The sequence below is a fragment of the Dama dama genome, chromosome 20 (assembly GCF_033118175.1).
Source record: "Dama dama isolate Ldn47 chromosome 20, ASM3311817v1, whole genome shotgun sequence".
Taxonomy (NCBI): Eukaryota; Metazoa; Chordata; class Mammalia; order Artiodactyla; family Cervidae; genus Dama; species Dama dama.
Window position 1 is genome coordinate 48735244 of NC_083700.1, and position 144179 is coordinate 48879422.

General features: G+C 37.8%; 2 protein-coding genes and 1 non-coding gene across 3 annotated transcripts; 2 read left to right on the forward strand and 1 right to left on the reverse strand.

Annotated features, from left to right (window-relative positions):
• Positions 1–12285: 12285 nt before the first annotated feature.
• Positions 12286–89190, reverse strand: ABCD3 (ATP binding cassette subfamily D member 3). Its single transcript, XM_061121335.1, has 23 exons — positions 88987–89190; positions 64190–64226; positions 57747–57845; positions 52195–52283; positions 44274–44343; positions 42820–42917; positions 42335–42458; positions 40091–40147; positions 37696–37838; positions 34203–34272; positions 31928–31997; positions 31739–31836; positions 31535–31626; positions 29834–29925; positions 29684–29747; positions 29504–29567; positions 24241–24318; positions 24074–24139; positions 23889–23978; positions 23290–23409; positions 18352–18456; positions 15924–15980; positions 12286–13867 (listed from the first exon to the last, which is right to left on the reverse strand). Exons 1-23 carry the CDS (start codon positions 89094–89096, stop codon positions 13790–13792), a joined length of 1971 nt encoding a protein of 656 aa, XP_060977318.1. The 5' UTR covers positions 89097–89190; the 3' UTR covers positions 12286–13789.
• A 21317-nt stretch (positions 89191–110507) lies between these two features.
• On the forward strand, positions 110508–111188 carry LOC133041723 (uncharacterized; the record flags this gene model as incomplete). Its single annotated transcript, XM_061122704.1, has 1 exon — positions 110508–111188. A coding segment is annotated over exon 1 (681 nt), but the record flags the coding sequence as incomplete, so codon positions are not given.
• Positions 111189–117773: 6585 nt separating this feature from the next.
• Positions 117774–117880, forward strand: LOC133041748 (U6 spliceosomal RNA). Its single transcript, XR_009689324.1, has one exon. It is a non-coding gene; the product is annotated as a U6 spliceosomal RNA (small nuclear RNA).
• Positions 117881–144179: the final 26299 nt, after the last annotated feature.

Consider the following 144179-nt stretch of genomic DNA (forward strand, 5'->3'; position numbering starts at 1 on the left):
AATCCATGCCAAAACTAAAAGCAGAGACATGATCATATTCAAATACTACACATTTCACTAGGATAGTATTTTGAGGACCTCTGCTTTAATTCACAAGTTTCTTAACACCAAAAGCTTTCCTGCCTTGATTTCACAGATTCATGTGCCCTGTTCTACCTACCCAACCTTCAAGACTGTGAATAATAATTCCTGGTCTCACTCAGGTGCCTTCCTCTCCCAGATGCCCGGTGTACTCTCCTACCTCCTTCCCACACTCTCACAATTCTTTCTTCCCACCCTTAATGTCGTATAGAATAGATATTTACTTGTCATGGCCCCTTTCTAGATGGTAATTTTTTCTGGCAAGAACCATGCTTATGGATTTGAATTCATTCATTTATTCTAATATTGTGTGTACTCAGTCGTGTCTGACTCTTTTGCAGCCCCATGGACTGTAGCCCACCAAGCTCCTCTGTCCATGGGATTTTCCAGGCAAGAATACTGGAGTACGTTGCCATTTACTTTTCCAGGGGATCTTCCTGACCCAGGATCAAACACACATCTCTTGCATCTCCTGCGTTCTAATATTAAGCACCTACTCTTTGACAAAATATAAACGGTACAATCTCAGCTCTTGTGGAGCTCATGTATTTGTGGGGTAAAATGACAAACAAGTAATGACAACGGAACATAAACATTATAAGAGAAGTCTAGGGTGCTTTGGGGAACTCAGGTGGAGCCCTCTAACTTGGACTTGGAAGGACTATCTAAAAATATCAGTTGAAGGACAGAGTTAACCAAGTGGATGGAGGAAAAGGAGAGGAGGAAGCCTGAGAAGGGTTCCAAGAAGAGGGAAGGCTTGATCACAAAGAGTATCTTGAACATAGGAAAATGCCAAAAATAAATGCGTGTTTGACAAAATCTGTAGTTTTATATTGCCTTCAGCATCCCAAAGTCAAAGCCATTTGGCCAAATATCTTTGCTTAATTAAGAGTTGGGCCTATTAATTTATGTTTAAAATTTATCTTTCTAGGGGATATATGTACATGTATAACAGATTACTTTGCTGTATAGCAAAAACTAACACAATATTGTAAAGCAACTATACTCCAATAAACATTAAAAATGAATACACAGCCTCTGTCCTCTAGGACTTCATAGTCTGACATGGGAGACATATGATGGTAAATAATTGTCATGCAGTACACAGAAGAGAGTTTCTTCAACCGAGCAGGTGCAGAAGTAGCACTGACTAGGAGTTTCCTCCCCTTGAGAAGAGCATCATTACAGGGTGTGGTCAATTCTTAGTTACCCAGCTGCAACAGAGCTTCCCCATTTCCCCACACAATCTCTAATTAGAAGACTATTATCTAGGTTGAAAACAACAAAGAGGCCTTTATCAATTCCAAAATAAAAATATATATTTCTCTTAAAAAAGTTTTAGAAAGTACTAGCTCTATTTTTTTTTTTTTTTTAATTTAGGATGATCATTAATACTTTAAGAAGCATTTTCAGAGAACCAGAATGACCAGATCACAGAGCTTGCTCTTCCATTCTAAGAACTAGCAAAAAGAGCTTTACCTGAGTCAGCAGAACATTCTAAAAAAATTATACATCATGGGTCTGCTCTACATAATCACTGGAAATATGATACTCTAAAGAAAACCTCAGAATCATGGCCCAATTTTTCATTTTGAGTTTTCTTAAATGTGTTATCCTCTTCATTGCTAATAATAAGCAAACTTTTGTGGAAAAAATGAATATAATGATTTTTAAAAGTCTTTATGGACTTCCAAAGATGAAACATGCTTCTCTTCTCCTTTCCAAGACCCCACTACCATGATACTAAGTAATCTTAAAAGGTCATAATCTATAGGGACAAAGAAAAAAAGAGAGAGGAAATCAATGGACTCAGTTAATATTGCACTGAGGCATAGAAAAAGCTTATACACAGAAAGGGGAGTCATACCCTATTGTGTGCAGAGGAGGGAAGGTAGAAAGGAAAATTAATTTGCCTTCATAGAGCTCTCAAGAGGCTCAGACACTCCGACTTGCCAGATATGGTAGAGGATATTCTTGAGACTGTATTCAGTGACTATAAATAGAAGGACAGTGGCTATAAAAAATATTTAGGGGAAAATGATCTTAAGCTTAAGTTCAGTATTATAGCTGAACTTCCCACCAAATGTAACAGAACAAGGATATTTTCAGACATAAGGGACTTCACAGAATTTTCCTTCCATACTTTCTTTCCCAGGATGCTGCTGTAGGACATGTTCCACTAAACAAGTGAATAAATCCCAAACAGAGGAAGACGCTGGATGCAACGCAAGAGAGCTCAGTGTCAGGCTGATAGCTCGGTGGGCCTGCAGAACCACAGTGAAGAGGGACAGAGGACCCAGGAGGACTATCTCTGGCAAGTAATAGAACACTGACACGGTGGCACAGCTGGGAATAATTGAAGTTGTTATCTGACAATTATGGCAGATGGGGCAAATTTTTTTTTTTTAAAGGAAGGCAATCAGAAACTAGAGGGAAAAGACAGTAAGAAAGGGACACAGTTTTCTGCTTGGTTCTGCAGTAAACAGTATTACAGATTCATTAGAGAAAAACACTGGAAAAAAGCAAAAACAAACACTGATCATTAATTTTAAATGATTTAACTGGAACTTCTGCTGTATTCTATCAATTGCAGAAGTATTCTATAAATGAGCCAGAGACAGCTCTTCAGTAATCACCTATAATGGCTCCTGTGTTGCTTATTTCTTCACAGGAAGTTAGGATGATTAGCTAAAAGCCCACGTGTGACAAAGTCAACCCCTCACACATCGACTACTTTAAATATAGTCCCAGGCCATAGTTTTAGCCGATCAGAGCCTACCTACTTTACATATTCCATGAAATTGTATTGAACATCTGCTGACCATAGAGAAGATAATCCTGTAAGACCCCAAACCACTGCTGTCCCAGAGCAATTGCTGCTGAGGGGCATCACCCAGACATGTGAACCCTTCTCTGATTTCCACGATCCCCCTGGGAATCCCCTTGTCCTACTGCCTTACCATCTCTGGAACTAATTTATTCTTAGTTCTGTCAGTTTTCATATGCTGAAGGACTTCCTCTCTCATGCAATTCTGTCCAAGTGCTGCCCAAATAAAGTTTATGTGTTACTGCCTCCCATGATCTCGTCTCCTTGATCAACTCCCAAGCCCCCGAACTTACCACCAGAAGTTACAAAGGTTTACAAGCACGAGGGGAGGGAACAGAGACCTCACTTCCCGATGCAGTATGTTGATCCCACACTGCAAAGAACATGTGGGGTGGGACCATCCTTGGAAGACACTATCTGTCACAAAGGTACATTTATAAAAATTAACAATTAGGAAATAAGACAGATACAAGAATCAGAAAATAAAACAGGATCAACAAACATCAAATGCCTAGCAATAAAGCTAATGAAGATATGTAATACCTCTACACAGAAAAAAACAAAACATTCAGTTCAGTTCAGTTGTGTCCGACTCTGAGACCCCATGGACTGCAGCATGCCAGGCTTCTCTGTCCATCACCAACTCCCGGAGCTTGCCCAAACTCACATCCATCGAGTCAGTGATGCCATCCAACCATCTCAACCTCTGTCATCCCCTTCTCCTCCTGCCATCAATCTTTCCCAGCATCAGGGTCTTTTCAAATGAGTCAGCTCTTTGCATCACGTGGCCAAAGTACTGGAGCTCCAGCTTCAGCATCAGTCCTTCCAATGAATATTCAGGACTGATTTCCTCTAGGATTGACTGGTTGGATCTTCTTGCTGTCCAAGGGACTGTAAGAGTCTTCTCCAACACCACAGTTCAAAAGCATCAATTCTTTGGCTCTCAGCTTTCCATATAGTCCAACTCTCACATCCATACACAACTATTAGAAAAATCTATCTTTGACTAAACGAAACTTTGTTGGCAAAGTAATAGATCTGCTTTTTAATATGCTGTCTAGGTTGTCTAGCTTTTTTAAATATGCTGTCTAGTTTTCCTAGGAGCGTCTTTTAATTTCATGGCTGCAGTCACCATCTGCAGTGATTTTGGAACCCAAGAAAATAAGTCTGTCATTGTTTTCATTGTTTCCCCATCTATTTGCCATGAAGTGATGGGAGGATGCCATGATCTTCATTTTTTGAATGTTCAGTTTTAAGCCAGTTTTTCACTCTCTTCTTTCACTTTCATCAAGAGGCTCTTTAGTTCCTCTTCACTTTCTGCCATAAGGGTGGTGTCATCTCCATATCTGAGATTATTGATATTTCTCCTGGCAATATTGATTCCAGCTTGTGCTTCATCCAGCTCGGCATTTTGCATGATGTACTCTGCATATAAGTAAAAGAAGCAGGGTGACAATATACAGCCTTGACATACTCCTTTCCCAATTTGGAACCAGTTTGTTGTTATATGCCCAGTCCTAACTGTTGCTTCTTGACCTGCATACAGATTTCTCAGGAGGCAGGTCAGGTGGTCTGGTATCCCTATCTCTTTATGAATTTTCCACAGTTTGTTGTGATCCACACAGTCAAAAGTTTTGGAGTACTCAATAAAGCAGATATTTTTCTGGAATTCTCTTGCGTTTTCTATGATCCAACGGATGTTGGCAATTTGATCTCTGGTTTCTCTGTCTTTTCTAAATCCAGCTTGAACATCTGTAAGTTCTCAATTCACATACTATTGAAGCCTCGCTTGGAGAATTTTGAACATTCCTTTGATAGCATGTGAGATGAGTGCAATTATGTAGTAGTTTGAACATTGTTTGGCATTGCTTTTCTTTGGGATGGGAATGAAAACTGACCTTTTCCAGTCCTGCAGCTGTTGCTGAGTTTTCCAAATTTGCTGGCATATTAAGTTCAGCACTTTCACAGCAACATCTTTTAGGACTTGAAATAGCTCAACTGGAATTCCATCACCTCCACCAGCTTTGTAGTGATGCTTCCTTAGGCCCACTTGACCTCACACTCCAGGATGTCTGGCTTTAGGTGAGTGATCACACCATCGTGGTTACCTGGGTCACTAAGATCTTTTTTGTATAGTTCTTCTGTGTATTCTTGCCACCTCTTCTTAATATCTTCTGTTTCTGTTAGGTCCACCTGTTCCTGTCTTTTATTGTACCCAATTGTACCCATCTTTGCATCAGATGTTCCCTTGGTATCGCTAATTTTCTTGAAGAGATCACTAGTCTTTCCCATTCTATTGTTTTCCTCTATTTCTTTGTATTGATCACTGAGGAAGGCTTTCTTATCTCTCCTTGCTGTTCTTTGGAATTCTGCATTCAGATGGATATATCTTTCCTTTTCTCCTTTGCGTTTGCTTCTCTTCTTTTCTCAGCTATTTCTCCTCAGACAACCAAATTTTTGCCTTTTTGTACTTCTTTCTCTTCAGGATGGTTTTGATCACAGCCTCCTGTACAATGTTATAAATCTCGGTCCATAGTTCTTCAATCCTTTTAATCTATTTGTCACTTCTACTGTGTAATCATAAGGGACTTGATTTAGGTCCTATCTGAATGGTCTAGTGGTTTTCCCTACTTTCTTCTATTTAAGTCTGAATTTGGCAATAAGGAGTTCACAGGAATTGAAAAAGTCTTAAATAAACAGAGGAATCTATCATGTTCAGGAATTTTGCAGTTGCTGGGCGCACATGTTAATTAGGTCAAGGTGGTTAGCTGTGTTCAATATTTATGTGGGGTTTGTTTTGTTATTGGTTGATGAAGCCTTTATCATTATGAAATGTCCTTTTTAATGTTTAGAAATGCTCATTGTCTTAAAAGTATACTTTGGGTTCTGAGACAAGATGATGGAGCAGAAGGATTTGAGCTCACCTCCTCACACGAGAACACCAAAATCACAACTATCTGCTGAAGAACCACTGACAAAAAAGATTGGAATCTACCAAAAAAAGATATTTTACATCCAAAGACAAAGAAGCAGCCACAATGAGATAGTAGGAGAGATCTGTGATATAATCAAATCCCATATCTTCCAGGTGGGTGACCCACAAACTGGAAAATAATTGTATCACAGAGGTTCTCTCACAGAAGTTAGAATTCTGAGCCCCCATCAGGCTCCCCAGGCTGGGAGTCTGGCATCAGGTAGAGGAGCCCTCAGAACATCTGGTTTTGAAGGTCAGTGGAGCTTGATCAAGGGAACTTTAAAGGACGAGGGGAAACAGAAAATCCACTCTTGGAGGGTACACACAAACTCATGTGCATGGGACCCAAGGGGAAAGCAGTGACTTCCTAGGAGCCTGGGTCAGAACCACCTACTGGTCTTGGAGGGACTCTGGGAGATGTAGGGGCAGTATGCCACTATGGCTCATTGTAGGGACAAGGACACTAGTGGCGGAAGTACCCCCAACAGCCTGTAGGCTCTTGTGCTGGGATGCCTCAGGCAAACAACAAATACGGTGAGAATACAGCCCCACCCAACAGGGGATAAGCTGCCTAAAGTCTTCCTGAGGCCACAGCCACCTGCAAACACACCTGTTGACACAGCACTGCCCACTAGAGAGACAGACAAGACTCTGCTCCACCCACCAGTGGCAGGCACTAGTCCTTCCTACTAAGAAGCCTACACAAGTTTCTAGATCAGCCTCACCCACCAAGAGGCAGACACCAGAAGCAAAAGGACCTACCACTCTGCATTCCAAGGATCGGAGGTCACACACACAGAAAGTAAGACAAAATGAGACAGCAGAGGAATATGTTCCAGATGAAGGAACAAGAGAAAACCCCAGAAGAATAACTAAGTGAAGCAGAGATTAAGTAGTTACCTGAAAAAGAACTGAGTAATGAGTGTAAAGATGATCCAAGATTTTGGAGAAAGAATGGGGGCACAGACTGAGAAGACAGAAGAAATGCTTAACAAAGTGCTATAAGATATAAAGAACGTTGAACAATACAATAATTGAAATGAAAATACACAAAAAGGAATCAATAGCAGAATAAATGAGGCAGAAGAATGGATAAGTGAGCTGGAAGAATGACGGAAATTACTGCTGTGGAACAGAATAAAGAAAACAGAATGAAAATAAATGAGGACAGTTTAAGTGACCTCTGGGACACAATTAAATGCACCAACATTCACATTATAGAGGTCCCAAAGGAGAAGAGAGAAAGAGCCTGAAAAAAATACCCGAAGAAATAGTAGCTGAAAACTTCCCTAGCATGGGAAAGGAAACAGCCACCCAAGTCAAGAAGCACAGAGAGCCCCATACAGGATAAATCCAAAAAAGAACATGCCGAGACACATGATAATCAACTTGACAAAAATTAAAGACAACATTAAAGAAATTAAACAACAAAAATTAAAGAAAAAACATTAAAAGCAACAAGGCAAAAGCAACCAATAATATATAAGGGAATCCCCATAAGGTTATCAGCTGATTTTGCAGCAGAAACTCTGCAGGCTACCAGTTAAGTGGCGCAATATTTTTTATAGTGACAAAAGGAGAAAACCTACAACCAAGAATACTCTACCCAGCAAGGTTCTCATTTAGATTCAACAGAGAAATTGAAAGCTTTACAAACAGGAAAAATCTAAGAGAATTCAGCACCACCAAACCAGGTTCCCAACAAATGCTAAAAGAACTTTTCCAAGTAGAAAAGAAAAGACCACAGCTACAAACAAGAAAATTATGAATGGGAAAGCTCATTAGTAAAGGCAAACATACGGTAAAAGCTGGAATGGTCCACACACAAGTATGATATCAAAACTAATAACTGTGAGGAGATTACAAATGCAGGATACTGGAAATGACTTCGAAATTAAGACACTAGCAACTTAAAACAATCATAAATCTAAGCACCTATGGTCAATTAATCTAAAAGAAAGGAGGCAGGAATGTACAGTGGAGAAAAGATAGTCTCTTCAATAAGTGGTACTGGAAAAACTGGACAACTGTATGTAAAAGAATGAAATTAGAACATTCTCTAACCCCATATACAAAAAACTCAGAATGGATTAAAGACCAAAATGTAAGACTGGATAGTATAAAGAGGAAACACAGGCAGGACACTCTGACATAAATCACAGAAATATCTTTTTGGATCCACTTCTAAGAGTAATGAAAATAAAAACAAACATAAACAAATGGATCCTAATTCAACTTAAAAGTTTTAACAAAGCAAAGGAAACTGCAAACAAAATGAAAAGATAAAGTATAGAATGGGAGAAAATATGTGCAAGCAATGTGACCAACAAGGGATTAATCTCCAAAATATACCAACAGTTCACGCAGCTCAGTATCAAAACAAACAACTCAATCCAAAAAATGGGCAGAAGATCCAAACAGATATTTTTCCAAAGAAGACATACCATAATTTGAAAATATGCATGCACCTCAATGTTCACTGCAGCATTATTTACAACAGCCAAGACAGGGGAGCAACCTACATGCGCATGGACAGATGAAAAGATAAATAAAACGTAGTACATATACACAGTGGACTATTACTCAGACATAAAGAATGAAATAACACCATTTGTTACAACACAGAGATTATCATACTAAGTGAAGTAAGTCAGAGAAAGACAAATATATATATCATTAATATGTGAAATCTAAAAAAAATATACAAGTGAAATTATTTACAAAACTTAGACTCACACACATAGAAGACAAACTTATGGTTACCAAAAAGGGCAGGCTGGGGGGAGAGGAATAAATCAGGAATTTGGGATTAACATATACACACTACTATATATAAAATAGATAATTAAGAAGGACCAGCTGGTCTAGGTTTTGTAATCAGACAATTTAGGACTCAAATTGTTGGTCTGCCATTTACTTTTTATATAAGCCCAGTAATTTACTTTGTGCTATGAGTCTTAACTTACCTTTTTAGGGATCATTATAACCATCTTATAGTATAGTTGTCAAATAAACAATAAACATGTAGATCTGGCAAATTTTAAGAGTCTACTTTGATATTTAAACATTCATCTAATAAAGGACTCATGTTCAGAATATATATAAATCTCTAACATCAATAGCACAATTCATAAAAGGAGGCCCAAAGATTTAAATGGCCCCTTCAAAAAGGAGGATATCCAAATGGAAACATGAAATGAGTTCAATCTTGTTACTGGTCGGGGAAATGCAAAATGAAACCATGATGATTTACTGTTGATGGCTAAAAATAAGTAAATAAAAGAGAAAACGAAAACATTCATAATACCAAGGACTGGGAAAACTGAGATTCTCATACACTTACAGTGGGAGTGTCAAAATGGCACTTCAGTGAACAGTTTGGTGGTGGTGTACGTACCAAAGTTGAATACATTACATTCCAAAAATGAATACATGTGTGTACCAAAAGACATGCATAAGGTTTATAGGAACTATTTGTAATAGCTACAAAGAGAAAGCACAATGCCCACTGATGGTAAGATTAATGAAGTGTTGTCTATTCGTGTAACTAAATATTATACAGCAAATAAAAATGAAGGCACTATTGCCACTTCTAAAATGTATCAGTCATTTTCACAAGGTTGAGGGAAAGAAAACACACACAAAGGGTATTTAATTACATATGAAGCTCAAAAACAGGTAACCAAATTTATAAGTCTGAATAAAATGGTTTTTACAGTCATGATCAAACAAAGACATGAAGGTGGCCTTGAAGTGTGACAATGTCCTATTTCTTTATCTGGGCGGGAATTGTAATGAGCATGAACACTTTCTAAAAATTCAATGAACCTAAGATTTATGGGCTTTTCTGTTTACATAATATATTGCAATAAAGTGTTTACAAATTTTTTAAAATGATTTAACTATATGTGTGGGTGTGACAGGAATATAGGCAGTAGGGAATGCCTAAAACTGATAAATTAAGAAACAGTTATGTAACACACTATCTTAAAAATAAAACCACCACAAAACAATTAGAAGTTAAAAATGGTTGCCCTCAGGGCATGGGAAGGGACTGTTATTCATTAATTTCTGGTACTAGAATTTATTAAGTGACATGCATGTTTATAGGTTCAGTTCAGTCGCTCAGTCGTGTCTGACTCTTTGCGACTCCATGGATCGCAGCATACCAGGCCTCCCTGTCCATCACCAACTCCCGGAGTTTACTCAAACCCATGTCCATCGAGTCAGTAATGCTATCCAACCATCTTACCCTCTGTCATCCCGTTCTCCTCCTGCCCCCAATCCGTCCCAGCATCAGGGGCTTTTCCAATGAGTCAACTCTTCGCATGAGGTGGCCAAAGTACTGGAGTTTCAGCTTCAGCATCAGTCCTTCCAATGTTTATAGGTTAGAGCATTTCAATTCTTCACAAAGGAAAAATCACTGATGTAGGGAAAAATGTAAACAGTTTCCTACAGTTAACAATGCTAAAGTCCATCCATTAGGAGAAGAAAATTCATTCTGCTTTTAGGCAAATTATGGTTTTAAACATCAAATTTAAAAGTTAAAAAATTATATAAGGAAATGACATGTTATAACATTACCACAGTTTTAAGTCAAATGCTAATCATTAAGTAGGGTGGAGGTGAAGGGTGGCAGGATTGTCATCCCAAAATACCCACTTTGCAATAAAGACTAGTTTGAGTTAAAGGCACTTAAAACAGCTGGTGCAGGGAGGTCACTCTGACTCTCCCCCTTTTCTTCCTAAAAACAGGTCAAACCCCCATAGACAAGATATCCTTCCAACACCAGAAGGAAAATAACACTTTTATCAATGACAGGATGTTGAGGCTGAGAATTCTATACAAACCTTACTAAAATAATGCTTACCTTCCTCTAGCCTCTCCACAGTTACTTTTCCACAGTCACCTCTCTTTGCAGCATCATCGGTTTTGCCATTTCTTTGGGGCTTCCTTTCCTTATAAGGGCTCCCGTAAAACTTAAAATAAATGTGTCTGTTTTTTAATCTGTAATCTGTCTTATGCCAACTTAATTCTTAGGCCCAGCCTAAGAATTTTACCTCTAAGAGGGTAGAGATAAAATTTTACCTCCTCTATAGAGGTAAACCCCAGGTACATGCTATTTTGTTAGTGTACAGCATACAATGCTAGTTGTTTACATCCCCGTTTTCTCACATAAAAGTAGAAGCCTGCTACGAGAACCAAGTGATAAACTTGATATGCAGTGTTGCTCATGGATGAAAGCCCTTTTCTTTAGCTTCAGTTAGTTTAGTTCAGTTGCTCAGTCATGTCTGACTCTTTGCAACCCCATGGACTGCAGCACGCCAGGCCTCCCTGTCTATCACCAACTCCCGGAGCTTACCAAACTCATGTCCATTGACTCAGTGATGCCATCCAACCATCTCATCCTCTGTCGTCCCCTTCTCCTGCCTTCAATCTTTCCCAGCATCAGAGTCTTTTCAAATGAGTCAGCTCTTCGCATCAGGTGGTCAAAGTATTGGGAGTTTCAGCACCAGTCCTTCCAATGAATATTCAGGACTGACTTCCTTTAGGATGGACTGGTTGGATCTCCTTGTAGTCCAAGGGACTCTCTAGAGTCTTCTCCAACACCACAGTTCAAAAGCATCAATTCTTCGGCGCTCAGCTTTCTTTATAGTCCAACTCTCACATCCATACATGACTACTGGAAAAACCATAGCTTTGACTAGACGGACCTTTGTTGACAAAGTAATGTCTCTGCTTTTTAATACGCTGTCTAGGTTGGTCGTGACTTTTCTTCCAAGAAGTAAGCGTCTTTTAATTTCATGGCTGCAGTCACCATCTGTAGTGATTTTGGAGCCTCAAAAAATAGTCTTTCACTGTTTCCACTGTTTCCCCATCTATTTGCAGATTAAACTGCCATTTATTTCCCACTGCAGTCTATGGATGATGCTAACAGGAATTATGTGGAAAAAGATGTCCCATGGTCAATCACATCCTGGAAACACTGGATTCCTTTAGTGTAAGCCTTCCTAGAACTATCAAATTAATGTACATGGTGATTCTCCAGGGAAGGGATCTTCTTCACACCTCAAATGTGAGGTGAGGCAATTTTTAATTTATAGGGAAGAAAAAAATCAAGGAGAAACATTTTTTTTTTATTGCGATAGGAATAACTGGGCAGTTAGGAAAATACTTCTATTAGTAGGTTTAGGGTAACTTAGAAATCTGATAATCTGAAACTTCCCCATGTCATAAAATCTTCCCTAGGACTGATATGATCTTTCAAGGTCCCCTGACTATTTGGCAGCATTTGTGAAGTACCCCTAAAGTTTTTTCATGACTTTTCTAAAAAAAGGAATTCATTTCAATAAAACCACATTTGACAAAACTTTTTGAAAATGAGACACTGGGTGCCAAAAAGGGCTTCTGAATTTTTATTTTTGTATTTTTCAAGTCAAGACTGTATGAACTCTGTATGAACTATCTAGGATTTATGTACCAGAATAAAAAGAATGAGCAAAGATTGTATAGGATATCTGATTCTTTTTTAATCTGAACAGAAAATAAGTAAGTATACAAGTTTGCTAAACAGAAGTTGTAAAAACTGAATGTTATGTATTATGGAATCAGTACAAGTTTTACTTCGGTAGTTGGTGATTCTTAAGAGTTAATTCTGCAAAAAAACCAAAACCAGTTATGCAAAAACAAGAATATAAAAAGCCCCTTTCTGAATCCCAGTTTGATAAAACTGATTTCATATCTAGCTTATTGATAAGACTCAACTGCAGTTCTCCCTGTGCAAGTAATACACACAGTCATTAATGGTGGTTTGGTGAGATAAAATTGATTTCTCTTAGGATAGAGTTCAATATAATAACCCAAATATAAAAAAGTTATTAAAGATTCACAGAGATAAACCAGTGCCTCAGGAAACATAATTCACCCACGTGCATAATTGTATAACATATTTCTTAAACATACAATCACGGTCAAAGACAGTGATAACATTGCATACTCAGTGCTTCACTTCATGTAGTGCATTCTTATGGCTCACCTGGAGTTTAACACCATGTAACCACCATGCATCTAATGAATGGGCTTCTAACATACACAAATCCACTCAATTCATTAAAAATTCTAAAAATCTTAGAAGACTTTGAACTTGACACGTAAGGACTTTGTGTCTTAATATCCCAATCACTGAGCAGACTAGGTGGAAACACAGTAACCCTCCCCTGTAAAGCAAGACTGCACATGTACTTTCGTTGCATCATCACAAAGAACCCCCAAAACAACTCAATACTGAAGATTGTGAGGGGCATATTTATTACTTAGGCAAAGAAAATTCAAATGGCTTTCCTGGAGTCCAGTGTACCCCATGACATATGCCAGAAATGAGGATAACTGCGGCAGCCAATGGAATCTGCCACAGCGTCATAAACGCAATCATGCCAAGATGCACATTTTGATAGAACACTGTGATTTGTTTCCTGCTATCATGGGACACAAGAAAATGAAACTCAAGACTCTGGTTAGAACAGGACAAGTGATGACCCCAGTTTTAAATAGGGTTCTTCATTGAAGGAAAAGAGAGCCATAAAAGTCAAAGTAGCTGACTTCAAATGGTTTACATCCCAGGATGAATCAGGTTATACTGATTTAAGCCCAATTTAATTTAGGCAGGTTTTTAACCACAAGAATAAGGACATTCTTAGTACATATTAATAATTAAACCAACATATACACAATTAGCAATATCCTATATAATATTAAATGTTTCAATAACTTGTTCTTGATTATTTTGTACCTAATTTGTTGCTTTGTCTTAAAAAACAAGCTCAACTTTATTTTACAATGTACTCTGTATTTCTAATTATATTCTGTAATTATTTCATTGAAGCTGGTACAATACAGTTCTCCAGATTCTAGGAGCCAAATTCAACTGTATCTTCTGTTATCTGTTTGAATTCATAATTGCCTCTGCCATCCATATGCAGGTAGTACTATGGGAAAGAAGGGAGAAAGAAATCAATAACTGAAAATCTTCTTTCAGTCAGGAATTTATGTAGAGGTTATCATACAAGAAAATGACTGGAAACAATCATTTTAAGCCACTAAAATTTTCAAAAGTTTATACTCAGAAATGCAAACCATTTTCCAAGGAGAGACTAAATGACGAAGTCTGCTCTTTTTAAAAAAAGTCACAAAATACCTCTGCTCATAGCGGATATAGCACTTTCCATTATGAGAACTAAAACACCAGACTTCCTTATTTATTTTAAAGAGACCAAGTCTGTAAGCATCCCACTAATCAGAATGCTTCTGTCACTCCACAACCAAGGATCTGCTCAACAGAGGTGCAGCTGCAATATGTGCAAGCCTATCAGACAGGACAGCCTCTAAAACATTTACTTTAGCCGGTTTCCCAGATCAGTTCGGAACCTCTGACTTAAGGCTTTTTGTTCCTCTGTTGACTTGGCAAAGGAGGAAAAGAGCCCATATAATTCCATCCTACAAAGATGCTTAGGATAGCAGCTACAAAGCCTTCTGTTTTATTTAGTGGTTTTCTGTTTACTAAAAAGATCTTCTTTTTCTCAGTTTTCTATATTGTTATTTTAAGCTATTTTGGACTCAACACTGCAGTTCTTTGTGTCACCCCCTCCATCACATGGGCACTGATCTGGTGGTTACTTTGCTACTTGTCTCCAACTCCAGGAGAAGAGGCAAGGGGAAAGCCAAGTCCTTGCACTGTCCCATGGTTGTAACGTTTATGAACTTCTGTGAAAACACAAAGGCTTGGATATATTTTTAACTACTTTGATATCCAGTTAGTTTTCAATTAACAAAAATGGGAAAATTATAATGCGCCATTATAAAACTATCTTTAAAAGTCAACAGCTATACACAATTTCATTAAAATTTATTAAGAACTTTCATACAGGCTATGTCTGATCCACATGGTAACCTATGAGACAGCTGGGCAAGGATCAGTAACTCTATTATACAAAGGAAACACTGTCAGAAACAGTGTTGCCTGAACCCAGGTATTCTGACTTCAAATTCCATGATCTTCCTTTAACCATCTGTACACTATTGTTTGGACCATAATATTCCTGAGAGCAAAGACAGTACTCTGTCTCCCTCATAACACTTAGCCCAGTATTTGGCTTTTTTTAAAAAAAGGAGCTCAATCAGGTGTATTTTATGGGACGAGATAGCCTTATCATGTTCCAATTTTTCTCAAACCCTTTCTTTCACCTGAAATTTCTGTATCATTTAGGAAGGAAAGGGGGAAGGAAGGAAGGAAGGAAAGAGAGAAAAAAAGAGAGGGAAGGAGGAAGAAAGAGAGTGAGAGAAAGAAAGCAGGGAGAAAGAAAGAAAAAAAGAAAGGAAAGGAAGAAAAAATGAACTAAGCTGGGTTTATTCTCAGGGTTGATCACTTTACACTAGGAGAGGGAAAGAACTGCTATGGTGAGAATGGCACTATGACCCTGCCGGCCAGCCTGAACTGCTGTAAATCTCACTGCAGTACCTGTGTAGATCACAGTGACCACTTAATGAAGTCTGTTTTATTATTTTATTATAGTGTGTGATGATAAACACGCTGACATTATAGCTTCCTCCTTGTAGTCCTGATGTCTACTAAAGCTATCCCTAAACTTTTTGCCATCTGATCCTTCTTAAGACTCTCTTTCTTTTTGGTCAATAGAGAATGGTTAAGAAAAGGTTATGATCAGATTATGTACATTTTAGTCAGTAACAGTGTATTATGTAACAGTGATTTATAAAACTGGAGGATCATTAACTGGTTCTCTAATACCTTTCCTATATAACTAAAGACTATCCATATTAATATATATTATAGCCCTCAAAATTGACAACTACAATAATATTTATAAAAATGCTATTTTATAGCAATGAGTTAGAATCACCTTTTCCCCTTAAATTATATATCTATAATGGAACACACACCAAGAAATCTAAAGTCATAATCACCTATATTCATATATGAAAATAAAACAAACTCTCACTATACCATTCAATATAAGAAATACAAACCTCATGGTGTTTCCAAAGAGATTTTCTATGTGACACAGTGAAGAGGGTAATGCCAACCTAATACAAGGAAAATGACTTAGGTTTACATCAATAACACAGAATTACAAATTAAATTAGTCTATATAATTTAAGCTGTTAAGATGACTGGCTTCAGTAGCTATGGTTAAAAATCAACTGATACCAAATATTTAAAGTAACACAAAGTATAGGCCATCAACTACATAATAAAAACTAACAAGTATCAATAGAGTCTAAGAAAGAAAAAAAACTAAACTAACAGTTACTAGCTTAATTAAGTGTATTATCTTGTTTTGGGCACAAAATATATATCCTAGCATATTTTCTATTTTATTGCGAAAAATATATGAAAAGAGCATAAGGATGGTAAAAATAGCAAAAGGTCAAAATCAGGAAAATTAAATCAATATAATATTGCCTACAGTAAATCTGTTTTTCAAATACAGTAATATCTTTACTGGAACCCCTTATTTTGGAACATGTCTTAGAATTTAGATTTTGGAAAAGCAGCATTTACCACTCCGAGAGGGTTCTGAGGTAGAATTCTGAAATTAAACACATCAATGTTTCTGCAGCAACACATATGGACATGGACATTCAGTAAGATAAATATCAATAAAAGGGCTTAAAAATCTTCTATTAGTTCAGGCCAGCTCTAGCTACCCAGTAAGCTTGCCATGAAATAATGAAAAATCTTTTTCAGTTTTAAAAGCTTACTGGATTTTAGACTGTGAATTAGGGTTTATGGACCATTCTTCAGATTTTCAAAACATGAAGAGACGTAGCTAGTTGCTCTGGATCAGTGATTCTCAACGGGGGAGAAGAGGCAGGGGACACATTTCAAGGTCTTCTGATTGTCAAAACTAACAGTGCTAGAGACATCTAATGAGTTGAGATCAGAAATGTTCCCAAACATCCCACAAAGCAGAGGACAACCTTCCACAACTAAGAATAATCCACCCCAAAATGTCAATAGTGCTGAGACTGAGAAACCCTGCTCTAGGATCACTGTTTCTCAACATAGGTCTCTCGAGGCTGAGAAACATGCTAGGGTAACCAGGAAATCTCCACCATGAGTTCCAAATCTTATTTTCATTTTGATAATTAAAAAGAATTTGGGTAAGTATATTCTTCTTATCACTTCTATCATGAGATTTAAGTGTCCAAGTTCGTGTACACACTTCTGCTGGTACCATGTGATGACTTAAACTGGTATCATTTAAAACTTTCAATGTGTAATAAGTTCGGGTGCCAAAGGAAAGGCTATCAGACAGGTCAGAAACTGCATGACAAGTATACTGTCAGTAATTAATAAAACATATATTTCAATGGTGCAACACAGATGTGATTTTTGAAAGCTTATTTCAGATATTATTTCTCATAATTGTAAAATAATGAGATCAGATCTCAACTGAATGAAGGAATTCTTTATTAGAGAATTACTTAAGTCAAAATACACAAGCAAAATTCAAAACATAAGATCTGGACCTCATATTATATTTGCATCTCACATTAAATCCAAACTAGTAGTTTAGTTTCAGCAAAATAGTATCAAATGTCTTTCTAATGCTGCAATTTTGAAACTGTGTTTTAAAATTTCTTCTGTACTTAATTTGTAAGATTGTATTGGTTTTGTAGTTGTAAATGAGTTTTAAGTTCATACCTCATTTCATGTTTATCCATTTTCAAGTGCCATTAAAGTAATACAATTTATCAACTGGGGGCCCCACAGGAAATTTTTTCTTTTAAATGGAATCTATACACAGGAGAATTGCATATTTTATGGGGACTTGCAGCCTACAGCTAGATACAAGAGGAAACTGCATGGAGCTTCTAAGTCACTAATCAAATAGAGACTACATTGTTTTATGTATAAGAGAATTCCACAAACACCTCTTAATACCTTCAAATCTGAAAATCTGTATAGACAAATGGATTAAAAAAAAAAAAAAGGCTACTATACTAAAAGCAGCCTTGGTAAAATATTGACCAGGCCAGACAAAAAAAATAGATACATTAAAAGTTGCCAAATAATTAGTAAAATTTTTTTTAATTAAAAATTTTTTAAATTTTCTTTATAAAAAAACAAACAATATTTAGGTAAAGCTAATGGAACAAATTAAGAAAAGATCAGTTTATTAACACTGAGGATAGGGAATGAGATAAAAGGGGAAAAAATTTAAATATTTATTTTATATCTAACACATGGCTAAAAAGAATTATATACAGAACTCACTGACAATTTTCTCTTCTACTCGTATCTATTTATCAGTTTAAAATCTTTATTAAAGCAAGGTACCTTCCTTTGATGGTAATTTTGTCACTTCATAACTTGGAATCTTCTCTTTGGATAGATATTTGGTTGGACACAGTAAACTGGGAGCAGGGACTGAGAATTTATCACACTTACCTTTCGACAATGACTGTAAATGTAGTCTTCCACATCCACACTAACTGCACTTGTACATTCATCCAAAATAGCAAACTGGGGCTTATGATAAAATAATCTTGCCATCTGAAGCATGAAAGGAAATGCTCTGTATAATCAAATATCACACTACTGAATAAGTAAGCTAAAACAGATTTACTTTAAATATGCCTTTATATTCTATGTAATCCTATATGTTTACATATATTATAAGTAAACAAAAAAGGAAATATATTCTAATTCAAAAAAATCTACTTCTCAGAGACAAAAACAACATAAAGAAACTTGATTGCTTTCATTGTCTTCCCAAGCAAAGGGAAAAATGTAACACATGGGAAATACTGTTAAGAGTAAAGCAAAAGCTCTTGACTGAAAGGAGATGAAGTTGAGTTTTAAATTAATAGTAAAAAATTCTCTAAACAAGATTAGAGGATACACATTTTAATGAAATCTTAGAATTCAGACTATAGATAACTCAGATGCAAAAACTATTTTTAAGCAGTCTGTTGCTTAAGTAATGCCAACTAATATTAAGTTGCCAATTTATACTCCTACCAATAATGTTTGAGTGCACATGTTGTATATACCCCTGTGGTCAATATTGGGCATGCTCATTTTTAAAAGTCTATGCAAATTTTATAAGTGAAAATTAACATCTAGACTGTTATAGCTTAACATTTCTTTGATTAGCAGGAATGCTGAACATGTTGCTGTTTATTTTCCATATGTATTTTACTTTCCAGGATTATTTATCCCGACCCATTGTCTAACAGATATTCCAAATTGTCACCTGCCTCCTAACACCAATCTCGATGATATAAAGTGGGCACTTTCTATCCTTGCCCAATTTATCTTCTCTGCAACACTGAACTCAGGTAACCATTCCCTCCTTGAGAAAGTGAGAGTGAGACCATGGAGTTTCAAGTGTCTTAAGCTGTTTTCTCAAGTTCCTTTACCAGCATTTTCTCTTCTGCTGGACCATTAAATGTTGGGGTCCCTGAGGGTTAATTTCTAGGCCCTCTTCTCTTTTTCCTATTTTGTTTCTCTGAGTGATCTTTTCAAGTCTCATGATTTCAAATATTATTTACATTTGTAAACTCCCCCAAATATTTCTCCCACCAATACTGCTATTCTAATTTCCAGGTTGATACATACAAATTCCTATTTAATCTATTTGGATATCTTACAGGACTCACAGACTTTAAACATCTAAAACTCAACGGACTTTCTAGATTTCCCCCTTAAATCCATTCATCCATTTCCTCCACCCCATAGTGAACACTTCAGAGCAGCTGCTCAAGCTAGAAAGCTGTCAGTCCTCCTTGTTCTCCTCCTCCTCCCAAAGCCCCATTTTTAGTCCAAGTCAGCCCTGTGACGTCTCCTCACTTTCCCCCAGCTTACAATCATGTGCTCAGCCCAGAGCGCAATCTTCTGCCTGGATAACCACAAATAGCCTCCTGCTTCCTCCTTTGTGCCTCTTTAATTCTCCATGTAATCAGAGATGATCTTCCAGAAATGTGAGAATTTCATTCTTCTACTTAAAACCCTTCAATGACTTCCCATTTTGCTTAGAATAAAATCCAAACCCCTTACCATGACCTACAAGATGCTGCACAACCATATTCCTACTCACTTGCTAACCTCAACACTCCAGCACCATCATCTCCTCTCAACGACCAGGAGACAAGGTGTCACAGGCCTCAGAGGCTTAGGACATGTCACTTTCCTCGTGTCTCAAACGCCTCACTCTGCTCCTTGTTATCATTCAAACTTCTGCTTAACGTCACCTCAGACAAACCTACCTGATCCCTCCCAACCCAAGTGGGTCCATTTTGTAACATCTCTGTAGTTCTTCACACAGCATAAACTACATTGTCTGTTTCTTCATCTATCCCTTAGGCTGTAACACTCACAAAAGCCAAGATTCCATTTTAATGACTACTGCATACCTAACACCTGTATAGTATAGCAGATATTCAAATATTTGATCAATGAATAACCAAAACAGCTTTCTTGGGAGTTTACACTTTATTTATAAAGGGTGAGGAAGGGGAAACAGCAACGACAGACTATCAAGAAGTTCAGCTGTGCAGAGAATGAAAGGTATAGACAACCTGGGACCTTTGGTTAAGGGAGAGTTTGGTTTTTAGATCACAGAGACCTGAAAATATCTTTCTGAAAGAGAACTAGAAGAAATTAAATATAGGTGGGTGTGTGTGTCAGGGTGGTACAGAACCGAAGGAAAGGGATGTGATAAAAGTTGGAGGAGGGAGGGTCCAAAAACACAGATGGAAACAGTTAGCCTATTTAGGCTTTCTCAAGAGGAAGGATGACATATTCTCCAGAAACAGAGGAAACAGGAGTTCAGGACAGCCCAGTGCAGTTATTAGGAGGAGTGGTTATTTGAAAGCATTCAAATGCCCCTCCTCTGCGTTCCCAAGGATTGCTTTGCATTCCTTTGTCTCCACACTTATCACACTATATGGAAATTTTCTCATCATGTGTCTTTCTCTCTCCTACTATGTGGTTAGCCACTTGGTATTGCAATACAAGGAGATTTTGAAGAATATGAACACTGCAGTCATACTGCAAGCCACCCACCACCTTCTACCAGCTGTAACATTTACTAGATATCTTTGCCTGGCAAGCCACTTAACTGTTCTACAGTTCTATCCCCTCTGTGGAATGGGACTCTCATAGCTCTCATCTCACAGAACTGCGGAGAGAACGAAGTGAGATAACCTGTGTAAAGTGCTTGGCATATGGCCTATCACCTATTAAGCACTCAATAAAAATTAGCTGTTTCTTAACTGAAATAACAGCTTCTCTTTCTTCTTTAAGGAACAGGAGGTGAGTTATTCTGCTGAGAGTGGTGGGGTAATAATGGGGTAGAAAGCCTGAAACTGGTAGTTCTCATATGATTATCATGAAAAATGAGACAGAGGGACAAAAATCAGTAAAATGACTGCCAAGACATGCTGTGAGTGCCTGAAAGACTGGAAACCATGGAAGGGCAGTGGCAGCAATCCATCTCTTTCTCTGACTTTTTTTCCAGCAGTGCTCAGAAGTCCATGCACAAAAATGCCAAGGCAAACTGCTCTTAGGTCAATATTTAAATAATATGAGAAAACAAAAAGTGAAAAAGGAAGTTAAGGGGAAGAGATCATTTGTTCATTTAAGAAATATCTCCTGTGTACCTCCCATGTGCCAGGGCCTGGATTATTAAGTCTGCCGGATGGGAAAGAAGGCAGAGTCAAAAGGGAACTGATCAATTGTAGAAAAGGAATGGGTCAATATTAGAGAGATCTCAGTGAGTTTGAGGAACAGGAACAGCTGCCAATAATGTAAAAGAAATAATTACAAAATGGACTTTAAAAAACACTAAAAATCTTATGACAGTGGAATCTCTGGTAAGAGGCTTTGGGCCTTTCTTCATACTTTTATAAATATTTCAACTTTTCTATCATATATACTTTTTCATTTAAAAAAAAAATCACTAAAGAGGAAGAGGAAGGAATAGTGGAGCAGAGGGACTCCCCTGCTGGTCCAGTGGCTAAAACTTCACGTTCCCAATGCAGGCGGCTCAGGTTCTATCCCTGAGCAGGGAACTAGACCTCACACACCACAACTAAGAGTTGGCATGCTGCAACTTAAAAAAGATCCTTCATGCTGTGACTAAAGATCCTGTTTGCTGCAACTCAGACCTCATGCAGCCAAATAAATATTAAAGAAAGAATAGTGGAGCAGAAAAGATGACTATGAGTCAAAGAAATAAAGCAGACCAATCTATAATATTATTTGGAGCAACCCTGGCTGATGGTGCTGGACCCAAATGAGTGTAATGAAGGAAAGAGACATGTCACCCAATCACTCAATGCCCAATCACTTCAAATTCTCACTCCCCCAGCCCAATATCTACCTTGAGAATGGCTGATCTCTCTCTTCTGTTCATGATTTATTCATCAGTCTAGATTAATTTCACCTTATAGCACTAGCCAAATGAATCACAATATTAGGTTGATATTAAGTTCATAAAGAATGGGTATAAATTGGGGGAAAACAACATGCAAAACGTTCCTCACGGAGTGGGAGGTAACCATAAGGCTGAATATAACCTGAAGATAAAGAGTAAGCAATTTAGCAATATGTCAACTCTTTTGCTAGGTTTCCTTGGCTACGGTTTTCCCTAATTTACACAAAATTTACACTCCCTCCCTCCAAAATTCCTCTGGATCTGCTCAAATTATGGTACTAGTTAGAAAATGACTCTTTAAAAGTTATCCCTCTTTACAGAGGACTCCACGAATCACTCTTAATATGCTGTGTTTTATAGCCATGTTGGATTGGGATAAGTTTAGTCAATTATAGAAAAAGTAAAACAATTCCTTTCAAATGTTTCTTTATATTTTTATATTAGGAAATTTTTGAAATTCTAAGTAACTTTTAGTAAATATTGAGCTCTGAAACAAGAATACATATAGTGATAGAGGGAAAGGGCAAGAACAGAACAAAGAATAAAAAGAAAATAAAATTAACACCTCTAACACCTTCAGCTACTTTAGAGAGAACAGCCTGAGTAAGACAGAGAGATGTCTACAGGGAAAAAAGTACTAAAAGGGATCTCACAACCCAACCAGGACCAATGTGCTACAAAGTTCCCCTAACTTTTAGAAAAACAGATTAATGGTATATAATTGGATCTGCATCTTTTCCTTTCAAGGGAATATTTATGAATTTTTCAGAATTCTAAATTTACATGCAGATTATTCTTTTATTATCATATAAACAACTATCCCATGATCATTGATAAATAAAAAGATTAATAAAGCGGTACGCCTTGATTGTCACAATGCTGGATTCTAAGAGCGGACTTCAGGCAGGCAGCTGCACTGCCACGCAGGGTCTTCAGAGCACACTCACCGCCATTCTCTGCTTCTCTCCACCACTCAGCACGTCCATCCAGTCCTGAACACTGTCCCAGCCACCTTCACGTTCAAGGATATGACTCAACTGGACATTATCTAAGTATTCCTTCAGCACCTTTCAGCAAAATGATTAAAGATGAAATCGTGTTTAATATAAACCGACATTCTCTGTCTTGCTTTATTTTTGAAACTAGAATTGCTATAATTCTATTGCCAATATCACTAAAAAAGGTACATTTCACCAAAGAATGTGAAAGGTAAACCAAAAACTCTTTTACTTCCTATTTATAGTAATTTTGACAAAATAAATCTAGCCACTTAAAAAGAATAACATTATTGTGTACAATTAAGGGATGAGGACAATGGGGAAACAAATAATAGTGTAAAGATGACATTAAACATTCAACAGTCATATTTAAGCAAAATGGTTAACATCTTACCACAACCTGTAAAGTTATAATTATTGATAAAGTTTTAGAAGTCTTTACAAAAGGTTAGGATTAACCACTTGGCATCTAAAATACTTAATTGATTAAGATAAAGACTCTGAAATGGAGTGTTTTCAGTAAATCTAGTATATAAACATTTCCTTACAAGGTCAGAAATCCCCTTCTTTTTCTGATCTTCCTTTCCATCTGGATATATCACTTGGTCTCGAAGTGTTCCAAGGGTCATATAAGGTCTCTGATAGTAAAAGAGCAAAAATCATTAGAGTAAACTTATTAAAAACAAAAGATCTTTAAACCAAAGACTATAAAATAGCTCAAGCAAGGTCTTACCTGAGGAACATAAAATAACTTTCCTCTCTCAGGTTTAGTTAGACGTCCTCCAAAAAGAGGCCATAACTATAAAAGCAGAAGAAGAGGAACAGTTGTAAATTTCACAATATGGTATAGATGATAAGGCAAAGTAAGACTGCAAAATCCTAAGGCCAGTTTTTACTTACTTCACCAAGAACACGGAAAAGTGAACTCTTTCCACAGCCATTTGGACCACAGATTAGAACGTTGGCCCCAGATCGAACCTGAAAAAAAATCAGTCTATGAATTAATTAAATAGAACATATACACAATGAACATTTCCTTAGAGTCAAAGAAGCTAATGATAAGCTTTCCATTTTGTCTACAGATGTGATATTAGATAGAGGCAGTGTACGGTATGGATGAAGAGGCCTTTTATTTTTGTTTACTTTCCATTTTTACTCAGTCACTTCTTTCCCTCACTTAAAAACCACTATTGATTGACATCAACTTAAATCTCAATCAGAATACAAAGAGCTAAAGCTTGAATTCTTGAAAACAGCAATTGTGTATATACACAATCTTTTTTTTAAATGCAGTTGTACTATATATACTATTCTATAACTTATTATTTAACAATCTATCACAGATATATTCATATTCTCCCCATTCTTTTCTTAATGCCTGCACTGTATTCCATAGTAAGGATGTATCAAAATTTATCCAAATACTCTCCTTTTGTTAAGTATTTAGGTCATCTGCATTTTGTTTGCTTTTTAATAATACTGCAATGAAACTCCAAGTCAGCAAGCAAACCGATACACTAGTGAGAAATATTTCTATAGATCAGATTCTTAGAAATTATAACTTGCATCGAAGTATATGTATATTATAAATATTTATATGTTCACCAAATTGTTCTGCAAGAATGCAAAGATGGAAGTTAAATGCAAAAATGTCAAGAGGGACTGAGTTCTAAGTTTATATAATGTGAGTTAATCAAACCTGTGATGAATCAAAAACCCTGGGTCATAATTCTAGCCTTCACAGCAATGGAGCACAGCAGGAAAGACATCAGAGATGAGGTACCCTAGCAGCGGGACCTGCCTTTTTAAAAACTGTTGAGTCTTAGGTTCCTATTACTTAACTCAATGAATATGTATTGAATACTAAGTGTCAGGCTCTGTTCTAAGGCAATACAGACATATTAGTGAGTAAAAGAGTACTTAATGAGTACTTTATGAGTACTCATATTAGTGAGTAAAAGAGACCAAAAAACCCCCAAACAACAACAACAACACACAGAAATCCTTACCCTTACCAGTATACATTCTAGTGGGAGACACATACAATGAGGAACATGAACAATAAATAAGTAAATTAAACAGTATGTCAGAAAGTAAGTAGAATGGGGGTAAAACAGATCAAGGTGAAAAACAACAACAAAAAAACCTAGGGGTTTGGGCCGGGTGCTGCATTTTTAAGCTCGTCAGGCCAGGCCTCACTGAAAATGACAACTGGGCAAAACTTTTGAAAGAAGTAAACTAGAAGCTTATTTGGAGGAAGATCATTATAGTTTCTATCCACAAAAAGGAGCTACAAAAGCTGAGCAGGAACGCACCTGCCCTGTTCAAAAATCAGAGAGGAGTCTACTAAAGAAGAAAGAGCAGGAGAGAAGAACGGGAGAACTGAGCTCAGAGAGGTAGATGTGGTGGCAGGGTAGTAACAGGCAAATCCTACAGGGCACTGTAAGCCACTGAAGGAGCTTCTCCTGATGTAATATACCGAGCCACTTGCATTATTCACACCAGTCAAAAGGTGGAAGCAACAAAATGTGGCCTACACATACAATGGAATATTACCATTCAGCCTTAAAAGGAATGAAGTTCTGTATGTGTCACAACATAAATCAACCTGAAGACATGATGTTACGCAAAAACTGCCAGACACAAAAGGACAAATATGATGACTCCATCTACATGAGGTACTCAGAACAGGCAAATTCATTGAGACAGAAAGTAGAACAGAGGTTACGAAGGACTGAGGGGTGGGGAGGAAAAGGAGCTATTGTATAATGGGTGGTTTCTGTTTGCTGTGAAGACAGTGGTGGCGGTTGCACCACACACTAAATATACTTAATGCCACTAAATTATACATTTAAAAATAGTTAAAACAGCAAATTTTATGATGTGTGTATTTTACCACAGTTGATCTCTAACAAAATGCCACAACTTATGCACATCAATATTACAGAAGGAGCTATTGTGAATGACTTTTCCAAATGATGAGCGGTCTCTTTTTCTGAGAAACTAGAGAGTCATTTTGATGGGACTTCTAAATACATACTTCTTGCTTCTATACAACTGAAAATAGTGAATATTCCTAATAATACATTATATATAATAACTGTACTCTATTATAATAGTGATGCCTTGAGGAGTGCCTGAAGTTCAGAGAACTGTTAATTAAATGGATCCCTATCACTCTGATTTATCTAGATAACGTTAGCCATAAGTATATTTTTCCTGCACCTAACTACTTATTGTGGTTTTTACTGCCATCCTATAGCTCTCCACATTATTTGGTGCAACATGCCAGGAAACCTAGAAACCAAGTTTGTAATGATGTGTATAAATAATCACTAGAGTTACTGAAATCCTTAAATACTCTTATGGACAAAAGTCTTGAGACTCAGCATTAACTTTACTCCACGGTAATAATAATGTTGGACAAAACTTCTAATTATGCCATCAGCCATGGTAAGCCAGTGATAATTTTTCCAAATTAAAGAGTTATAAGACCGTATTTCATTCCCCCCACCCCCCGCCCCCCGGACTGAATTACGACTAAAAGCCAAGGATAACTTTCACTGAAAACCAAGTTCTTAAGAACACTCTATTACTGAGGATCCTGGATTGCTTTACTAGGGCAATGAATGCTTTGAACCACGTATTTTTCTTTATTTTCAAGCAAGCCGGATAGGGAGAAAACAATCAGATGCTACAAAAAAAAAAAAGAAGGGTGTTTGTTGAATTTAAAAAAAAACTATGTTAAACAAATGTTGGAAAAGACAAAATAAATGAGAAAAAGGCAAATCTAACTTAAAATATCTTAAGTCAGAAACAGACAGAAGAAAAGCTTTTAACAGTGGACCAAGAGGACAGATGTCAAAGAAAGCTCCCAGTGGAAAGAACACCATACAAGAATCATAGAACAGGTAAGAGCAGTATAGAATATGATCACAGAGTGAAAAAACTTAAACAAGCAGATTGTAAAATAAGACTTTCCAAAATGAAACCAAAATAAAAGCAAAAAAGTAAAGGCCTCTCTGCGGCTAAAAAAAGTGAAGTTACCAGGACTGGCCAGGAGTATACTAAAATTCAAATATAAAGGTTTTAAAGGGAAGGGCTTTGGACTAGAATGAAAAGGACAGCAGTAGTGTGGTCACCTTATGACAAAGTGAGCAGACCAAAATCATGATCTATTTTCTCCACGTATCTGTACACACAGATCCCAAATCTCTCCTCACTAGGCACAAGACAGGTGTGCATCGGTACCGCTGGTGTATTCTCTGTCTGCATAAAGACAGAAGTAAGGGAAAGCAGGAGAAAGGGCCCAGAGGATTCTTCAGCGGAGAAAATCTCATGGCTCTTTCTATGCGTGGGTGATAACAATAAAGGGGCTACTGGAAATCTATCAAAGATGGGGTTTTGAGCTTTTTATTCCTGATACCAAGCCCTGTAGGTGGCCATGTACTCTGCCAACGGAACCTGTTTGACTGTAGCACCCAGAGCTAAATGAAAAACACACTTCTGTAATACTTGTGCCATTAAACATTTATCAACCATATTCACATTTTCGGTACTTCCCTTTGTGTTTCCTGGCTTTAAAACAAACATGACAATATATAATATTCAATACTGAGTAAGTCCCAAGTACTTTACAAAACTAACACTTCACAGTTTTATAGTTTTTTAAAAAGAAAGTGGAGACGTACATAATAAATATACATGCTAAAAGTAGAAAAGCTTACTTATAACACTTTGAAAACAAATCCAATAACTCTACTTCTATTTTGTAAACTATCAGACAACATTCTTCAATGCAAGCAGTTGGAAATAATCTCCATATACAACACAAATTACAGAGGGCCATGAACATAGGGCATGTGGAGAAGAATTCTAGAGTTGTGCTTTCCAATACAACAGCCACTAGTCACATGTGGCTATTTAAGTGCAAATTTATTAAAATTAAGTAAAATTTAAAATTCAGTTCCTCAACTGTACTAGCCACATTTCAAAAGAGTACAATAGTCACATGTGGCTACTATACTGGACAATGCAGATACAGACCATTTCCATATCACAGAAAGTTCTACTGGACACTGTTAATTCTAGAGTAATGGTATCTGGAACTAGAGAGACAGCCCATGTGACAGACATTGATTACTATCTTCAAGATTTTCAGATGTGAACTATTCATAAAGTCACAATAGATACAAACAAAAGAATAACCCCTAGGTCTGTGAGAATCTTATAAAATCATACAATAATTCTCATGTTTTGGTTTGGCTTTTTAATTTGGTCTGCTCTTTTGGTTAACAGACTCCTCTGAATCAGCATCACAGTTCACTTGGCTCAAGCTGTTTTGTGCCTTGGGTGAGGGGCAATCTGCAGTGCTATTGTGCTGGCCTCGTATGGTTTTCATCAGTAATATAAAAAACCATATTTTGTTTTTATAGGTATGGATCCTCCTGTACCATCAAAACAATACCAACTCATAAATTATTTTGATTTAAAGAGACTAATGTTATATATGCAAGTTTAAATATTCATCTTACAGTGAAGATTCCAATTATCTATATCTTCTGTGGCTTTCTTGAAAGGGACTTTATTTGCAAAAAGATTTTTTGATAGCAGTATTTGAAACTTTAAAGTCCTGTCAAATAAAAATAGATTTCTGTTTCAAAGACTTATTCTTTACTTTTTCTTCCAATTATACTAAGATCTCACTGACATGCAGTACTGTTTAAGGTATACAGCACAGTGATTTGACTCCCATTCACCATGAAATGATTATCATAGTAAGTTCAGTGAACATCTCATACGGATGCCAGATTAAAGAAACAGAAAAAAAAAAAGTGTGTGTATGATGAGAACTCTTAGGGTTTACTCTCTTAACAACTTTCAAATATAACATCCAGTATTGTTTTTATATTTTGTTTCTATATTCATTATGTTGTGTATTACACCCCTAGTACTGATTTATCTGGTAACTGGAAATTTATAATACCTTGTAACTACCTTACTCCAAGGCAGTCCTCCTTTACAAAGGCTTACTTTTTAAAGCAATTTTGTGGATTCAGAGACTAAGTGAAGCCTTAAAATTCTTTTAAACATTCAGACAACAGTTTCTCAGTTCACATTTTGAAGATGATTTAAGCTTTTATATAACCATGTAAAAACTTACTTCAAAATTAAGGTCTCGAATCAAGATATCTCCATTTGGCGTTGCTAAAGGAACATGATCAAATCTATAGAAGAAATTAATAAAAAGAGAATAGTTTGACATTAAACACTAAGTAGATGTAGCTGAAAGAGAAAGGCTAATGTGTAGTTTAACAAATGTTTATGGTGCTAAAGAACATACTTTATAATGTTATCTGTATTGATGATTTCTCCAATTCCAGGTATCAAGGGAATGTCTTGTGCTCCTTCAACACATTAAATGGAAAAATAAGTATTAAAGCATCAAGTCATGTCAGCAAAAACTTATGTGACTGAGTGCATTCATATTTACCCTTTTCCTGTTGTGAGACCATAGTGCGTTCATATTTGCCCTGATTTAAATCCTTTAGTACTTGCATTAATTCTGTAATCCGAGCAGTAAAGCTGGAATTAAAAAAGAAAAAGAAACAAAGAAAGCCATAATCAAAACTCCAAAGGCTATCTTATCTTTTATTTTTATTATTTATTTGAATATAATTGACATGTAACATTAAGTTCTTTTATTTTATACAAACCTGACTTAAGTTTCTAAACTTATTATGTAGTTTCAATGAAATCACTTAAAAGAGGTCTCACCAACATTAGTGATATTATACAAGTATCAGTGAAACCATACACATTTTACTATTATGCTTTAGTAGGAGAGCAGGAAGATGGGACTAAGAAAAGAGGTCTCAGGATCCCACCTCAACAGATACTGACGTTATTAATAGGCAAGTCAAGAAGGTTGTCTGCCACTAGAACTTCAAGGAATTTTCCAATAAATACTAAAAAAGGACACACACTAGTGCATTTCTTAGGCTGATGAAGCACGAACCCTGGGTTCCTGCTGGGGTGAGCTACACAGCCTTGAATAAAGCTGGCCTTTCTCTCTATGAGGACATCATTTAAGTATGCCACATGCAGACTACTTTCTTGCAAACAGGGAAGAATTGGGGAGATCCTGCTCCTTCTTCCTCTGAAGAGGGGAAAAGATGAAGTGTTCTTAATATTAGAGAGAAATCATTGTGGTGATAAGAGAGAAATCAAAACTACTGACAAGAAGTTGAAAAGTATGAATGGCATGATGGTCGAGGAGAAATCACTCTAACCAGAAAAGCAAACAGTATTGTTCTGTGAATAACAAGCAGAAACTTCCTAAAGGAATGGAAGCATCCTCTATGCCAGGAAACGTAAAGGCATGAGGAAGTTATTAACAAGTTGGAAGAAAGTCAGCATTCTCAAGAAAGACTCCTCACAGTAGTTACAGCTTCTTCTATCTTGTCATGAAGACCTTAACTGCTAAAGGAGTAAAGAAGAAGGAATAGAGGAAATATGCAAATTAATCACAGGCCTGGAAAAGATCCAAAGTCATTCAACTTCTTTAGATAACCTGAAACTTAAGGTGCTTTTTTATATTATGTGTTGTGTTAAATATCATATCAAGTCTTTTAAACTAGACTTTGAAATTTTGAAATATTTAATTCCATTTGATGGTCTAAGAATAATTTTACCAGATACCCTGACCGGTTTACAACTGAACTTAGAGCTACCACAAGGTAACTTTTCTTTTTTTTTTTTTCCCATTAAAATAAACTGTATCCTTGCTTATGCATTACCAGTATCAAAGACCTAAGGGGAAGAAAAGTATGGTAGGGGACAAAAAAGTCCAAATGAAAAAATTTTATTCACTAACTTAATTTTCTGTAAATTAAGGAAAGACTGTCATGATCTAACATTTCCCATCTTATTGAATACCAGTATTCACAGAGCAGACAGCTTGAGAACAACTAACCTAGTTTAAGGCTCAAAACAGCTATCTTAAGGAAACATGAAAAGTACACTATCAGAAAAAAAATCTTCCTAATTTTCTATCAAAACTCGCTTCCAAGAGTAGGAAATATGGGGATTCAGTTGCTCCTTATCTCAACCTCAATTGGTCACAGTCATTAAGGATAACATTTAAAAAAAAAGATTCTCTGCAGTTGCTCTGTATTAACAAATCTTAACTTACCCAGCCAATCGAGTCATTTCACGGCCAGCCAAAACTATCCGACCCAGAGCTTGAGACATTCGCAAAAGCATTCTTCCACTTTGGTAGTAATCCTGAAATAGAAAGAAATATTAGTTTTCACTTGTATTTCAAAGATTAAAACTAGCTTTTTAAAATTTTTATATTTAAGATTTCAATTGAGTCTGACTACCATTACCACTTTACCTCCAGAAGTTCCGAATGTGAGCTCTTAAGATGTCGAGGATGAGACAAATCTAAGAAAGGACGACTGACGACTACGTAACCAACCACAGTGGCAAGATCTGAAACCAAACAGTTAAGATTGAAAAACATCAATGACACCTCACTTTCCCCACAAATTCCATTCTACTATCTCTTTTAAAGCATACTTACATTTGGCAATTATGCTGTCAATGAAGCCCATAGAAAACCGAAACAAAATGAAATTATGTAGGTGCTCCACCTGACAGAAAGCAAAAACAAAAAATATATATACTTCCAGTGTATTAAGAAAAATCAATCTACCATGAGGACAAAAGAAACTGTGTAATTTATGTATTCAACAAATATTTACTGAGTATCTATAATTTCCAATTACATTATACATCACATTTCATTGAGCACAACGCTGATCATAGAATAGGTGTGAAACAAAGCCTTCATGAATCCATTTTTTTGCAAACAGTGGAAAACATAAAGAATATGTGTGGTGTCCCTTGCATGAAATAGTATAGTGATACTGTATTCATAATACTGTCAGATACATATATGCAAAAATTGATCAATAATCAAAGCAAACAAAAAACAGAAACAGAAAGAAAATTTAGGTGAAACACTAGCTGTCTGGAAATAGCATTCAATGCTTTGCTTTAGCCGGAAACACCTGGTCTTTCTCTAAGACTTGTACTACACTCAATTTGAGCCAAGTGCTAATGTAACGCCACACAGCTTGAGTCTGTAATTTTAATCGCAGCATGCATTATCCCAAAACTGCAAGTCTAAAAATGTATTTTATTCTGCATTTTTAATATTCTTGACTTTTTCATCTATCAGATTACTCAGGCCCTGCATGATCTGCCACCGGGCTCTATCTCCAACCTCATCTACTTCTTTGCTCTTTCTCACTGAGTTCCAGAAATACTGGTTCCTCAAACAAGCTTCTGCCTCAAGCCTTTCCTTGCCTTGTTTCCTAGATTTACTGATTTTCTAGATATAAATGCCACCTTCAAGAGAGACTTTCTTGCTATCCTAAATTGCTTGGCAATAGCCCCCATCACTACCACTTTATCCCATTTTATTTTTGGTCACAGAATTCACTATGACCTTGAAAGCATATAAAATATTTGTTTACTTGTTTATTGTCTCCCCCACTAAAATGTCGGTTTCCTGAGTACAAGGTAGCTTGCTCTTAATATCTTCCACAAAAGAACAATGGCTGGAACATTTATTCAGTGAATGCCAGATGTTACATACTGAGTTCAATGATGAAGATGCAACAATGAATAAACAGACAAGGTTCCTGAGCTCATGGAATTTACATTCTAATGAAGAAGACAACCAGTAAGCAAACAAGATAATTACAAATAGTAATGTACGCTTTTAAGAAAAACAGATCATTAAAATGGGAAGTAACTGGTGAAGGTCATTTTAGATGGATTAATCAAAGAAGACATGGCCTCAAAAGGTGTTAACTTTGGGGCTGAACTCTAATGCATAAGCATGGGCAAGCCATGTGAAGAGTGAGCTAATTAACAGCAGTCCCTTAGACAATTACCTTAAATGCATTTTATCAGTGAATGCTATTAAATTTCAGTCATGTTAAATATAAAAAAGACAAAAATTCAATTTCTTTAACCTTAATTTAAATAATTTAAAATAACAACTTCTTTAACCTTTAAAAATCACCTCAAATAGGTATTTGATTTCAAAACTTTCCACTAAAATGTAAGCTTCTTAAAGGCAGGATTTGGTCCATCACACACACTGTCACCTGGACAAGCAAGACACCTTAGATAGTGCTCCGTATCTTCTGAATGAATAATCAACAAAATTAACTAAATTAAAATCTTCCACGTGGCAAGTAGATAAAAACTGAAGCATAGTTTGCATACAGTTTGCATAAGAAACAATGTTTATATTCTAAGTAAAGGGTCAGCAAACCATGAGCCACAGTTCATATCCAGCCTGCCACTTACTTTAGTAAATAAAGTTTTATTAGAACATACCACATCCATTCATTTACATATGGCTACTTTGAAGGACAGAGTTGAATAGTTGCAAGAGAGATCATAGGGCCTGAAAAGCCTAAACCATACATGGTACTTATCTTGCCCACTACAGAAAATATTTGCTGAACTGCGCTCACAGTATTCCCAGAAATACTACAGGAACAAATTCTTTCTGTAATTATCACTAAATTGATCATTAAATAAGACTCCTAAGTAACCACTTCAAAAATACACTGACAATCTACCCATAATAAATCTACCCATTTTTATAACTGGGCAGCTTAACATATTGGTTTGATAGTTTTTAGGAAAACACAGCATAAAAATTCTTTATAGCTATTTAAAAATAAATGTTTTAAAGATTAAAGGTATATATGTATCCTGGCATAGGTCAAAAATTTTTTTCCATACATACATGAGCCTCCAACATGTTATCTTACCAGTTTTTGGAAGACTGAGTGGATTGTCTGCTTTTCTCTTTTATTTCCATTGTAAAAGGCAACTTCTTCACTATTAAGGAAAATAATTTAGCAATTAATTTTAATGTCACTTAAGCCTAGAAAATAATTTAAAATACCATATTTATTGACTAACTATTTGTATATAAATGGACACTCTGTGACTAACAGTTTATTGGGTACTTCTCAAGCCATGATCTGTACATAGCTCAACTGATCAGAGCACTGGGACACACACCTGACCACATCACAGGCTGCACCACCGACATGAGCTGCATATCCCACAGGCAGCCTGGCTGGAAAAGATGTGCTGAGCTAGTTCTGAGAAAAGTGAATAAAGAAACAAGAAGGAAGATGCCATGACATAGGAAGGCAGGACTGGGACAGCCATCTGAGACTACAAATTGAGTCAAGATCCAGCCAGAAAGGAAAGGAGACAACAAGAGGTAGGAAAAAAACAGGTAGTGATGCATGACATATAGCCTTTAAAGGACAGAAAAACAAATTAATTCCTGCCCGCCTGACAGTTGCCAGCTCCCAGGAGGCCTAGCTGCACAGTTGTTCTTATTCTTGGAACACCACCATATCCTCACAACAATTCCTCTTTCCTTGAGCTGATCTGAATGGGTACACAGGGGCCACAAGAATCTTAACTAAGGAAAAAAGGGCATTTTATGAGTGAAGAAAGGGTCAGTGTAGTTAATTTGCAGAAGTCAGGCAGCTGGCAAGTTAAACAGCTGAGATTATAACTTGTATCTGACCCTAACATCTAGTTTTCTACTCTACCCAGAATGATGCAAACTGTCCTAGCTAGCAAAGTACCTGTTACAGCAGAGGAAACAAAAGATTTACATACGAGTCTAGAAGGCAGAGTTAAAACACACAATACTTCTTAAAAGTCTCTTCCTCCACCTCAAAAATTTATGTGAACTTTATATTCTAGTCTAAAATGTACCTGTATTTTTTTTTTCATCATAAAAACAAGGTAGCCCTTACCTCAACACCTTTAAGTAAATTAACTTTCCATATAGTTGCATCATGTTTGACCAGCCTTTCGCAGTTTCCTTTATGCAATAACAGAGAGCCCCAGCGTATCAGAACCCTAGTTTAACACAATTCTGTACCAAAAATTTCTTAATGCCTTCTGCCTCCTCCGCACATTTAAGTTCCTGGAGAAAGCTAAGGTGAGAACTCTACTTCTCCTGAACATTTTACCCTAAACTTAAAACCTGAAAGTTCAGAAGTTTCAAAATACCAACAACTGCCTATTCAGCACCTTTTCTCTTCCAGATCCTTCCTCCTAAGAGAAACCCAATTTTCTTAAAGTTCTATATCCTTTTCCAGGCACCCAAATGGTTGAGGAATAGCCTCAAGCCCCCATCCAAAGGGGAAAGAGTTCCAACTGATCCAAGCCAGTGACTTTGCTGTAACGGCTTTAGTGATAATTCTGGCCAATGAGATGTGAAAAGAACGTCTGTTGTGGGGGATTCCCACTCTTAAAGAGACAGCAAAAGTAGCCTGCTTTTGTTTCTGGACTTTTAGCAGGGGACGAGGGCTGGTGGATCTAGATCTAGAACTGCTTTTGCCATCTTGTGATCAGAAAAAGAATTAGCCAGAGGAAAAGGGGAACATATAGAGGAGGACAGAGTCAGAAGGAGAGCCAGACACCCTGATCATGCTGTGCCTGGAGCTGGTCCATCTTAAGAATTTCCATGTGAAGTAGTAAATTTTCTTATTGTTGGAACCACCCCAGTCAGGGTTTCTTGCATTGGAAAACATCCTAGTTAATACTTCTTTCATTCATTTGGCAAATCACCTCTGTACACAACCTTCTATTCTTCTGCCTCCCTACAACACAAAAAGCCTATTTAAAACCAGTATGTACTGTTTTATCAATTGAAGGAAATAAAGGAAGAGGGAACTTTTAAAAGACCATTTTCTAAATAATTTTGTAATGCCAACAGGGTAGTAAATAAATATTAGGACCCTCAAAATGACTTAAGGTTGACACATCATCAATACATGAGAAAATTTATTGAGTACCTGCTACACATTAAAAACAGTGCTGGACAATACCACTCTTGGGCAAACACACTGAGGAAACCAGATCTGAAAGAGACACGTGCACCCCAATGTTCATCGCAGCACTATTTATAATAGCCAGGACATGGAAGCAACCTAGATGCCCATCAGCAGACAAATGGATAAGGAAGCTGTGGTACATATACACCATGGAATATTACTCAGCCGTTAAAAAGAATTCATTTGAATCAGTTCTAATGAGATGGATGAAACTGGAGCCCATTATACAGAGTGAAGTAAGCCAGAAAGATAAAGATCATTACAGCATACTAACACATATATATGGAATTTAGAAAGATGGTAATGATAACCCTATATGCAAAACAGAAAAAGAGACACAGATGTACAGAACAGACTTTTGGACTCTGTGGGAGAAGGCGAGGGTGGGATGTTTTGAGAGAACAGCATGTATATTATCTATGATGAAACAGACCACCAGCCCAGGTGGGATGCATGAGACAGGTGCTCGGGCCAGGTGCATTGGGAGGACCCAGAGGAATCGGGTGGGGGTGGGGGGGGGGAGGGGGGAGGGGGGATCGGGATGGGGAATACATGTAACTCCATGGCTGATTCATGTCAATGTATGACAAAACCCACTGCAATGTTGTGAAGTAATTAGCCTCCAACTAATAAAAATAATGGGAAAAAAAATAAAAATAAAAACAGTGCTGGAAGTTTTATGTATATATCATATTTAATCCTCATGACAACCCTGTATTAGATAGTATAAATAAGAAAAGTGAAACTACAAACAACTTTCCAAAAGTCATATATTATATAATTGACAGGTGGAGAAGGTAGATTTGGCAACTAGGCAGGCTGGCTCTAAAGCCCAATACTTCTCCCTACTTTGGATTTTTTTTTTTTTTTCAATTATTTTTATTAGTTGGAGGCTAATTACTTCGCAACATTGCAGTGGGTTTTGTCATACATTGACATGAATCAGCCATGGAGTTACATGTATGGAAAACGGACAGAGACACATGCAACGAGGCTGCATTAATTTTGAGTGCTCCAAACATACAGTCAAACAAAAAATACTTGTGAATAAACTGAGATAAAATTTTCTTTGAAGAAGTAAGTAAATTTGAATTTAAATTTCTGACTTTGCTTTATGTGAAATTAACAGAAAATCAGCCAACAGAAGACATGAAGAGGTCAATCAGGGATACTAAATAGTTAATAAGAAAAAGGGTTAGAAATGTAGTTATTAATATAACTACTTAATAAAACCAATATCGTTCATAATGTATATTTTCAAAAGAAGTAAATACACAGAGACATAGTTTCAGTAACAGTGTTACTAGATTTTTGAAGTTGTTTTACATGACTTCAATATCTGCACAAAGGAATTTTTAGTACAGTTAAATACATTTAATACATTTGTCCTTACCTGTTTGTGATGAGCCGAGAATTAACGTATCTATACTCTCCTTCAAGTTTTTGCTCAGTTATTGTCATCTTACCAATGGGTCTTCTAATTCGAGTTAGGAATAGCCCAGAAACAAGCAAGTACGCCATCATGCTTGCTGGGCCCTGATATTATTAGAAGAGAAAGATATACAAAGATTGAGGATACAATAAATTCACTGAATGCAACATGCCCAATATATAGTAAACTCCAGTTACTTTCAAAGAAATCACTCCTTTGACTTTTCCCCTTGTTTCTTTTCTAAGAAGATACCCACTGGGCCTCTTTGTTTTTACTACTCATTTACTTCTCCTCCCACCATGCGTCTCTCCCCCAGCTCTCCCAAATTTGCTCATTTAAAAACTCCTAATTGCAGTCCTTACTCTTTCTACAGCATCTAAAAACTCTTCTGACGGAACTCTTCTTGATATTCTCGATTCCACAATAACTTGCAGAACTCTTTTTCACCATCTCACTGACCATTAGTATTGCCTGAGGTTTCCTTTTCTTGCTCTCTTTGCCTCCCAAATTTATACCTCAAATCCCATCACTCCTAAGCACCCAAGATACTGTTTCCAAATATTTACTGTACATCTTCTCTGTAGAACCTCAAGCTCAATTCCCTCAAATGAGCTCAATTTGTCTTTCCCTCCTCTGGCGTCTTGCTTCTAGCTGCCATACTTCCTAATGTGGTAAAGTACCTCCATACGCATCGACCCTTCCAGGAGAGAAGCTTCAAGCTTGCCTTTTCAAACTCTTCATTCCCATACATATCCTTATGTTCTGCCATAATGAAAAAATTGCTTCCTGAACACGCTACTCAATGAAGTTGTTCTTCTGTCTACCAAGCCTGACATACCTAGAAAAGGCTGACTCATCCTCAAAGCAGCACCAATATCACCTCCAATTCTTCTGGACACTAAAGACATTATTCACACTTCCACTACTGGGCTTATCACTCTCCATTACAACTGTTTGACTATCTATCCTTTCACCAGATCATAACTCCACTTCAGTAGGAACTGTGTCTTACTCATCTTTTTATTCAGACAGTGTATATGGAATATAGTGTGTATTATAATGGAATATGGTGTGTATTATTTTTAAATTCAATGTGACTGATTCAATGTATTTCAATAATTACTAGAAGTACAGACAAAAGAAATAACTAAAGCATAGTTTCTACCTCTAAGAAACACAAAATCAGAAAATAAGAATATATGGAGACATTTTTAAATACAATACTTAAGTGTTACAAACATTTAATAAGTACCATAAAAAATTATACCAATAAGAGGCATTAAGACTATTTACTTATTTATAGTAAAAACAAGTTATAAAAATGATTTAATCCAGCTTATGAGGTATCAAAAGGTTAAGAATATAGACAAGAAAATTAAAAAACTACTTTCCCCAATGTTTTGAAATGGAACAAAAATCACTATATTAATTATTTATTAATAACCACAAAATATATAAAAATATATACATACATATGTATACATAAAACAACCACATTATTATATGATTGTGTTATAAATATATAACAATAATCTTACATATTAAATGACTAAAGTTAGACTTCAGTAAGAATACTCAGAACATTTAAAGGTCTTACCAACACAAATGTCAGAGAGACCTAATAAGATGACCTCATGGGACAGTCAACAATTTATATTATTATAAAATCTTACTGAAACTGTTATAGTCATTCTAAATGTAATTAAACATTCATATTTCATATTAAAATAGCTGTCTCCAAATCTCTTTTTCAGCACTGAAATAAAAAAGAAAGTGAAAGTCGCTCAGTCGTCTGATTCTTTGCGACCCCAATGACTATACAAAATTCTCCAGGCCAGAATATTGGAGTGGGTAGCCTTTCCCTTCTCCAGGGGATCTTCCCAACCCAGCAGTCAAACCCAGGTATCCCACATTTCAGGCAGATTCTTTACCAGCTGAGCTACCAAGTAAGCCCAGGAATACTGGAGTGGGTAGCCTATCCCTTCTCCAGGAGATCTTCCCGACCCAGGAATCAAACCGGGGTCTACTTAATTACAGTGGATTCTTTACCAGCTGAGCTACCAGTGAAGCCCCTTTTAGACATTACCTTGCAACAATAAATACAGGTGTGTTCAATGTTTAAGCATTTCTGGTTATTAAAACCACAAAAATTTTCCGAGTGTTTGGCTTAAGAAAAACTGAAAAGCTGAATCAGAAAACTTTAAAAATCTCTAGTAGAGTATTATTTTATAACCAGACTTTATTAGCTAAACTTGTAAAATTATACTCTTTGAGATACATAAAAATTCCAACAAACCATCCAGCTATTCAGAGCACAGTATTATAGCAATTTAAAAGACAGAAAATGTAAACTCACCTGAGCTCCTATTGCACTGGTTAACCTGAAGATATACAAAACTATGTCTAAAAATGGCTGTAAAATAAACATCAGAAAGCACAAAATTAAAAAGAACAAAACCGCCTACACTGATAGCTAATAAACATGTTAAATACAAAACGCTAGTCAACATTTAACACATAATTGTCAACATGTAGAGTTCTCACTATGTATAAGGTACTGTACAGTACGTAGCTCGATGAATATATAAAAGACACAGTTCTTATTGTCAAGAAGCTCAAAATGGAGACAGCCTGATCAATGTCTACTGACCATCAATTAGGGAAAATATTTACCACTTTCCATCAACTAAGATAGCCCTACTGTGACAACTAACCATTACTTCCTTAGCAATTTCTCAATGTAGTATAAAGATGCAAGAAAATGATCTGAATTATAACCCCAAATCTACTACCCATTTTTCTGGTTTCTATATATCTTCATCTGAAAAATGAGAGACTCTTTCTGCTCTTGATGTTGGACTTTATCACAACATCTGTATGTTAAATATGTTGAGTAAGCTTATAAATCTAATTTTATGATCTAAAACTCAAGCTCCTAAAACTAAAATATCATTAATTTACTGCTCTTCACATACAGACAATTCAATTGACATACCAAAAGTTGTACATATTTTGAAGTATTTTTCAAGAAACCCAAATCATGTTCATTTAAGTCCATAGCCACCTTTTCTAATATCTACATCATTACTAGGATGGGGGGTTGGTTCATAATTGGCTTGTACTAAGATGAACCTTTTCTTTCCTATCTTATGAACTATCAAGAAGTTAGGTGTACTTACCTATACATATAAAGTTCAAATGCACTTAAATTACTGACAAAAATAATGATTCAATTTAAGTCAGAGTTCAAACAATTACATATCTTATAAAGTAAATATACTGTAGTATATAGCACCACTACAATTAGTTAATTTGCTAACATTTTTCTTTATTGCAGATGTGATAAGTCCTGAGCTATGGACTAACTCAAGTGCCAAGACATAATAAAGAATACACAACAAGGTCTACGGAATTACAAGAATAATGTACACAGCACCTCTCCTTCCCAACCCCAACCACCACACACACACGGAGAACAAACTTTAAAATGTCGTAATGGGAAGAGGAAAAAGGCAGCTGGATTACTGAGCAATTTGTTGCTACCTCAGTTTCTAGACTTTGGATCAGTAAAGACTTAAAGAGAGCTAAATAAAGGACAAAGTTTGGCATGAAGTGAAAAGGTATCTTAGTAGTAAGTAGGCCTGTCAAGAGGGTTAAAGTTCTTGTGAATACACATTATTTTTCTAAGACCTGCCTATCCTACTATTCACATGGTTGAAGAAGCAGCATTCCTAGTCTTCCATTGTGACCCAGCCCCTTGTATACAGTCTTCTGTCTCAAAACTGGATACTTGGACCAACTGTGGCCCAAAGCAAGATTCACTAAAAGTGGTCCACTTTGAGACAAGCTCCGACCACAGACCAAGAGCAGTCGTGTGGATCAGATGAGAAATGGGGCATCTGAGAGGAAGAGGGGAGAGAATGCTAGGCAGACAATCTTCTAGATGCCCACTGCACCTCCCAGCTAATGCAGGAAGTAAAGGCAAACAAAATGGCTTAATGAGAAAATCATAGCAAACACTGTAAGGTTGGTGAGACAAGAAGAGTAAGAGCTGATATAACCAGCATGAAAAAAACTGGCTAAGGTCAGAGTCAAAGCTCTGGCAATATTCTGGAAAGGGGGAAAAACAGTAATTAGAAAAACTGAAATATACTAATAGCTTGTGAAAATTTTTTTACTTAAATGAGCTATTAGAATTAGAACTACTGAAGCAGAGAAATGGGTAGGAAGACGTCTACGCCCAGGGTTATGGTTGTCCATTAAAAATAAATTGACCATTAAACTTTAACAACTGCCAGAAGTACACAGGTCAAAAGATAAAAAATCCAAGTTTCTGCTATTTTACTGAAATCAGCATGCAAAATTCTCATAAAATCTTTACGAGACACTAGATCCTCAGTTCTTGGCCATGGCACCTCACAACAATAACTTAAAAAATTAAGCAGTTGTAGTTAAGACCATTATAAGAACTTTATAATTTTTTTTTATAAAAGCATTAAATACTTTTAAAAGTATTTAAATAGGCTGCTGTCATGTTCATCATATACATTTGCTTAGAGTCAAAATTTAGCAAATTAACAACAAAAACAAACAAACTTACCTTACTAAGATTGGAATACAGATCAACTACACTGTTACAAAACTTTTCTACGTCTTGTGTAAGTAGCTGGTCCGGATTGGCTATTCTGTTGTCCAGATTTCCCATTTTATAATATGTGAAAGCTCTAAAACAACAAGAAGAAGATGACTAAAACAAATGATTCCAAAAAACAACAACAACAAAAATCACATTACATTATGTAGTGCAAATCTGTAGAAACAGAAAAATTTGGGGCTAGAAGAGGACCTAAAGATTGTCCTAACTTATTTTAGAGATGAAGATGCCAGTCTAGAGAAGGATGATTTGCCAGTTAAGGGAAGAGTCAGGATTAGATTCCAAGTAGTTGAGATCTTTCCCTATATGCTTCTGGTTCAAGAGCAATTCACTTGAAAAACATATCTAATAAAAAAGAAACACTTCTATATCTCATTATCATAAGTATTATTTTTTAAGTATTTTTAATATAAAATTAGGTTATCACTTACTGGAGATACTCCTCATAGAGGTACTTGGTTAATCTTACTCGGAAGCACAGTTTGAGCTCATTTAACCCAAACTTCAAGAAGTTATTAACCAGAGAAATCTAAAACAAACAAACACACATTATTAGTTTTGCTTCATTTCTACTTATGAAATCATAATTTATTTCCCTATCATTGGCTTTGTCCCAAATCCTATAATTTTTTAATAACTGATAGTTTGAATTGATATAATTCAGTTCTGCTTTACTTAACATTCCCAAACACACAGAGAATATGCTACATCAAATGCAATCAGCTATTACCCTTTACTTGAAAATTAATTTTAAAATATATTAGTATTAATTATGAAAAGAATCTTGCAACTTTTTGCAGTGGGGAAGGTGTGTATAAACAAACAAAAGGCCAAATTTGTCACCTTTTTATTTGATGTAAAGAACTTGCTTCAGGAGTACTGACATACATGCTTAATATATCTTTTCTTTGCTACTACCAGCACTACAATCCTAACTAATGGAATTCTATACACACTGCATTTGCATCTGTTAAAAAAAATACTACAAGTTTTACACCAATTAATGCCATTTTCTAGATTATTTCTGGAGTCACCTTTACTCTTTTCCACCACTGTATTAAAATTAATTCTTCCACAGTTCTAAAGTCACATTTACATAAAAATTTTGTCAAGAAAACACTGGTCTGCTGAATCTCAGTCTTTGATTGATACCAACTCTGCTTAATTTTCTCTTTTAGAAGGTTTTCCACGTATGACTATCCTCAAGCTTTATTAAATCCGACATATTTTCTAATAATTAGATTTTACAATCAAGTAAATTTTACAATCAAGCTCCTCCCTATTACTCTTACGCAAACAATACTAAAATTCTTATTGTGCCAATAAAATAAACACTCAAGCTAAGAAAATTACTTATGATTTGGACCACTTATCTTTATTTTTAGTAAATCCAGGCAATAAATTTCAATTCAACTTAAATCACGTTAGTGGTTCAAGTAAGAGTTTATAGCCTACATCAATGACTCTCAACCAGGATTTCTGCCCTCAGCTCACTGCCTCCACAACTTCACCTTAGCCCTCACAGGAAATCTGGCAATGTTTGGAGACACTGAAGACATTTTTTGTTGTCACAGCTTCAGGAGGGATACTACTTCCATCTAGTGAGATATTAGTATGAGAAACCCTGGCCTAATCGTCAAAAAACATCATCTCCAGTTGTACATACCTACATATGATGCAAAGAAACTGATCCAAGCATAATTCCTTTAAGTTTTCCATCTAGTATAAAGGTTTGCATTGATACATTTCCTATAAGTTACAAAACTAAACTTGAAAAAATTTAGCATATAAATCTTTAAAGAACTTAACAAGTAAAAATTCTTAAAAGATTTTAGTAAGATGCAATTTTTTTCTATGTAAAAATTTTTAAAGAAATAACACTTACGAGAGGCATAGCAGCGATGAAGTTGAATAAGTATTTCTTGAAATCTTTTCTGCTACGACCAATGATACCACTGCAAACCACCACATGCAATGCATTAGTTGCAAAAGAAGCAATATTTGTCACAAAAAACTCCTCTGTAAATCTCTAGAATTATTTTCAGAAAATTTTATTGAATCGAATGAATCAATAAAAAAGATGCTAAAATCATTTTCTAACAAAAGCATGAACTTTTGAAATTTTATCATTTTAAACAGCTTGCCTGGAAATGACTCTATAAATGGCAAAATTAAATAAGAATAATAGCTAGTTCTTTCCTTCATAAAAATGATAATTAAACAGCAGGCTTAATTAAGCAGTCACAAAAGGGGTTTTATATGGTGAAACAATTAACTTTACAGACCCAGGAATGGATCACTGTGGATAAAACAAACTAGTATTTGTTTGTTTTAAATATTTTAACATCCTGATTGTCATTTGTATGAACTAATGGCAGGGAGACAGACTAATGAGAAATCAGCAAACCTTTCTTATTATAAAGGGTCGAGAGCAACCGTCTTAAGCTTTGCAGGCCATAAGGTCTCTGCTGCAACTACTCAATTCTGCTATTGGAGAGCAAAAGCAACTAAGAAAGCAATTAACTGTGGTCCTAAGAAAATTTTATCAAAACAGATGGTAGTGGGATTTCAATGAAACAAGATCTTTTATTCTTTTTTAATCTATTTTAAATATTTTCTGTTTTTAAAATATCCACTAAGAATTTAAGGATTCCACTACTTTTAACCTAGAAAGCCACGATATCATTATAAGTAAAGGATCTTTGACTACCAAATGCACTAGTGAAAAAAATATAATTTATTTGATCATGTACTTTTTTTCCAAATAATACTAATATTCCCAAAAGCAAATTAAATGTATTTTGAAAAACAATTGTGCTAAATGATTCAAACCTAGCTCCACACACACACACACATACACACAAATGACTGGGATACACACTGACAGAGAAATAATTTGCTTTTTATGAGGGAGTAGGTGAATAATGCCAAGTAACATGAACTGATCTTTTAGGGCAAAAAAGTTCCACGGTCAAAGAAATTTGGGAAAACCTGAGTTAAAGCTAACAAATTTCTTCACCAAAGAGCCTCTCAAAGCTCTCAAGTATATTATACATTGTAAAACTCTCGAGACAGGTTTGTAGCACTGTAGCATTTCCTCCGCCATAGCTAAGATTCCAAAGAACATATTTTGGGAAATGTTACTCTAGACCGATAGAAAAATTAATAATCTAATCTTGACATAGCTGCTGAAAATTTAAACAGAAAAGAAATTTAAGCTGAACTAGAAAAAAGTTAAAATAGAACCACACAAAAATGTTGTCTACAGCGGCAAGAATATTAGAGATGAGAAGCAATTAAGACAGCACAAAAGTTTAGAGGTTTAAATTAAAACTGAACCAAACTTCACATAAAATCAAAGTGCTTTAGCGCTGCCCAAGCTGTGAAACACACAAGATTATCAAACACTGGTAAAGCACATGCCATCATTCAGCAATGGTTTACCATTGGAGTAGCAGCTATAAATTTAAAAAATGGTTTCTTGAATAAAGCTTTATTTCTGCTTATTATTCCGCTGCAAAAGAAAAATAATAATCAATAAAGAGTAATTTTACAGTAGTCCCAATCATAATTACTTCTAAAACATATAGGAATTAAGATAGTTTTGTAATTTTAAAATGTTACTTTCAGCCAAGTGGGTGAAAATAAAATATACATTTATGATAACATATGGCAGTATAGGGGAACAAAATTTGCCAAAATGCATCTCTTTGGCCTCAGGCTAGTTTTAGTCTGATTATTTTAAAGAAACAGAAGTCTTAGGAAGCCTTTCTTTTTTGTCTTCCCCTTAGCTGCCTAAAGAATTTAGAAAAAAAGGCCTTGCTCCCAGGACAGAGCTATGACCACATTTATCTGCAAAGCACATGGGCCAAATGTGCTGAGGGAATCAGATATCAGTCTACTCTGAGTCCACTCTAAGTCTGGGCCACAAGGCCCAGCAAACATTTGTTTACCAAGCGTTTACTTTTCCATCTTCATGTAAATTGTCTGTCTACCCTGTAAAGTCCCAAACCACTGCCCCTAACACCCTCTTCTGTTTTTAGCTGAAGATGGTCTTTAAGATGAGGGCTTTGGCCATTTTGGAGAGTTACTAAGTTCTCCAGGGTCTCTCCAATGTATATATGTTATTAAAATTTTCTTTCATTTTCTCCTGTTAATCTGTCTCATGTCAATTTAATTCTTAAATCAGCTAGAAGAACCCAGGAGAGTAGAGGAAAATTTCTTCCTCTCTAGCAACAGCAACAAGATATGAAGGATTACCTTCCATATCATAGAAATGTCAACCTCTACCTTAAAGAAGGGTATGCTATTAAAATTTGCCCCATTCCAAAGACATTAGTCACTGCTAACAGGTAAGCCTAAAAGATGTAAAGGATACTAAAATTAAGCACATTAAGGATCTTAACAAGTCTCTTTGAGACTCTATTTTAGCAGAAGTGTATATGAATCTAAACACACCTTGGAAGAGTCAAAATGGAAAAGACAAATTTACAATGTGGCTTTAGTAGCAGGTTAAAGAAATGTGTTAATTTTTCAAATCAAACTGTTTTATATTACGAATTCACAGTATCTTAGAACTTTACGTTTGACCAAATATCAAATATCTCATGCACAGCAGAAGCTCAAAAACATTCAGGAGAAAGTTAACAATTAACTTTTTAAATTTTTAGAGCAGAGAAAGGCTTATCACACGGTCAAGCAAGGAGAATGGGTGGCTCGTGCTCAAAACCTCCTGACCTCAACAATTAACTTTAAAACGGCTGCTTTAGAATCCATGAGTGTATGTTAAGAATATAATGAGAAATGCAATATTTCCTGTCATATCAGTAAACAAAGGATGTCACAGTCATCAGCAACTGAAGCCACCACAGCTGGTTAAGCTGTGAGCTCTGAGGGTACTCAGGAAGGAAGGAATACGTGCCACCTAGCAGCCATCAGACTGCGGCTGCTCCTTACAATGAGCTCTGAGGAAAGGAGGCTCAGGACGGGAAAACAGGACACTGGCCCCGGATAGGTGCGGTGCATATTAAAGGAACGAATTTCTGTGAGCCCAGACTCTTGCATTTCCCCATATATAGAAAAGCGCTAAATTCCTTAACTTGGGATAGTTGGTTTTCTTTAAGTAACAATAACCTCTTGATGTTCAGACTTTTGCCCTTCAGTTTTGCCCTTGGTTGCAAAACTTCTATATAACCTGGCTCCTCCCCTCGCCTCCTTGGAGCAGTTCTCTCAGGGTCACTGGCGATGCTGTCTCCTGGGCTTGAAGTTCTAAAAATTCCCACAGACTAAAACACAGACTAAAATTCCCACTAAAATTCCCTAAAATTTTAAAATTAATTTAAAAATTTTAAATCCCACTAAAATTCCCTAAAATTCCCCTAAAAATTCCCACAGACTAAAACACAGACTAAAAATTCCCACAGACTAAAAACTAAAACTCTTAACTTTTAGGTTGTGAGTAATTTTTTAAGTCCACAATAAGAAGATCCTTGTATTATTCTTGCAACATCTCTGCAAGTTTAAATTACAGCAAAATAATATGCTTTTTAAAACTCTTAAAATTTTTTGTTTTCTTACTTTTTCTACATCTCATAACTAAATTTTAAAACTGAGTATCCAACAAGTTGATTACTCTGGCAGAATTATAAGTTGGCTCATGCTACACAATAATTTCTTCTTATCCACCATCACCAATTAATGCACCACCTACTCTTAGTCTAGTCAAAGTGATGGTTTTTCCAGTGGTCATGTATGGATGTGAGAGTTGGACTATAAAGAAAGCTGAGCACCGAAGAATTGATGCTTCTGAACTGTGGTGTTGGAGAAGACTCTTGAGAGTCCCTTGGACTGCAAGGAGATCCAACCAGTCCATCCTAAAGGAGATCAGTCCTGGGTGTTTGTTCATTGGAAGGACTGATATTGAAGCTGAAACTCCAATACTTTGGCTACCTGATGTGAAGAGCTGACTCATTTGAAAAGACCCTGATGCTAGGAAAGATTGAGGGCAGGAGGAGAAGGGGACAACAGAGGATAAGATGGTTGGATGGCATCACTGATTCAATGGACACGAGTCTGAGTAAACTCCGGGAGTTGGTGATGGACAGGGAGCTCTGGTGTGCTGCAGTCCATGGGGTTGCAAAGAGTCAGACACGACTGAGTGACTGAACTGAACTACTTTTAGTAATGCATTTTTCTCCAGAGCATTCAGTCTTTGAGAAAATTAAAATAAGCATCTATTTAATTAAAGTTGGAAATCCCTAGATAAAAATTATTCTTTTAGGTTACAAAAACATGAAATCACAAAATCTGAAAGAAGGGAAAAAATTTTTTTAAATAATCTTCTATACTATACCATGATTGTGCAGGGTTCTTTATAGGTATTATGTGACATATTTATCACATGTGTCATGTGATACATTTATATGTATCATGTGACATACATACATATCTAATATAATGTTCATAGTGGATGTAACCTGTTATTTTTGCCACAGGTAATTAATAACGCTATAGTTAGGAAGACTATTTTTATTAACAGATATGGCAGTCAAATAATAAGTAAAGCCAAAGGAAAAATAAATAAAATTCTATAGTTTGTAAAAGGACATAAAAGTCTTCTCTATATTAATTATACAAAGGACTCAAATTACTTGTGCACAAAGCTCACAGAAAGATAACTTAGCAATGAAACTGATCCTGCTAAAGCCGATGTGCTAGCAGCAACAAATACTTCTTAGGATTCTTTAGAAGATTTCTCACTGGGACACGCGCGCGCACACACACACACACAAAACTGACTAGACTCTCCCTACAAATTCCCTTCAGGGAAACCAGACAATCAATAATCCGACAACTTGGCTTCTAACAAGTTAAATATGAATACACAGCCAAGAGTAAGGGCTTGAGGAAAGCCCTAACATGAATGACAAAGATCAGAATAACAAAGGACAGTGAAAGTTAAAGACTTGAAAGAATGACTACTACCAAAAATGAACATTCATACAAAAAGATAGTACTTGGAAATAAATTAAAACAAAAATTCACTGGATGATAAAAGAAATCTCCTAGAATATACAATAAAATGTCAGAGATGTAAATAGAAGAGAAATTACAGTCAGATGATCAGTCCAGGAAGTCCAACACTCAGATAGTAAGAATTTCAGAAAAAGTAAAGAAAAAAAATGGAGAGGAAGAACTTTTTTAAAAACACAAGAAATTACTTTGGAATGAAGAATGAGACTGAAAGAGCCTAGCACAATGACAAGGAATGCAAAAAGAAATTCACACTAACATTCAGTGAAATGCCTAAACACTAGCAATACAGAATCAATAATAAAGAAATAATAAAGCTACCAAAGTGGGTCAAAGCAGATCTGCTACTAAGGGTGGGCAACCAGCATAGGATTGGGCCTAACACCCAATGTGGAAACTGGATCAGTAGTTTCTAACCTTGGCTACACAGTAGGATCACCTGGGATGCTTCAAAAAAGGAATAACTAATTGAATCAGAATCCCATGGGGTAGGCCCAGGCATTAGTAGTTCTCAAAATTCCCCAGATGAGTTTAATTATTCCGCAGCCAGGTTGAGAACCACAGAACACTATAGAAGACAACAGGGTGATGCTTTCTGCATGACAAAAAGTGACTTCCAATTTAGAATGCATAAATAAAGCTAAATTATCAATCAAGTGTGAGAACAGAAGACTTTATCAGACCTACAAGGTCTCAAAATTTTACTTCCCTTGTAACCTTTTCTCAGAAAAAGACTGTATATGCCAAAAAGACAGAGTAAACTGAGGAAGAGGAAAACCAAAGATCCAGAAGACAGGAGTTATTTAATGCAGGAGAGGAAGATGAAAAAAATTCCTAAGATCATGATAAAAGTAAATTCAAACATGACTGCTATTTAGTGGAACTAAAGCACAATCAATCCTGATGAGAGCAGGAAGACAGAAAACTAAAAGAGGTATGGGGAGGGATGGTAATAGAAGTAAAAATCAATAAGTTATCTGGTGTGTTTGACATATTACAAAATTGAGATTTTAAAGTGTTGAAATAAGCTTGAGCTGAATTAGTAAGTAGGTAAAAAATTAATGTACACAAAAACCTGCAGTTTATAAATGCCAGGAAAAACAAAAAGTTGTATGTAAAAGAAACTACCAAAGAAGAGCATGTGGCTCAGCTGTAAATAATAATCAAAATTATGTAAACAATAAATTCTGGTTTAACAAAAAACTGTGATACAACATTGCAAGAATGAGCATGGACACAGTGTAGGAGTGTAAAAGAGCTAACTCTCATCTTCTAAGAGATAAACAAACATACATAGTGTCTAAAACTGAAAAATCTAGAGACAGTAACGTAAGCATGTTACAATGAAGTGGAGAGACAAAGAAAGAGATGAAAGAGCAAGAATAGAAAGTTGGCTCCAGGAATCACAGAGGATTGCCGGTTTTGTGATTAAGTTCTGTAAGGTTATTTAATATTAAACTATATTCATGTTTTACTTCTTAAGCTATCCATACATTACCTTGATTAAAATAAAAAGGCATGGGGCTAACCAAAGGATTCAGGGAGTCCTGAGTTGAATATTAGCATCTATACCCTACTGATAGCCTGCCAGGCTCCGCTGTTCATGGAATTCTCCAGACAAAAACACTGGAGTGGGTAACCCATTCCCTTTTCCAGGAGATCTTCCCAACCCAGGGATTGAACCCAAGTCTCCTTCACTGCAGGTGGATTCTTTACCATCTGAGCCACCAGGAAAGCCCCAGGACACCCATACACATATTCTAAGGCATGTGGAATTTACATATTCAGAGATCTGTGGTTGGGGCTTTACTCCCATGCACACAACCTTCTTCGTTTTTCTAGATACAGGAGTCAGAAAATATCTGCATAAAACATTCTTCCTCTCCTACAAATCCTCTCAAGTCATGAATCAAGGATGTCAAAGAAAAAAAATACTTTCAAAATTTGGGAGCATTTAAAAATTTTAAGTACTGTCATTTAAAAAGTTATCTTAAATGTTTTAAGAAATTTTCTGATAAAATACTACATACCAAGAAACAAAATGCCAAGAAAAAATTTTTTACTGACATTCAAATTGGTATTATCACAAGGAATAAATCCTTTATTTACAGATAAAAGTTAATATCATAACTGTTATTTTTGTTTTCAAATTCAAAGTCATCTATTACAGTGATTAATAATATGTACAAAGACTGTAAAAAAAATATACACAAAGCACTAACTTCAGGAATTGAAGGAAATGCCTTATAATTTTTGTTTAATAAACATTCTCAACAGGATTCCCTGAAATGCTTTGATATTTTCCTCAAATTATCTCATTAATATCAGACATCCAATTTGGCGACTTAAGTTCCCACTACAGAATTTAATATACAGCACATTCCTTTTTTTTTTTTTTTTTTTCTTTTTGGCCATGTCACACAGCACGGAGGATCTTAGTTCCCAACGACTCAGATCAGTGGCCCTGCAGTGGAAGCACAGAGTCTAAACCACTGGACCACCAGGGTGTCCCACAATTTTCTGTGTACTTGTCTCTGACCCCTCTATACACTGCCAGCTCTGCTAGGGTCTCTCCTGTTCACTAACAGGTACATCCTTATCTCTGCCTATGGCACAAGGGAGACAGTCAATCAGTATCTACTAAATAAATGAACAAAGACATAATTTGACTTACATTATTTATACCTAATTAGAATCTATTTCTTGCTTAAGATAATGCTTAAATATGACACAAGTTAGTATTTCATACAAAAAGGGAGGAAGATGAAAAGTACCTTTCAATGAGTGTCCCATTTTGGATCATCCAAACATCACAGTATGTTCGAGACACCAGCATAACAGCAATAAGTATCAAGTAACCTGTCTAAAATAAACCAGGTATAGTAAATTAATTAAATGCATTTTAGAAAGTTAAAAGAATCATTACTCTGGTAAAGATTTTTGGCTTCTAAATTCAAAGCTTTACTCTAGCTTTACTGTAGTTGGCTGACATTTTACTGACAGGTAATTTTTCAATATATTTTTGAAAGAAGTTTAAGTATATATTATAAATGGAAATGGCCTTGTAGATCAGTTAATCTAACTTTTTCATCCAGAATTAAAAAGTGCTTCCAGCTCAAGATGGTGGAGTAGAAAGACGTGCCGTCATCTCCTCCTGCAAGAACACCAAAGTCACAAGTAGCTGTTGAACAACCATTGACAGGAGGATGCTGAAAACTACCAAAAAAAGATACTCCACATCCAAAGACAAAGAAGAAACTGTAGCAAGATGGTACGAGGGGCACCACAATCATGATAAAATCAAAGCCCGTACCCGCCAGGTGGGTGACCCATAAACTGGAGAAAGTGAAAGTGAAGTCGCTCAGTCATGTCTGACTCTTTGTGACCCCATGGATTGTAGCCCACCAGGCTACTCCATCCATGGAATTTTCTAGGCAAGAGTACTGGGGTGGATTGCCATTTCCTTCTCCAGGGGATCTTCCCAACCCGGGGATTGAACCCGGGTCTCCCACATCGCGAGCAGACACTTTACCGTCTGAGCCACCAGGGAAAATAATACCAAAAGAAGTTCTCCCACTGTTGTGAAGGTTCTGAATCCCACGTCAGGCTTCCCAGCCTGGGGATCTGATAAAGGGACTGGGAATCCCCAGGGTATCAGACTTTGAAGGCCAGTGGGATTTGATTACAAGACTTCCACAGGACTGGGGGAAACAGAGATTCCAGTCTTGGGACGGCACAAACAAAACTTTGCATGTACCAGGACTTATATGCTGAGTACATCATGAGAAACACTGGGCTGGATGAAGCACAAGCTGAAATCAAGATTGCCGGGAGAAATATCAATAACCTCAGATATGCAGATGACACCACCCTTATGGCTGAAAGCAAAGAAGAACTAAAGAGCCTCTTGATGAAAGTGAAAGAGGAGAGTGGAAAAAATTGGCTTAAAGCTCAACATTCAGAAAACTAAGATCATGGCATCCGGTCCCATCATTTCATGGCAAATAGATGGGGAAACAGAAGACTTTATTTTCTTGGGCTCCAAAATCACTGCGGATGGTGACTGCAGTCATGAAATTAAAAGACGCTTACTCCTTGAAAGAAAAGTTATGACCAACCTAGACAGCATATTAAAAAGCAGAGACATTACTTTGCCAACAAAGGTCCATCTAGTCAAGGCTATGGTTTTTCCAGTGGTCATGTATGGATGTGAGAGTTGGACTGTGAAGAAAGCTGAGCGCCAAAGAATTAAGGCTTTTGAACTGTGGTGTTGGAGAAGACTCTTTAGAGTCCCTTGGACTGCAAGGAGATCCAGTCAGTCCATCCTAGAGGAAATCAGTCCTGAATATTCATTGGAAGGACTGATGCTGAAGCTGAAACTCCAATACTTTGGCCACCTGATGTGAAGAACTGATTCATTTGAAAAGACTCTGATGCTGGGAGAGATTGAGGGCAGGAGGAGACGGGGACGACAGAGGATGAGATGGTTGGATGGCATCATTGACTTGATGGACATGAGTTTGAGTAAACTCTGGGAGTTGGTGATGGACAGGGAGGCCTGGCGTGCTGCAGTCCATGGGGTCACAAAGAGTTGGACACGACTGAGTGACTGAACTGAACTGAACTGAAGACTCAGAGGAAAGGAGCAGCAATCCCACAGGAGATTGAAACAAAACTACCTGTTAGTGTTGGGAGGGTCTCCTGTGGAGGCATGGGTCAAAGGGGTGACCACAGGGATGGGGGCACTAGGATGGGAAGGTCCCCTTTGGTGTAAACCCTCTTGGAGATCACCATTAACCAGAATTTAATTAAAAAGTGAATCCTAGGCAGGTCAATGATTTGCCTTCACATAATTAGTCAGTGACAGAAACCAGCAGTATAACTTAAGACTACCTAAATTACAATGTATTGTGATTGTCTTATATTTTTAATATACAACTCTAATGAAAAATGACAACTATCAATATACAATTATCAACAAATACTGAAGCCTAAATTTGCTTAAGTAGAATAAATTTGGTTCAATTTGTTAGAAAAATCTTTAATAGGCAGTGCCCCTGCTCTAGCAGGGCTTTCAATTTAGTTATTAACGCAAGATTTACACATAACAAGTAAGAAAACAGACCAATGTAAGTAAGTATATTTGCATCACATCATGCAATAAGTGGCAAACTGGAAGGTGTGAAGCAATAAAAGAGGGTTATGACATTAGAAATACATCAAATAAACCAAGTAAACCAAAAAGAGAATGAGGATTATGAGTTTAAAAAAAAAGATTTAATGGAAAATAAAAAATAGATTAAAACCACATGAATTATCATATCCAGCAGAGCTTAAAAAACTACTGCAAGCTTTCAGGTAGAACAAAATATTAAAAACTCTTGTTTAAAGAACATTACTTAAGCAATGCTGGGAGAGATAGATTACTGAGGAGAGATGAGAGGCTGAGTCACTGGTGAGGAGTCAACTGTCTTGGGTGTGGGACCAGAATCTACACTCCAGCCTCCAACTCCCACACACAACCATTCAAAACTGACCTTAATCTTTCTAAATTGGAAGAATATATACAGCAACACAGAAGCTAACATCAGAGAGGAGGGGTACGGCAGGGGAAATGTTTGCTGGATAAAGTGTTTGATTTTGAATTTACAGAATTGAGGGGCAAATGCATCTATGACTTCTGCAATTTTTGCAAACAAATCTTGTTTTCAGAAAAGGTGAAGGTACTAAAAATGTGAAAGACAAGACAGGGAGTCAAAAACACAGAAGTAATAAATGAATCCATAAGAAAGAAAACAACGTCAAAAAAGAGTCTATGGGACTGAGTTGTGACAGCTGCTCCCCCAATGTTTCCCAGAGTTGCTGGCAAGAAGGGTTCCATCTTCCTACCTTGTCCCACCATCTCAAAGTTAGGTATTAAACTGACAACAGAAGAACCCACTGATTTTTAATAAATGGTCTCTGCAGATGACACTAACTATAATGCTAACTTTGAGACCTTAAATACAGTCTCAATCCTAAATTAATCATTTGAGGAATAAAGGTAACATTAGACAAAGACAGCTTATATATTCCTTTATTTTATGTACTTTGCTTCAGTGCAGTTCAGTTCAGCTCAGTCGCTCAGACTTTGCTTAACTTATTCTTAAAATAACTACCAAGTTTATTTGGCTCACTTTAGCAAAATCTACTAAACTTTTGACTACTGACCATCCGGAAATGCATTTTTTGTGCAAAAGATGTCCTTAGAATCACCATAATTCCATTCCTGGGTTTGCAGAATATGTCAGAAACTAAAGAAGAGCCTGATTTAGGCAGTCCCTCACCTCAAGATATAGATGAACTTCCATATATTCATATGCAGTATTTTTATTTATTCCATAATCTCTATCTCTACCTTTAATTATCTGTGATTTCTACTAGAGTTTATTTCACTTTCTTGAACTGGGATTAAGCCTGTATTTTTCTGTCCCTCAAAGATGATTCATAAACTGGCTCTGTGGCATGGATACACCTTGACAGAACTGGAAGGTTGGCCAAGTTAGGCTTGTCAAGCTACTTACTAACTCCCAGAGATCTATCCAATGTCTCACATTCACTTTATATTCAGCAAACCCCTGCTAAAAGGTTAAATGAACATTAAGCTGTAAAGTGATGGAGGGGGAGGGGGACGTGTAACACAAATCTTTCCAGCAAAGCTTATATTTTAAATAAAGATTCTTCAAAGTCAGGTAGGTTTTGGAATGAGGAAACAATTAACTATCCCTGGAAGATACATGGCGCGCCTTCCCAAAGAAGATAGTGAGCATTAAGCTGTTTTCAAAACATATTTTTTGTTGTGGGTGTTGTCATAAACATGGTGTCATTAAAAAATGAGAACACAGGGCCTGGCTATACAACAGCAAAGACTCTTATATGATATTGAAAAGAAAAGCAAAGTCCGGGTGTGATTTACAAGATAAAAGAAGCCAAATGTTCTTGTAAGTGTTTTAGAAAGAAATACTGGTTAAAAAAGAAGACCAATTAAGAGATTATAATAATCCAAGTAATGGAGAACAGTATAAAAGGGAAGTAAGGGACTAATCAAAGAGAAACTCAAGGGTACTTGGAAAAAAACATTTAAAATATAAGGGATGAAGCAGATTTAAAAAGTGCATATCCAATTTTCCTCCTTGAAACACGCTGTTGTTCAGTCGCTAAGTTGTGTCTCTGCGACCATGGATTGCTGCACGCCAACTTCCCTGTCCTTCACTGTCTTCTGGAATTTGCTCAAATGCACATCCACTGAGTGGGTGATACTATCTAAACACATTATCTAATTATGAAAAAAACAAGTGTTATTAAATTACTTTTCAGAGTTTCTTAAGGGTAGAGTCAACAAGACATGATGCTAAAGTGAGGGGAAGGAGAGCAAGCACAGTAGACGGAGGAATGTGTCTTTTCTCTGAGGATTACTGTGCTTTAATGTCCTACCCTTTTCTAGCTGTCACTAGATTATAAAGCTAATGATTTTTAAAATGTGAAGAGTAGGAAACAATTATGTTTGAAGAAGACGAATTTGGCAGAAAAGATTTTAAAAGGAGAGATTCTTTGAAATGAGGCTAATTGAAAAACACTGTAGTATCTAGGGAAGAATATTTAGAAAGAAAAATTAGCAGATACCAATGACTAAAAGGATGACAGGTATGTATGGAGAGGAGAAAGAGTCAAAGGTGATAATATTTCCAGTTGTACAAAAGGAAAATACTAAGGTAATTAAAGATGGAGAACGCAGTATTATTTTATTTTTTAATCATTAAAAATAATAAATAGTGACAAAGATAAGATATCTTGATAGAATGGCAAAGAAAATAATAAAATTTTACTCCGACAACCAGTTCATTTCCTAAAAATAAAGAATTCAGGTATCTTAAAAACATTAAATCAAATATGAAAAAGCAACCTTCAAACATATTTTGTATCAGTGTTACTTGTTAACATCTTAAAGTAATAAAAAGATCTTTCTAAGTTTAATCTTGTCTTCAATATAATAAAGTAACACCATTTAGGATAGCTGTACTGAAGTACTCCAGTATTTCATATAAAATATAATAAAATAATATTTTACAAGCAATAGAAAATCATTTAAAAACTGGCAGTGAACAACAAGGGTATTTGCAAGACAGGCAATGACTTAGACAAAAATTTAGTCTTCACTGGAAGAGACAGAGGAGATATTTGACCTGTAGCAGAACGAAGGCTTTATAATTCTGTTGTTCTGACCTCATGTAACCATTTAAGGTGAACACTGAACAGTTTCATAAAGCAATAATTTCATAAGACTTACCTCTTTACAAAATGTTTTAGGTACCATGATTTTCAGGATTCGAATGAGTCTTGAAAAAAACACCCTGTCCACCATAGCTCGCTCTTTTTTCCCCTCTTTCTACATTAAAAAAAAAAAAGAAAGAAAGAAAGCTTTTTAAATAGCTATAACAAAGAAGATTTAAAAACCGTTTCATCTAAGTCAATATAAACAATTATCAAGATGGACACTGTATTTGAAGAACACAGTCCTATACTGTTCTTCATATTCAAACATGCTTTCAAAAAAATAAGATGTTACCAAAAACTGAAAAAGGAGATGATAAGTTCTGAAACTGCAGAAAATATATGGAAAAAGAACATCGCAAATGGAAAAAACAGTAAGTGCCAAATACCAAGGTGAAAGCCCATTTAACAACAAAACGCCCAATCTGGCTGGAGCCGTGAGCAAGAGATAGCAGTAGAAGATGAGGTCAGAGGACAACTAAGAAATGGTCAAGTACTTCCTGTTTGTTCATTATCCACTTCCTGATTAACAACAGAATTTAAAAAAAAAAATCTTGAACAGGAATTTTCCTTCTATCCACTACAGGAAACATTCGGATTCCTAGATTGATCTTTTAGCATTTCTAATGTGCACTCTCTTCCTTAAGAATTCAAAGACAGACAAGCTTCCCTCACTCATTCAGTTCACATTCTAGCAGGGGAAACACAGGTAAAAATAAACCAATAAACAAGTTACTACAGACAGACCAGGCAGGGTCAAGAGAAAAAGAAAAGCATGAGAAGAAAGATCTCCTGGGGTGAGGGCAGTAGAGCGCAGGAACACCAGGCCCAGACCCTTTCAGGACTAAAACCGGTGCGCGCGCTGAAGAGCAAGATGACAGGGCAGAGGGGATGGAGGAGAGGAGGGCTGGGCAGGGCCCTGCGGAGCAGAGCCCTGAAGCCATGGACAGGATTCAGAGTTCACTGTCAGTGAGGAGGGAGACCACCGAAGACAAAGAAGAGCAGCAAGCCATCCTACTAGTAGCATCGGTCACTCAGTCGTGCCCGACTCTTTGCGGCCCCATGGACTGCAGTCTGCCAGGCTCCTCTGTCCATGGGATCCTCGAATACTGGAGTGGATCGCCATTCCCTTCTCCAGAGGATCCTCCCAAACTAGGGATCGAACCCAGGTCTCCTGCACCGCAAGCAGATTCTTAACCATCTGAGCTACAGAGACGACGCTCAGACATTTCTTCATTTCCACTGGTCCATGAAAATCGAGATACAACCAAGATACAACCAATTGTAAGGATAAGAAAAAAGTGACGTGAACTGGGTATAGTGGACGTTATTTACCTTATTATCTTTGGGCTGTCTGGAAGAACCGGCAGAAGAAACTTGTCAGAACAGGCAAGACTCTCCAGAAGGACCTCATCCTCAATTTAGCTCCTTTCCCCAGCTCCCATAATCTCTGCTCACTTATTTACTAACTACTATGCTCTTGATACTATGCCCGTGATAAACAAATAGCCATGGTATAGTAAATTCTATTAGACAAACTTTGTTGTAAATGTGCTTTAATTAAATTAATATCTAACTTATTAACAAACCTTAAGTGAGTAGCCTGTAAACTGAATTAGAATAATAAGCTACCATCCACATGTCAGACACTGTACTAAGAGCTTTATATATGTAATCCTAATGAACAGTCACTGCATAGAGTACAGAATTGTAGACTAAGAAATGAAGGCACTGAATGTGCAGTTTGGTCAGAAAGACTAAGACAGAAATAACTGTTTAAGAATCAACTTATGTACCTTTGATTCCTGCTAGAACAAAGGTCAGGTCTTTCAAAACTTAGAAAGGTTATAAACCTCATCCTACTGAGTCACAGGCCAAAGTCTACTTCATTCACATGTATATGCATTCATTCATTAAATATTTACTTGGTCCCAGGCGTTATTCTAAATCATAGGGATACACTAGTGAACAAAACTTAAAACACCCTATTCACAGTCGATTTACTCTAGCTAGTTTATTCTCCTCAAGCCAAACTTTACAACTTCAACCTGAATCTCTCCTTTCACTCCCCCACCCAAACTGAAAGTACAGGAAGAATAAAGAGAAAGCAATATAACATCAACTACCTTAAAACAAAAAGTTAAACTGCCTCCCGACCTCACTTCATCCCACCTGTAGTCAATACCGTCTCCATTTCTAACTTGAGCCTTAGAATAATTTCAAGATAAAATGACCACTTCTGATTTAAACAAAGGACTACTATTTCTAGCTGCTCTAAAGAAAGGATCTAGGGCAAACCATGAGGAAGGTTTAAAAAAAAAAAAAGTTATAAGAAAGTAACAATGAAGTACCTGGTATATAATTAGCACTTTACCTGGTATATAACTTCCCCTCCTCTTTTTCTCCTGTTCCTATTGTCACTGCTCCTATTTCTTATGCTGTCTGAAACCTGACTATTATTTTTGTTAATTTAAATCCATAAAGGGAACTATATAGTTCCTAAAGTCAGGAAACACCAGACACCTGGACTAAAGGGCTGACTCAGAAAGGCTGAAGAAATATCAAGGTGCTCCACAATTCTTGACACATAATAAAATTCATACCTGAAACCAATCTAAATGCAAATAACTACAGAGACAGTACATCTCATAAACACTACGTCTCTTCTAAGAATTCATTTTAAATTCACAATTGACTTCCTCCACCTATAAACTTCCCAGTAATTTTTAAAAATATTAAAAAAAACACTTTGATGATATAAATCTGACATGCAAATCATAGGGGAAAAAACCATTAAAGACCATTTAGGAAGCTAAAGTAATAATGCAATCAGAAAAAAAAAAAAAATGTCCCTAACATTCAGGAGGCAACAATGCCAAAGGACAATGAGATTCTACTGATGTGTCAATCAACTTAGAAAGATGACATGAACTAGAGTTGACCAAAAAAGACAGATGCTTGAAATAGCAAATAAAAGGTCACAGGGTACTGACAAAAGTGTAAGCACCTCTGTATATTGTTAGAGAAACTGTACATCAACACAACTATTATGCTGTATCCATCAAAATGTACAATGTATACTCACTGTTATAGGCAAAACAATCCAGCAAATTTACTTTCAGAAACTTATCCTAGAGGTATTCCTGCACATGTGCTTAAATACATAAATGAAAAAATTCGTATACGGTTTTATAATACTGTAAAATTAAAAACCTAAATGTGCATCAATTATGAGATACTACATAAATCATGGCAAATTTATGCAGTGAAGACTACACAATTGCAGAAAAGGAAGCAGCTCATATTTATACAAGAGAATACTAGAGTGGTTAAATTAACTAGGTCTATAGCTATCGACATAGATGGATCTTAAAAAAAAATATGCTGAAAAAAAGCAGAATAAATACAATGATTTGATTCATAAAATTTTCCCATAAGCAAAATAATTCTACCTATAGTGTTTATGGAGCTATACACATACCTCAAAAGGATAAAAATATGCATGGGAATGCTAAATGCCAAACCCAGCACAGAGTTATCTTTATATATTTTGAATTTTATATCCTGTGTATTATATCAAAATTAAAAGAATATTTTAAAATCAAGTCAACACTCTTTATACTCTTCTCTAAAATTTTTTCTCCTTAAATCTCATGTCTTATGAAAATTATCTCACCTCAACCCATCCTACCAAAGACTAAAAATTTCAATGAAGGAAATTCTAATTGCTTCCCCTCATAAGAGACACATTCACTGTAGAAAAATTAGAAAATTCTGACAAGCAAAAACAGAGCCTAAATCTACCATTTAGAGATGTCAACTATTAACATTTGGCACAGATCTTACCAATACGTCTGTGTGTGCACTTCCTATAAATTTACCTACAAATGTGGTACCAATATGTACACTGTCTTAAACCTTTTTTTTGCCAACCATTTGCTCTAAAACTAAATTTATCTTGCTTATACTATATGAGTAGCAAACAAGTAGATGTTTTTTAGAATATACAAAAAATAGGAAGAATTTTAAAATGTGTGAATAAATACTGATGTACTGAATAGTTTCAGTCATATCCTAAAACTTGCAGGTATGGTGGTATACAGATAATGATATCACTAAGATAACTAAGCTTTGAAGACTCAGGTATAACTTATATATGAGAGATTATGAAGATGGAAATAACAAGATAAGCATACAATGTCCCATTTTTTAGACTATGGAAATGAAAGAGTAGCAACTTGATGTCAATATCCAGGCTATTCAGAGAACAGACATTAATACGAGGGCTCAGGTAGACCTCAGAGACTCTAATCACAAGAAGCCAGCAGGAGTTTGCCAGGAATGAGTCACATCAAACCCTTCTAGTTTTGCTCTTTGTCAAGAATATCGTATTAGCATATTAGCTGACATAAGCTCCGTGATGGTAGGAACTTCTGTAACTGCTATACACACAAAATCAGAACAATGCCAGGCATACATGAGGTACTGAATCAATACTTGGTGACAGACTGACTTAATAAATGAATTAATAAATTTATCAAGGAATTTGATATTCCTTATAAAACTATCGTGGCCTTAATGGAAAAACAAAGACCCAGATTTTGTGACATTTGGATATAGTCACAGCTAAATAAACCGTAACCAAAAAAACAAATATTAAGAGATGCCACAGAGGAATTTTCTTGTCCTAACCTAGTCAATACTATCAGCAATTGCGAGAAAGAGAAGACAAATTAAATTTGTACATGATACCTTGCACCTAACCCAGCAGGTGTTAGAATTATATTCAAAATTACACCAGGAGTTCCCTGGTGGCCTCGTGGTTAGGATTCCAGGCTTTCACTGCCATGGCCCTGGTTTATATCCTTGTCAGGGAACTGAGATCCTGAAGGCCGTACAGTGTGGCCAAAAAGAAAAAAAAAAAATTACGGTAATAGAATACATATATTACAGGATAGACTAGTAGTATAGACCCTACAGGTTGACCTAATGTTTATCTAAAAGCAACCACCTGAGTTCCTATATGACCTAGAAATTTTACTCCTAGGTATATACCCAAGAGAAATGAAAACATATGTCCACATGTCCATGTGAAAACCTGTACATGAATGCATGAAAGTTCACAGTAGAATAATTCATAACGATCAAAAAGGAGGAAACCACTTAAATTTACCACAACTAACAGTTAAGCAAATGTGGTACATCTAAACAATGAAATGAAGTGAAGTGAAGTGAAGTTCAGCTGTGTCCAACTCTTCGTGACCCCATGGACTATATATAGCCTGCCATGCTCCTCCGTCCATGGGATTTTCCATGGAGTAGGTTGCCATTTCCTTCTCCAGGGGATTACAGTTCAGCAATAAAAAAAAAAAAATAATAAAGTACTGATGCATTCAACAACACATATGAACCCTAAAAACATCATGTTAAATAGAAGAAGCCAGTCACAAATTGCCAAATATTACCACATGATTCTATTTCTATGAAATGTCCAAAACAGGGAAATCAACAGAGACCAGTGGCTCAGTGGTTACCACAGGCCAGATTTCTAATGGGTACAGAATTTCTTCATGAGGAATTGAAATTTTTTTAAAATTAGATAGTGGTGATGACTGTATACCTCTGCAAATATACTAAGACCACTAAATTGCACACTTAAATGGATGGATTTTACGGTATACGAATTGCATCTCAGTAAAACTGTCACACACAAAAAGAAATAGCTGATGAATACAGGTGTCTGTTAAAAGAGCTGTTCATCAGAAAGATACCTCAGGCTTACAATTTACCATAAACTCCACTTAATGTAAACAGAAGTAATGGCCAAAAAAGTAAAAGCAACTTTAGGCTGAATTTTAGCAATATGGTATTCATATCAAGAGATGTAACAGTGCAGATGCATTCCATGCTAGTCAGACCATTTCTGGACAACTAATTTTATCCTAAACATAGTGTCTGGAGGAACTAACTAATACAGATCCAGAGGAATGTATACATAATTGAAGAACAATCAGAAACCATGTTACCCGAGAAAAACTTGAAGGAATGAGAATTGCTTAGCATGGGTGGAAAAAAAGATTCAGAAAATACAACTATCTTCAAACAACATCAGAGTCTGTTAGAGAAAACAGAGTAAACTCGGTCTGTGTCTCTACAAAAGACAGAATAGAATCTTAGAGAGAGAAGATTAATTGTACCTTGGGTTTGAACCAACAGAGTTATAGCTATCTCCTAGGTAGCACTTTCCACCAAATGAACAGATTCAAGTAAATATTAGAAGTCACCTATCAAGGCTTTCTATTTTAGGAATAATTTCTATAATATGTAGTGGGTTTGGGATGATACTTAAGTTCCCCTCTAATCCTAAAATTCCATGACTTTATCCTAGTTCAAAAATATATAATGAAACAAATGAAGTAAATGCATGAAATCCCAAAGAGTAGATGATATAAATTTTACCTCATTGTTCTGTAATGGTGGTTTTCCATTTTTCTTACTGCAGAGAAAAAGAAAAAAGAGCAAGAGAGCTTTATTTGCAAATTGTTTCCATCATAAAAAAATTATTTTAAGAAATAAAAAGAATATATCAAATTCTCCGAATAAGTTTCTTCTTTTACATGTCACACTGAGACAGAATATATTAAATACAATAGTCCAACTGCCTCTTACTAAGTATAATTCACAGAAAATGCTCAATAAATGTTAACTACCACTATCATGTGTCAGGCATTACATTGTAATTTTTTCATACACACACAAATATATTTATTCTACAATTTCTCCCAAGAAGATATGGAATTTATCTTTCCATCCTTGAATCAAGGCTTGGCTATGACATTAGCAAACCGATACAAACAAGGGCCTGAAAACATTTGTGTACTAAGCTCACTCTCTTGCTGCTGGGAATCCTTTCCCAGCCATGTGAGCGATCCCAGGTTAGTAGCCTAAAGGATGGGAGACCATGTGTCATTTCCACGTTACAAGTGAAAAAACCGGCTTGGAAGAGTCAGTAGCACGACCAAGGTTCACGCAACTCAAAGTAGTTAGTCTACCACTTGAACCCAGATCTGACTACTAACCCAGGCTTCCTCCCCTAAACAATATAATAACCAAACTTGGCTTCTGTTTATATACACTACCACCTCACCCTATGCTTCTATATAATATTGATTACAGTTAAAATCTGTTGTTTAATGTACGTTTCCTCCCAGTAAATTAGTTCCATGAAATCAGGGGCTACTGCAGGTTGGTCTCTCCAAAGTAGAGTGCAAAATGTCTATTAGAGATCAGCATCTGTGAAAGAAAGGCAAAGAAAGAAAGCTAGGCAGAACTCAAAACTGTGATACACACCAACAAAATTTCAGCCAACCAGGTGGGAAGCCCTGAAGCAAGAAATGTTCATCCTAGTGCTCTGAGCTGGGATGAAATGGTAGGGTTTTTTATACCTCTTCCTAACTCAATAAGCAGCAAATCTTTCCCACTCCAGCAAGATCACGACCTTGGAGAAGGTAGCTCTGCAGCTGAGGCAGACCCTAAGACATGTGCAGAAGGGGTTACCTGTCGATTCACACTCCTCACAGCTGGACAATAAGCCCTTCTTTGAAGGGGAATCTGGATAGCACATCTCCTTTTCTACTACAAGGGTCATATATTACCCAATCCTCTATGCTCAATACCTAGTTGAGCCCCAGCGATTTGCAGATTGAACATTTTCATTACAGGTCACCATGTCACTGAGTAAGGCTAGAAAGACACAACTACAATGCAGTGAATGCTATCATTTTTAAAGTGCTTAGGCATATTACTGTTTCTAATTTCAACTATACTGCAGGATTGCTCATTTGTTTTTAAATTTTCATGACACTACAAAACTGTTTCAAAAGATGCCTTTTATATATATATATATACATGTTCAAGCAGGCACAGTTAATTATGAGCCCCTTTCATAAGACTTTCTAAATTCCTCTTTTAAAGAATTCTTTAAAGTTTCCTCAGTTTTGAAGATACGAGATATATATGATTTAGTCACTAAGTCATGGCCAACTCTTGAGACCCCATGAACTATAGCTTGCCAGGCTCCTCTGTCCATGGGATTCTTCAGGCAAGAATACTGGAGTGGGTTGCCATTTCCTTCTCCAGGGGATCTTCCTGACCCAGGAATCAAACCTGGGTCTCCTGCATTGCAGGCAGATTCTTTACAGACTGAGCTACCAGGGAAGCCCTTACCAGCTATATAAACACATAAATTGCTTAGGATATATGAGAGCTGTATATTAGAACCCTGTTTAATGGATTACGTTTTTTACTTCATATGTCAAAAAGATTATTTATTTTTTTTACTTCATATGTCTAAAGGGTGGAGAGAAGTTAATGTACTTCCAAAAACAAGATCTACTAGTAGGCAGATTCAAGTCTAACAAAAATTCAGTATTTTCCTATTTTTTATTTTTATCCTATGAAACTAGAAAGGCTCTACAACAGACAGGTCTTCTACTCTTCTATGTTTGACTACCAAAAAAAAAAATCAACTTAGCAGCTAAATTAAATTCATTAAAATAAAAGCAGTCAACGTGTTCAAAATATATTACCAGTATGAACACAAAATGGTGAAAGTGAAAGCCACTCAGTCATGTCTGACTCTTCGAGATCCCATGGATTATACAGTTCACAGAATTCTCCAGGCCAGAATACTGGAGTGGATAGCCATTCCCTTCTTCAGAGGATCTTCCCAACCCAGGGATCAAACTTAGGTCTCCTGCATTGCAGGCGGATTCTTTACCAGCTGAGCCACCAGGTGAAGTATCTGTAATCTGACTTGGAGCAGTCACTAAATATCAGCTATTTTGTTACATCTCAGGGTATAACCGACTGAAACTATTTTAAGTCTAATTTTGTGACTATGTGAATGATGACCTTAAACCAGGTTATTATATCAAAATCAATGCTATGTTCAGACAGGAGCTGCTCATCTATTTTCTTCTTGCTCAATAAATCAGCACACTGGATGGCAGTCCTGCATCAATCCTTTTCATTGCCTTCCCAATAGCTCAGCCTGGGCAGAGGGAAGGAAAAGAGAATCCCAGTACCAGGATAAGATATATAAAAACAATTTGGTTCCTAGAGTAAGAAACAGAGGCACACAGAAAAGATACATTATCAAATGCACGTGTTACCAAAAAGACAGGTAAACTATAAAATAACATGGTCAAGAATCATTCAGACATCTACTAATTGCTTACTGCATGCTAAGCACTGTTCTAGATCAGCACTTCTCGAACCTTGTGGTCTCAGGATCCTCAAGAACTTTTATTTGTGTTACATAAATACTTATCACACAGAATTTCAACCTCAGAAAATTTAAAAAAATACTTATCTACTCATTTAAATAAACACCTTACACATTAAGTAAAATTTTTATTTTTAAAAAAGCTGTATTTTCCTAAAAAAAAATTTACTAAGAAAAGTGGCATTGTTTCATATTTTGACAAATCTCCTTAATGTCTGGCTTAACAGAGGACAAGTAGATTCTCATATCTGAGTCTGCATTTACTCTATCTATCACAATACAGATCTGTTGTTGCTGTTTAGTCAATAAAGTCGCGTCTGACTCCTTGCGACTCCATGGACTGTAGTCCACCAAGCTCCTCTGTCCATGGGATTTCCCAGGCAAGAATACTAGGTAGCTTAAAACAGGAGTATTCTAGTAAGTGTGGATATTCTTCTGTGATACTATAATGTGGCAATGCAGTCTGAAAACTGTATCAATAAACTTATACTCTGATACAATAAAATTCACCAATCTAGTATTATATTACACTTTCAATGACTCTTTTTACCCATTCCAGATTTTCTAAGATCATGTATTAGTCATTTGGACAATAATGCTTCACTGAGTTCAACTGCAGGCCTTCCAAATGCAATACATTGTATTATACAATATTTTTCAAAATTACACTTGTTAATATTGCCGCCAATCTTACCAGAAAGGCCTTCAGCACTGGGAAGCTAGCAAGCTCATGGTAGCAGAAAACTTTTCCAAATTCTGATTTTTCACTTGAAAGCTTAAATTATAACATTAACAACAAATACTGCCAGTTGTTTTTCCTTGAAGGCAATACAAGAAAATGTCTGCAATATTCAAGGCTGAATAAACACAGCTATTCAGTCTTTCTTCCAAGTAAAAATGATGTTACACACACACACACACACACACACACACACACACACACAAAGTAGCTAGTTCAGTTCACAACTCAAATAATTGAACAGTGCTTTCTCTGAAGACAACCTCTGTACTTGGTACACTGCAAGAAGTACTTCTGCAGATTTCTCATTTTTGTCTGCCAAAGACATTACAAAAATGAAAGACAATAGTAACCAACTATTTATTTTAAAAAGTCTATGAGGGTTTTATCCAAGAACTGCAAGATCAGGTTAACTTTTGAAAAATCAATGCAATTCATCCTATTAACAGTTTAAAAAAGAATAAACATATGATCATATCAATAGATACAGAAAAGGCCTTATGACAAAACCCAACACCTGCTCATCCTAAAAAAGCTCTCACCTAGAAACAAAAGAAACTTCTTCAATATAACAAAGGACATCAACAAACACCTACAACTATCACCATACCAAATAACAAAAGACTTAATCTCTGTAACACCTGGAACATGCCAAAGACGCCAACTCTCAGCACTTTTATTCAATATCATTACTGAAGTACACACTACAATAAGGTAAGGAGAAGAAACAAAAGGCACACAGAATGAAAATGGATAAGTGAAACTATCTTTATTGCAGACTCTATTAACATCTATATAGAAAACCCTAAAGAATGTACAAAAAAGCTAAGGGAGTTCAACTAGTTTCTAGGATATAACATCTATACATAAACATCAATTGCATTCTACATATGAGTGAAGAACAACTGGAAATTGAAATTTTAAACATACCATTTTCAAAAGCATCAAAATATTAAATATTTAGTATTAAAATGAAAACAAAAAAGATGCACAAGACTTGCATGCTGAAAAACACAACACCCTGCAAAGAAATGTGCAAAGAAGACTAGAGAGATCTATCATGCTCAAGGATAAGAAGAGTCAATACTATTAAAATGTCAATTCTTCCCTAATTGATTTAGAAATTCAATGAAATCCCAATCAAAATCCTACCAGACTTTTCTGTAAAGAGTAACAAATTGAATCTAAACTCCCTATGTAAACGTGGAGGACTTAGAACAACCAATAAATTCTGACAAAGAACAAAGTTGGAGGAATTGCACCTGATTTCAAGACTTATCATAAAGCTATACTAATTAAGACAGTCTGACATCAGAGTATAAATAAAGGTCAAAGAAATAAAAAAGTCCAAAGTAGACCTACACATATATGGTGCAAAGGCAACTCATTAAGGAAAGGGTAATCTTTTAATCAATGGTACTGGATCAACTGGGCTTCCCAGGTGGTGCTAGTGGTAAAGAACACTACTGCCAATGCAGGAGACATAGAAGATTCAGGTTTGATCCCTGGGTTGGGAAGGTCCCCTGGAGAAGAGAATGACAACCCAATCCAGGATTCTTGCCTAGAGAATCCCATGGACAGAGGAGCCTGGGGAGCTACAGTTCATGGGGTTGCAAAGAGTCGGACCCGATTGAAGTGACTTAGCACGCACACACACACTGGATCAACTGGGCAGACATATGCAGGGGGAAAAAAAAGGAATCTCAAACATTATTGCATACCATATACAAAAATTAACCTGAAGTGAAACAGGGACCTAAATGAAGAGCTAAAACTACAAAATTTCTAGAAGAGAACAGAAGATCTCAGTAATCTTGAGTTAAATAAGTGAAGAGAAGTCACTCAGTCGTGTCCTGACTCTTCGTGACCCCATGGACTGTAGCCTGCCAGACTCCTCCATCCATGGGATTTTCCAGGCAAGAGTACTGGGGTGGTTTGCCATTTCCTTCTCCAAAGACTTAAATAAAGATAAAGATTCGTTAAATAGGATAAACTGCGCACACACACAAAAAATCAATAAATTAGAGTTCATCAAAATCCTAAATGTTTGTTTCTCAAAAGATGCTGCTAAGAAAATTAAAAGACAAGCCACCAAGTGGGAGAAAATATATGCAAAACACACACCCAAGAAAGAAACTGTATTCAGAATAAATGACAGGCTCTCACAATCAAGTAAGAAGGCAATTCATTTAAAGATTTAAACAGATATGCTGCCAAAGAAAATGTATGGATGAAAAATAAACAGGAAACATGCTCCATGTCATTGGTTCTAAGGGAAATTCAAATTAAAACCACAATGAGAAATCACTACGTATATCCACTAGAATGGCAAAGATTAAAAAGACCGATCATAGCAAGTGTTATCAATATGTGGAGCAACTGGAATTTTTTTATACTGCTGATGGGAGTATGAAATGGAACACTCACTTTGGAAAAGTTTCTTAAAAAATTAAACATATACCTACTATATAACCCAGCCATTCCACTACTAAGTATTTGCTCAAGGAAAATAAAAGCATATTTCCAAACATAGATCTTACACAAATGTTCACAGTAGCTTTATTTTTAATAGCCAAAACCTTGAAACATCCAAATGTTCAACAACAAGCAAGTGGATTTTAAAAATCAAAGTATTTCCATAAAATGTATTCAACAACTTTAAAAAATTGATGCATGCAATATGAATATATCTCGAAATCACGATGCTGACTGAAAAGTAGCTAGACAAAAATGTACATAGTTAGATTCCACTTATATGAAATTCCAGAGCAGCCAAATCTCATGTGCAGTTTTATACAGTAGGTCAGCGGTGCCTTTAGGCTGGTGGAGGGCAGAAGACTGACCACAGAGGGGCAAGAGGGAACGCCGGAGTGATGGAGATTTTGTTATCTTGTTTGGAGTGATGGTTTCACTGATGCTTACATGTGAAAACTTACTAAGTTGTGTTTTAAATATAAGCAGTTTATTATACATCAATAAAGCTTTAATAAAACTCTAAAGGAAAAAGATGACCAAAATCTAGGAGAGACATTTTCCTAAGAATACAATATAAAAGTAAATTTTATTTGTTATTTTATTGTTGGAGAGGTGAGGGAGAAGGAGAAGGAGTTAACTGTTCTTTAATAAAGTCAACAAAATATGTAAAATTAATAAGCAGAAACCTCCCCCAACAAACTATGAGACTACGAAAAAGAAACTGACAAAAACTGAAGAGAAGCTTTCAGATAATTTCCAGACTAAGCAGAAAAAAGAACACAATTCTGAAAACTTTAATCAGAGTTTAGTTATCCAGAACAATAATTCTGATCCTAGAATTTCTCACTTAATTCATTCTCCTAGACCAGTGTTTTCTAGACTTTAACCTGTCCTGAAGGAAAAAACACTTCTTACAGACTCCAGCATTGCCTTAAGTTGGTTCTTCCTTAAATATGTGTAAGCATAAAGTTAAGTACAACTGACCCTTGACATGACGTTTAGGAGCACTGATCCTCCGTGAAGCTGAAAATTCACTTATAACTGTACAGTAGGCCCTCCATATCTGAGGTTCCAGATCCTTGGATTCAACCAAGGATTGTGTAGTACTGAAGTGAGTATTTAATGAAAAAAATCCACACGTATGCAAACTCTCGCAGTTCAAACCCATGTTGTTCAAGAGTCAGCTGAATATATTCCTTTCCTTTACAGCTCCTCTACGTTCACAAAATAAAATGTATCACTTAAAAACAAGCAAAAACTAAAGCCAATAAAAATGGAATCACTGTTCATTTAAAGTGATAGGTGAGACAGCACCGCTACAACTCATCACCAGTGCTGGGATAAAAGAGTAGAAGCAATGATTCATGTGTTATGTATGCTAGTTAGCAGCCGAGAGTTTTTAATAATATTATTTTTCCTTTGTGAACAATGAACGGGCTTTAAATCCCTGCTTTATTAATGTTAATGAGACAATCAATTTATTACTATATCCCCCCCAAAATTCTAAATATCAAAATAGAGAAAATATCATAAGTCTTATTGCAAATAAATATTACAAATTGGTATTTATAGAGGTAAACAGGGATTCATGTAATATAACTGCTCACAAAAAGAGAATTCTGCATAAGTAAAACATACATACACATATATATACACACACATATATCCACCCACACAAGCATATACATATACACACCCACAACAGGTCACATGATCAGTCCACTCTGCCATCACTTTTCTCCCTCCAAGCTTTCATAAAATATCTTATTCAGTGTGTACCATGACATCTTATGAAGCCTTCCCTTGCCCTCAACACATCATCTACATGAAAGCCCTATGTGCTTTTATCAGTGTATGACAGTTACAGTAATACACTGCTCAGTTGCTCTATGTCTTTTTCATTATTTAAATCCAAAGCTTCATTATAGTAAGAGTTCAGTTACTTAAAAATTCTATGAAGACAAGTTTCACATCTAATTATCTCTACAAAAGAAACTTTTAACAGCAAAAAAATTCAGTACAAATATAAAGACTTGATGGTTTCGAAATGTGGTGCTAGAGAAGATCTGTGAGAGTCCCTTGTACTGCAAGGAGATCAAACCAGTCAATCCTAAAGGAAATCAACCCTGAATACTCAATGGAAGGGCTGACACTGAAGCTCCAACACTTGGGCCACCTGAGGCAAACAGCCAACTCACTGATGCTGAGAAAGACTGAGGGCAGGAGGAGGAGGCAACAGAGGATGAGCTGGTTAGATAGCATCACTGACTCAACGGACATGAATTTGAGCAAAGTCCAGGAGAGAGTGGAGGACAAGGGAGTCTAATGTGCTACAGGCCATGGGTTGGCAAAGAGTCGGACACAACTTAGTGACTGAACAACATGAATGTAAAAGCTGAAAATGATTTTCTTAGTTTTACATTACTACATGTCAACCTAATACAGGTTCTAATGCAGCAGGTCTGTTTACTGTTTACATGTGGTCTCTTTGGAGACAATTAAACAACCATTCAAACACAAACAGAGACACAAAAATCTGCAATAGTAGTCATTCAGATGACCCAGAAGGTGGATATATTCTTTTATTTATAACATCACTAAAATGAAAACACAAAATTAAAAAATTATCAGAATCATTAGATTCATTAGGGCCAAGAGATACCACTCTAGAACACCTCAGTCAAAACCATGATATCAGCTATCACCTGTACTCTATAAAGATTCCCCAAACCTCTAGTTCCCTCATCTTTCCTGAGCTCCTGACTTGAATATCCATTTTTTAAAATAAGGTATTTGTACTTGTATCTACTGAAACTACTTTAAACTTTCCATGTATTTTTATGTCTGAACTTACTGTTTCACCCCAAATCTACTCTTCCATTTTCTCATACTGAAATGGACCCTAACTCAGTGAATGTACTTTTTTCTACCCAACCCCAGCCACAAACTTGAGGATGATTCTTAGGTAATCTCCCTTCCGCACACTCTTTTTATCCAATCTCTCTCCCCGTTCTCCTCTTCCTCTATTGCCCCGACTTCAATTCAGGCTATGGAAATTTCTCATGTACCAACAATTTTCCCACCTGCTTTCTAAAAAGGATCTTCCTTGTCATTTCTATTCTCTCCCAATTCACTTCCAGAGCCATATCAAACACTGCGTGTCTGTAAGGCAGGGGACGGGGGGTGGTTTTGGGGGAAGCACACATGCACACACACAACCATGGTCAATCAGGGATCAGAAATAATGACGAGCTGAACAAAGGGGTGGCTAAGGAAATGGAAAGAAAGATGCAAAAAAAAAAAAATGCTAGAAATAATAGGGTGAGGGAACAGATAAGAGCTAAGGCCTAACTAAATATGGAAATAAAAGAACAAAGATTGAAAGAACCATGTAAAGATACTAGAGGTATTAGCTCCAAACTCATGCCCTGAAAGGCAAAGATCATTTTAACTCTTGCCTCACAAATAGTTTACACCTTGAGTGACCTGAGGACAGTGTTTCTATTTACCACAATAAAGAATCATCACAGAAGCATTCAGGGAAATAATAATGTGAATGTGCTAATTTTCAGGTTCCAATAAGATAACTATATGGAATTGTCCAGAATATAACTTTTTTTAAGTTGAGACTTGAAGTTCAAAAGTAGAGATGTTAATTTTAAGGGAATTAAAGGGAGTCCATGACAATGGACTCGACTTAGCCACTAAACAACAATAACATGACAATAATGTGAATATTTAATGATATAACTCCTTTGGGAAACAAAACTATGAAAACTGAAATGTGAGTCTAGCATCTGCTTAAGATACTGTATTAAAATTTTTAGTACGTTTTCTTAAGAAATTTGGTTTAAGTTGTTCCCTAACTAAACTAACACTGCTCTTAGGCACTTTAAGAAGCAAACATTCCTCTTAAAATGAAAGTATGTTTACTATAAGCCTCAAAATTATTCCTACAAATAATTTTAAATAACATGTCCAGATTATAATCAAAAATAACCAAGCACACAGGAAACTAAACTCCATAACCAAGCACTAGCAGAAATTAGAGAAGACAAAAGCAGACCTAAAAAGATTTCTGATACTTGAATTTCCAAACATATCCTATAAGACAACGCAGACTGTGTTTAATGAAATAAAATAAAACAAAGATATCTACCAAGACAAGGAAATAATAAAAAGCTACACAGACTTAAAACCAAATGGAATTCTTAAAAATAAAAAATACAACAATTAAAATTAAATATCTAATCAATTGGTTCAATAGATCTCAGATAAAGGCTGAGAATGTTCCAAAATGGAAGAAAGACATCAATCCACAAAAGTTAAGAGGCCTGTGAATCCTAAGCAAGATAGATAAAAAATAAATCCACACTTAACCAAATTATAGTGAGCTTCAGAAAACCAAAGACAAATATAAATTCTTTAAAACTGCTACAGGAGAAAAAAAGAATAATTACCTTCAAAGGAGCAACAGTTACAAACTGACAGGTGACCTCTCAACATTAATACAGGAAACCAGAAGATGACGGAATCAAATCTTCAATGTACAGAAAGAAAATTACCACCAATCTACACTTAAACATTCATGGAAAAAAGACACTGACATGAATGAAGGCAAATGAAGACATTACCCGACAACATGGAGAGGCTTCATCAGGAGCAGACTTGTACTAAAGGAATTTCTAAAGGACATATTACGGGAAGAGGAGGGCTGATTCCAGCCGGAAGGCACAGACTGCAAGATGGAATGGAAAGCAAATATGGCAAATATATAATTACCTCTAAGTGAATATTATATAAAACAACAACATAGTGTCTTATAGTACTAAAAAACAACAACAACAACGACAACAAATGGCATCTAAATCAGGGGTAAAGTTAATGGTGTCGCTGCTCTGAAGTCCTTTTACTTCCTAGAAGGATGACGAAGTATTTCTTATTGATCAATATTTAGACTTGAAAAGGTAAGCAGATGTCAAAATCTCTAGGGTAATCAGTAAACATTTTTTTTTAAATTTAAATAGAGAATAACTTCCAAACAACTAAAAAAGGTAAAAACAAAATGATGAAAAAACAAATCAGTACTCTAACCACAAAGCAATTTTTCTGGTAATTAACAGCAAAAAGAAAAATACAAGAGAAACCATTTAGGGGTTTGTAAATTGTGGTAGATTAAATTCCTAAATCTAAATCTGAGACAAATTCCTAAAATGGAGGAATCTTCTCCCATCCTTGAATCTAGGCCAGGCTTGTGACTTGCTCTAGTAAACAGAATGTGTGGAAGCCTTTCTGCTTTCACCTTGACTTCTCAGAATGCTGACCTGAGACTACCATCTGAGCAACTGTACAGCCTACTGAAAGATACAAAGTCACTAAGATGAAAACTGGGGCATCCCAGCCACCAGCCAGCACCAGCTACCAGATAGGAACCACAAAGCACCACCAGTCCTCTACTGGATACAGCTCATAAGGGAAGCTAGGCAAACCTAGCAAAGGAACTACGCAGCCACTCAGAAATAACTGCTGGGATGGTGTGTTACAACTGACATAAAGAGACTCACTTTCTCTTGTGGAAAGCCATGGGTCTAAGAAATTTTTTTTAATATTTGAAATGAGTGACATATACATCAAATGATATGTTTACAGAGTAAGAGTTTACATATCAAAAAACCTGTGGGATGCAAAGAAACAGTGCTTAGAGAACTTTATAACTTTAAATGCATACATTAGAAAAGACTGAAAATTCATCATCTATCTGAACATTTTGAAAAAGAACAAAATTAACTGAAGAAAATATAAATAAAAGGTATCAGATGAAAGCAAATAATGAAACAAAAGACAATAGAGGTAAAGCAAAACTAAGAGTCAATTTTTTAAAAAAAACGGACACATTTTACAATCATAGCAAGACTGATCAAAAAAAGGCAAGGGCAATATAACCAGTATTAGAAATTAATCTATAAATGAGATGAAATTATCATCAATATCCCAACATGATGATTCTAAAATTTAAACAGAAATGATGCCAATGCAATAGTTGAAAACTGAGGCACATTTCATATATGTATAACATTCACTGCATTCATAAAGGTTCCTCCAAAGCATCTAAAAGAGAGTATTAAATTCTTCTTTTCAAGGAGGAAATCAATAAGTTCATAAGGACACTTATGAAACACGCACTGATCACCTTTGGAGAATAATAAGAAACTAATATTTTTTTTTAAGTGGAGGAAAATTGCTTTACCATGGTGTGTTGGTTTATGCCATACAAACTGTATTATTTTAAAAACTAATGAAGAAGAAAACATCTATCCTGCCTTTCCTAACTGAACTGTGCCACTGGATAACCAAACAGATGAGGAAAAGTTTCTCTTTATGGAAGCATTCCACCTTACAAATGAAGTAATAACAATTCAAATATCACCATTTTGTAAACCCTAATAATAAGCTCACTGTTCTAGGCATCAAATATCAATGGCTGCTCAAATTACAAAAAGAGAAACAACCAGACATTATATACCTTGCAACAGAGAGTATACCACATCAACACCTAGGAAGCACTCTTGTCCAAAGAACAAAATCTAAACTTGGTCAAGCTCTTCGATTCAACTACCAATTTAGAGGAAATACAGAGAATGAGGAAAAATGACACAACTGGCATAATCCAGATTACCAAATCTGTATAGGTGAAAATATCTGGTTGCTTCAACAAATAAACTATAATAAAGAAAAGAAAAGAAAGGAAGTGAAGTCGCTCAGTTGTGCCCGACTCTGCGACCCCATGGACAGTAGCCTGCACCAAGCTCCTTGGTCCATGGGATTTTCTAGGCAAGAGTACTGGAGTGGGTTGCCGTTTCCTTCTCCAGGGGATCTTCCCAACCCAGGGATCAAACCCAGGTCTGCATTGTAGACAGACGCTTTACCGTCTGAGCCACCAGGGAAGTCTAAAGAAAAGGGAAAGAGAAAGAGCATGGGGACACAGAGGTTAAGAGACATTTGAACAAAAAAAACCCACAAACACAATTAAATTACAGTGCTCAGGAGTGTAGATTTGGATGATAAAAATTATAAAGAAATACAAAGATGCCATTACCAGAGAAGTCAGGACTATAGAGGGAAGGGGCTGTGATTAGGAAGGGCCGAGTGGAAGGCTTCTGGGTGGATGGCCAAGATATTTCTTGACCTGGGTGCTAGTTACAAAAAAAAAAAGACATTAATTCATATATGTATTTCACATACTTTTTCTACATTTTGTTGTATAATGTACAATAAAAAAGCTTTAAAGACCTTAAACAGTATTTCACCATAACTATAATGTGCTCAGTGCCCAGTTGTGTCCCACTCTTTTGCGACCTCATGGACTGTAGCTCACCAGACTCCTCTGTCCATGGGATTTTCTTGGCAAAATACTGGAGTGGGTTACCACTACCTCCTCCAATGATTATAATACTTCGATATTAATGTACTATGATAAAATTGTTAATGTAACAATTAACTTCAGTTTGAATTCAACGTAAGACTTCAACACCTGAATAATTCTTTTCCCTCCCCACCCACCCCCAATGATTCTTGGCTGTTCTTTTGAATCTAAGGTCCCTTACTGAGTTTATGATTAATCTCTCTAACCAATTCTTTACTCCTTTTTTTGTTCCCTTTGACTTCAATCCTGTGCTAACTGAACACTAATCAACCAGTCAGATGACTAAATCTGCTGGTGTCGATAACATCGTTAATGTACTAAAATCACTAGTCTGTTATCATCATTAACATACTAACCCAGGTTGTTACTCCAGGGCAAGATGAGCTAATAGACCCCCAAGCCATGGACCACCTGGTCTGGGACTCCTAAACTAAAACATCCTGACTCCCAAAACTATGATTAAGAAATGTCACAGATGATGATTTGGCCCATCCTCTTTGTTCTTCCCCTTTAAAACAATCTCCAACTCAAAAAACAAGATGGATCTGAGGACAGTCTCTCACTCCCCGGCCTGGCCCCTTGCAATAAACCCTTACTTGGCTGAAAACATCTGCTGTCAAGAGTCTGGCTTTCTGTGTCAATGGGCATATGAGGCCTTGCTTGGTTACAAATCTAAGTCAATCTGAAGGACTGATATAAATGTTTTACTCTGTCTTTTACCCTCTACATGGCTAATTCAATCATAAGAACTTTTATCATCAGGGGTCATTTTTACCTTTCTGATTACTCCCCAATAAAATAAAGATAATAAAGCAACTATCTCAAAAGACTGTTGTAAGGAATAAATGCAAAATATTTAAACCTATAATAATGACAAGTGCTCAATAAACAGTTAATACTAATGTTACCAGCTTCGTGTCTTGAAATTCCTTCTTCTTGAATCATAATTCCACCAACACCATGCCTTTGCTCATGCTACTTTCCCTACCTGGAATGCCTTTTACTCCTTATCTCTTAAGATCAGGTACAAGAGTGAAACCTCCCCAGGTAACAACCAAAACAATCAAACATTCTCAGCTCAGAGCTACCTCCCACAGAATTATTATTAGACCAAATGTCTAGTGATATTGATTTGTACAATAAAAGTTTTCTAGGTATTTGCATTTCCATAAGACTGAGGTCAGAAATAATGTTCATCAATTTGGTATTTCAGTACTTACCTAGACTAGTGACGTATAACAAGCATTCAGTAGAATGTGCTGGATCAATGTTTTATTTTCTCCAACACTGAAACTTTCTTCAGTAATGGGAAAGTGCTGTTTTGTTGAGCCAGTGATAAAATACACAGAGAAATGTATTCACCCATCAATAGTTAAACTGGAAGTAATCTGATATATTAAAAATGGAGATCATTTCATTGATTCTGACACTTGCTTCCTAAAAAGCACATCTTGGGCATTACTTCAGGGGAAAGTAAATGTTTAAAACGTTGAAAAGTTGAAAACACTTTAAACATAATTTCCTGATACAACAAAACTGTATTTACATGTAAGTGGAAAAATAATATTTTAAATAAAATATACCAGATGTTTTAAACTAGAAATTCAGTGTGAAATGTTAAGACACAGGATTCTTTCAATAGTTTGTGAGTTTCTTAACAGCAAAAATTCTAGCTCAATTTTTAATCTTCCCAAGTGCCCAATACAAAACTAAAATGAAATAGGTCTTCTCCCACTGAGGATCCATCTAGGAAACAAACCTCTCTCATTTACTACTGTGTGTCCTCAGTACCTGGAAGGTACAGACTTGTACCATACCCCCCAACTCTTGAGAACAGGAGCTTTTATTCATCTCTATAAACCCAGGACGACAGAGGATGAGATGGTTGGGTGACATCTCCGACTCGATGGACATGAGTTTGAGTGAGCTCCAGGAGTTGGTGACGGACAGGGAGGCCTGGCGTGCTGCAGCCCACGCGGTCACAGAGAGTCGAACATGACTGAGCGACTGGACTGATACACCCAGCATCTAACAAGTAGCAGGCACGCAACGTTTCAGGAGTTGGTGCATGATCTTTGGGCTCCTTTCTTCGAGTGGTTCCCTGATTCCCATGCCAACCTACTCCTCCAGTCCGTGTTCTGAAATGAGGAAAAGATCTGACGTACCTCAGTTCCTTCTTCTGCTATACCCTAAGTTCACTTCTAAGATACAATGAGGAGAGAATGACAGTGACACTGAATTTAGAGTCAGAAGACTGAGTTTGACACAAATTACTTTGAAGCATTTTTTACAAGCAAGTTGAAGATATGCATAATAATGCATTCCACATAACTGATTTATTTTTAATGCCAATAGATAACTTCTTAAGCAGAGAATAAATCATATAACTCACATTTATTTCTATTATTATAGTATCATTATAGCGGTGATTCACAGATATCAATCAATATAGCTGAATGCTTTGATGAGCTTTATTTTCAATTTTATACTTTATTAACTGCATTCATTTAGGACTGCTAATTATCCAAAGGACAACAAATGAATGTTTTAAAAAAAAAAAAAAAAAAAAACACCTTTAGCACACTTACTAGTTTCACCTAGCAGGACTTCAAACTATTTTACATATGCATTAATAGTTCCCACAACTATTGGGAACAACCAATAGCATTTTATCCAACCATAGCATTTTATCCTAATGCTATGGAAGGTTATATTCCTGACAGAAATGCCTAAAACAAAAGTTATTTCCTCATAAAAAGAATGTTATAATAAAAGCCATATTCTTAACCAAGGGCCTTATGCCTAATTTTTTGTAGAAATGACTACAAACGTCATTTTTAAACATCTCTAACATTCTGTAAAGAATCATTCCAAAAAAAATAACAATAGAGAAATACACTACCCATTTTGAATAAAACTTAACTTGGCATATATAACTCTATAAAGAAAATTACAAAGAGTGCCTATCTCTTCTTCACAATTCCAGTTTAGTGAATTCCCTGGTGGTCCAGTGGTTAGGATTCCGCATTTCCACTTCAGGGGCACAGGTCTGATCTCTAGTCAGGGGACTAAGATCCTGCAGGCCATGTGGTGTGGCCAAAAATAATAATAATAATAATTTCAGTTTATATTCTATTGCAGCAGAGTAGAATGTGGTGATATTCATCATCTATGACCAAAAAAGAAAGACCCTTCACCAGTGACTCCAGCAGAAACATCACAGAGTAGGAAGGACTCTGACTGGCCCCGATGCCTAGCCCTGTTGTCAGAGGGCCAAATCATCACTAGAAGAAAACATGTGAAAACGTACCAGGTTAAAGATGAGAACCAACACCCAAAGGGTATCATTTAAAAGAAAGGTTATAGTGCTATATATATATTGTTCTATACTTAGTCCTATCCAATAACTTAATTGGATTCTGACAAAATATACAGAAGGAATACTAATTAAATGTTCAGGATGAAAAAAATTTAGGAGGAAGTAACATGCCAAAAGATAACTTGTAAATACCCATACCCAGGTTTAAAAAAAAAATCAAACCAGCAAGTTGAGAAGGGGAAAGGAGGGAAACAATTGTGAAAGCTAAAATATGAGTAAAGAATACTTACTGCCACAATAATGAATGCAACTTCATCTATTTTAACCAATGTTTTGGATCTACAAAGCAGGTAACAACCTATTCCACTCTATCAGACCACACTTAGAATAATGAATTCAGTTTCAGACCTCCTCTTTAAGGGACTGAGAAAAATAGTATCATATTCAGGAAGCAACAACTGAAAAAACACAAAGGCCTGAAACCATGTCACATAAAAGTAACTTAAATACTTTCCAACTCTGATTCAAAAGGTTTCTTTAGGGAGATTTTTGTGGGCATATTTTTTTTGTGAGGAAAACTTTTAGGAAGGCTCAATAATTATTGAGAACCTAACAAAGGGATGTTTTGCTGTCTGTTAGCGGCAAAGGGAAAGTTAAAGTTATTTTTTATCCACTGAACTTTGTTCCAGCTACTGAGTTAGGACATTTTCTCATTTAATCCTCACAACTACTGAGTTAAGTAAATACTATTATTCATGTTCTACAGATAAGAAAAGTGAGGCTCAAAGAAGTTGAGTAGTTGACCAAGATCACAGGTCTAGCAGACAGCTGAATAAAAACCTGAACCTGTATCTAACACCAGTGACTGTTTTATACTACGCCAAGTGTCTCCATAATAAAGATGTTTCACATGTAAAAATATGCATTCATGCAAATTAAAATAAGTCTGCAACATTATTTTACCCCTCTAAAATAATCCCCCTACCAAAAAAATTCTAATACCCCTTAATGATTAGAGAATTAAATTAGCACTCATTCATAGTATTCTATGGCACAATGCTTAAAAAGTAATATGTAGAATTTGTGTAGCTCCAGAATGTTTACACCTTTTCTGGAAAAGGAAAGGTATAAACTATACTAAGGAAAACTTATAACTTTCCTTCATTAATCCTATTTCTGGCAATTATTCCAAGGAAATAATTCAGCAGAGAGAGAAATGTTCACTCACAAATATATATAGTATTGTCCATAAAAATAACAGAAGCAATCTAGATATCCAATATTTAAGTGTAAAATAAATTATGATATAGTCACGCAAAGGAGTATTTATATATTTCTTTTAAAATATAGTAATGAGGTTCATGTAAAAACACAAGAATGATGTCTATGCTTTAAAATGAGAATAGCAAAGCATGCATTCAGCTATGTAAAAATTTATGCATATAAATAATAAAGGTAATACAAATAAAACAATATATATATTATGGTGATGACATTATACATGATTTTCAATTTTTTTAAACTGTTTTTAATGTTTTCACTCTATTGCTAACTTTCAAAAGCAGGTTATAAGATATAATAATAATGATACTATTTTTATAAATTTCTAAGATATGCTGTCTTATATCCCTTCATGCATATAGAAGGGGCCCAGCTCCTAAAGAGTTCGTAATATACTTAAGGAGACAACATTTACATTTGTAGCAAGAAAAAAACTGTTATTTAAAACAATAGTAACTACAGCTCTAAGAAATGAGCATTTCAGAGGTAGTCATCTAACAAACTTTTTTGAGTGCCTATTATATGCCAGCCATAGCTCTAGCTACTGGAGTTATAATAATGAACAAAACAGACAAAAATTTCCTGCCCTCATGGAACTTACATCCCAACAGCAGAGACACAATAAGTAAGTTAATATGTAAATTAAATAAGCAATTGACAGTGCTAAATGCTACGGAGAAAAATAAGAGCCAAGAAAGTGGGCAGTGAGTGTGTATGTGAAAGATGCAATTTTACACTAAGGGCCAGTGGAGGGTCTCACTGAGAAGACATCTGCTAACTGACTGAAAAATGGGAGAGAAAACAGTAGTGATAAATGGGGAAAGAGAATTCCAGGCAGGGGAACGGCAATAGCAAAAGCCCTAAAATAGACTGCTTGGCCAATGGTGCTAATGTACCAAAAACTGAGACACGTAATTCATTAAGCAGTCTGTACCCAGTTACCTGAAGCATACCATAGACAGCTACACAGTTCTGAGAAGACAAACTGCATCAGCTGGTTTCTGTACATAGCTGCTTTCCTGGCAAATCCTTTGAGGTCTTCTTCACCTATAGCTACGTAAGCATCTCCTTTTTATTCTGAGGATCCATACTCGGCCAACCCCTAGAGCACCCAACAAAGCTAATAAATTTCCAACAGGGGGAATGAGACCCTTAGGGTGAACCACGAGAGTGGATGTTATAGGGGTTGCCCCCATATGGGAATGTCCAAGAAACTTCTAAATAAAAGAACTTCTCCATTTTAAGCTGTTCTCTGTGTCGTGATATGGTGCTTCCCCGATGGCTCAGAAGTAAAGAATCCGCCTGCAATGCAGGTGACCTGAGCTCGATCCCTGGGCTGGGAAGATCCCCTGGAGAAGAGCGCTCCAGTATTCTTGCCTGGGAAATTCCATGGACAGAGAAGCCAAGCAGGCTACAATGCATGGGGCTGCAAAAGAGTCAGACACAACTGAGTGACTAAACAACAACAACATGTTGTGATATAATCCCTGCCACTACTTTCAAATTTTCAAAAACCTCTACAACAAAACCTGATTTGTGAATTTGGAGGAATCAAGGCAGATACCAAAATGACAGGCTCAAGAGACAAGGTATAAGTAGAATCTAAAATAGAGCAGAAACATGGAAGTGAAGCAAGTCATGATTAAGAAAAACACAACTTTCTGAAACTCTTCAGAAACATTTGGCTATTCCTACCATCTACAGACTGGGGCTTTGAAAAAGACAAAGGACCACCCCATAAGCTGGTGGACATGCCTACACTTTGATGGCCAACAACTAGATCACACTCAGTCAAACAATTAATAGATGAAACAAAAAAAGTACCTAAACACACAGTTCATAAGACTAAAGGGGGATGCTTATTTGTTTAAAAACACTTCATGGAAAAGGTGACCTTGACCTAACCTTTAAAGGATAAGAGTTGAAGAACAGAGAATATAGGAAGAGATATTCCAGGTACGGCTAAATCATGAATAAGGCTCCAAAGCCAAGAAGCAGTGTGGCCTGTTCAGAAAACAGTGCAGAAACTGGTCTATTTGGAACACAGTAGTTGCTGGCAGGTAATGGAATAAAAGATTAGCCAGGTAAAGTGAGACCAGATAAAGGCAGATTCTGAAATCCAGGATGAGAAATCTGAACTTTGACAAGCATTCATGGGAAGAGAAAGAAAACTGCTTTGTTCTGCTTCTGTTCTTTGTTGTTGTTGTTGTTGTTTTTTTAAGATCATAAAACAGTTTAGCAATGTTGACTGGTCCCTTCCTTGCCTTCTAAAACTGGCCCACTGATTTCCTACCCTCCCCTACCCCCAGTTCCTGTTATATAATCTCAGGCACACAACTATCACTTCTCTGAAGATAATGCCTTTAACTCACGTTTGTGCTAGTACCCCATCTCCAACTGCCTGTCAATTATCCTTAAAAAGTCTTCAACTATCCTGTATCACTTGTCCATCCTATAAATGCTTCTGAATGTCTATCCTGTGACATATGCAAAATAGGAATGTAAAGATGACTCAGTCCATAGCCTCCAGAAACTCACAGTCTGATGCAGGCAGAAGCCAAGAAAATAAACTGGTACAATATAGAGCAGAGGAATGCTTAGAGCAGCATGAGCACAGAGGACATCAGTTTGGAGATCAGGAAAAGACAGACGATATTCAAAAGAAAGTGCTAACTGAACTGAGTCATGAAGGAAAATAAACATCAAAGGGTGGGAAGAAGTGGTGGGGATGAGAATGATTACAATTAGACTGCAAGGCTGGGCAGAGCCCATCCCACTCAGAGACTGTTTATTCTATATGGCTGGCAGAGTAAGTAGTAAAGGACCAGATCATGAACACCATTCTCTCATGCTAAGAATTCTGTATTTTAGAATAGCTGAAAGAGTTGAATGAAGAAATAACATGACCATATCTGTGTTTCTTAAAAAGAGCTCTCATGGCAGTGGACAACGGACTGAAAGAGCATGACCATGCCTCATAAAATGCAACAAAAATCTGATAAAGGCTTCTGTTAACATTCAATTTATCTCCAGTCATTCATTCCTATCCTCATTCTAGGCTTAGCTCATATCCTTCATAAAACCTTCCCTAATTCTTCCCAACCATATTACTCTCTTCTTTCAGAAGTTTCTAAGGCCTGACTGTCTGTACACTGCATTGTCATCATCTTACATTTTTAATTAATTCACACTTAAAGATGACATATATTTTTTAATGTATGTGTGACACATACATACAAACACCTCCATCTCACAGTACCTAGCATGGTAATACATTATGAAACAGATAATTCCTTTGAATTGAATACATGGGTCTCCTTTATCCATGAATAAAATGATTCCACTATTCCCCACATAAATAATAAACAAATAAGATGTATGACTAATCAAAACTAGGGTGAAAAAGTTAGTACAGTGGTCATATAGAACAAGGGAGCTTTCTGGGGAGATGAAAACGTTCTAATTTTATGAAAGGAATGTGTTAAACTGTTGCATCTATTTATTTTAAAAATACACAGGATGTGTATAGCTCAACATATACAAATTTTACCTAAAAATCTTTAAAAAATAAGGGGTAGGGAGCAAGGAGCTATAGATGAAACAAGAATGGTAGAATGTTGATGGTACTTTTTGTGTAGAGTGTATGGGGGTCCACAAAATTATTCTGCTTACTTCAAAAGCATGTGAGGTTTTCCGTAATAAAAGTATATTTCTCCCAGTCAAATCATATATAACTAAAAAACTACCCAGAAGATTAAATTACTCATTCTCCCAATGTCTGGAATAATGTAATGTTCTATCTTTTAAAGTGATTTTACCATCTTTATTACCTATCTGGTTCTAAGGACTATCTTCTACGACAAATTTGTTAATAGCACAGACAAGTTATAAAGGTCAAGCAGTCACAATTTCCTTAATTAGGCACTATGCTGCTGCTAAGTCGCTTCAGTCATGTCCGACTCTGTGCGACCCCATGGACTGCAGACCACCATAGTAGAGTTAATTAGCCCTGTTACCAAAGATACCCAAAAAGCCAGTAAAACATAAAGTTAGAATGTTCTAATCTTCAAACTATTGAAGGAGGAAACAGACAGAACAGGCTCCATCTTGAAAGCAGGACTCCATCTTGGGCCGGACTGTGGACTTTGAGCTACATGCCCAGTATCTGTGGAAACCACAAGCCAACTGGAAAACCAGGTCCCCGGGACAGAAGAGCCCCAGGGCTCGTACCTAGACTCTCCGTGGCCTAAAAGAATACCCTAATTATGTGTGTAACCAAATAGAATCATAAATTTTATTATGCTTATTGGGCTATGGCCACAGGCCTATTGATAATTGTGCACTGTTAACTACCTAGGCTTAAGGCATATGAATCACGGATTAACTTTGACTGTATCTTTCCTTTCCTTTTTTCAGACTAGTTTCAGGGAATTTGGGGAGGTGGGTTTGGACACGTATACTTAAGAGTATATAAGGTTTTCACAAAAACTGGTCAGGGTCCTTGGCTAAGAGGAGACTCTGCCTTGGGCCCGCCAGTGTAAAAACTGCACTCCACTATCTGCACTGTCCTTCTGAGTGAGTCTGTTTGCCGGAATGAGTGGCTACAACACTATGATGCCAAAGACGGCAACTGAAAGATATCCAAATGATTCTGGAAGTATATTATCTACAAAGATAGATTTGACACCATTCTTCATGGCTTTAAAATAATCCAACAATTTTATCTCTGTAATTTAAAATTCAAGCTTATCTGCTCATAATTTGCATTCCCCTCCCACACTATTTAATGTGTAAAATAAAGATTTTCCTTAGTACTGTACTGCCAGTGCAAAAGATTAACAAGAATCTTTTGTTTAGTAAATTAACTGCTGCATAGTTTAATTCCCTCCAAAGTTTACAAAATTTCTCAGAAAGAGATCTATAGAGCATTTTACATTAATAATGAATAAACACCCAAAATTATTTAATAAGCCAGATTATCTTATACTGTTATGCTATTATTGCTACTATTTCCCATCAGATTATGCTGAAACTTTTCCTCACTCAATTATCTATGGCCTTATTAATCAGGAACTACTTTAGCTGTGACTGGAAGGGACTTGAAGGACTTGGAGAGTGTTTCTGGGATGCTGACAATGTTCTTAACTGGGTGCAGATCTGGGTGATGATTACATGAGTGAGTTTCATTTGTGAAAATTCTTCAAGCTCTACACTTATGTGTACTTTTCTTCAACTATGTAATTCTACAATAAAACAAAGTTTTTATTTTAAAAAAATCATAAAAGCAAGCCAGAGCTGTTAGGGCAGTCCTTAAATCCCCCTCTCCCATAATAAAACACCTGTTCCATGCCCTGAAATACTTCTCCACAAAAATGTAATTCAAAGTTATTTTACGACATTCAACATTTTCTACTGGCATATTCCCAGATAATGCATAACTTCCATTTGCAACTGGGAGCTCAGAAAGCATACAATCTCATCTAAAATTTTGTTTATATACATTTTCCATAATAAGTCATTTTAAAAGCAAACTGGATAGAAGAAAAAGCTCTGTTCTGTTCTGATGAAGATGCCAATCATTTTCAACTTTGTTAAGCAGATTTACGAAGGAAAAGAAGGGCCACTGCTTCAGACTTTAATAAGATAAAGAAATCAGGGACAGGGGAAGGTTTAGGAAGAACTTCAAGGGAAGGAAGCCCACCTGTCAATGTTTTAAACCAACCTCTATTACTAATCAGATATAATAGGCAAATCAAAAGAGAAGGCAACAATACCTGCCCAAAGAAATGAATGAGATAAAATGCATGAAAACACTGTGCCAAGATTCAATACTTTCCCGGCAGGCATACTTGACATAGCCTTTCCTCATTCATCTGCTGAAGCAAATAAATTATATCTACAACCCCACAACAAGTAACTCAATTCTCTCTTCCTTCTCTAATCTTATAATCTCCCAAAGTTAAATTTAAACATCAAAATTCTCGAGGGAGAAGGAACGGAGTATAATCAATAGAGCTCCTAACCCTTATCTAAAGCACACTTGCACCTTCCACCTGCGAGCCAAGAAAGGGAACCTTGCCCTCCAAATACCTCGGAACCGATTCAGCCTTTTCGGCTGAAATGCCAGGGCGTCCACTGACCAACTCCAAAGGGACACCACTTTAGAAAGCAACTTTGCAAGTGGATCCGGGATAGTTCGCATGAACCATCCTAGCGACTTCTCAACGGCAACTACTAAGGATTCATGCCAAACCTCACCCACTGACTTAAACAACAGCCTCCAGCCTGTGCGTCCAATCCCCAACCTCAAAGCACACAGAAACGTCCACAAAGCAAACCCACTGACAGATGAGATGGCAAAACTACAACACACCCAGAAAGTTGATCCAAAAAAGGAGGTGATGGAGTTGATGTAAAAAGGGGAGGATATGGGGGCGGGGGGCACTCCTCGGATCAGAGGCACAGGTTTGCTAGCGGGTGCAAGAAAAAGATTCACACCCCCGGGGGCAGAGTGGGCAGCTGGACAGGCAGGCGGAGCGTAGGGAGCACGGGGAACTCCCGCGTCGCGGGACACCCGGACACCCTGACATTGGAGCCTGGCAGCGCCCGCGGCCAGTCCCGGCTCCACTTGACCCCGCGGGGCAAAGGGGATCGTCCGCCGGGCGAAAGAGAAGAGCGCCCGGGGAGCACCAGCTCGGGCCCGGGAAGGCGGCGCGGCCACGGGCCTTCTTACCCGTGCAGGCCGAGGGCGCGGCGCCGCTTGTGGAGCAGGCAAAGCAGCAGGAACGCGGCCCCCGCCAGCGACGAGTTTCGCACCGTCAGGTACTTGCTGAAGGCCGCCATGGCACAGCCAGCACGAGCGAGACAGGGAAGGGATCGGGGACGCGGACGCGGCGGCGACTACCGTAGTGCAGGAAGCGCGAGGGAGACTGGGAGGAGAAGAGCGCGCGGAGGGAGGGCGGTGCCGACCGCGCAGGACCGCCCCCTGGCGCGCGCCGCCGCGCCGGCCGCGCGCCGGCCGCGCGCCGGAGCCCACCTCGGACTTTGGCTCGGCGGGAGCGCGCGCAGGCGCCACTGGGGCCAGAACAGACTCGGGACGCGCTCTGCGCACGCGCCTACCCTCCTGGGTTCGCCGAGCACGCGAGCGCAGAGACGCCCCTGCGGCTCAGTTTGCCGCTGGTCGCTCTTAACAAGCCCTCTGTGTATCCCGCGGTCTCGCCCTTACCCCCACCTCCGCGCGCGCACACGCACAAGGCTTTCACAAGAGCTGGAAAAGCCGCCCTGGACTGTGCCAGGGGCTTGGTGAGACTTGCCCCTCCGCCTCCACTGTTGGGCAGTTACCACCCTCTTAAAGGAGCCAGGAAGAAGGGGACCGGCCCCATCACAGATCCTTTACACAAAACTGAGGGCGCAGTAATCCTTTAGAGGAAAACAACTGTAGGAAGCTCTCAGAGGTGTACGGAAGTGTGGAAAAACTGACTACAAATCAAAAGTCTTTTTCCAAGCCAGTGTTTTCTAAACCATAAATTTTCATCTCTAGGGGATTATATATCGGTTTGGTAGATGGAGACCACTACTTTTTTTTTTTTTTTAATGAAATCTAGAAGAATAGAGCAATCTCAGGGTGCCCTACGTGTAATGGAGTTGTTCTGAGAAAATTTTATATCATGTGGCTCTATGTGCCCCGAGAAGTGAAACAAAATGTATTTCTTAATGTGGCTCTGATCAAACACATTTGAGAAACACTATCCTCTGCAGAGGGACATTCAGCCTTAACAAGAGTGCATTGTGATCATGCTGGCCTTACTCCCGGAATCAGAAGGGCATTACAGATTACAGCATTCTTCAGCCAGGGCCTGTGATACAGAAATCCCTAGCATTTAGACGGGTATGTACAGTGACTAGTGAGTCCCTGTCTTTAGTTGAGGAAAGGAGAAAAAAGCAAGTGTGTCAATCAGAAAACAAGTTCATATATTAAAGTAGCCCAGTTTGAAGTAGCCCACAAAACAGTGGTTTCCTAGGTGTTTTCTCAATATAAACTGGCAATTGCTTGATACAGATTACAAGAGTCAGTCAAGAAGGCAAAAGGGAAAATTACTAGGTCATTAAAAAATTGCATAGCACTGTGAAAGTGTTAGGGACTTGGGAGAAAGTGATTATCATCTTGGATTTTCTATGCAAGGTTAGTCCAAAATATGTCTATTTAGTAAATAGATTGTATTTTTTTTTTTAAAAAAAGATACATTTAGGAAGTAGACTATAGCTCAGAGAAAAGACAAGAATGATTCACTGGGCAAGATATTCTAAAAATACCCTTGTTCAAGATGCATCAGTGGACTTCCTTGGTGGCCCAGTGGATGAGAGTCTGCCTGCCTATGCAGGGGAAACAAGTTAGATCCCTGGTCTGGGAAGATTCCACATACCTCAGAGCAACTAAATCCATGAGCCACAACTTCTGAGCCCAGATGCTGCAACTACTGAAGCCCAATGCCTAGAACCCAGTCTCCTCAACAGGAGAAGCCAGGGCAATGAGAAACCCATGCACTGCAATCAAGAATAGCCCCCGCTGGTGGAAGGGATTATTAGGGACTTTGGGAAGGTCATGTACACACTGCTATATTTAAAATGGAAAACCAACAAAGACCTACTGTATAGCCATGAAATTAAAAGACCCTTACTCCTTGGAAGGAAAGTTATGACCAACCTAGACAGCATATTAAAAAACAGAGACATTACTTTGCCAACAAAGGCTCATCTAGTCAAGGCTATGCTTTTTCCAGTAGTCATGTATGGATGTGAGAGTTGGACTATAAAGAAAGCTGAGCACCAAAGAATTGATGCTTTTGAACTGTGGTGTTGGAGAAGACTCTTGAGAGTCCCTTGGACTGCAAGGAGATCCAACCAGTCCATCCTAAAGGAGGTCAGTCCTGGATGTTCATTGGAAGGACTGGTGTTGAGGCTGAAACTCCAATACTTTGGCCACCTGATATGAAGAACTGACTCATTTGAAAAGACCCTGATGCTGGGAAAGATTGAGGGCAGGAGGAAAAGGGGATGACAGAGGATGAGAGGTTGGATGGCATCACCAACTCAATGGACATGGGTTTGGGTGAACTCCGGGAGTTAGTGGTAGACAGGTAGGCCTGGCGTGCTGCGGTTCATGGGGTCGCAAAGAGTCGGAAATGACTGAGCAACTGAACTGAACTGAACTGAAAGCACATGGAACTCTGCTCAAAGTTATGTGCCAGCCTGGATGGGAGAGGGGCTTGGGAGAGAATAGATACATGTATATGTATGGCTGAGTCCCTTCCGTATATACTTGAAACTACTGCAACATTGTTAATCAGTTATACCCCAGCAGAAAATGTTTTTGGTGTTAAAATAATGATAATAATTTTTTAAAAAAGCAAAAAAAAAGAGTAGCACCCACACTGCAACTAGAAAAAGCAAAGATGATCCAATGCAGCCAAAAATACAATAAATAAATAATTTTAAACAGAAGCGTTACTGATTCTTAAAAATGAAATGAGTTAAATATGAGCTCAAATAATTTTATCCCATCATATAAATACCACCAGGGGCAAGTCTGTAACCCGACAAAGTTACGTTTACTAATTTGCTACAGCAAAGGAAACCACAGAGCAAAGGAAACAGAGGAATTGTGGGTATGTCTCCAAAAAAGGGAAGAAAAGCAGATGGTTATAATATTAGGGGAAAGAAAGAACTTAGGTAGACTAAATGAAACAGTACTTAATAGAGCAAATCAGATCTATATGTAAAGGAATTAATATCAGACCTGCATCGAGAAGCAGACTAGGGGATCTGTTTCTTGAAAGGTAAGATTAATGTAGAATATGCGTGTGTGTGCAAAGTTCACTTCAGTCATGTCCAACTCTTTGCACTCTATGGATTGTAGCCCACCAGGCTCCTCTGTCCATGGGATTTCCCAAGAATACTAGAGTGGGTTGCCTTTTTCTCCTCTAGGGAATCTTCCTGACCCGGGGATCAAACCCAAGTCTCTTTTGTCTCCTGCATTGGCAGGAAGGTTCTTTACCACTAGTGCCACCTGGGAAGCCCCTCACTAATAGTATTTCCAAACAATGAAGTTTCTGTCAACCTAGGATTTTAAAAAAGTTTCCTTAGTACTGTATCCTTCAATAATTAGCCAAAGCACATTTTCAGATTCAAACTTTATAATTTTTTAATGTGACTTTATTGGGCAATCTCCAGGAGCTCTGATTTTTAAAGAATTTGAACTAATGAGAATAGGGAAGAATGGGGAATATGGAGCTAAGGAATCTAGAAAACCTCTTGAACAGATAGTGTGATAGACAGCCTCTAGCACTGTCACAGATGATTCTTGCTTCCTGGTATTCATACCTTTGTGTAATCTCCCTCATACAAGGGCTGATCTGTGTGAAAAAAAAATTATGGCAAAGGTGATGATACGTGACTTCTGAGATCAGATCATGAAAGGTATTGTAGTTCCTGCTGTGATCTCTCAAGTTGCTGCTGCTGGAGAAGCCAACTGCTACAGGGAACAAACAGCCCTGGGAAAGAATTGAGGACTCCTGCCAAGGGCCAGCACCAGGTCACTTAGCCCTGGAAGCAGATCTTTCATCTCCAGTCAAGTCTCAGATGACTGCAGCCTCATGAGCCATCACGAGCTAGAACACTAAACCCAGATACCCCTGAATTCTTAACTGACACAAACTGTGAGAGAGAATATATGCTGATTGCTGTTTTAAACTAGTGAATTTTGGAGTAATGTATTATGCAGCTGATGTGATTAGGGCTAACCCTTGTAAAATGGATGGAGGAAAAGGACTCTAGGAGAGATATAATAGGAGGAAAAAGACACAAAGACAAGAAGATACGAAGCAGGAAGATGATTAAGTCTGGTGTGGATGGAGATTCAAGAAGAAGGAGTGTGAAATGACAGAAGAGGATGCAATGTTTAATGGAAGGTCTAAAACACCAAGGTAACCAGTTGGGACTTTATTCTGTGTATAAAAGGGAGTATTGCAGGTTTGGGGGCCTCAGCTATCATTTAAGAAACAGTAGTGTGTAGGATGGATTGAAGGAGAAAACATCAAGTAGAGAGACCAGTTTGAACACTTTTGAAATAATCTAGATAAAAGGTCATAGGCATCTGAGTGACAGCAGCACAGAACAAACAGGAAGGAAAGCACTTTGTGGATTCAGATTGGATGGAGATAGGTGAGATTGTTGTTTAGTAGGATCATTATTTAGTTATTTTTTAATTAACTCTGAAATTTCCAGGTTGAGTTGCCTGAGAGGACCATAATATTTACCAGAAGGCAGAGGCACAGAAATGGCACCTGCTTGTCAGGAAAGATAATGAGATGCAGATAAATGAATTCCTCACTAGTTCCTCATCACCAAGATAAACCCCAAGATCCTTAGCATCCTATTCAAAGGCAATTATATAAGCTCTGTCTACCTCTCTGAAGGGAATTCTCTGGTAGCTTAGTTGGTAAAGAATCTGCCTGCAGTGCAGGAGACCAGAGTTCAGTCCGTGGATTGGGAGGATCCCCTGGAGAAGGAAATGGCAACCCACTCCAGTAATATTGCCTGGGAAATCCCATGGACAGAGGAGCCTGGTAGGCTACAGTCCATGAGGTTGCAAGAGTCGGACATGACTTAGCAACTAAACCACCACCTCTCTGAATTCCTAACTTTGCACTCTTCCCTACTCCCAGCAGCTATATTCTACCCCTGACCCGGGGGACAAATGCACATTCCTATTCCCCTCTGTGGTTTTCCCTTGAGTATGTTATTCCTTCTACTTGAAATACCAATCCCATTTTGTCCTAACATCCTTTAAAATGAAGCTTTGATGGTCTCCTACCCCAAACTGTCTTTTCTGAAACCACTTTCCCACCATCATCCACCCCCACTCCCAGCAAAGTTAACCACTCCCTCCTTTGTACTACTTCTGTTTCATATGTAATTCTATTAATGTATAGCAGGTTAATGTATAGTAGCCGTGAAATCAAAAGATGCTTGCTCCTTGGAAGAAAAGTTATGACCAACCTAGACAGCATATTAAAAAGCAGAGACATTACTTTGTCCACAAAGGTTCATCTAGTCAAAGCTATGGTTTTTCCAATAGTCATGTATGGGTGTGAGAGTTGGACCATAAAGAAAGCTGAGTGCCGAAGAATTGATGCTTTTGAACAGTGGTGTTGGAGAAGACTCTTGAGAGTTCCTTGGCCAGCAAGGAGATCAAACCAGTCCATCCTAAAGGAAATCAGTCCTGAATCAGTCCTGAATATTCATTGGAAGGACTGATGCTGAAGTTGAAACTCCAATACTTTGGCCACCTGATGTGAAGAACTGACTCATTAGAAAAGACCCTGATGCTGGGAAAGATTGAAGGCAGGAGAAGGGGACGACAGAGGATGAGATGGTTGGATGGCATCACCGACTCAATGGACATGAGTTTGAGTAAACTTCGGGAGTTGGCAATGGACAGGGAGGCGTGGCGTGCTGCTGTCCATGGGGTTGCACAGAGTCGGACACGACTGAGCAACTGAACTGAACTGAACTGAACTGATAGTAGGTTATCAGGGAGGCAGATCTTAAAACTTTCTTTTAAGACAAACTGCTAGTCATTTCTCTGACAAAGTAAACCTCAAGTCACCAGGAACATTTTGTCTTTGCTTAGAAAAGAAACACTTGAAAGGCCCTTCTTAGTGACACATATATAGGAGCATTTTGTACCCATTGCATTGGGGAAAGTATGTAACAGGACATCCGGACAAGACCATTCCTCCAAATAATCCTAGTTAGCCCAAGTTGGTAATGGGAAAGTTTGCCTGGGATTGCCTCCTGGGAAGAAAGATTGAGATGTCAACCTCGTTGCTTTCCAGGTTCAACATTATTACAACCTTTTGATAGACTGAGATAAACTTTGATAGACTGAGATAGCCCTGCCTCACAGCTCAGGAGCCTACAGAGAAACTCCCAGGGGAAATAGGAAGCCTGGGCTGGTGAGCCAGTTCAACAACAGAGTCTCATGGCCGCAACACCTGTTTCCAGCACAGTACTTGGCTAAGCCATGCATGGCCCATGTGCTCAGTCATGTCCGACTCTTTGCAACCCCATGGACTGTAGCCTGCCAGGCTCCTCTGTCCATGGAATTTTTCCAAGCAAGAATTTTCCATTTCCTACTCTAGGGGATCTTCCTGACTCAGGGATTGAACCTGCATCTCCTGCGTTAGAGGCAGATCCTCTACCACTGAGTCACCTGGGAAGCCATGAAAGCCGTATGAATTTAAAAATATATATATATATATAAAATATAAATAAATAAATAAATCCAGTCATTCAGGAATACCCACATTCTTTGGGAACAGTATCCAAACATAGAAACACCTTGGGGATCCATGCGTCAGCTGCTCTACAAGCTGGGCACCCAGGATGTCATGACAGGGAGCAAGGACGGGCAAGAAAGCCAACTCACAATGGCAACACCAGCTAGTAGCCAAATATTTTTGGCAACAGTTTCCTATCTTGTGTGGAGACAGAGAACTCACTTCTGGTGAGCTGAATTAGCACCTGAGGTGAAGTGGCTGAGAAAGGCAGTCTCAAATATAAGGTACTGGGTTTCCTAATAAGGACCTAAATGGGTCAATTAACTGAAAAAATAAATGATGTGAAGTGATATGTGAGTATTGCCCCAAACTGATGAAGCAGGTCATACTGATTAAAAGCATACACACACGTGTGTGCAGACGCAATGTGTCGGACTCCGTGACCCCATGGACCGTAACCTGCCAAACTCCTCTGTCCACGGGATTGTCCAGGCAAGAACACTGGAGTGGGCTGCCACGTCCGCTTCCAGGGAATCTTCCTGACCCGGGGATTGAATCTACGTCTCTTATGTCTCCTGAATTGGCAGATGGGTTCTTTACCACTAGTACCACCTGGAAGCAACTCCCCCCCACCCCACCCCACATACACAGTAGTACTTTTTGTTTTCTATAGAGTAGGTATATTCCTAAGCCCTGTATGCTGTTGACATATAGCAGACACATAGCAAATGTTTGCTAAATTGAACAAATATTTTCTACTGTTAACAGGAATGCCCTGTGGAAAATGCCTAGCAAGTAATTACAAAATTAAGATCTAGTTCATAGGAGAAAAGATCAGTAATAAACATTTTTTCATATGAAAATGTTTATTAATGACTTACCATGGGCCAGGAACTGAGGCCAGTGGTGAGAAAAACAGAATAGTCCTTACCCTGAACAGATATTAAGCAAAAAATAAAATAATTGTAAAATCCAACTAAATTAAGAGTTTCAAGTATACATTTAGAAAGGATAGACAGTGGAACTAGTAGTAAAGAACCTACCTGCCAATGCAGGAGACGTAAAGAGGCATGGGTTCGATTCCTGGGTCAGGAAGATCCCCTGGAGGAAGGCATGGTAACACACTCCAGTATTCTCGCCTGGAGAGCCCCTGGTGGGATATGGCCCATAAGGCCGCAAAGAATAGGACACAACTGAGCGACTAAGCACACAGGCATACATGGATTTAGAAGTCTTCTGTTTACAAACAGATGAATCCTTGGAATGGAATAAGAATTAAAAAGAAAAATGGGCAGTTGAGAAGTGAAGTATAATCTTATGAAACACCTACATTTCAAGGATAAAGGAAGGGAAAAGAGCTGGGGCAGTGAGAATAATTTATAAGGTAGTATAGGAACAATGAGGCGTGATGCTCACGGAAGTCAAGATAAAAGAGAGTTCCAGAAGGGTATAAGATTGTTAATTCAGATTATTGGTTAAATGTTGGAGATATATTCTTTTGTGAAGCCTTTCCTGGACTCTCTTTTCCTCTCTCCAGTGTCCCTAATGCACACTGTTCTGACTTTTGTGACAGCTCCTTTATAATGCTTATTTATGTAAATGGAAGTAGCAAGGGGAGGAACTAAGTCTTATTTTTCTTTTTTTCTTTTTTAATGTGAACCAATTTTAAAGTCTTTATTGAATTTGCTACAATATTGCTCTGTTTTATGTTTTGGTATTTTGGCCCCAAGGCATATGGGATCTTAGCTCCCCCCCCCCCCCCCCCCCCCCCCCCGCCGCCGCCTTGCTTTGAAAGTGAAGTTTTAAAACCCATGTCTATGTACCATAGCTTTCTTATCCATTCGTCTGCTGATGGGCATCTAGGTTGCTTCCATGTCCTGGCTATTATAAACAGTGCTGCGATGAACACTGGGGTACACATGTCTCTTTCAGTTCTGGTTTCCTCGGTGTGTATGCCCAGGAGTGGGATTGCTGGGTGATATGGCAGTTCTATTTCCAGTTTTTTAAGGAATCTCCACACTGTTCTCCATAGTGGCTGTACTAGTTTACATTCCCACCAACAGTGTAAGAGGGTTCCCTTTTCTCCACACCCTCTCCAGCATTTATTGCTTGTAGACTTTTGGATAGCAGCCATTCTGACTAGCAACTAATGGTACAATGGAATATTACTCAGCCATTAAAAAGAATACATTTGAATCAGTTCTAATGAGATGGATAAAACTGGAGCCCATTATACAGAGTGAAGTAAGCCAGAAAGATATACACCAATATAGTATACTAACGCATATATATGGAATATAGAAAGATGGTAATGATAACCCTATATACAAGACAGAAAAAGAGACACAGATATATAGAACAGACTTTTGGACTCTATGGGAGAAGGAGAGGGTGGGATGATCTGAGAGAATAGCATCAAAACATGTATATTATCAAGTGTGAAACAGATCGCCAGTCCAGGTTGGATGCATGAGACAAGTGCTCAGGGCTGGTGCCCTGGGAGGACCCAGAGGGATGGGATGGGGAAGGAGGTGGGAGGGGGGTTCAGGATGGGGACCACATGTGAATCCATGCCTGATTCATGTCAGTGTACGGCAAAAACCACTACAATATTGTAAAGTAATTAGCCTCCAACTAATACAAATAAATGGAAAAAATAAAAAATAAATAAAACCCAGGTCTCCCGAATTGCAGGGGGATTCTTTACTGTCTGAGCCATTAGGGAAGCCCTTGGATCACCAGGAAAAAGTGAAAGTGTTAGTAGCTCAGTCATGTCTAATGCTTTGTGACCCCACGGACTGCAGCCCGCCAGGCTCCTCTGTCCATGGGATTCTCCAGGCAAGAATACTGGGGTGGGTTGCCATTCCCTTCTCCAGGAGATCTTCCCAACCCAGGGATTGAACCCTGGTCTCCTACATTGCAGGCAGATTCTTTACCATGGGGCCACCAGGAAAGCCCCTTATTTTTCTTTAATCCCACATCACCTCAATAAAAAAATTGGAACCATACCTCATACTGCAAACAAAAGAAACAGAATAATTTCTAAATTGCTCAAAGAATTGAATAAAAAGAAAAAGGAAATTAAAAGAAACTATTAAAACCATTGAAAGAAAACAAAGAATTATTCATGAAATAGTTATAATGTTGGCATGAGGAAGACCTCCACAAGTATTAAAATCCAGAAACTGTAGATGAAAATAATTGATACTGGCTACTAAAAATAATGTCTTCTCGATTAAAAAATAAAAAACACCATACAGTAAGCAGAAAGAAAACTGTAGGAAAAAAACTGTACTTTATTTCTGACACTAGAGGTTCATTTTCCTAAAAGTACATCAAATCAGTAAGAAAAAAGCCACAGCTAAATAGAAAACTGAGTAAATAATATGAATAGTTTACAGAATAAAAAATTCAAGTTTGAAAACATACTTTTTATCACACATGATATGTGACACAAAATAAAACTACACTAAAATACAATTTTGACCCACCAAATAGGCAAAGATCCCAAATGTTTAAAACACACTATGTCATTTTTTAATGAATATTTCTGAGGGCCAGGTAAATTTGAGCAAACTGTAAGATAATTGGTCAAAAAGATCTCAGAGAGACAGCAATGAGTGGTCCTGAAGAGAGATCTTAGCTGCCTGTCAGGGGATTGACCCTGGGTACCCTGTATGAAAATCAGAAATCCTAGCCACCGGACCACAAGAGGCTTTAGGCCAGAAGGAAAGTGTCCATGGCTCTTTCTCCTGTGTTTCAAGGAGGCAAAAACTATAAAAACGGGTTCAAAGTTTATTATTAGAGACACAGTATGACACATGGGAGAGCACACAGGAAAGCAGTTTCAGTCAGAAGCAAGGCAGAAATACACGGCCAGAGAGGAGCGCAGTAAAAAGGACACTTAAATCACTTATATAGGACAGTTCTTCTGAGGTTTTGCTTACCTTTGGCAAATTATCTTGTTTCTTTTTTCACACCTGGTCCTAGGACCACCCCTCCCCCCAAATACGTGTGCACAAGTCTTTGCTAAGACGGATCCCACTGCAGAGGCCTATAGGTGCATGTCCGCACTTATTATGGGGGTGGTACCCTCTTCCCTTTTTGACCTCCAAGAAGCCTTCCTGCGCAGGTGCAGACAGGGAAGTTTTCCTTGACATCGGAAGTGGGCACCTTATCTCTTTACTTTAGCAGAGCTTAGCTTTTGCCACTAGCTTTGTCCTTGGAGGGTCTGGTTGAGAACAAAGCTTCAATTTTACAGCACTTGACAAACACCAGCTGTCCAGTCCAAGGGCCCATCTATCTCCTACCTCAAAAAGCTTTAAAAGAGTCCCAAATATACATACTTTCTGACCTAGTAATTCATTTCAGAGAATTGATTCCATAGATTTACTCTCACATAGATATAATGCATCTTTCTGTAAAAGCAAGGAATGGGAATATTCTTTAATTCTATAATGTAATGTATTCCTGTAATGTAATTCTTATTAATAATGTAATGGAATATTATACATGCACTAAAAGAATGAAGCAATTTTGTATGTAGTACAATGGTATGATACTAAAATTTAATGTTAACGGGGGGGGGGGGGACTAGGAGTAGAATAATTTGTAAAATATGTTACCATTCATAAAAGTAGTGAGGAGAGTTATATTTATGTGTTTATAGATAAATATAATACCTTTAAAAGGATGCTCATAAAGTTGATCATATTGATCAGTTGCAGGAAGGGTAGAATGGAATTGAGAAGTAGGAAGAAATATTTGCACTGAATAAGTTTGTACCTTTTATGTTTTAACCATGTGACTATATCATCTAATACGTTTCAGAAAAAAATTCAATGAGGTGAAATTCATATAACATAGTATTAACTATTTTTAAATCAACAATTCAGCGGCATTTAGTATATTCACAGTGTTATACAACTACAACCTCTGTCTAGATCACCATCATTTTCATTACCTGAAAAGAAAACCCTGTACCCATTAAGCAGTTCCTCTTCACGGTTCCCCTCACTCAGCCCCTGGCAACCACCAATCTTCTGTCTCTATGGATTTATCTATCCTGGATATTTCATATAAGTAAAATCATACAATATGTGACATTTTGTGTCGGCTTCTTCTGCAGAGCATACTGCTTTCCCAGTTCATCCACATTGTAGCATTCCTTTTTATGACTGAATAATGTTACATTGTATAGATAGACGCATTTTATTTATCAACTAATGGACATTTGGATTGTTTCTACCTTTGTGCTACTGTGAATAGTGCTGTTATGAACATGCATGCACAAGTGTTGGCTTGAGTACCTGTTTTCAATTCCTTGGATGTATACCTCAGAGTAGAATTGCTGGACATATGGTAATTCTGTTGAAATTTTTTGAGGAGTCACCAAACTGGTTTTCAAGGCAACTGAACCATTTTGTATTTCCACCAGCAGTAAATGAAGGTTCCAATTTCTCAACATTTTCACCAACACCTGTTATTTTTTGTTTTTTTAATTATAGCCACCCTAGTGAGTGCAAATACTCATTGTGGTAATAATTTGCATGTTCCTAGGGACTAGTGATGGTGAGTATCTTTTCATGTGCTTGCTAGCCATTTGTGTATCTTCCTTGAAGAAATGTCTGTTCAAGTCTTCTGTCCTTTTAAAAATTGTCTTTTTGTTGAGTTGTAAGAGTTCTTTACATATTATGGATATTAGATCTTTATCAGATATTTGATTTGCAAATAGTTTCTCTCATTCTTAAAGCTGTCTTTTCACTTTCTTGATAATGTCCCTTAAGGCACATTAGTTTTTAATTTTGATCAAGTCCAGTTTATCTATTTTTTCTTTTGTTGCTTGTGATTTTGGTGACATATCTAAGAATCCATTGCCAAATCCAAGGTCGTGAAGATTTATCTGTTTTATCTTATAGAGTAAGTTTTAGCTTTTACATTTAGACCTTTGATTAATCTTTAGTTAATTTTTCACACTGGTATGAAACTGTCTACTTTTGTTCTTTATTCTTTTGCATGTGAACATTCAGTTGCCCTAGAACTATTTTTGAACCTATTATATTTTTGAAATGAAATTTAAGTATGAAACAAATAGATAAACTTAGTCTTTTCAGGCTTTCCTCCTTTGGGGAGTGTCAATGTTTTGCGGTCTCCTACATGACTAAGGAGTTTTAGAGGTACCTTCCTGTATCAGTCCTCTGTGCTAGCTATGATTGAAGCATCGTCTCAGCCTAAACAGTTCCTTCCATGCTAGGAAATCTCGGATGAGGCTGGCTCTTCTGACCTAGTATTTAACTGACCTGGTACAGTATGCAGCTAAGAACCCCCTTCCTCTTCCAGTCTTGGGCATGATCTTTTTATTCTTCTTCAAACTCCAATCTCAGTGTGAGCTTGGACAATCAAAAGTCATGAAGCCATCCTACCAAGCCCAAATGAAGCAATGAAGCAGAAGCTTTGTTCTGTGAATCGAGAAGGGAAAGGGGAAATGATAGGGAGAAACATAAACTGATGCCTCAAGAAATTATCCTGCTACACATGTATTGGGAACCTACTTACAAGAAATTCAAAAGTAAGTAAGATAGCCGCTACCCTCTTGAAATGAACAATGTAAGGACAAATACAGGCTAGGGAATTATAAGGAGCCAAGTTTCTGATAATTATTTAGACACTTAAACTTTGCATTTATACTCACTTCAGTTCTGTGTCTAGTACGCTGTGCCCCACACTTGGATGCTCACTTCCAATCATTTTTAAGCAAATCTTGATTCAAATAGCAGTTACAGTCTTTTTAAAAAGTTTGTTTGTTTGTGGTTGCACTGGGTCTTCGTAGCTGCATGAGGGCTTTCTCCAGTTGCCAGGAGGAGGGGCTCTTCTTTGTTGTGGTACATGGGCTTCTGATTGCAGCGGCTTCTCTTGTGTGGGGCACAGGCTCTAGGCACTCGAGCTTCAGTAGTTGTGAAGCACAGACTTAGTTGCCCTGCAGCATGTGAAATATTCCCGAACCAGGGATCGAACTTGTGTCCCCTGCATTGGCAGGTGGTTTCTTATCCACTCTACCACCCGGGAAGTCCATAGTTAAAGTCTTGATGCCCTATCTGACTAGCTAAATTCTCAGTCATCCATTTATATAGGGAATCCAGTCAAAGAGACACAGTTCTGGCCTCTGTAATGCTGTCTGACTCATTACTCATCTGGATACCACTGTTCCTCTTTCAGGACTAACGTGCGGGCCTGGCCCCAGCTGGGATCAGACACTGTGCTGAGTCTTCTCAAGCCTCCTGTGTGGAAATAGGACTTTGCACAGTTCCTTGCCCAGCCTAGGGTCCTGCTCCACAGCCTCTTTGTTTGACGTTCAGCCACTGTCCGATTCCTGGATTCTCTAGCACTGTGTGCTACTCACCAGAACGGAAACTTAAGAAGTTACTATAAAAAGGCCAATGAACTCTTTATTATTTTCATTTATATAAATTTTTAACAACTGAAAATGTACAGTTTTACCAATACAATTGACCCTTGAACAACACGAGATTGAACTGAATGGGCCCATTTTTATACAAATTTTTAAAGTAAACATAGTACCTATATCTTCATTTTATAGGTCTTTAAATTAGCAAGTATGGGGGAAAGTTAGTGTTTGATAAGGGATCACAGTACGTGTAATCAATATAACTAAAATGTGAGTCCTGCTTCTGTCCAAACCGACTGACTTACTTTGTTTACTTTAATGCTTGGTATTTATTTTATATTTATTTGGGTCCTACTTTGTGAAACAATTACAAGAAGATGATTATTTAAATCATAATGATAGCTATGAGGGGGAAAGCTGTAAAAGGGTAAGCATGAACAGAAGATTCTAAAGCTGATGCTGATGCTTTTTTCTAATTGAAGTATAGATGGCATACAATGTTATGTTAGTTTCAAGTCATGGCAAGATATATATATATATCTATGTCTATTCTTTTTTAGATTATTTTCCCTTATAAGCTATTACAGAATATTGGGTAGAGTTCCCTGTGCTATATAGTAGGTCTTTTTTGATTATCATTTTCTACATAGAAGTATGTATATGTTAATCCCACCCTCCTAAGTTATCCTTCCTCCTCTTTCCCCTTTGGTAACCCTAAGTTTGTTTTCTATGTCTATTGACCTATTTGTTTTGTATATAAGTTCATTTGTATCATTTTTTTTTATATTCCACATATAAGTGGTATCATATGATGTCTGGCTTATTTCATCTAGTATGATATTCTCTAGGTCCAGCTATGTTGCTGCAAATGATAAAATTTTATTCTTTTTTTATGGCTGAGTAATTGGAGAAGTCAGTGGCAACCCACTCCAGTACTCTTGCCTGGAAAATCCCATGGATGGAGGAGCCTGGAAGACTGTAGTCCACGGGGTCGCGAAGAGTCAGACACGACTCATCAACTTCACTTTCACCTTTCACTTTCATGCATTGGAGAAGGACATGGCAACCCACTCCAGTGTTCTTGCCTGGAGAATCCCAGGGATGGGGCAGCCTGGTGGGCTGCCGTCTATGGGGTCGCACAGAGTCGGACACAACTGATGAGATTTGGCAGCAGCAGCAGCATGGCTGAGTAATATTCTATTGGATCTATATGATTCCCCAGTGGCTCAGCAGTAAAGAATCTGCCTGCAATGCAGAAGCTGCAGGAAACTCATGTTTGATCCCTGCATGGGGAAGATCCCCTGGAGGAAGGCATGGCAACCTACTCCAGTATTCTTGCCTGGAGAATCCCATGGACAGAGGAGGCAGGCAGGCTACAGTCCATGGGGTCACAAAGAGTCAGACACGAGTGAAGCAGCTTAACATATGCACACACACACATCTTATATAGATATATGTACATCTTCTTTATCCATTCATCTGTCATTGGACATTTAACTTTTTTTTAATATTTATATATTTCATTAAGCTGTGAGGGTCTTGGTTATGGCATGCAGCATCTTCAATCTTTGTTGCAGCCTGTGGGCTCTTTAGCTGCAGCATGCAGGATCTAGTTCCCTGACCAAGGAGTGACCTTGGGTTCCCATGCATGGGGAGTGTGGAGTCTTCACCATTAAACTGCCAGGCAAGTCCCAACATTAAGTTTTTAAAAAACTGAAAACAGAGCTACCATATGATCTTGCAATCCCACTCCTGGGAATATATCCAGAGAACACCATAATTCAAAGGTACCCCCACGTTCACTGCATTGCTATTTATAATAGCAAGACATTGAAGCAACCTAAATGTCCAGCAACAGATGAATGGACCTTTATCTAGACCTATGGCCTGTTTACAGATGAAGAAACTAAATTAAGGAGAGGTGAAGTACCTTGGCCAATATTCAGTGATTAATTAGTGATAGAATCAGTATAATCTTCCCTGTTCCATTTTTTTTTTGTTGTTTCTACACCTTTCTCACTTCTTTCCTCTTTAATACAGTTATATTAAGAAGACAGACCCTTTCAAAGTAGTGTATTAATGTTACTACACACTTGAATTCAGATATTTCTATTTAAAGTTGTTAACTTGAGATTTTAATAATCAAAGCAGGATTATCAGAAAATAAATAATGAGATTCATTAAACAAATTAAGAAATTGCTAATTAAATAGTTATAGTTATTTAAACAGTTACAGCTAATTAACTATTAACTGTAACCATTTAATGATACTGAAGCTGAAGCTCCAATACTTTGGCCATGTGATACAAAGAGCAGACTCATTCCAAAAGATTGAGGGCAAGAGGAGAAGGAGGCAATTGAGGATGAGATGGTTGGATGGCATCACTGACTCAACGGACATGAATTTGAATAAACTCTGGAGACAGTGGAGGACAGAAGAGCATGGTGTGTTGCAGTCCATGGGTTGGAAGAGTCCGACACAACTTAGCAACCAAACAACAACAAATAGCTGATTAAATCATTTTAAAGAATACTATACATAGGAAAAAGTTGACTTGACTACCGATCACTGATCATTAAGAAGGTTTTGATTGTTTTGTTTAAAATTGTTATTTATTTTCTGCTTGGAAGGTTAGGTTCGTCTTTTGGTCTGTTCATTCTCTTGCTCTTGTTTCCTGATATACCTGATAGCAGCTTTGTTCATAGTTTCATTTGTGCTACAATAATGGATGGATAGTTTTTCTTTTTAACAAATATTTATTTATCTGACTGCACCAGGTGAGAGTATACAGCCTTGACGTACTCCTTTTCCAATTTGGAATCAGTCTGTTGTTTCATATTCAGTTGCTTCTTGACCTGCATACAGGTTTTGCAGGAGGCAGTTAAGGTGGTCTGGTTTTCCCATCGCTTTAAGAATTTTTCAGTTTGTTTTGATCCACACAGTCAAAGGCTTTCGTGTAGTGAATGAAGCAGAAGTAGATTTTTTTTTTTAACTCTCTTGCTTTCTCTATGATCTAACAGATGTTGGCAATTTCATCTCTGGTTCCTCTGCCTTATCTAAGTCCAACTTGTACATCTGGGAGTTTTCAGTTCACATACTGTTGAAGCCTAGGTTGGAGGATTTTAAGCATGACCTAGCTACCATGTGAAGTGAGTGCAATTGTACGGTAGTTTTTGAACCTTCTTTGGCATTTCCGTTTTGGGGATTGGAATGAAAACTGACCTTTTCTAGTCCTGTGGCCATTGCTGTTTTCCAAATTTGCTTGCATACTGAGTGCAACACTTTCACAGCATCATCTTTTAGGATTTGAAATAGCTCAGCTGTAATTCCATCACCTCTACTAGCTTTGTTCATAGTAATGCTTCCTAAGGCCTACTTGACTTCACACTCCAGGATGTCTGACTCTAGGTGAGTGGTCACACCATCTTGGTTATCCTGGTCATTGAGATCTTTTTAAAATAGTTCTTCTGTATTCTTGCCACCTCTTCTTAATATCTTCTGCTTCTGTTAGGTCCTTGTCATATCTATCATTCATTGTGCCCATCTTTGCATGAAATGTCCCCTTGGTATCTCCAATTTTCTTGAAAAGGTCTCTAGTCTTTCCCATTCTATTGGAAAGGCAAAGGAGAAAGGGAAAGATATACCCAACTGAATGCACAGTTTCAGAGAACAGCACAGAGAAAAAAGAAAGCCTTTTTAAGTGAGCAATGCAAAGCAATAAAGAAAAACAATGGAATGAAACACAGCTATGTCCACTCACTTGCGACTTCTCTGTGGCTGCTTTTGCTCTGCATCAACAGAGTTGAGTAGTTGCATTAGAGACCTTTAGATCCTCCTGTCTAACATATTAACTCTCTGGTTCTTTGCATAAAGTGTTTGCTGCCCTCTGCCCTATAGAAGCAATGATAAAATTATCTCAAACCATAAAAAAGTTATAAAAAGTTGTAGTAGCAAGATATAAAAAAAAAGACATAACTTAGTCATGCAAAAATCATAACATTCATATATACAAATAACAACCAGTCTAGAAACTATAATAGATGAGAAAACTCCATTTACAATAGCAATGGAAAAGAAAAACTATTTCAGAATAAACTTATTAATAAAATATTCAAAACCCATAAGAAAATTATAAAACATCACCAAAAGACACAAACATAGCTTTGAACAAATAGAAAGACATCCTGTTTCTTGGTTAGGGTGTTTCAACATCATCAGTATGTAAGTTCTCCCTTAGTAAATGGTACAATTTCAAGAAAAATCCCAGTGAGCTTTGTATGAAAGTGGTTAAGTTAATTCTAAAGTTCATATGGGAAAATAAACACACAAGAGTAACTGAGAAGAAAAGATTTAACCCTTTCAAATATTAAAACATACTATAATGCATCTATAATTAAAAGTGATGCCATTGACACATTAATAGATACACCAATGGAATAGAATAGAAAATCCAGAAATGGAGCTGTGTACAACAATCTAGCATTTGATACAAGTAGTATCTCTCATCACTGGGCAAATATTATATACTTTTTAAAAATAAATTTTATTCAGACAACTGGATAATGATTTGAAAAAAGATCATCTTAAATCCATTTCCCACACCATACACCAGGATAAATTCCAAATGTAAAAAATAATTTACACAAGTACTGCAAGAAAACATAGACAAATTTCTCTTTAACCCAGGTATCAGAAAAGTTTTTCTAACTGTGACTAAAAATCCAAATGCAATGAAAGGAAAAAATTGATAAATATAAGTAATAAAAAGTTTAAAACTTCAGTATGTCCAAAAGACAGCATAAGCAAAATCAAAAGACAAATGGTAAACTATTGATAGAAAAAAATATATATTTGCAACCTACATTCCAGTTAATAATATTCCTAATTTATAAATAATGTATGTATAAAACTTGAGGGAAAATGGACAAATGACAAAAACCAAACAGTTCACAAAAAGAGATAAAAAATGGTCTTTGAACATGTTGAAAAATGTTTAATGAGAGAAATTGGACTATAAAGAAAGCTGAGCGCCAAAGAATTGATGCTCTTTAACTGTGGTGTTGGAGAAGACTCTTGAGAGTCCCTTGGACTGCAAGGAGATCCAACCAGTCCATCCTTAAGGAAATCAGTCTTGAATATTCTTTGGAAGGACTGATGTTGAAGCTGAAACTCCAATACTTTGGCCACCTGATGCAAAGGGCTAACTCGTTTGAAAAGACCCTGATGCTGGGAAAGATTGAAGGCAGGAGGAGAAGGGGATGACAGAGGATAAGATGGTTGGATGGCATCACCGACTCAATGGGCGTGAGTCTGAGTAAACTCGGAGAGTTGATGGTGGACAGGAAGGCCTGGCGTGCTGCAGTCCATGGGGTCACAAAGAATCAGACACGACTGAGTAACTGAACTGAACTAAAAAGAAATTAGCTGGGGTACATTTCTTACCCATAACATTGGCAAGAATCCCAAAGCTCAGCAGTGTTACTCTGTGACAAGCATTCAAAAGCTTAATAAGGTTACCCTGTGGCAATACTATGAGGAAAATGTTCTCACGTGTTTGTCCCTCATACATCACCTTGAGAATGAAAAAAAATAAGAGAAGTTTGGCATAATTATACACACATATAATTATACATGCATTTACCTCTTGCCCTACTTCTAGGGATAAGATGTCACAGGAAATAGACCCACTTCCAGAAATACAAAAATGTATATGCACAAAATTCTTTCTTGTAGCATTAATTGAAATTGCAAAATAATGGAAACTAACCCAAGATTCAAGTGTAGGACATTGATTGAAGAATCTTTGGGATGGGCACACAATGAATTCTATGCTGCTGTAAAAAATAATAATAATAGAAAAGATCTCTGTGACTTGAAACAGTGTAATTTTAGGGGATTACCTAAAATTAATGTGGAGTGATTACCCCACGTCCAAGGTAAGAGAAACCCAAGTAAGACGGTAGGTGTTGCGAGAGGGCATCAGAGGGCAGACACACTAAAACCATAACCACAGAAAACTAGCCAATCTGATCACAGGACCACAGCCTTGTCTAACTCAATGAAACTAAGCCATGCCATGTGGGGCCACCCAAGACGGTCGGGTCATGGTGGAGAGGTCTGACAGAATGTGGCCCACTGGAGAGGGAATGGCAAACCACTTCAATATTCTTGCCTTGAGAACCCCATGAACAGTATGAAAAGGAGAAAAGATAGGACACTGAAAGATGAACTCCCCAGGTCAGTAGGTACCCAATATGCTACTGGAGATCAGTAGAGAAATAACTCCAGAAAGAATGAAGGGATGGAGCCAAAGCAAAAACAGTACCCAGTTGTGGATGTGACTGGTGATAGAAGCAAGTTCTGATGCTGTAAAGAGCAATATTGCATAGGAACCTGGAATGTTAGGTCCATGAATCAAGGCAAATTGGAAGTGGTCAAACAGGAGATGGCAAGAGTGAACGTTGACATTCTGGGAATCAGTGAACTAAAATGGACTGGAATGAGTGAATTTAACTCAGATGACCATTATATCTACTACTCTGGACAGGAATCCCTTAGAAGAAATGGAGTAGTCATCATGGTCAACAAAAGAGTCCAAAATGCAGTACTTGGATGCAATCTCAAAAAAGACAGAATGATCTCTGTTCGTTTCCAAGGCAAACCGTTCAATATCACGGTAATCCAAGCCTATGCCCCAACCAGTAACACTGAAGAAGCTAAAGTTGATGGTTCCATGAAGATCTACAAGACCTTTTAGAACTAACACACAAAAAAGATGTCCTTTTATTATAGGGGACCAGAATGCAAAAGTGGGAGTCAAGAAATACCTGGAGTAACAGGCAAATTTGGCTTTGGAGTACGGAATGAAGCAGGGCAAAGGCTAATAGAGTTTTGCCAAGAGAACGCACTGGTCATAGCAAACACCCTCTTCCAACAACACAAGAGAAGACTCTACACATGGACATAACCAAATGGTCAACACCGAAATCATATTGATTATATTCTTTGAAGCTAAAGATGGAGAAGCTCTATACAGTCAGCAAAAACAAGACTGGGAGTTGACTGTGGCTCAGATCATGAACTCCTTATTGTCAAATTCAGACTTAAATTGAAGCAAGTAGGGAAAACCACTAGACCATTCAGATCCCTTGCCATCTCCTGTTATCCCTCAGGTCCCTAATCAAATCCCTTATGACTATACAGTGGAAGTGAGAAATAGATTTAAGGGACTAGATCTGATAGACAGAGTGCCTGATGAACTATGGACAGAGGTTCATGACATTGTACAGGAGACAGGGATCAAGACCATCCCCAAGAAAAAGAAATGCAAAAAGGCAAAATGGTTGTCTGAGGAGGCCTTACAAACAGCTGTGAAAAGAAGAGAGGTGAAAAACAAAGGAGAAAAGAAAAGATATTCCCATTTGAATGCAGAGTTCCAAAGAATAGCCAGGAGAGATAAGAAAGCCTTCCTTAGTGATCTATGCAAAGAAATAGAGGAAAACAACATAATGGGAAAGACTAGAGATCCCTTCAAGAAAATTAGAGATACCAAGGGAACATTTCATGCAAAGATGGGTTCGATAAAGGACAGAAATGGTACGGACCTAACAGAAGCAGAAGATATTAAAAAGAGGTGGCAAGAATACACAGAAGAACTGTACAAAAAAGATCTTCATGACCCAGATAATCACAATGGTGTGACCACTCACCTAGAGCCAGACATCCTGGAATGTGAAGTCAAGTGGGCCTTAGAAAGCATCACTATGAACAAAGCTAGTGGAGGTGATGGAGTTCCAGTTGTGCTATTTCAAATCCTGAAAGTTGATGCTGTGAAACTGCTGCACTCAATATGCCAGCAAATTTGGAAAACTCAGCAGTGGCCACAGGACTGGAAAAGGTCAGTTTTCATTCCAATCCCAAAGAAAGGCAATGTCAAAGAATGCTCAAACTACCGCACAATTGCCCTCATCTCACATGCTAGTAAAGTAATGCTCAAAATTCTGCAAGTCAGGCTTCAGCAATACATGAACCATGAACTTCCAGATGTTCAAGCTGATTTTAGAAAAGGCAGAGGGACCAGAGATCAAATTGCGAACATCCACTGGATCATCGAAAAAGCAAGAGCGTTCCAGGAAAACATCTATTTCTGCTTTATTGACTATGCCAAAGCCTTTGACTGTGTGGACCACAATAAACTGTGGAAAATTCTGAAAGAGATGGGAATACCAGACCACCTGACCTGCCTCTTGAGAAACCTATATGCAGGTCAGGATGCAACAGTTAGAACTGGACATGGAACAACAGACTGGTTCCAAATAGGAAAAGGAGTATGTCAAGGCTGTATATTGTCACCCTGCTTATTTAACTTATATACAGAGTACATTATGAAAAACGCTGGGCTGGAAGAAGCACAAGCTGGAATCAAGATTGCCGGGAGCAATATCAATAACCTCAGATATGCAGATGACACCACCTTTATGGCAGAAAGTGAAGAGGAACTAAAAAGCCTCTTGATGAAAGTGAAAGAGGAGAGTGAAAAAGTTGGCTTAAAGCTCAACATTCAGAAAACTAAGATCATGGCATCTGGTCCCATCACTTCATGGGAAATAGATGGGGAAACAGTGGAAGCACTGTCAGACTTTATTTTTTGGGGCTCCAAAATCACTGCAGATGGTGATTGCAGCAAAGATGCTTACTCCTTGGAAGGAAAGTTATGACCAACCTAGATAGCATATTAAAAAGCAGAGACATTACTTTGCCAACAAAGGTCCGTCTAGTCAAGGCTATGGTTTTTCCAGTGGTCATGTATGGATGTGAGAGTTGGACTGTGAAGAAAGCTGAGCACTGAAAAATTGATGCTTTTGAACTGTGGTGTTGGAGAAGACTCTTGAGAGTCCCTTGGACTGTAAGGAGATCCAACCAGTCCATCCTGAAAGAGATAAGTCCTGGGTGTTCATTGGAAGAACTGATGCTGAAGTTGAAACTCCAGTACTTTGGCCACCTTATGAGAAGAGTTGACTCATTTGAAAAGACCCTGATGCTGCAAGGGATTGGGGACAGGAGGAGAAGGGGACGACAGAGGATTAGATGGCTGGATGGCATCACCGACTCAATGGGCATGAGTTTGAGTAAACTCCGAGAGTTGGTGATGGACAGGGAGGCCTGCTGTGCTGCGATTCATGGGGTTGCAAAGAGTCAGATACGACTGAGTAACTGAACTGAACTGAATTTTAGGTGATGTGACAGTTTTAAAAAGTAGAGCAGCTTATATATGATATTACCTTTTATATGCAAAAGAGGAAAAGTAAGGATACATACATATTTTTGCTTATCCTTACAAAAAGAAACACTGAAGGAGAAACCAGATAATAATGAAAGTGGTAGCACACAAGAATGGGAGGAAATAGGGTGGAAGGCATGTGAAGAAGTATCCCTTCTCTGAGGTTACCTCCATGAATAGAGGAGAATGTTGGGCTACAGTCCATGGGGTTGCAAACAATCAGACAAGACTGACTGAGCACACATACAAAATATGCATACGTAAGTGTATGTATTTAAGTATGTAGGTTTATGTTTTTAATTCTGTCCACTGCAAGGACCAAGAAGCAAAGATACTGTTACAATGATCATACCTAATACCCGAATCTTGGTCTTCAGTACCGTTCTTTGCTAAGTTGAACCAGGGCTCCTCAAAGAAATGATTAATACTAGGGATGGAGCAAAGTAGGTATTAGATGAACCTGAAACATCTAGTTATGCCAGAAATAAGGAAGTGATATGACAAAAATCACGAAGGAAAGAATGTAACAAGAATACGACAGCCATTTTGAAGAGACTCGTCTTGGCCAAATCTGGAATAATTTGTGTGCCAAAGTAAGTAATGAATTGTAAGCCATTGAGGAAATAGAAATTAATGAGCTTATACCTATAATAAATAAATAAAAGTGCAGAGGAAAGAGCTCTTGATTATAGTTGAATATTGAGAGCAAACTGGTAAGTGTAGAGGAGTTAGCAAGCTGGAAAATGATCATTTTGCAATAATCACAGTAAAGATTGTATCAGGTAAGAATCACCAATGATGCTAAATCTAGGAGGAGACTTTCATAAGGAACAGGATATTTTCTTGATTCTAAGTTATCTCCCCATAGACACCTATTAGTTATAACAGAGAAAACCAGTAATTTTATAGTGAATAAATTAGAAACATCTTGACTGGGAAATCCAAATTAGCATCACCAATGCTGGACAGATGGGCAGTTCATTATTCTAGTTGTGCTCTTCTGAGAAGTATATAGCATCTCCCATGCAGTATTCTGGTCTGCATAATATGAATCTATTTGTGAGGAAATATTAGAACAACCTGAAATGAGGAAAACTTTTTTAAAAAGAGAAGAGGTACCAATTTGTCAAATATATAGTGTCATAAAGACTTCAGAAAAATCTTTTAGGGAAAAAAAAGGCTTTGGAAATATTCCAGATTAAAGAAGCCTCATGAGAGGTGACAATTAAAAGCAATAGCTGACCCTAAATGGGAGTTTTTTTTTAATCAGGGAAGTAGGGGGCTTTGTTACGGACCTTCAGTTCAGTTCAGTTTAGTCACTCAATTATGTCTGACTCTTTGCAACCCCATGAACTGCAGCACGCCTGGATTCCCTGTCCATCACCAACTCCCGGAGCTTGCTCCAACTCATGTCCATTGAGTTGGTGATGCCATCCAACCATCTCATCCTCTGCTGCCCCCTTCTCCTCCTGCCTTCAGTCTTGCCCAGCATCAGGGTCTTTTCCAATGAGTCAGTTCTTTGCATCAGATGGCCAAATTATTGGAGTTTCAGCTTCAGCATCAGTCCTTTCAATGAATATTCAGTATTGATTTCCTTAAGGATGGACTGGTTGGATCTCCTTGTAGTCCAAGGGACTCTCAAGAGTCTTCTCCAACACTGCAATTCAAAAGCATCAATTCTTTGACACTCAGCTTTCTTTATGGTCCAACTCAGTTAAGGACATTATTGAGTTAATAACTGACAAGATTGGAATACAATTGATAGATTAGAGTATTACATTGATGTTAAATTCACTGAAATTGGTAGCTATACTATGACCATATTAGAGAATATCCACATTCTTGAACTTTTTAGGAGTAAAAGTCTGTAATTTTCGAGCAAAGGACCTTCAGATGGTTCAGGAAACACACACACACACAAATGTAAAAGCAATTCTATCTATGTCTATCTATGTCTATTATAACTATAGACAAATCTGGATAAAGAGTATTTGAGTGTTTTGTTTGCAAGCTTAATTTTTGCTCCTATTGATAAGTTTGAAATTATTTGTTAAAAGAAGTTTTTAAAAAGAGAAAATTTAAAGATTAATTTGAGAATATCCATAGCAACCTTATTCATAACATCCTAAAACTGGAATTCCCCTGGGCCCGTTGACAAGAGAATGAGTAAACAGATTGCAATATAGCCAAATCATGAACCTCAGCAGGGAAAAGGAAGAACTACTGATAAGCACAGTGATATGAATATCCAAAATGCTGGGTGAAAGAAGATACATGCACACACACACGCACACACACACACACACACACACACACACACACATGCACTACTTGAGTCAGTGAATGTGAAGTGCAATGATAAGAAAAATAACAAATGCAATAACAAAAATAGATGTATGAAAGAAGTCAGAAAATGGTTGTATTTGGAAGTGGGGTAAAATCAACAAGAAGGTAGCATGAAGAAGCTTTCTGGGGTGAAAACATATTCTCCATTAATTGAGGTGGTGGTTTCATGGGTATTTACAAATGTCAAAACTCATCAAATTGAACACTTAAGACTTGTGCCTTTTGTGGTCTGTAAATTGTAACTCCAACTAACTGAATGAATATGAGTGAATAAGCAAACACAATTAATTATTGTTTTTTAAAAGAAGATAATTTAAGGTAAATTTCACATTGAAAGAGAAGTTAAATATCCCTGGAATTTGTTCCAGTATTAAGAGCATTATGTACTGAAAAAGACCTGGTTTTTCTAAATATAGGAAAGGGAGATAATTCATCTTAAGAAGACCTAGGGTATCTGAAAATATGGAAGGGAAATAACTTGTCTTAACCTTCCATCAAACAACCTTTAGAATACTTAAGAATATTTAAGAATTCCCTGTGGGATCAATGGTTAATTTCAAAACATAACTAACCAGTTTTTTAACCTCAAACGATGCGTATATTGCTAAACTTCAGAGGATGTCCAGATTTTGCCCCTTGGGTTTTTTTTCGTACATATAAAGAGTGCCATGTCTTCATAGGCGCCTGTTAGGGCGTGTTCTCTTGGTTTGCCCACACTTGGCACTAACCAAGGCTGCAACTACACATGTTAGCTGAGTTCCACCCAGTCCAGGCATCTGTCTTTAAGCTGTACAAGAAGGAGATCATTTTATTCAAATAACTGAAGGGATTAGTTCACAAAAACTTAACTGCAAAATGGACGTAATGTTAAATATCTATGCCATTTTTCAAGCACTCACAGCTATAATCATATATAAAGATTTTTTACAACCCTCCACGACATAACACAGAAAATAAGAATCACCCCCTTCCAGCACATGACTGCCCCTTTATCTGCAGCTACAGAAGCTGAGGTCAAAACGTTCTGCTCAACACCTCATCGTTGTTTTACTGGTTGTCTGTTTCCTACTCACCCATATTTGGGTTGCAGGTTGATCTAAGCACATGCCTTTGAACAAAACACCAGGAAGGAAGAAGAAAAATGACCTGGGAGTATTGAGTCTGAGTTCCGCCTCAAGTTTTGTCATAACAAAACTAGTGTGGCCTTAATCTTTGATTCTCAGCTTTCTCATATGTGAAATAAAGGTTAATTCTGAGGATGGGGCTTGGAACCATAAACTACTGGGCCAAATAAGGACCTACCAATGGAGACAAAGGAACTACAGATGTAAACAAGATCTTACATCTTCACAAATGCAAACAACTAGGGGAGAACTGTTTTTCACATTATACCTTTCTCTTCCATTAAACAAAAATGTGTGTGTATTTTGTAAATTATAAAAATACAAATATATATATATATAATAGAGAAGTTTTGGACAAGTTGATTTCTAAATTCTTTATTGTATAAAATGCTTATTATTTTACCAGAAGGTGTTATGGCAGGGGAAAGAATGTATGAAAAATACATTATACAACTGCATGGGGATAGGAGAAGGGCTGGCTTAAATGATTTGGGAAAAGAGTGTTTTTACCAGAAACTGTAAGACTAAAGACAGAAAGAACTGATGAAAACACTGACGTGTTTTACTTGGTAAATGTGTGGCACACAAGAGTACAGTTTAGCAATTCTGATACTGGTTCTGATATAATTCTGATTCAAGTATACTAGGGGTAAACAAAACCAAGTAAATTGTAGATAACAAAAATCATGTTTTTCATTGCCAGAGAAAGCAAGTTACAAATAAACAAAGGAAAGGCTAGAATGAACCCTGTGAGATTTGGTGAGTCAAAGATATCAATATAAACTTATAAACATAGATAAATAGGTAGATGGAAATGGTACAGAAATAAAAAGAGCTTCATTGACCATACTTGGAGGAATCTGAGCAATAAAATTAATAGGAATAGTGTTGGGCTATAACTTAAAGAATAAAATAAATATCTGTTCCAAATTGATACAAATAATTGATAAAAATGGAGAAGAGGAAACTCTCCCTTATAGAAAAATTCCAAAATTCCAAATAATAAATGTAGAAGGAATGATGGCAATAGAAAAATCACTATTTGAACACCACAGTAATAATTACTGTGGGCAAGATTCAAGGATGTATGCTAAAACTATTGAGTGAAAATTTAAGGAGAAACAGAATAGTTGCATAGCCTCAATGTATCTTCCCCCCAGAATTTATTAAATGCTTTAGTGGTTTTAATATATGTCCACAAACTCTTTAATATGCCTCCCTCCAGAAGATGTCATTTATTTCCCCAGATCTTGAGTGTTAACTGGACTTAGAAACTCACTTCTGATGAAAACAACATGGAAAACAGGAAAAATGACAGTGCAGAAATCTGCAGACACCACGTAACCAAGTGATCACCAGTAATAATGATTAGTACATGATGATATCATGAATCTTTGATATGATACAATGAGAAGGGTGCTTTATTGTGTGATATTCTTAAAAAAACCCACAACCTCAGTCTAGTCATGAGGAAACATTAGACAAATTCAAATTGAGGGACCTTCTACAAAATACCTGGTCAGTTCTCTTCAAAAGTGTCAAGTTCATGAAGCACAAAGACTCATCACAGGTTGGAGGAGACTAAGGAGATTCGGTGACTGAATGCAATGTGGAATCCCACTGAATACTGGAGCAGAAAAAGCGTTAAGTGAGGAAAGTGGTGAAGTTCAAACACAATCCATGATTTTGTTAATAATGCTGCACCAAAGTTGATTTCTCAGGCTTTGATAAATACAACACAAATGTAATAACACAAGGGGAAGACAGATAAAACATGCAAGAATTCTCCATACTGTCTTTGTAACTTATCTCTGCACTGTGTACCTTGTCTTTGTACTGTCTTTGTAACATCTCTAAATCTAAATTGTTTCAAAATTAAAAGTTTAAAAAAATGCCATGATAAAATGCATTCACTGTTGATATAAAAATATGCACATCTGATCAGGAACTGTATCTATTGTTGAACCCAGAAATCAAAAAAGAATCTAGTATTTTTAAAAATCCTGAAAAAAAAATTAAATGTAGTGCTCGCTTCAGCAGCACATATACTAAAATTGGAACGATACAGAGAAGATTAGCATGGCCCCTACGCAAGGATGACACGCAAATTCGTGAAGCGTTCCATATTTTTCAACATCATTAATCAGTTATACTCCAATACAAAATAAAAAGTTTAAAAAAAAATTAAATGTAAAGAAATAAAGGCCACTATATCTTTTTTTTTTCTTGGAATACCAGCCAACTATATCTCGGACTCATCAACAAAACCTGTGCACATACCTTACACATCATGGAATTCATTGTTTTGTCATTGCTTGCTTTTCATATTGCTAAAAGAACCTCAGGAGACCATCAAGTCCCAGGCTGGGGAATCATTTCATTCCTATCCAGACCAATAGACACATAGAAAAACATAAGCATTAGTACAAAGTGATTTAATGCCATTTTCAGTTGTTGTTTTTTCAGAGACAGAAATGTATAACGCTATATTCATGTACATATAAAATTAAGAAGAGTTTACATGAAGCTGTTCTACTATAAAGGAATAAAATGGTAGAAAAAAAGACAAACTTCTATCCACACTAGGAAGTATATAGAGTGAGAAGGAAAGGAGAAAGGAAGGGAGATGCGGAGGAGCTGCCTGCTACCCCAAGGCAGGCACTGACTTCACGGCTGAACTTCTTGTGGTGCCCCAGAGAATGAGGTTGCATGAGGAAGCAACCCTTGAGAATAACTGCAGTTGGTGTCCTGGTAAAGGAAGACTGTTAAAGTCTACCATCAAGATTCTGTTGTCAGGTTTGAGAGTTAAAAAGGGGAGTGAAGTGAAAGTCACTCAGTCGTGTCTGACTCTTTGCGACCCCATGGACTAAACAGTCCATGGAATTCTCCAGGCCAGAATACTGGAGTGGGCAGCCTTTTTCTTCTCCAGGGGATCTTCCCAAGCCAGGGATCGAATCCAGGTCTCCCACATTGTAGGTGAGTTCTTTACCAACTGAGCCACAGGGGAAGTCCAAGATACTGGAGTGGGTAGCCTATCCCTTTTCTAGCAGATCTTCCCCACTCAGGAATCAAACCCGTGTCTCTTGCATTGAAGGTGGATTCTTTACCAACTGAGCTATCAGGGAAAGACTGAATAATTATTGGAGCTTTCACTTATAGGCACACAGCTCATTTCATTTACTTCTAAGGAAACTAAAGCTTAGGGACATTAAGAATACTTGCCAAATATCACACGGTAACTGGGAAGCCAAATTGGAACTTAGTTTATGTGACCTCAGAGTTTGAGCTCTTAACCACAGCATGAAAAGAGTAGTAACTGAGTAGACACAGGAACCAAGAACAAAGAAAGGCTAGGCAGGAATAATGTGAGAGAGGTTAGTATTTGCCGCAAATACCTGAGATTCACTTCTAACGGCTACTGGGTTTCCCAGGGATAGGACCTGACATTGACACAAATAAGGAGATGGCAATGGACATAGAGACATTAAAGTGCTTACTTCTGCTCTCCCCCACCTCCTTACATACAAACACACACACACACACACACACACACACACACAGAAATCTCAGACTCAGAGAGGAAATGGAATTGCAATCACCACATGCAACCTCATACACCTTCTGAAGCAGCTTGTCTCCCTTCCCAGGGCCAGCTTTCCATCTGGTTCAATCCTGAAAGGGCCATGAACTTGGCAGAGTGGAGGCTGGTTAGATAGTGACTGGGAACTCTTTCACCACAACAGAGTGCTATCTGGACGTGGTTTGGGGCTCTCATACCTGCTGGTGAGATATTTTCTAAACTGGTGAAAAACAACTAAAAAGCTAGAGAAGACCGAAATGACGTTCAAAGCCTCATGTTCCTCATGGTCCTCTTCCCCAGCCTCTTTGTTTCAGGTGACATCTTGTGTGTCTTCTCTATAAAGCATCTTGTGCTCAAGCTCTGCCTGATAGCATCTTCCTCTCTCCTCCTGTGTGAAAACTTGACACCTTCAAATCAGACCCTCTAAGAATCCAAATCCAAAACCCTCAATTCTGTTTCTAAGTTAACTGGAGCAAGTAAACAACTAGAAGGAAAGATTAAAATCCCAATTGCCCTTGATTCTTCATAGTAGACAAATATACTCCAGAACTTCTGGGAGAAAACTTGCTTTCTGTTTCTGGCAGTGTTTGTTGAAGCCTTTAGGCAAGATACCCATTCTGTTTCAGAGGGGAAAACTGTTTTAAATAAGTCCGCTTAAGAGGCACACTTAAAAGAGAAGAGACAGTGGAATCCATTTTGTAATTTTTATGCACAATTTCCGACAGACAAATTGATTCCAAAACAGCTCTAAAAGGATCCTTACAGCATACAAACACAAACAAAAACTTTGATCACCTGGGCAAGTAAACTTAGTCCATCTGCCAGAAACACAACTTGTATCCAACTATTCTTCCGAGTTTGTATCTGAGACACGACTAAAATTTAAAACAAAGCTATGAGGTTCTTGTTTGCAACTGTCTGTATGCTCATGTTTGTCGGTATACATACACACATATGGGCTTCCCAGGTGACTCAGTGGGTAAAGAAGCCATCTGCAATGCAAGAGTCACAGGCAGATGCAGGTTCGATCCTCAGATCAGGAAGATCCCCTGGAGAAAGGACATGGCAACCCACCCCAGTATTCTTGCCTGGAGAATGCGGTGGACAGAGGAGCCTGGCAGGGGAAACAGTCTTCTAACTTTGTTGTTCTTACATACTGTGTTGGCTGTTCTGAGCCTTTTTCTTCTTCGTATAAACTTGAGAATTAGTTTGTCAGTATCCATAAAATAAGTTTCGGGGATTTTGACTGGATTGTGTTGAATTTATTAATTAAATTTATGAATCTGTGACTCAAGTTGAGTGTAATAATCAACAGACATCTTAAATATTGAGCCTCCCTATCCCTGAACATGGAAGTGCATCTCCATTTATTTATTCCTTCTTTAATATCTTTCATCTGTTTTGTTGTTTTCCCTCAAGTCTTATACATATCTTACGTCATTTAGTGCTAATGTAAATGATGTAAAGTACTTATGTAAAGTACTGTAGCCCATCAGGCTCCTCTGTCCATGGGATTCTCCAGTCAAGAATACTGGAGTGGGTTGCCATTTTCTTCTCCAGGGGATGTTAACTTTTATTTGTATAGGTACATATCAATATATGTATTCCAAAGTTGTGTGAAATCTCTAAAATTCTAAGTTGTCCTGATACACTTTTATTGGCCATATTTTAAAATGTATGTCACAGAAATAAGCAGATCCCCTTGTCAATCTCATTATAATGAAATCTCAACAGATCTTTAATAATAGTCATCTTCAAGTCTTTTTGTCATTTATGGAAAGTTACTACTTCACTCTGGTGTTTTTGCAAAATGTGTTTCATCTTCAAAAAACTTTGTGGAAAGGATTCTGATAGGTACTCCATAATACAGGGACTTTTTTTGGATAGGTTTAAGATTGTAACACTGAATTAGATAAGAATTTCTAAAACTCCAGTGGAAAACTGGTTGCCTTAGTGTTTTATGTTTCAGATGTAAAGGATCCCTTTTTGTCTTCTCCTCTAAGCTACCTATAACTTACAGCAATTGGATAAATGATGTCTTCACAACAAAGGTTGAAGCAATTATTTTTTTTTCTCCCTACTTGATCTCTCAAAGTGTTCTGAAGCACTTATTAAATATTCTTTTTCTCATGACAGTGTAAGTATTTGTGTAGGTTCAATGGCAGGCTGTTCTTCTTGTAATGGAATGCCCAACACACCTAGTTACTGCATCTTTTGATACACAACTGATAAAGGGAGACAGATGTCTACATTGTAAAGGCCTAAATTGCTTCTACTAGAAACAGCCTTGTTCTGGTAGAGCACTCTTTTTCATTATGCCCCCAGAAGACAAAGACCCCAGACATCACACGCTACAACCCAGAGATTTAGTGTACTGGAAAAGGCACCCCCAAAAGGACTCCCTCCAGCCTGAAGGGCAACTATCAGGTCCCATTAACTAACCCCTGTGCCACCAAAGGCCAGGGGGTAGACTCCTAGCATTTGCACATGCTTTAACCTAAGGAGGCACCAAATCCCAAATTGGACCTACATATTGTATGGCAACCTGAAGATAAAGCTCACTTTATCTTCTGATAAAGGCTCTGATGCAGAAGACATCTGAGACTGGTAGCTTTCCCAAGATGTCTGTGCCAGGCCTGTATCCTTTTCTTTCAGTACTGAGAGAAATAAGGTAATTTTCTCATTCTTCCATGGAAGGACAATGCCTTGGTCCATATTTCCCAATTCCTCGCGAAAGAAGGAAAGCTCTCCAATTGCTGGATCTGCCATTGAAAACTTCAGTCCATCCAAGATAGCAATGACCCTTTGGCTCAGTCTGTCCAAGATTGCAATGACCCTTTGGTTCATCCTAGAAGTAATTTCACTGAGGTTCCAGAGGCTGTTGTCTGCCCAGATTGTTCTGTGGGTCCATTTTATAGAGTCAGTGACTGCCTAAATTTATTCCTTGCTTCAACTGGACCCAGTTCTAGAATGGGTAAACAAGATCTTTTGAATATTTATATGGAAGTTTCTCCAGAGTTGGAAATGTAAGTTGGATTATTTATAAATTTGTTGAATTTTTATACACATAGGTAACCTCTCAGCATGTAACAATATAATGTCTAAGGCTTTGTTAATTAATGCTAATGTCTCTATACCAACGAATAGATCCATAGGTACTATCTCTTGTGTGGGTACCTTAAGTACACCAGCTGGTTTTATTTTCATATATGGAACTTTGAGAAACGGCCTCTATGCTTGAGCAATCCATTGACTGGTAGCTAGAGAATACAAGGTCAGGGTACCTTTGTTGTATTCACTGTCCTATTCTCCCTACATAACTGAACAGAAGCCTCTCATTGATCTGTCCAGTTGAGCTTCTGTAACTGCCTTAAGTGAGAACTTCTGGGAGGTATATGTAATTCTGGCTTTGCCTCCCTAGGGAGAGCCTTGGAGTGCAAATAAACAAATGGTCAGGAGCCTCTCCTGACATTAGAAAGTTAGTTGATTCTGTAGACAGAGTTTTAGCTCAGCAATGGTCACTTAAATCCCTGACCAACGTGGTTTTGGATAATCACATAGTCCTTGATTACCCATCTGCTGAGCAAGGAGGGATCCGTGCAATAGAAAACACCACTTGCTGTGCTTGGTAAAAGCCTCTGAAGTAGGAGAGACTCAATTACATAAAACTGAGGCTCTCTTGTGACCAGCAAACACACTGGTCACAGCAACTTTTACCAGACAACCCTCTGTCTTTTAGTTTATTCACCTGGCTATCTTCAGGTCTGGGTTCCTGGTATAGAACCATCTTGCAAACTGGGTTTATTATGTGGTTTTAAATTCTGGTCTTGTTAAGAGCAGAATTGTTAAGTTCTGTATTTATTGCTTGTCAGGCCTTTATAAAAATGACTTGCCTAACATAAGAAGGTGCTAGCTCATCGCTTTGAGATCATTTCTCCCACTTAACAACCTTGATTTAAAATGGACTTTTAACCAAAAAATGCATGAGAGTTTTCCCTACTACTTTCCAGCTTCATACGGCTTCTGATTTGTGTGCTTTCTCTTTGATATGGGACATGACAAGCAGACAAGGTCCCTCCTGGCACCAAGGGGACAAATCAGTACCTGTGGAGGTCCTGACTTGATCTGCAATCCTTAGAGGAAAGATCTTGACCAAAAGGAGGGAATGTAGAATTAATTGAAGAAATTTCAGCTAAAATTAGAGTTGGGACAGGCCTGCAGGGTTAACTCTCATGCTCAGCCATCATAAATTACTCCAATCAGGAAGAGATATACATTTACATCTCTGACAGGAAAATGTTGCCTACTTTACTACCCAGCAGGAAGAAGAAAACTTCTCTCTGCCCAACAACAGCCCAGTCAATCATAGACTATAGCAGACCAACGAATCAGAAGCGTCTAACTTTTTACTCCCAGTTTCCTGTAGTGGACCCTGGCTATACAGTCTTTCCCAGATTCTCCCTTTCCCCTGTAAAAGCAAGCTTCCCTTCCTTATTCTCTAGATTTGCTATGATCTGGCCATAGTTCTCATATCCCAAATTGCAATTCCTCTTTCAATTCCCAAATAAACTTCCTTGTGCTGATAAAATAACTGGACATTATATCATTAAAGTCGACAAGGTATAGCAGAACAAAGGACCAGGAGTAAGGAGACCTAGGTTATAATTCTAACCTTACAGCTAAACTGTTTGTGATTTTGTTCAGTTCGTTTAATCTCTCTGGCCTTGTTTACTTGTCTGACAGGTGAAGATATTGATCAAGATGATCTTTTTATTCCCTCTGAGCTCCAAAATTCTTTAGACCATGTGAGGTACAAGAGTTCTAAATTTCTGTGCTATAGGATGTGAAGTGCCTGACAAAATGTTCCCTTGATTCTTTTTTTTTCAAACTTTAAACTTTTTATTTTCTTCCGGGGTATGGCCGATTGACAATGTCATAGCAGTTTCAGGTGAACAGAGAAGGGACTCAGTCATACACACACTTGCATCCACTCTCCCACAAACACTCCGCCCATCCAGGCTGGCATACAACATTGAGCAGAGTTTCACGTGCTATCCAATAGGTCTTTGTTGGTTATTAGGCTGTAAATGTTCTAAACCTTTACCATAACCCATCTTTGTCCAAGGCACTGTCTTGGCCCCCCTCTTTGTTACAAACTCAGTAACTTAAAGCTTATTTCATCCCATTCCTACTCCAAGTAAAAAATGGAATTACCTGGGTAAGCCCTACCCCAGTGTCACACAGTAGGGAGTTGATTTCCTCCTAACAGGGAAAGGCTTAAGATAATACCACAATACTGAATTTTTTTTCTGTGGAGGGCATAAATGTTCCTCAAACAGTAAGTCCAAAAAGCTTTTCTTAAACTGCTTGCAATACAACTAAATATTGAGAAGAATGTTTTTAGGCAAATTCAGCAAATTCCTCGGGCCTGAATGCTTTCAGTTAAAATACAAATGGTGTATACAAATTCTTCTTTAAGCTAGATTTTAAATGACTTCAAGCAAATTACCATATACACAGATGTCTAAATTCACTAAATTTTATTCATGGCTGCTCACCTGTTTACCTAGACATCCACAATCACATTGCCTCCCCCACATGGTTGGGAGTTAATATAGATTAGAGGGCTTATTAAGAGGGATGGCTTCTAAAAGTGCTGTGTCGGAGACAAAGAAACTTTGAATATAATTTCAGTGCAAAGCACTGAAGGTACACTTCCAAGAATCTGTCTTTAACCAAAATGTAAAAAATGCAGTCAAATGCTTCTGCTTACTCAGGGTCTTTACCTTGATTCTGTGTCCTGACCTAAGGCTATATCATGTCTGAATATAGTGTGACCAGCATCAACCGCACTGCAAAGTATATTTTTAGTCCTACCAGTTTAGTGTCCTCTCTTTTGTGCAGTATTTAATAAGCTTGATTATATATATTAACTTTGTTATGTTAGGATCTTATATTCTTTTTTTTAATGGAGTCTTTTCTAAAATTTATTTTATGATATTATTTATTTTGGCTGTGCACAGTCTTAGTTGCTGTGTGGGCTTTCTGTAGTTGCGGCGATCAAGGGCTACTCTCTAGTTGAGGTCTGCGGGCTTCTCTTGTTGCGGAGCACTGGCTCTAGGACACATGAGCTCAGTAGTTGTGGCACGTGGGCTTAGTTGCCCCTATGGCAGGTGGAATCTTCCTGGACCAGGGACTGAACCCATGTCTCCTGCATCGGCAGGACGATTCTTAACCACTGGACCACCAAGGAAGTCCTATATTCTTTTTTTTTACTTCCCACATGGCACAAATCTTACCAGGATTATAAGATGTCCATGCCCCAGTGTACTGTGGAGCAGAACCAACTTCTCACAGATCTATAGTAAATGAGATAGACTGCTTTTTTCCTTAGTGGCAACTGGCGCCAACCCTCTCTTCACTAGTTCTTGAACTTGGTAGATGAAATCAACATTCCCTTGTCTGGAGACACTTGAAAAAAGTCACAACTCAGGCAGATTCCTCTCAAGGTTATACTTTTTTTCCTCAAGATCTGACCTATTTCCCTCATTGCCTTCAGACTGGTAACTGTGGTAAGAACTCAGCATAGTCCCAGGGCAGAAATACAGTTCCTGTTTTGGAAGGAAGTAGCCTACATGCCAAAGAAATTTCAGGACCTGGTGAATATGAATATTTCAGGAGGACACGTGTACGAGGATCTTGAGGATACTGGATCAGGGATGGTGGTGGTTGGTGGGGAAATAAAGCTAGGTGGAGTATAGTTTATTGACATGGGAGCACTCCTCCATGACTTAGAGCTCAGTGTTCTGGCAAGGACACAAGAAGCCCATCTCACATGGTGCTGCTAAGATGACGCTTTGAAGCTTGTGCACTAAGAGCCTACTGTTAACATAAATGAGACGGGGATGCTGGAACTGCCTTGACATAGTATTGAGGAAAAATGCCAAAGATTCAAGGAGGTAAAGATATTAGAATAAATTTATTATGTGTGATCAAGAAAAGCTAGCACTGGAAAACAGAGAGGACACTTCTTTCGCTAAAGCAATCAGGAATACTTGCTAAGGGGCATCAACTAATTTAAGAAGCTCGCTGATAACTATCCCATTTAGGATGGGGTTAACAGAAGAAGGTATCACAAAGGAATTGAGATCACTAATATCAAGGTGCTGATAGGATTCTGGAATGTCAGAGACCAATGGCAGCACTCAGAATAAAGATGACATAAGCCATAATGGGCAGCTAGGCTATCTGTTATAGGATTCAATCTGCCTTAACAACCACCACCATCCCACTCCCCGCAGGAATTGGTAGCAATAACTCATAAATCATGGTATTCTCTGAGGGCAGGTCAGGTAGAGAACCACTCAGAACGTTATTTAACTTGTAAAAAAGAGTAAAATCCAAAACTGGTGAACAGGAAACCTTCACTGGCTTTCACTTCAGCAGAAAAGAGTCCCTCACCGAGTTTCCAAATATGTCATTTCACAGACCCAAAGTTCACTCATTGAAGGAGAGGTGAATCCCCTTGAGGAAAGACAATGCAATGCTACTGTAAGTATATATGATAAACAATCTCATGATCCTAGCCAAAGGGGATCTAAGATTGTTTGTCAGGGTTAACAAAAAGGGAATCCTCAGACTTTTAAAGAACTGCTGAATATTGGGACTATGGTTCTGTGTTCATACTGACTCACGGTCCTGCAGCCCCTTCATTATCCTCTCGTTGAAAGGGGTTATAGGGAGGGCCAGGTTAGAAATGGAGTTCCGCCTGTCTCAGATGGATTTATTGGAGCTACCCTGTGGTTACTTCTCTAGTTTCTGACTATGCAGTTGGGGTGTATACAGTTGGTATTAATAGCTGGGAGAACCCTCACATTGGTTCCCCAATCTGTGAAGAGCTGTTATGGTAAGAAACTTGAAACTGTCTCTTCCCTCAGTCAAGTTAGCATGCCAAAATAATAATACACACTGGCAGGATTGCACACCAACTACCCAGCATGGTTGCTAAGTCAATAATATACCACGGAATTTGGAGGTTATTTTTTTCCTTCCATGTTTTATTCTTTCAGACCCTCAATCTTGCTCTTTGGGATTACTTTTTAAATAAACTACTTGCATACAAGACTGATTTTGGGGAGACTTGGGATAAGATGATTCCTCAGTGGTCTTGTCTGTGTTATTCCACTTATTTTGGGGAATCATACCTCTATCTGCTGTGGCTACATCATCTGAATGGAAGCTGCTATATTCTTAGAGGACTTCTTTTCCTGGCAGTAGTAGCTTGTCAAGGGATGGATATGGGACACAAAATGGGGCAAGAAGAGTGCTTCTCCAAATTTCTTCCATCTGGAGCTTTTGGGGAAAGTAGCCTCAAGTCTGGGCACTATTAGCAGAACAGAGAGTCTGCCCAGACCTGCAAAAACTCATATTTGCTGAAGCCACCATATCTGCTTATACCTCGTCTGGAAGAATGCATTCTATCTGCCCTCCCTTCCCCAAATAGTTTGAGAGTATCTTATTGAGGCATTTAAATTACATTCAGAATTATAGTTCCTGAGCTTCCAGTCCCTTGAACACAAGCAAAAGCAGAGAAGAAGGTGGAAACAAATGCTGATTGCTAATAAACGATATCAAATATGGGAGATGTTGTATACTTCACAGGATTGGGGATGGCTAAATGAGATTATGTGCAATGGCTTGTTCAGATTAGGAATTAAGTATGTCAGAGGAAATTCAGCTAAAAAAAACAGGTAAAGCAGTATTGCCAGGTGAAAGACTTTATCTGCTAGAACCTATTTCCCTTTAACACTTCTAAAGGGATAAAACAATCAGTCATTTCTATAAACATATGACATAAAAATGTACCAACTTTTGTACCATTATATTATTGCTATAGGTATTATTTAATCTCTGCGCTAGATATTATTATCTCCATTTTACAGATGGAAAAATGGGCTTTGATGAGCTATATGTTTTCCTCTAGTTTGTGTCATTAGTAAGTGACAGAAATAGGTCTTGAACCTAGTGTTTTTTAGCTTCAAATTTTATGGTCTTTTCTCTGTACCATGATGACTTCTAACAGAAGTACAAATGACCTTTGGAGTACAAATGAATTAATCCCAGTTGGGGGTATCTGAGAACCATTTTGAAGGAAGTAAGACTTATGGCTGGCCTTTTGAATAACTCAACAGGTGACTATGGGGAAGGAAAGCACATTCCAGGTAAGGACAAATCGAGAGAGAGAAAATCAGAGAGCCTGTCTGGAGAGTGATGAGTCGCTTGGGGTTCAGAATTCAGTGGGGGCCAGAAAGCATTCCCCAGATGAAGCTCAGCAAGGCCAGTGACTGGGTCTGTCACCACTGTGTGCTCAAGAGCCCAACACAGCACCTAGCACAGTACTGTAACAAACTCAATAAAGATTTTTTAAAAAGTCGATGTCAAGGAAAAAAAAGATAATCGTCACAGCCTGGTGCCATGTAGGGTAAGGTGGGGGCTCGAAGAACTTGTAGGGACAGAAACTGTTGACTCGGTGTCTTTCGTTGTTGTAGTTCCCACAGTGAAGCCACCACCCCACTGCTAGTCTCCACTCAACCAATACCAAGTAAGTGATGTGGACAATATCACACCACTCAAGGCCTCTTGTTAAATAGAGGCTGGGAGAGGTGCAGTAACCACCCAAGAAGAGAGAGTGACCTGGGCAGTGTCAAGCCCAGGCTGTCTTACCCCAAGACTTGACAGAAACATTGGGGAGGGCATCAGCTTTTCCTTAAATTATGAAATAGAGGTTAAAGCATGTCTTAGTAGGATAAGTTTCACGTAGAAAAAAGCGCAGAGGTAAAGAACCAAAGGCAAATAGTATATCTGAGCATATTTACTGAAAAGAAAGTGTTAGCAAATCAAAGAACTAGTTAAAATTCTTATAGCGGCTCAAAATGATCACCATAAACCCTGAGACACTGAACTCTGAAAATTAAATTGAATAAAAGAAGTGTTGCTCAGAGAAAACCTTAATTGCTCCAATGAATTTTTTCAGTGCATTTCTTTAATGTAATGATAAATATTTGACTGCTTAGAACATCCAAATATTTACATTTGTAATCCTCATAATGACCCTGAAAGATTCAGAAAGTATAAAAAGTTATTATGAGCATTCTACAGCATTATAACTGCCTTTGCTAAATCTATTGTATTCTGACCTGTGATATTGTTATGTACTTGTGTTTTCTCTTCCACTAGATTACAGTTCAATTTTGCAGTCCTTCAAACTGCCTTGTACGTAGTAAATGATAAATAGATGCTGAATTCAATTGACAGTTTTCCCAGTGTTAATCATATGTATTAGAAGAGAATGAAATATTAGTTACCTTAGTAATTTAGTATTTTCTTGAAAAGGGAAAGAATGTGTTTATGAAACTCTTACAATTTTATTATTTCTAATATGAAATTAAAATATAATTTAGAATCACCTGAATTTTTTTGGTTTTATTTATTTTTTATTTTTTGGCTGTGCCTCTTGCCAAGTGGGATCTTAGTTCTTCTACCAGGGATTGAACTTGTGCCCCCTGCAGTGAAAGCACAGAATCTTAACCACTGGACCACCAGGAAGTCCCAGAATCACCTGAATTGTTATCACACTTTTCCTCTAAAGAGCTCATTGCTCACGATGGACTTCAAGGCCACAATTTCAGTAACAGATGGCCATTGCTTATCCCACAAAGACATCTACCCACCTCTGGCTCACAGAGAGATGTTTTGCTTAGAATAGAGAAGTGGTTCCTGCAGTGAAGGTGGGGGAATACAAATATGTATCAAAAATGAAGGTGAAAATGAATATAATCTTGTAAACAATTTGGTGAATATCTTTCCATTCTTCTTTCCTGAACTTTTTTTCATAGTTACAGTTACATACTATACAGTCTATTGGTATCTGTGTGTATGTGTGTGTGTCTGTGTATTTCCTCACTGTTGATAAAAATTTCAGACAAGTCCTTAGTGACATAGATAAACATCTCCTGAAGTTAGATTAGAGAGACATTTCTCAAATTATGGGTAATGATTGACAGAAAATTTATAACTCAGACATAGAAGCTCTGAAATGTGAAGTTATTTGGAAGATTAGTTACAAATATATTCATGGGCAGGAAAATAGAATGTGTCCCTGTTTGAGGCAGTGACTGATACACAGAGCACCTTTCTACCATCAGGTGCATGGCAGTCAAAGGAATGCTGACAGTGGCTGCCCGCGAGGTGATAAGTGCTTTGTGTAAGAACATGTTTCTAGTTCTTGGGCCGTCCTCTTTCGTAACTGCTCCACTTCAAGTGTAGTCTCTTGATTGTGTTTGCTCCCTTCCTTCCTTCTCAGCTTGCTCTCTTTCTCTGCTTTGTATTCTGAAATCACTTCAGGTGTTGTGAAATCTAGAACTCACATTCCAGTACAGGATTACATTTTAGTTGGTCAAAATTTCTAGACTTCCTGGAATACTGAGTCCAAGAGTTTCTCCTTTGTTTGCCAGCATTCACCTTGACACATGATCACTTGTCCTTGCCCTGGGCTAAGACAATGGCTCAGTGCTCACTCTGGAATAAACACCCTAAAATATTTCAGTGAGGACAAGATCCAGTCTGCCCAGATCTGGTTCTTGCTACAGGAAAAACCTCAGTTTTCAGGACTTCATCTTTGTGGCTCCCACTCTGCTTCCTTTCTTGGATGCCTTCAGAATCATCCACAGTGGCCACCATTTTCTTCAACCAAGTTCAGCCTCTGAATGTACCTGGTCTTTACATGTTTACTGCCCTTTAATGCTGAATGAGCCAATAACTCCACTGCTCCTGTCTCTCAATCTACTTTGCACTTTGGAGCGAGACCCAGGCTTTTGACCCCAACTTTGCTCAGCACAGCTTCCTCTAAGGGCTCTGAGCAACCATTCACACCTAAAAGTGTTTGTCTGGGTTAAGAGGGAACTACTTGTGAGTTGAGAAGAGCTACTGCTCTTTTCTCACTCTGCTGAGCTTTTAGAATCTTCCTTGTACATCTGAGACCGCTGGGAAGCAGAGTAAGTCCCACAATCCTCCTGAGAGGTTATGGTTTTAAGACATTGTCCTTCATTGCAGAAATGCCCACAAAAGTCCAGGGATTGGCATTTGCTTGAATTGAAAGATCAGTTTCAGAAATTGACTCTCGGAGTGATAAGTTAAGGTAGCAGTAGTGCTTAGGATAAGAAATGTTTGTATTAACTGCTAATTATTGAGTTCCCAGGTCGGGCCATGTTCTCGACATATGTTATTTCATTTTTATCAACACAGAACATATGGTAAAGTAGATATTATATGCCCCATCACAATTAGCTGAAGCTGAGAAGACTGATTTACTTTCCAAAGGCACAGAGTTAACAAATGGCAAAACTGAAACTCAAATCTAGGTCGGATGGACTCCAGATTCTAGCTCTTAGTCACCAGGCTAATAGCCTCCCACAGAGAAAACGCTGAGATCCACTCCATTCGCGTGAGAGCATGGGTCACACTATTTTAACACAGGTTATTTGGAATCTGCTCTAGTCAGTCAATGATTGACAGAGTCCAACTATATGCAAGGTACATGGGCAGGTACACTGAAGGAGAAGCCAAAGTATGACATGGTCCATGCCCTGACGTTAGAGAGAAGGCATCACACTGAGTGAAGAATTTAAAGGCAAAAAGTTAGAGAACAACATTAGGCAATAATGCAAAAGATACCACAAATAAACCAGAAACTTTACTATGTATCAGACCCTGTTCCTTTAAAACCATTTTTATTGTGGTATAATATACTTAACAAAACTCACCATTTTTACCATTTTAAGTGTACAGTTCAGTGGCATTACATGCATTCATATTGTTGTGCAGCTATTACCACTTTCCATCTCCAGAACTTTTTCATCACCCCATATCAAGGCTCTGTATCCAGTAAATAATAACTCCTCTTTCTTTCCTTCCTTTAGCCTCTGATAACTTCTGTTCTACTTTCTGTCTCTATGTATTTTTCTGTTCTAGGAATCTCATACAACATTTGTCCTTTTGTGTTAGGCTTATTTTACTGATTGTAATGGTTCAAGATTGATCCACACTGAAGTTTTCATTAGAACGGCACTTTTGTTAAGGCTGAGGAAGAAATATCCCATTATATGTTTCTATGTCATTTTTCAGTCCGTTTGTTTGTTAATGAACATTTGGGTTGTTCCAAGTACCTTTATAGGAATTCACTTAGGATTTCCCTGGTGGTACAGTGGATGAGAATCCACATGATAATTTAGAGGACATGGGTTTGATCCCTGGTCCGGGAAGATTTCACATGCCGCAGGGCAGGTAAGCCCATGTGTCACAACTACTGATCCAGTGCTCCACAGCCTGTGCTGCACAAGAGAAGTCACCATAATGAGAAACCCATGCTCCAAAATGAAGAGTAATGCTTGCACACTGCAACCAAAGAAAGCCCCTGTGCATGAACAAAGACCCAGAAGAGTCAAAAATAAATAAAGAAATAGAGTTAATTTGATCTTTGAGGAAATTATTATTATCCCCATTTTCAGATGAAGAAACTGAGATAAATTAAGAAACTTGGCCAGTTAAGTAGTGAATTTGAGTCCAGAAGCCTGTGTAAAGAGCCTGAAATCTTAGCCATCAGGCTCTGCTCTCCCTGTGTTTTTAAGTAGAAGATACAGTTAACAAAATTCAATATATCTAAGGATTAGGAAATCGCCACAGGTTGAATTGGGAGAGGAGCTCTTCATGGCAGCTGTGGTTCTGGTTCTGAACCTTAAAGGAAATGAAAGACTGAAATAAACCATAGGCTACAAAGCCAGCATCTTGAAGGGGTGGAGACAGGGCTTGCCTTGAGGGGAAGGGTTATTTAAGGACCTGCAGGATCAGCCTGCAAGGATTTCCACAAGGGATACCAAGGAAATGTGCCACAAGGGATGTGCCAAGGAAAGCATCTGGTGAACAGGCGAGAAATGACTCAAGCGGCTCCATAGCCTACTTGGCAGACACAGCCTTGTCGGGACTGTACTTCCTTAAACACAGCCACTGAGTCCAGAAGATTAAAGGGCTTTGAAAACTGAATATACGTTTCCCCCTAAACCTGTAGTACACTTCACTTTTTAAATTAACTGACATTTTAAGTGTTCTGGAAAGACTGGCTCTTAAATACATCATTCCTTTTTAATGTAGCATGAACTACAGGCCATTTCCTTACATTGTATTTCATGGAAGCATTCAATATCATCTAAAGGCAATCCACCTTTTCACTGTTTTACCTCCTCCTGCAATGCCTTCCAGGTGGTAGTGGAAGAGAATCTGCCTACAAATACAGGAGACATACGAGATGTGGGTTCTATCCCTGAGGTGGGAAGATCCTCAGGAGGAGGTCAGGGGCAACCCACTCCAGTATTCTTCCCTGGAGAATCCTATGGACAGAGGAGCCCAGCAGGGTACAGTCCATAGGGTCACAAAGAGTTGGACATGACAGAAGCGACTTAGCAGGCACACGCATGATACTTTCAGCTGAGGTATGGGTAGGTGAAGATACCCGGGGCAGTTAAGACTTGCCTGGAGCCACTAATGTTTAAATAGTAGCACTTTGAGGCTTTAGGACTTCAAATACCTTGAAAGCAAAATCCCTGGCTTTGTCTTCCTTGGAGCCTAGCATCAAGTCGCCATCTAAAACTTTGGAAATATGGCCTCCTGGATGAAATGAAACCAAAAGGCAGGGATGCTTGGAGTGAGGAGGAAACAAGGCCCTAGTCTGGACTCAACCACTCTAGCATTGTGACCACAAGCAACTTACTTAAATGTCCTAGGCATCAGTATTCTTAGTTGAAAAAATAACACTGTGCTTGTTATTGAGAACAAAGGTGTTCCTTTATCTTTTCTTTATCAGCTCATGACTCCTCAGCTTGGAAGTCTACCCACTCACTGAGAAATCAGTGCCCCAGTCCAGCACAGCTGGTGGTGTTTACCTAAATGCACAGCTTCTGGTTCCTACAGTGAAAACACTCAGGCAATCACAGACAAAAAGAAGGTTAATGACAGACTAAAGCTACCCAAGTCAGAATATGATAAACTCAGCTAAGGCAGGCAAATGCTATGGGATAGTGAAAATGGAAAGTTATTGTGTAATAGGTACTGAGTTTCAGTCTGGGTTAATGAAAAAGCTCTAAAGGTGGTGTTAGGACTCAGGGTGGGCCAACCCAAAATATGCTTCAGTGGCATCTTGATTATTTTGAACTGAAGTTGCTTGGAGCTGAAGTTGAACAGTTCTATGAAGACCAGAAAACCTTCTAGAACTAACACCCAAAAAGATGCCATTTTCATTATAGGGGACCAGAATGCAAAAGTAGGAAGTCAAGAGATACCTGGAGAAACAGGCAAATTTGGCCTTGAAGTACAGAATGAAGCAGGGCAAAGGCTAATAGAGTTTTGCCAAGAGAACACACTGGTCATAGCAAACACCCTCTTCCAACAACATAAGAGAAGGCTCTACACATGGACATCACCAGATGGTCAATACTGAAATCAGATTGATTATATTCTTTACAGCCAAAGATGGAGAAGCTCTATACAATTAGCAAAAACAAGACCAGGAGCTGACTGTGGCTCATCATGAACTCCTTATTGCCAAATTCAGACTTAAATTGAAGAAACTAGGGAAAATCACTAGACCATTCAGGTATGGCCTAAATTAAATCCCTTACAATTATACAGTGGAAGTGAGAAATAGATTTAAGGGACTAGATCTGATAGACAGAGTCTCTGAAGAATTGTGGATGGAGGTTCATGACATTGTAAGGAGGCAGTGATCAAGACCATCCCCAAGAAAAAGAAATGCAAAAAGGCAAAATGGTTGTCTGAGGAGGCCTTACAAATAGCTGAGAAAAGAAGAGAAGCTAAAGGCAAAGGAGAAAAGGAAAGATATTCCCATTTGAATGCAGAGTTCCAAAGAATAACAAGGAAAGATAACAACGCCTTCCTCAGTGGTCAATACAAAGAAACAGAGGAAAACAATAGAATGGGAAAGACTAGAGATCACTTCAAGAAAATTAGTGATATCAAGGGAAGATTTCATGCAAGATGGGCTCAATAAAGGACAGAAATGGTATGGACCTAATAGAAGCAGAAGATATTAAGTAAAGGTGAAAGAATACACAGAAAACTATACAAAAAAGATCTTCAGACCCAGATAACCATGATGGTGTGATCACTCACCTAGAGCCAGACATCCTGGAATGTGAAGTCAAGTGGGCCTTAGGAAGCATCACTATGAACAAACTAGTGGAGGTGATGGAATTCCAGTTGAGCTCTTTCAAATCCTAAAAGATGATGTTGTGAAAGTGCTGCATTCAATATGCCAGCAAATTTGGAAAACTCAGCAGTGGCCACAGAACTGGAAAAGGTCAGTTTTCATTCCAATCCCAAAGAAAGGCAATGCCAAAGAATGTTCAAACTACTGCACACTTGCACTCATCTCATACACTAGCAAAGTAATACTCAAAATTCTCCAAGCCAGGTATCAAAAGTACATGAACCGTGAACTTCCAGATGTTCAAGCTGGATTTAGAAAAGGCAGAGGAACCAGGGATCAAATTGCCAACATCCACTGGATCATCGATAAAGCAAGAGAGTTCCAGAAAAACATCTATTTCTGCTTTATCGACTATGCCAAAGCCTTCGACTGTGTGGACAACAATAAACTGTGGAAAATTCTGAAAGAGATGGGAATACCAGACCACCTGACCCACCTCCTAAGAAATCTATATGCAGGTCAAGAAGCAACAGTTAAAACTGGACATGGAACAACAGACTGGTTCCAAATAAGAAAAGGAGTACATCAATGTTGTATATTGTCACCCTGCATTTAATTTATATGCAGAGTACATCATGCAAAATGCCGGGCTGGATGAAGCACAAGCTGAAATCAAGACTCCCGGGAGAAATATCAATAACCTCAGATATGCAGATGACACCACCCTTATGGCAGAAAGCAAAGAAGAACAAAAAAGCCTCTTGATGAAAGTGAAAGGGGAGAGTGAAAAAGTTGGCTTAAACTCAACAATCAGAAAGCTAAGATCATGGCATTCAGTCCCATCACTTCATGGCAAATAGATGGGGAAACAATGGAAACAGGGCCAGACTTTATTTTTTTGGGCTCCAAAATCACTGCAGATGGTGACTTTTGCCATGAAATTAAAAGACGTTTTTCCTTGGAAGAAAGGCTATGACCAACATTAGTTCAGTTCAGTTCAATCACTCAGTTGTGTCCGACTCTTTGCAACCCCATGAATTGCAGCACGCCAGGCCTCCCTGTCCATCACCAACTCCCAGAGTTTACTCAAACTCATATCGATCGAGTCGGTGATGCCATCCAGCCATCTCATCCTCTGTCATCCCCTTCTCCACCTGCCCGCAATCCCTCCCAGCATCAGGGTCTTTTCAAATGAGTCAACTCTTGGCATGAGGTGGCCTAAGTATTGGACTTTCAGCTTCAGCATCAGTCCTTCCAATGAACACCCAGGACTGATAACTTTTAGGATGGACTGGCTAGATCTCCTTGCAGTCCAAGGGACTCTCAAGAGTCTTCTCCAACACCACAGTTCAAATCCATCAATTTTTCGGCACTCAGCTTCCTTCAAAGTCCAACTCTCACATCCATACATGACGACTGGAAAAACCATAGCCTTGACTAGACGGACCTTTGTTGGCAAAGTAATGTCTCTGCTTTTTAATATGCTGTCAAGGTTGGTCACAGCTTTCCTTCCAAGGAGCAAGCGTCTTTAATTTCATTGCTGCAATCACCATCTGCAGTGATTTTGGAGCCCAGAAAAATTAAGTCTGACACTGTTTCCACTGTTTCCCCACCTATTTGCCATGAAGTGATGGGACCAGATACCATGATCTTAGTTTTCTGAATGTTGAGCTTTAAGCCAACTTTTTCACTCTCCTCTTTCACTTTCATAAAGAGGCTTTTTAGTTTCTTTTCACTTTCTGCCATAAGGGTGGTGTCATCTGCATATCTGAGGTTATTGACATTGCTCCTGGCAATCTTAATTCCAGCTTGTGCTTCTTCCAGCCCAGCATTTCTCATGATATACTCTGCATATAAGTTAAATAAGCATGGTGACAATATACAGCCTTGACGTACTCCTTTTCCTATTTAAAACCAGTCTGTTGTTCCATGTCCAGTTCTAACTGTTGCATCCTGACCTGCATTTAGGTTTCTCAAGAGGCAGATCATATGGTCCAATATTCCCATCTCTTTCAGAATTTTCCACAGTTTATCATGATCCACACAGTCAAAGGCTTTGGCATAGTCAATAAAGCAGAAATAGATGTTTTTCTGGAACTCTCTTGCTTTTTTGATGATCCAGCGGATGTTCGCAATTTGATCTCTGGTTCCTCTGCCTTTTCTAAAATCAGCTTGAACATCTGGAAGTTCACGGTTCACATATTGCTGAAGCCTGACTTGGAGAATTTTGAGCATTACTTTACTAGCATGTGAGATGAGTACAATTGTGCGGTAGTTTGAGCATTTTTTGACATTGCCTTTCTTTGGGATTGGAATGAAAACTGACCTTTTCCAGTTCTGTGGCCACTGCTGAGCTTTCCAAATTTGCTGGCATATTGAGTGCAGCACTTTCACAGCATCATCTTTCAGGATTTGAAATAGTTCAACTGGAACTCCATTACATCCACTAGCTTTGTTCATAGTGATGCTCTCTAAGGCCCACTTGACTTCACATTCCAGAATGTCTGGCTCGAGGTGAGTGATCACATCATCTTGATTATCTGGGTCGTGAAGATCTTTTTTGTACAGTTCTTCTGTGTATTCTTGCCACCTCTTCTTAATATCTTCTGCTTCTGTTAGGTCCGTACCATTTCTGTCCTTTATCGAACCCATCTTTGCATGAAATGTTCCCTTGGTATCTCTAATTTTCTTGAAGAGATCTCTAGTCTTTCCCATTCTGTTGTTTTCCTCTATTTCTTTGCATTGATCACTGAGGAAGGCTTTCTTATCTCTCCTGGCTATTCTTTGGAACTCTGCATTGAAATGGGAATATCTTTCCTTTTCTCCTTTGCTTTTCACTTGTCTTTTTTCACCGCTATTTTTAAGGCCTCTTCAGACAGTCATTTTGCTTTTTTGCATTTCTTTTCTATGGGGATGGTCTTGATCCCTGTCTCCTGTACAATATCATGAACCTCCATCCATAGTTCATCAGGCACTCTATCAGATCTAGTCCCTTAAACCTATTTCTCACTTCCACTGTATAATCATAAGGGATTTGATTTAGGTCATACCTGAATGCTCTAGTGGTTTTCCCTAGTTTCTTGAATTTAAGTCTGAATTTGGCAATAAGGAGTCATGATCTGAACCACAGTCAGCTCCCGGTCTTGTTTTTGCTGATTGTATAGAGCTTCTCCATCTTTGGCTGCAAAGAATATAATCAATCTGATTTTGGTGTTGCCCATCTGGTGATGTCCATGTGTAGAGTCTCCTCTTGTGTTGTTGGAAGAGGGTGTTTGCTCTAACTAGTGTGTTCTCTTGGCAAAACTCTATTAGCCTTTGCCCTGCTTCATTCTGTACTCCAAGGCCAAATTTGCTTGTTACTCCAGGTGTTTCATGACCAACATAGACAACATATTAAAAAGCAGAGATATTGCTTTGCCAACAAAGGTCCATCTAGTCAAAGCTGTTTTTCCAGTAGTCATGTATGGATGTGAGAGTTGGACTATAAAGAAAGCTGAGTGCTGAAGAATTGATGTTTTTGAACTGTGGTTTTGAAGATTCTTGAGAGTCCCTTGGACTACAAGGAGATCCAACCAGTCCATCCTAAAGGAGATCAGTCCTGGGTGTTTATTGGGAGGACTGATGCTGAAGCTGAAATTCCAATATTTTGGCCATCTGATGTGCAGAACTGACTCATTGGAAGAGCCCCTGATGCTGGGAAAGATTGAAGGCAGGAGGAGAAGGGGATGACAGAGGATGAGATGATTGGATGGCATCATCAGCTTGATGGACATGAGTTTGAACAAGCTCTGGGAGTTGGTAATAGACAGGGAAGCCTGGTGTGCTGCAGTCCATGGGGTTGCAAAGAGTTGGACATGACTGAGCAACTGAACTGACTGAAGTTGCTTGAAAAGCAGGTGATTCAAGAAGGAAACTCTGACTTTCTCTGTCTCCCTAAAAAAAGCAGGAAATAAATTTTACATGAAGGGTGCACCCTCTGCATCTGGAGGGAGGACACCTTCATCACCAAAGATAGGGATTCAGAGCAGAGAAGCCTGTATTAATAAAACTTCTTACTTATTCTCATTTATCAACTCAAGCCAAGCTCAGTTTAGATTCTTCACCCAAAACATTTTTCCTGTCAATTCCTCACAGATATATTTCTCATTTTCCTAAAAAGTATATAAGCTGCCTGAATTGCTTATATATTCTTTGGCAATGCCAAAGAATGCTCAAACTACTGCACAATTGCACTCATCTCACACTCTAGTAAAGTAATGCTCAAAATTTTCCAAGCCAGGCTTCAACAGTACGTGAACCATGAAATTCCAGATGTTCAAACTGGATTTAGAAGAGGCAGAGGAACCAGAGATCAAATTGCCAACTTCCGTTGGATCATTGAAAAAGCAAGAGAGTTCCAGAAAAACATCTATTTCTGCTTTGTTCACTATGCCAAAGCCTTTAGCCGTGTGGATCAGAACAAACTGTGGAAAATTCTTCAAGAATTGGGAATACCAGTCCACCTGACTTGCCTCTTGAGAAATCTGTATGCAGGTCAGGAAGCAACAGATAGAACTGGATATGAAACAACAGACTGGTTCCAAATAAGGAATGGAGACTGAACTGAACTGAACTGATATAAGCTGCCTATTTTGGCCACTTAAGTTCTATTTCCATGGGACTTCCATGTGCAGAAATTAAAATGTAATTCTTTTTCTCCTGCTAATCTGCCTTGTGTCAATTTTATTATTAGTCCAACCATAAGAACTCAAGAGAGGTAAAGGGGGAAATGTCTCTCTAACTGACACTGGGTAGATGGTTGCACAACAATTCGAATGTACTTAATGCCACTAAATCATACACTTCAGTTCAGTTCAATTCAGTTGCTCAGTCATGTCCAACTCTTTGCAACCCCAAGGACTGCAGCACACCAGGCTTCCCTGTCCATCACCAACTCCCAGAGCTTGCTCAAACTCATGTCCATCAAGTTGGTGATGCTATCCAACCATTTCATCCTCTGTCATCCCCTTCTCCTCCTGCCTTTATCTTTACCAGAATCAGGGGCTTTTCCAATGAGTCAGTTCTTCACATCAGGATTGCCAGAGTATTGGAGTTTCAGCTTCAGCATCAGTCCTTCCAATGAACACCCAGGACTGATTTCCTTTAGGATGGACTGGTTGGATCTCCTTGCAGTCCAAGGGACTCTCAAGAGTCTTCTCCAACACCACAGTTCAAATCCATCAATTCTTTGGTGCTCAGCTTTCTTTATAGTCCAACTCTCACATCCATACATGACTATTGGAAAAACCATAGCTTTGACTAGATGGACCTTTGTTGGCAAAGTAACGTCTCTGCTTTTTAATATGCTGTCTAAGTTGTTCATAGCTTTTCTTCCAAGGAGCAAGTGACTTTTAATTTCATGGCTGCAGTCACCATCTGCAGTGATTTTGGAGCCTAAGAAAATAAAGTCTGGCCTTGTTTCCATTGTTTCCCCATCTGTTTGCCATGAAGTGATGGGACCAGATGCCATTATCTTAGTTTTTTGAATGTCGAGATTTAAGCCAGCTTTTTCACTCTCCTCTTTCACTTTCATCAAGAGACTCTTTAGTTCCTCTTCACTTTCTTCCATAAGGGTGGTGTCATCTGCATATCTGTGTACAAGGGAGAAGAATTTGCCACCCCAAAATATCTCTGGCATGCAGCTTTTTTCCAAGACAATCAGAAAATATAGAAGACTCAAGAAGTCTTTTTGTCTCCCCCTTAGCTGCTCAAAGAATTTAAATAAAGGGCTTGTTTTCAAAATAGAGCTATGACCAGAGATATCTGCAAAGCATATGGGCTAAGTGTGGTGGTGGGAATCAGCGAGGATGTAGAGATCAGGGTCCACTCTCTGTCCCATAGTCTCCACATGACCCATCAAAATTTATTTACCAGACATTTGCTTTTCTATCTCTATATAAATTGCCTTCCTTCCCTGTGAATCCCTAAACCCCTACCCCCAACATCTTCTTTTGTTTTTATCTGAAAATGGTATTTAAAGTGAGAGTTTATGCTATTTTGGCAAATTACTTAGTTTTGGATTATTAAACTTTTGTATGATTTTCTTCCACTAACTTGTATCATGTCAATTTAATTCTTAGACCAGCCAGAAGAACCTAGATGGGTAGAGAAAAATTTCTTCCTCCCCAACACATGAAAAGGAAAAAAGCTACCCCTCTGAAAGACGGTCATATCTTTAGGATTATACCTTTTTCAGTGTAAGTGATAATATATGGAAGTAGGAGGAGTAATCTGGGGAGAGTTATACATAACATATGATAGTGATACTTATTTTACTAGTTTTTGTTTCTTTGTTCAAATTATAAGAGTTAATGAGTTTGCATTTAGAAACTCATTTTTTAGAGTCTTTACTAAGAAAATTGGGGCTGACTCCATTTCAAGATAATAAAATGATACTGATGAATCTATTTCCAGGGCAGGAATAGAGACACAGGCATGATGAACAGACTTGAGGACACAGTGGGGGAAGGAGAGGGTGGGATGAATTAAGAAAGTATTACTGACATATATACACTACGTTGTGTAAAATAGCCAGTGGGCAGCTGCTGTACGGATACAACGAGCTCAGCCTGGAGCTCTGTGACAACCTAGAGGGGTAGGATGGGGCCAGGGATGTGGGGGAGGCTCAGGAGGGCGGGGACATATGTGCACGTGTGGCTGATTCACTTGGTGTTTGGCAAAAACCAACACAACATTGTAAAGCAATTATCCTCCAATTTTAAAAAAAGTTTAATGACATGGCAGAACTTGGACACTTCTAGTATAGGAGATTCATTTCAGAGATTTCAGTCAGAAAATAGCAATATTGAGAGACATCTGGGGAGTGATGATTTATCCAGTGGAGTAAGCACCTGCCTTTGCCCTTTGTACTTTAAATGCTTGTCCTTCCCAGGTGCCTGGGGTAGTCATATCAGCTATCACTCCACGGAACAGAGTTCACGTCCTTGTTTTAACTAAGTCTCTATTCACAGTCTGTGTATTAAAACCAACACATGCACAATCTAGTTCATTGAGCAACTAGACAGAAAACTAGGAAAGATACAGAAGAACTCAACAAGACCATCATTCAACAAGACTGAACAAACATTTACAGAACACTCCATTGAAGAACAGCGGAACACATCTTCTTTTCAAATACACTTGGAACATATACCAAGATACATGGTACCTAGAGTGGTAAAGATAACACTACGCACCCAGTACAATGGCCCAAATCCAAAAATCTGACAACACCAAATGCTGCTGAGTGTATGGAGTAACAGGAGTTTCTCAGGTTCCTCAGACACCTGGGACCTAGAAGCAGGTAGCCTGGATTGAAATCTGGCTCTGCCACTTAAAGTATGACTTTGACCCAAGTCATCAGCCTCTCAGAAGCTCATACTTTCCATCTGTGAGTGGAAATAGTAATAACTATTTTCTCTTAAAGCTGTTGCAATTTTTAAGCTACACTGAATTTTCCCAAACTTAACTCATCCATGTAACCAGCACCTTGATCACGAAACAGAACATTTCCCTGACTCCAGACGTGATTCTGTGCTCTCTTCTTGTCATTATGTCCCAAAGTACCACCTTCTTTACAGATTAACTTTGCCTGCTTTGTACCTCATCTCAATGAAGTCATGTAACATGTCCATTTTTGTATTTGGCATCTTTCTTTAACACTATGTTCAGAGATTTATCCATTGTATGTAATTATAAATTCTTCATTCACATTACTGTTATAGTATTGCACTGTGTGTTTAAAATTCAGTTCTTTATGGGCATTTAAGACCGTAGAGTTGTTTGGGGGATTGAGTGATATGTACTGAACTCTCACAAACTAAAAACAGACCACATCTGGTTTTGTTTGGTATTGCATTCCTGATGCACAAATGCAGTAGGATCTTAAAAATACATCTTCAATAAAGAAGCATTTTTTATTCTCTAAACATATTGCCTTTAAAAACTGAAATATATCTGACATAAATATTAGTTTCAGGCATACTACATATTGATTTGATATTTGCATACATTATGAAATGAATGAACACTGAGATAAGTAACCACCTGTCTCCACACAGAGTTACTACAATATTATTGACTACATGTCTTATACTATAAAGTTCATCCCCATAGCTTAGTTTATAACTGGAGGTTTGTACCTCTGAGTCCCCTTCGCCATTTTCACCCCTCCACCATGGGCTTCACTCCTAGCAACCACCAGTCAGTTCTCTGTACCTGTAAGCCAGCTTTCATTTTGTTTGGTTTAGTTTTTTAGATTCTACATGTAAGTGAAATCATATGTGTCTGTCTTTGTCTGATTTATTTCACTTAGCATTGTACTATCTACAATTCATTCATGTTGTCACAAATGACAAGATTTCTTTGTATGACTGAGTAATAGTCCACTGTACATATACCACATCTTCTTCATCCATTTATCTTTTGATGGACTCTTAGGCTGCTTCCATGTCTTGGTTATTGTAAATAATACTGCTATGTACATTAGGGTGTGCATATCTTCTCAAATTAATGTGTTTTTTTTTTTCGTTTGAG

What these genes read in the sequence shown, in the direction of transcription:
- ABCD3 (XM_061121335.1), bottom strand. Translation starts at nt 89,096, where the DNA reads ATGGCGGCCTTCAGCAAGTACCTGACGGTGCGAAACTCGTCGCTGGCG. An exon ending in CGCGCCCTCGGCCTGCACGG is followed by an intron (nt 64,227 to 88,986) that starts GTAAGAAGGCCC and finishes TTTTCTCTGCAG; the next exon opens with TAAGAAAAATGGAAAACCAC. An exon ending in CTCTTTGGAAACACCATGAG is followed by an intron (nt 13,868 to 15,923) that starts GTTTGTATTTCT and finishes TCTTTCCCATAG; the next exon opens with TACTACCTGCATATGGATGG.